This window comes from Felis catus, chromosome E3 (genome assembly GCF_018350175.1).
Source record: "Felis catus isolate Fca126 chromosome E3, F.catus_Fca126_mat1.0, whole genome shotgun sequence".
NCBI lineage: Eukaryota > Metazoa > Chordata > Mammalia > Carnivora > Felidae > Felis > Felis catus.
In genome coordinates, this window is record NC_058383.1 from 1,294,631 (window position 1) to 1,428,614 (window position 133,984).

A 133,984-nucleotide genomic window follows, 5' to 3' on the forward strand; every position below is an offset into this window, starting at 1 on the left:
CCCGGGAACCTCCCACATCCTGGCCCTGGGACCCGCAAACTTCCCACGTCCTGACCTTGGGACCCACGAACATTCTGAGTCCTGACCCTGGGACCCGTGAAACTCTCGCATCCTGGCCCTGGGACCCGTGAACGTTTTGCATCCCGAACTTGGGACCCGCGAACATACTAGTCCTGGCCCTGGGACCCACGAACCTCCCTCATCCTGACCCTGGGACCCGCGAACCTCCTGCGTCCTGGCCCTGCGACCGCGAACGTTCTGAGTCCTGACTGTAGGACCTATAAACGTACTAGTCCTGGCTCTGGGACCCGCGAACCTCCCTCATCCTGACCCTGGGACCCGCGAACATACTAGTCCTGACCCTGGGACCCGCGAACCTCCTGCGTCCTGGCCCTGCGACCGCGAACGTTCTGAGTCCTGACTGTAGGACCTATAAACGTACTAGTCCTGGCCCTGGGACCCTCGAACCTCCCACGTCCTGACCCTGGGACCCGGGAACCTCCTGCATCCTGACCCTGGGACCCATGAACCTCCTGCATCCTGGCCCTGGGACCCGCGAACGTTCTGAATCCTGACCTTGGGATCCAGGAGCATACTAGTCCTGGCCCTGGGACCTGCGAGCCTCATCCTCCTGGCCCTGAGACCTGCGAACGTTTGAGTCCTGACCTTGGGACTCGCCAACATACTAGCCCTGACTCTGGGACCCGCGAACCTCCCTCATTCTGGCCCTGGGACCTGAGAACATACTAGTCCTGACCCTGGGACCCACGAACCTCCCACGTCATGGCCCTGGGACCGGCGAACGTTCTGAGTCCTGACCTTGGGACCTGCCAACATACTAGTCCTGACCCTGGGACCCGCGAATCTCCCTCATCCTGACCCTGGGACCTGTGAATGTCTGAGTCCTGACCTTGGGACCCTTGAACATACTAGTCCTGACCCTGGGACCCGCGAACCTCCCTCATCCTGACCCTGCGACCCACGAACATACTAGTCCTGGCCCTGGGACCCGCGAACCTCCCACGTCCTGGCCCTGGGACCGGTGAACGTTCTGAGTCCTGACCTTGGGACCTGCCAACATACTAGTCCTGACCCTGGGACCCGCGAACCTCCCTCATCCTGACCCTGGGACCTGTGAACGTTCTGAGTCCTGACCTCGGGACCCTCGAGCATACTAGTCCTGGCCCTGGGACCCGCGAACCTCCCTCATCCTGGCCCTGGGACCCATGAACCTCCCTTGTCCTGGCCCTGGGACCCAAGAACCTCTTACATCCTGACCTTGGGACCCACGAAGGTAATAGTCTTGGCCCTGGGATCTGCAAACATCCTGTGTCCTGACCCTGGGACCCATGAACGTTCTGAGTCCTGATAGTGGGACCTGCGAACCTCCCGTGTCCTGACCCTGGGACCCGCAAACGTTCTGAGTCCTGATCCCAAAACCCACAAGCCTCCTGCGTCCTGACCCTGGAGCCCAGGAATGTTCTAAGTCCTGACCCTGGGACCCACGAACCTGACCTTACTTGGAAGGAGGGACTCTGCAGACATGATGGTTAAGTTGAGGTCACGCTGGGGCAGGGAGGGCCGCAGTCCAGGGACTAGTGTCCTCACAGAAGAGGGAACACGGACATACACACAGGGAGGAGGCCACGTGGCCACGGAGGCAGAGGTTGGGGTGACGCGGCCACTGGCCCAGGATCGCCCAGGATTGCCGGCGGCCACCAGGAGCTGGACGAGGCGGGAAGGACCCTCCCCTGGAGCCCTGGGAGGGAGCGCGGCCCTGACACCTTGAGTTCGGACCTCTGGCCTTGGAACTGGCAGGAGGGTCAGTCTTGCTTGTCTGAAGCGCCCAAGCTGGCGCTCTGTTCCACAGCCCCAGGACACTCGGAACCCCAAACCCATCGTCCCTGTCTCCTGTGACACAAACGCAAAGGCCGGCCCTGTCCCTCCGGAGCCTCACCCCTGACCCCGGCCACCACGCCAGGCACCAGCCCCCACCCACTGATGCAATCACCCCTTTCTAGAAAGTTCTCCCTCATAAAGAAATGAGAATAGAAATGGCCCATATGGAAATATAATGTTGTTAAAACCACTGATTAAGTTTTACACAACCGTGTGAGAACAAACGGAAAGGTTTTAGCTTTTTAATTTAAGGAAAGAGGAATATGATATAATTTCAATTTGTGATAAGATAAGATGTTCTCGATATTGCGGCTTCAATTGGATTACATCCTAATGTACTTTGTAAAGTGTCAGGCTGGCTGCAGATTAAGGTGTGTGTGTGATATTCTTTATTAACAACGTAATGGGCCACATTCGCGCCATCCGTCTTCATCAGCGTTTCCGGCCCACCTGGGAGACCTCGTGAGTGCAGACTCTGAAACCCCGGCCTTGGGGTGGGAGGGCTACGAGGAGACCCCCAGGTGGACCAGCACAATGGCAGGGCCCCAGGGGGGGCAGGGGAGGGGGGCCCGGGGCAGGAGGGCCCCAACAGCCGAAGCTCTAGAGGCTTGGGGGGCGGATGGGAGCCAAAGCAGCCTCAGAGGGAGGGAGGTCCCAGCCTGCACGAGGCAGGGTGCGAGGTCTGTGGCACGGTGGGTGGGAGGAGGGGCTGAGACCCCAGTCCTCCAGCCGCAGCCCTGCCCGTGGGTTACGAGCTGCTGGGCCCTGGGGACATGACCCAAGTTCACAAGTATGGCCCACAAAGTGTTCTGGGCACCCCGGGCTCCAGGATGCCCTGAAACCCGTTTTGGGGGCTTGATGAGCCCCCACCCCGACCGGCAGTACGCACAGTCCCGGGCAGGAAGCGAGACACATGCGGGAGGCCCTCCCAGGGCAGGACCAAGGCGCAGGGGGAGGGAGGGAGCCATGGGCTCTGTTCTTGCCTCTGGGCCCAGAGGCTCCAGCGAGGCCGGCTGCTGGGTCAGCAGGACCTTCTCTGCGGACACACGGAGGGGCAGCTGGCCCTGGGGTTGGGGGGCCAGGAGGGATGTGAGTGGGTGGGGAGGACCCGGCTCAGACCCAGGAGGCAGCACATGGGCTGCCCTTTCTTCCCGGGACCCCAGAGACACGGGGTGGACATGATGTCCACACAGAGATGTCATTTGTGGGGTGACAGTGGCTCCCGCCCAGGCCCCGCCGGACAGGGTCGCTGCACCTGCATCCTCCCAGATCAAGGCCAAGGGCACCAAAATCCAGGGCCCGCCACGCCTGACACGTGACCCCGGGCACTCCTCCGTGACTCGGTTTCCCCTCTTGTCAAAGTGACGGAGTGCCGCCTAATGCTCCCCCATTTCTGTGGAGGTCTGCTCCCCAGGTGGCCCCAATGACCCCATCCCGCTAGCCCTGCCCCCCCAAGGACAGCCCTGCTGCCCCGTCTCCCTCCAGCCTCTGTCCCTGCCGTGTGACCTGAGAAGGCCCTTCCCCTCTCTGGGCCTTGATCCCCTTCTCCAGAATGGGAGGGGGTCACAGGGGCTGAGATACCGTCCACGGGAAGGCCCAAGGCAGCCTCACCCATCACAGACGGAGACCCCCATCCAGGGGGGCCACCCAGGGCAGGGGCTGGGGGAGGAGGGTTGGGTCTAGTCAGTGGAGGTTACAGGGGTGAGGCGTAGCCTACGCCGTTATTTAGAGCTGTATATGAAGCCTCCACTCCTGGCAGGGGACTGTGTGGGACGGGGTCACCGCAGTGAGCCCCTCTCTGGCATCCCTGGGCCTCCGGTCCCCTGAGCGCAGTGCAGACCCCTACGTGGGGAGGGGGCCGAGGCCGGGGATGGGTCCGGCCGGGCTCCCTCTCTGGGTCTGGGAGACTAGGCCTTCAGCTCTGCGATGCCCCAGAAAATCCCCCCAGAGACCTTGCACCCCCAGATTCCTGCACCCCTCCATTTCCCTGGGGACCCCTGGTGGGCACTCTGCCCGGGGAAGCACAGGTTCCCCCAGGCCCGGGTGGGGCGTCTGTGACCGCGCCCCGGGCTCAGGCAGGGCCTCCCTGCTGGGCCGGTACCATTGCTACCCATGTGCGCAGGAGAGAAAACCGAGGCCCGGAAAGGCTCCTGGCTGGTCCAATGTCCCCGCTTGGGACACGGGTTTCACTCAACAAACATTTGCTGCACTCCTACCATGTTCTGGGTGCTGGGGACACAGCAGTGCCAGGGACAGACGAGCTCCCTGACTCGGGGAATGTCCGTCTTAGAGAACACAAAACCAATACCTAAGTCCAGAAGGTGAGCTCCAAGTGAGAAAACCTGCTGGGGTGGCCGGCAGAGAGCCGGGGGGCTCGGGAGACCTCTCTGAGGAGGGCACGGCTAAGCAGACACCTGAAAAATAAGGAGCCAGCCTTGTGGGGGATGGGGTTCCAGACAGAGGCACCAGCCAGTGCAAAGGCCCTGTGCTGTGTCTGCTTGGAGCCCCGTGAACAGAGCGAGCAGGGGAGGGGAAGTGGGAGGCCAGCCCAAGCCCCGCCTTCCCGGGTGGGCGGGGCATGCAGGAGCCCCGCCCCACACCCCACACCGGCCCACTCCCCTCCCTGAGATGCCCCAGATTTGTACTCTGCCAGCCCTCAGTCCACGGGTTTCTGCCCTGAACGTCCTTCAGTTGGGGCCACGAGCCTTAGACCCACGAGGCCTCAGAGGCTTTGACGATGTGTGTGTGCTGTCAGGAGCCCAGGAACGGCCCACCCTTAAGAGCCCCCCCACGAAGACATCCCCCTCCCCAGGTCTACTGATGGGAACACTGGTCTTTCTGGGCCCCATGTGGGGAGAGAAAGGCCCAGACACGTATTGAGCGCCTCCTGTATTCAGACAGCGCAGCCTTGGGAACCACACAGCAGACGTGGTCTTGCGTCTGGCTCATTAGCTGTGCCTTCCGGAAACTTCTAGGCAGGGGGTCCCTGGGGGTGGGGTCTGGGCGGGTCCCCCAAGTTGGGGCGGGGCCTGGTGAAGCCAGGCCCGGTGGCCGTCCCAGGGGCTCCCCTCCTGCTCTGCCCGCTGGCTGAATGGACACTGCAGGACCTGGTAGCCCTGTGTCCCCAAGGTCACGTGCATGCGTGTCCTGCCACCACAGTGTCCACGGGGTCTGCAGGCATCGGGCCCCCGGCAGGGAGCACGAGGCCCCACCACCAGCAGGGCTCTGTTGCCGAGCACCAGCCTGTGCCCAGCCAGCACCCCAGGGAGCAGCCGTGGGGAGGGGCACACCCTCACCCTGTGGGGACGCCTGAGGCGCGTGTCCCCAGCTGTCCCCCCCCGGCCCCCCCCCCCCCCCCCGGGCTGTCCTGGGTGGGACCGCATGCCGTCCTTGGAATCCCTGCCCACCCCCGTCTCAAAGACTCCACACGCACCCCAGCCCGCCAGGGGCTCCCTGAGCCTCGGGGGAGGGTCCCAGGCTCCAGGCCCAGGCCCCACCTAACGCTGTGTAGCTTCAGGGGGGTCGCATGGCCTCTCTGAGCCTGTTTCCTTGTCTGTAAAACACCGCTTCCCCGCGTCTCCGCTGCCCCGTCCCCGCTGGCTGGCCCTCTGCCTCCCCCTGGTGGTGAAGAGGCCACACTGCCGCCGGCCCCGGTGTCCAGAAGCACCCCCATGGCCCTGTCGGGCCTCACAGCCCGCGTGCAGCCCAGCTGTAGGTCGTCAGAGGCTCAGAGGGGGCGGGGCTCTGGTCCACGGCCACAGAGCTGAGCGTCTCTGCATCGTGTCTGTACCAGGCAGCCACCCTCCCTGTCCCATGTCACAGCCTGATCTCAGGTCCCAAGAGTCCCCGGCTGAGACCCTCCAGCACCCCCCCGTAAAGGCAACAGGGTGCAGTGGGAGCCCCGTGGGGCCCCGGCCTACTCAGCAGGGTCTCCCTGCTCTGTCCTGCCTGGGACGCTTGGGGTTTCGACCCCGTCTGCCACCAGGCTGGGGAGTGTTGGTGCTGTGGCACTGCTGAGGGTCCACGAGGACCACCGCAGCGGGCTCCCACCGTGGCTGGGGACAGCACAGACACACGCCAGCTCCCCACACAAAAGGGGACATTGAGGCCTGGGTCCCCCGAGTGCGGGCAGTGCTGGGCAGGGGCTCTGGGTGAGCTGCCGGGAACCAGCGCCCCTTCGGCCTTCTCTGCCTTGACCGCGCCCTCTCTCCACCAGAGGTCGGCAAAGGCGGTGAGCCCCACTCCCTGCTGGACACCAGGGCCTGGGGCAGTGATGCTTCCAGCCAGGGCATAGCTCACCTCCACCCTAAAGGCCAAGGTCACAGATCTCAAGCTTTGGAGATCGTGCGTGGGGCCCGCGCCTGAGTGAACCTGGCACAGACCCGCTCTGTGCCCGACTCCTGTCCCTGGAGCCGGGCCAGGAAGCAGCTTAAATGCCCATTTCTGAGGGTCCAGGCCAGCCCAGGGAGGGTCAGCGCCTGCTCAAGGCCACAGACACGTCCACGCTGGCGCAGAACTGGATGCCGGCCACGACCTCCAGGCCGCCCGGGAGCCCGTGGCGCACAGGAGAGGGAGCCAGGCCACGTGGTCAGTTTCTTTATTGAGACGGCTCAGACCCCACAGACAGGGGGGTCCAGGTCCCCACCCCCCGGTGCCGGCCCTGTCCGGGTCAAGGGCGAGGGTCCTGCGTCCCCGCCAGGCAGCTCACTCAGGGGGTTTGCTTCTGCCCTTCAGGGACCAGATCCTGGACAAGCGGAACTTGGGGTTCTTCCTCTGGTCCCCGCTGCTCCTGTGGAGGTCTGGGGGGGGGACGGACACTGAGGACACTGCCCCTGCCGAGAACGCCCTTCCCTCCCACCCACCAGGGCCCTCCCTGGGCCCCCGGAGCCTGTAGGAAGCCAGGCCCTCCGCCCTCCCAATTGGGAACCACCTCCGCGGGCCTTTAGAGCCCCCGCTGGCACCGGCCACGCCCCTCGCCCCCGACCACAGGATCAGGAGCTGCCGGTTGGGGCTCCTCCGAGCGATGGGAAGCTTGCTCCCTTGGGGTGAGCCTTTCTGTCCTCAGGCCGCATCTGCCAGATGGGGCCTGGCACCCACCCCACGGGAGGCCCGGCCCCGACCGCTCCCACAGTTACCCAGATTCTGGATCATGTTCTGAAGCACCTCGTCCTCCTCTCGCTCTCTGAAACGGGGGCGGTGTGGCAGTGAGGGCGGCGGGCCTCTGTCGGACTCACGCCCGAGCCTTGAGCCCACCTGACACCTGCATCAGCTGCTCTCCCCGCCCCCTCGGCCGACCCTGTCCGGGTCCAGACCCTCGTCCGTGCCATGGGGACAGAAGGGCCCTAGGAGGACCTGGGGGCAAGCTCACAGAGGGACGCGTCTAAGAACCTTGGCCACTGACTCTGCGTGGCCTCGGCAGGCCCCTCATTTACACATGGGGACAGAAACGCCCCGTCGGGGTGGTCACGAAGCTGGCGGCCCAGTGCAGCACCAGGAGATACAGGTGGCTGTGTGTATTTAGTAAAAAAAAAAGTGTGAATTTCTCTCCTCTGTTGCACGGGTCACACTGCAAGTGCCCAGTAGCCACCTGTGGCTGCCACGGTGAGCCAGTCGCGGTATGGAATGTTTCCGTCCTCGCGCAACTCCGTGAGCAGGCGCTGACCCCCGAGGGTCAGGGAACACGGGGCTCGAGGGGCTTTGTCGGGGAGAACCTCTGAGTCAGGCTGCCTAGGCTGGGTCTGCCTTTGGGCGCAGTGCCCCCGCCTGCAGGACGCACACGGCGGGGGTCTTGTACCTCCCTGCCGATGGGGTGGGGGAGAGGTTCTGAGCATGAGGTGGCCAGTCAAGACCTGGCACGGAGGAGCCAGGGTTCTAGCGCCCCATCACCTGGGCCCCTAGACCCCGCCCTCACCTGAGCCGGTCCTCCTCCAGGACGTCCACAATGCTGCTGCGGTCATCCACCGTATTCACGTACTGGTTTAGCAGATCCTGCTCCCGCTGCCGGTCCTGGGATGACTTCAGACTCTCTGCAGGGACAGCCTGCCTTCAGCGGCAGCCCTGCTGTCCCAACCTGCTCAGGGACACACTGTCCCCCCTCCTCAGGGTCAGGCTCCTCCACTGGAGGTGGGGGGAGGGTCTTGGGAGCAACTGGGACAGAGCCTGCCCTTCTGCAGTGAACTCCTGGCCATGCTGGATGGATGGATGGACGGATGGGTGGACGGATGGGTGGACGGATGGGTGGGAGAACGACCGGATCAGAGACCTGGCGCTGCTTGCCCCATCCCACGGCAAGGAAAGGCAGAGTCGGGACCGCCAGGACCCGAGCCCCTGCCCCAGGCCCTCAGCCACGCCATCCACAAGACCGACAGGCCACGCTAGTCTGGGCTGTGTGCGCCTACATATTAGCTCACTCGGTCGCTGCGGCTGAGGGAGGTGGAGGCTAGCGTCCCCACTTTGCAAGCACAGAGGGGTCGAGTGCCCCGGCCAAGGACACACAGCCAGGCGTGGGGGAGCACAGACTGGACCCTGGGCTCCAGGATGTGTGCCATAAACACAACCCGTGAGCCTCCCCAAGGGGTGGCCACCCAGGCAGCCCGCTGGAGGGGCCTGGGAATGCCACATCCGTGCCCGCGGCCAGGACTGAGCGCCACCCCTGGCGGGCCGGGCTCCCGGTGGTGGGCGGGACGCACCGGGCTTGGCCATCAGCCGACGGAGCTCCCCCTCCAGGTCCAGCTGCTGCTCTGCCAGGCGCTGGTCCTTGGCCCTGCCGAGGGGACACAGGCGTGAGGCCCGCCCCGCCTGGCCGGCCGCCCCCTGGCCTGAGCCCAGCCTGCACCCAGAGGCGGCGACCGCGTCGGGGAGGGCCCTTCGGGCAAAGACCCCTCACTTGTACATCAGCTCCGACTCCTGCCTCAGCAGCAGCTGCTTGTCGTGAATGAGCTGGAACCAGTCGACCATGAGCGCGTCCTCCGAGGCATCTGGGGAGGGGGGCCGGGACGGGTCAGGCCGGGCACGCGGGAGGGGGCTGGCCCGGCCCGGGGCGGCGTGCCCGTGGCTCACCCCCCTCGGCCGCGCGCAGACGCTTCTCCAGCTCCACGCCCTTGAGCTCCAGGGCGTCCAGCTGCCTGGCGATGTTCTGCATCTGTCTCTGGATCTCCTCGGGCACGTAGTCAGGGTGCAGCTGGGGACAGAGGGGTGCTGAGGGGCGGTCGGGGAGGCCGGGCCGTGCACCTTGCCCACCTGCACCCCGGCCCACTCACCTTGCTCGCGCTGGTCACTGCCTTGCCAGGTAGGGTGGGGGCACCGGCCGAGCTCACGGGCCTCCCTGGAGAGGGCAAGACAAGACACGTCTCCCTCCTGGACCTGGGGGCGCCGGGCCCAACCCGACCCGGATCCCGCCTGCCCGGGATGCCCCCGCCCCACCCAGCAGGCCGTGAGAAGTGCACCGCGCCCGACCCCGGCCCCCACCCGCCCCCGGGTCAGCAGCCGGACACCCCATCCGGCGAGCTGCGAGAGCGAACGCCCCATCATCGCCAGGCCAGTCGGGTGCCGGGAGGAGCCGGGGCCTCTGTCCGGTGGGCGCTGGCAGGGAAGCGCTGGGGGCTGGGTCCCGGGTCCCATAGGCTCCCGGCCGCCCCTCCCGCCCGCATTGCTCAGAGCTGCAGGCGTGCCCCAGGCTGCTGCCTTCCCTCCGTCCTGGGCCCCGTGGGCTCGTCACCGTGCAAACCCCACCAGACGCTCCCTCCTCAGATGAGCCCCTTCCTCTGCATCCCAGACAGCATGGGGGCCGGTGTCTCGGGGCTGACCTGGTGCGTCCTGAGCAGGGGGCTTCTCTTTCTCCTTCTTCCAGCTCCTGGCTGCGGCTTCCTGCTCCCGGGGCTCGGGACAAAGCCAGTCTCCAGAAACGTCCAGACTGGCAGGGACAGCCAGCTTCCTGCGGTGGGTCGGGGTCGGGGCCGGGGACAGGGAGGGGGATGCGGCTGCCCGAGGGCAGGGGACAGGGTCACTTGTCGAGCCGGCAGGTTCGTCGCCCTCCCCCCTACCGCTTCCCCAACCCGGGGCCCCATAGGGCAACATGGGGTCAGTCCTCACAGCCCCGTGCCCACGTCCACACAGGGAGGGAGGTCTGTACCCTCGACAGCACAGGGGCAGATGAGCCCAGGGGGCTGGAGACCTGCTCAAGGTCAACGCAGGAAGAGGTGTGGGGGCTGGATGCGGATCCAGGGGCAGCTGAGCGTGCGGGAACAGCCACGCTTACACGTGTGCAAGCGTAAAGGCACGCATAGGCCGCCACCCCCACACCAGCTCCTCGGGCACCCCGGGGCCGGGTTCCCGCCCAGTATTACCTGAGAGGCCGGGCCCAGGGCTCGCTGCGCCCCGTGTCCTCTCAGGCCCAAGAGGGGCCGGGGGGGTGTGGACGTGCCCCGCAGAGCTCCCAGGGACCTTCCCGGGTGCCTCGCCCGCCCTAGGCTCTCCCAGGATCCGTGGCTCCTTCGACTCTGGACCCCTAGACAGAGGGCAGGGGGTCAGCCAAGGGGGGCACGGGCCGTCCCCCAAACCCCCACGCTGGAGGCCAGGATGGAGCCCACGGCGCAGCTCCGGGCACGCGCACCCGACCGGCTGTGAACCCCCAGAACACAGGTGCGTGTTCACACACGCACCCAGCTCTGTGGGTGGGAGCACGTGCTCAGCTGATGCGCCCCGGGACCCAGACACCTGCCCTGGGGCAGGTCCCCAAGTGTGCTGCCTGCCCTTGGGCATCGTACTACGCAGGGGGTGACCACCCTGCACGGTGACCCTGGACCGGCGCGTCCGGCCCCCCGGGGTGGGCGCGTGTGACGGTCTGGCCAGGGTACCCGTGGCCTCATTCAAGGAAGGCTGCGGCAGCCTCTCCCTTCCCCGTCCTAACCGAGCCCCTTCCCCGCTCCGGGCTCAGGCCTGGTGGGCACCCACCAGCCCATGGCTGTCATCCCCCCGCCCACCCTCCCAACCTTCCAGCTACATGAAGGGATTGCAGGCCAGTGTGACGGCCCCCTCCTCGCTCGGGCTGCTGTGAACTGGCTTCTGCTACGGGAGAGAGGTCCGGGCGGCTGTGCACAGACCCCTCCCACGGGTGCCTCAGTCGGCCCATGAGCCGCCATTTACCTGCAGGCGTCTGCTGACGTGTGCCAGGCCCGGTGCTAGCCCTGGGCCACAGGCCGCCGCTCAGGCCCCACCCACCCCTCACCTCTCAGCAGGGTTTTTCTTCTCCACAGGCTTCAGGCGGGCCCTCCATCCTGCCGGCCCGTCCTCCTGGCCTTCCTGGGGGCTGGCACTGGGGCCTAGGTGAGGGCAGGGACACAGGTCATGGGCGGGGGGGGAGGGGTGTTCCGGGCAAGGGGGGTCTGCTGGGAAAGGCTGGATCTCCCCGCCTCCGCCTGCCTGCAGCCGTCCCTCTCAGGTGGACACAGAGCAGCCCGGCCCACGGGAAGGAGTCCGGCTGGGAATCGGGCTCAGGACTTCAAGCCTGACCACCTGTGCTGTGTGTGCTCAGGGGAATCGCTCCCCTCTCTGAGCCTCAACTTCCCCTGCTTCCAAATGGGTGAGGGTGTGGCCAGGTGAAGCCCGCGGATGCCGAGTGAGCTGTGCGCCTGCGGGACGTGTGGCTAAGCCGCGATAGCCCGTCGGCAGGCCCCCTGGGCTCAGAACGGAGTGGCTTTCGTGACGGGGGCTCAGCCAACGGAGCGAGCTCGGCAAAACCCTCTGCACGGGGTGCTCTCTGAGCCCGGCTCACTGCTCGGCACTAAGAGACGTCCAGGCGCCCGGAAGAGAGCCAGCTCCATAGTTCCGCAGAAAAGCGTGAGGAGCAGCCCAGGAAAGTGAGGCCATGAAACGAGATTCGGTCCGAGGGGGCTCCGGGCTCCAGGCGGGGCCCCGCGTCCAGGGGGTTTTGGGACCCTCAGAGCACAGGGCACCATCATCAGAACAGTGCAGGAAGGACAGACATGCTCGGGAACCGTGGATGTAGAGCCTCGTGGGAGGCGGTGACCCCGTGGCCGGGGCAGAGCAGGAGCACGGTAGCTGCCTGCCCGCCTACACCGTCACTGGGGACACGGCGCTGACGGGCTGGGACGGCGGGGCGGGTGAGCGGTGGCCGTCTGGCCGCGCCACGCCGAGGGGCGTCTGCCACGGCTAACTTGGAGTGAGGCGGACCCGGGAGAGAGCGAGGGCCAGCGGGTGCTGTGGAGCAGTGTGAGTGACGGGGACGCGGAGCGGGAGCCTGGGAGCCAGGCCGGAAGCCGGCAGATCTCCGGGGAGCGCAGAGGCAGACCCGGGCTCTCCCACCCCACCCCTCATCGGGGGAGCTCTTACCCTTTGCCAGTGGGACCTCCGGCTTCAGCCTGGAGCCAGCACCCGCCTTGCCAGCCCCCGAGGATACGGGCGAGCTCTGGGGTGGCGGGGAAGCCTGCGAGGTGATGCCCCTGCTTAGGGGGGCTGGTGGCTCAGTCCTCGCAGGGGGATTAAGGGCTTGGGGAGATGCCAGCGGTGACAGCTTGGCCGCTGGACTTGCCCGTGGCCCTTCCGTTCTGGTGTAGGATTTCAGAGCAGGGGAGGTGACTGGGGAGGGCCTACAGGTGAGAGAGGAGGCATCAGGCACAGGTGGATCCAGGAGCCCTTCCAACCATGCTCCCCAGGCAGAAGCCCCTCAGCCTCCCCTGGCAGCTGGTTCCTAATGCCCACCTCCTGAGGGAGATAGCCCCTCCGAGGGACAGGCCAAGGGCACCCACTTCTGACACAGCTGTATAGCGGCACCTGATTTTACCTTCCTGCTTAATTTCGGCATCAGCTGAGATTAAAATACCCCAAAACACACCCCTCATGGGGCGTGGGATAGCTCCCTCCCAGGCCCCCCCCCCTTCCATCTACCTGCCTAGAGGCACCTGGGGCTCACTGTGGGCGCCCTGCCCAGAGCCGTGGACCAGCCGGGCCTGCCTAGCCCCACCCTCAGCAACACGCTCGAGGCCTCCAGGGGGCTGCCTGTCACTGGGCCGCCCTGCATCCCCTGGGGCACACCTGCGTGCAGGGCGGCAAGCTGGGCGCCTCCTCCAGCCAGGGCAGCTGCTCTGTGCCCTGTTCTCCTTCTGAAGCCACTTTCTTTCCCCCCTGCTCTCTGGGCCCAGGGCAGCCAGGAGGAGCAGACACCCAGCCAGGGGTCCCCCACGCAGAGCCCTCACACGGCCGAGCAGCCTTGGCCCCCAGGTGCCCGGACATCCCCCGGCCTACAGCAGGGGGGCAGGCTCACCCTCCCTGGGCACCCCCAGCTGATCCAGAGGGGACAGAATGCTCCCCCCAAAACAAGGGGCAGCACAGGCGGCGGGCACAGCGGCAGCAGCCAGCCTGGTACGCGATCCCCTCGCTCACTAGGCCACCGTCGTGTGGTGAGTGGCGTCCCCCCCAAATTCAGGTCTACTCGGAAGGCCAGAGTGTGGCCTCATTTGGAAATAGAACCTTTGCAGATGGAATCAAGTTTAGATGAGGTCATCCTGGATTAGAGTGGGGGTGTCCTCATAAGAGACAGAGAAGTAGAAGACGGACACAGAGGGAAGAAGGCCAGGTGACCCTGGAGGCCAGGAGGGAGCCTGTGGCCACAGGCCGGGAACCGGGGCCACCGGGAACTGGAAGAGGTGGCAGGACCCCCCACCCCCGCCGGCCCTCGCGGGGAACGCCCACCTGGAGTTCAGCCTTCGGGCCTCAGGAACTGGGAGAGAACGGTTTTGTGTTGCTTTAGCCCCCAGCGTGTGGTGTGTGTCCCAGCAGCCTCGGGAAACTACCGCAGGGACCGTCTGACCCGTCAGAGCCTGCTGTGTCCGGTGTGCGACACGGGCGGGGGGGCTGAGCTCCGCCAAGGCCAGACTCGACACCGGGACCACTCACGGCCTCTGGCTCCCCATCGGGGGTCCTCAGGTGGGGCTCAGGATGTGCCAGGGGGCGGCCCCCAAGAGTGTGTCCGGCACGCCCCCCTCCTGCCGACCACCAGGCACTTTGGGTCCCATCTCATTTCCCCATTTCCCAGCTGAGGAAACTGAGGCTGGGGAACACAGCCCCACAGTCAGTTCTACAGCCAGGCCAGGCCTGGAACCCTCCTTGGCTGCCCCCGCCCCTGCCCCCACCCACCTGCCAGGCTCCTGAGCGCCGGTCTCCCTGAGCCCCGGCAGGGTCTTCTGCAGGAAGCTCAGTGCCTGTTCCCTGCCGCCGTCCCCAGAAGGCACATCCGCGGGAGCTGGGGCCCTGCCAGCTGGGCTGGGGGCAGCTGCGGGCGTCTGGAAGAAACTCTCCCGGGCCTGCTGTGTCCTGGAGGCAGATGGGGTCCAGTCTGGGGTGTCTGCCGGGACCGGAGACACTGGGCCCAACCTGAGCTTGGTCTGGGGGGCTGCCCCTTGGGGGGTCACCCGGCCTTGCGGCGTGGCTGGGCGAGAGTCTGGGGCACTCGGGGTCGCGGCAGGGTGGGGGCCGACTGCTGCCCTGTCCTGTCCCAGCGACGACCACCCTCTCGGGGAACTGTTGGCCACGGGCACGTTGGCTTTGCCACCCGGCGGGCCCGCCGAGGACCCGGCTGGGCTCCCCGCGTGGACGTGGGAGGAGGCGGTGGCCCGAGGCTCAGTCGTAGTAGGGGCGACACCTTTGGGAGTTGAGTTGCCCACCACAGGCCCCCAGGCCGCTGGCCTGGCCTTTGTCCCCGTGTCTCTGTGCCCATTTGCTTCTTGGGCCTTCCATGGGGCTCTGGGCGGCTTGGAGTCCGAGGGGACAGCCTTGGGCTGTCGGGGGGCCAAGCGCGGCAACGTGGGGCTTGCAGAGGTGGCTTCGGGGTGGTGGCTGGAACACACGAAGACGCCGGGCTCGGCGGTGGCCCTGTAGGCCCCCGAGTGCAGCGTGTTGGAGCACTGCTTACACCTGGTGCAGGGCAGAGGAGGACCCGTGAGCAGGCTCCAGGCCGGCGTGCACTTCTCCATCACACGCTCTGCCGGGAGCGCACGCTCGTGGAGCCCGGCGTCTGCTCATCCAGCAGACAGCCCTCCTCACGCACAGTGACCATTCTGAGTCACAGACCCCGCGAGGATCCTGCTGGGGGCTCAGATACCCAGGAAGCATCTGTGCCTGTCAGCACACACGCACACAGGGGCTCACAAACGGGCACGTATGTACGTTCACGCACAGGTGCAGTCGCACACACGCGTGCAAACGTGCACAAATGTACACGCACACACGCGGGCCAGCACACGTGTGCTCACAAATGTGCGCGTGTACACACGTGCACGTGCACAGGCCCTACCTGAAGCAGTTCCGGTGGTAGAGCCTCCCGTCAGCCAGGTGTCGTTGTACGAGGTGCACGTGTTTGCCACAGACCCCACAGGTGCTGCTGATGGATCTGCCCGCCGAGGCCTGGCCCTTGGGGGGGGCGGTGGAGGGGGCAGCTGACACGTCTGAGCCCCCAGCCCAGGCCAGCATAGGTCGCGTGCCCCGGCCCTCCCTCCCGACAGCTGCCTCATCCGCGGCAAGAAGATCCCGCTGCTTGGACCAGAGGGCTGAGGCCCCGAGGATAGCTGCCTGCCAGGCGCAGCCAGGATGGCCCATGCCCAGGCCGGCTGGACTCCCAAGTGCAGGGTCTGCAGCTCGGCCCAAGGAGAGGGGCTATAGGGACCTGACCTCGAGGGTCTGGGGGAACAGGAGACAGATTCGGGCCCTCCTGCTGCTCCGTCCCCCCCCCTCCCCCCCCCAGCAATCTTAAGGCTGGGGCCGCCGGCTGCTCCAGTCCCTGGGACAGCAGGGGGCGCCCAACCACAGCATGTCACTCGTCCTCTGTCCCCACCTCTGAAAGTGGGGGCACCCTAAAGCGCTGGACAGGCAGGAAGGACACACCCAGGGCTCTTTCCTGACCCACCCGGGAGGCCAGAAACGGCTTAGGAACCAGAAAGTTCTGGGTTCAAGGTTCTAGCCCTGCTCAGAGCAGACCTAGACCTTCCTGGGCCTCAGTTTACCTATCTGTACAACGGGGATCATATCCCGACCACACAGGGTTGAAGGAGCTCGTGGAGTCACTCCCGGTGGGTTCCTGATAAACAGCAGCTAAGGCCGTGCCAGGGACCCAGGGGTCCCCCATCCCAGGTGCCCAGGGTGTAGAGGCCACACTCAGTCCCAAGAGCCAGAAGGAAGGCGGGGCCGGGGTGCTTACAATCTTCCGCAGGGGGCCCTCTGAACTCCCATCCTTCCACTGGGCGGCGGGCTTTGTGCTGGCTGGAGACAGTGGCCGGCCCTGGGCTGGGGTGGGTGAGGGTCTGGCCAGCTGGGGCAGGGCCTTCTTCCCAGACGGTTCCTCGTCGGAGTCCGATGGGGGCCGCTTGATACCAGCCATGCCCCCAACTGGCACCAGACACAGAGGGTCAGGCTCTGAAGTCATCTGGGCCCACCCCTGCTCTGGGTGCCCTGCAGATGCCAGTGCCCAACACGGGGCCCGGAGCCGGGGGTGTCGGGAGGGGCAGCTCCTGCTGTTCTGGGGGCCTGGGAGGGGCAGCCCCAGCAACCCCAAGTGCACATTCCCAGCAGGGGCCTGGCCTCACCCGTGCCCCTCCCTCTGGCTCTGAGAGCCCTGATCTGGGTCGGGAGAAATGGGACTTTTCTGTTTCTCCACAAAGTGGAAATATCAAGGCGGGGCTGGTCCTGTGCCCAGAGTTGTTCCGGGGATTTCTAAGGCTGGATGAGGAATGTGGGGGGAGGGGAGTGGCTGAGCTTCAGGGTGCATAAAGCAGCCGGAATCAAGTCCCTTGGGCCCGGCCCCGACCCTGCCCGGAGGACCCACCCGGCCAGGGTTAGCTTGGTGTCTGTAAGGCCAAATGTGGGGGGTGGGGGGGGGGGCGGTGAGGGCCTCTGGAGTCAGGCCCGGGAGCCCACCCTGGAGTCCGCCAAGCCGCCTGAGGCAAGATTTGTGGGCATAGGCTCCAGGGGTGCAGATGGGCAAACCGAGGCCCAGAGGGGAAGGACAGGCAGGATCTGGGTTCATGCGTTCAGTGGGCAAGTGGGTGTGGGGCCGGGGACACCCGGACCCTTGCTCAACCCTTGCAGCAGCACAATGGGGGGCCGTGCTCCCCTGAGGGGAAGCATGGGGATCACGGGGGGCTCCACATGTGCGGCACCAGAGGGGTGCCAGAACAGACTGGCTTCCCACTTCCCGCCCCCGCCGGGCAATGCTGGGGGCCGGTGCTGAGCTGGCAGAGGAGGCCTCCAGCCCCGACTCACTAGGGGAGCGTCCATGGAAGTAGTTGTAGTACTGTGACACGTAGGTCAGGATGCTCAGCCGGTCGGGCACCTTCAGGGCCACCATGTCCTCAGCGTCCAGCAGGGCCGGGATGCCCAACTGCTCCTCGGCCACACGGAAGGCCTTGGGTGGGAGTGGGAGTAGTCAGCACGGGTGGGCTGGGAGACATTCCCCCCTCCCTCTCAGCCAGGCCACCAAGCTCCTCCCGGAAGGAGACCAGAAACCCCGTCAAGCCTAGAAAGCTCTGGGTTCAAAGTTCAAGGTCTGCTCAGACATGACCTCCCTGAGCCTTAGTTTACCGGTCTGTACAATGGGGATCACAGTGCGACCACACAGGACTGAAGTTGCTGGGGAGTGGGTCTCAGCCTTGGCCAGCCTGGCATCTCCTGCCTGTAGACACCCATCCCTCACCTGATAACCCTCAAGTCCCCATCTGGACCCTTCCCCTAAACTGCTGGTCTTTAGGTGTCCGAAACGGGGCTCCTGAGCCCTCCCAGACCTAAGCCCGCCCAGCGGTCACGTCCCTCCACACTCAGGTCAAAGATCTCCAATCTCCTTGGACTCCCCTTCAAAATACACCCCAAATCTGACTCCTCCTGCTGCCACCATCGTCTTCTCACCACCCACCCCAGTGTCAACATAGACCCTGCAGACCCCGAGCGCAGCCAGCACAGCAGCCCCCAGGGAGGAAGCCAAGTGCTTCCCTTGCCCTGCTCCGGCCACACCCCCACTCTGTTCAGGCCACACCCCCGCTCGGTCCGGGCCACGCCCTCAGTCTTCCAGCCACACCCCCACCCTTCCCACCACACCCCCTTCTGCTGTGGCCACGCCCCCACCCTGTTCCGGCCGCACCCCCTTCCTCCCGCTCCGGTCACGCCCTCACCGTTCTGGGCACGCCCTCACTCCGGTCCAGCCACACACCCCACTATGTTCCAGTCACGCCCCCACTCCGTTCTGGCCACACCCCTCTGCTCTGGCCACGCCCCCTCCGTTCCAGCCACACCCCCAGTCTGTTCCGGTCACGCCCCCATTCTGGCCGCGCCCCCCAGCCCCCCCCCCCCCCCCCCGCCTTACTCCTCCTAGCCAGGTCCCCTCCTGCCTAGTGCCCTGGTCCCTGGCAGTACCCCCACCAGGCCGCCCCTCTTCCAAGAGTCCACAGGGCCCCACTGTCTGCAGAGGCCTGCCCTGCCCCGCTCATGAAGACCACGGCGGCATACACCTCTACTCCGTTGTCCCCACGTGTTCACTCCCGCACACGTGTGCTAGTGCCCCAGCACAACTTCCTGTGACGATGGACCAGCTCTATTTCAAGCTGTCCAATGGGAGGGAATGTTTGAAGTGTGGACAGTGCTGCCGAGAAATTAAAGTTGTCATCTTATTACTTCTTAATTCAGTTACACTTAAATTGAAATCGTCCACCAGCCGAGCAGGGACCGCATGGGACACGCAGCTTTGACCTGCAGAGCTCCCTCTGTCACCCCCGCTGGAAAGCCAGCTCTGGACCCGCGGCCGCAGGGTGGGCGTCTGCCTGTCCCTCTGGGCGTCAGCCCATCGAGATAATGGGGCTAATTCTGCAGCAAAGAAACTGAGGCGAGGACAGGGCAGGGCCTGGCCAGCCAGCAGAGAGCGGCCACAGGCAGTGTGCTCGAGACCCTGGCGGCCAGTCTGACAGTCCAGCTCAGGGCGGTTGGTCCCCACAGGGTGGGGAAGGGCCAAGCCAAGGGCCCCATCCTCCCAGAGCCACATCTGGACCCCACTCAGCTACTCGCAACCCCTTCCTTCCCCGACAGGAAAAAGGGGGCCGGGAGGGCCTGGGCATCATACTGGAGGCTATTTCTGAGGTTGGGGTCACCCAGCTCAGGACCGGCTGCGGAACTCGGCAGCGCGCCTCCAGTCTCCATGTGCTCATCTGCCCTGGCAGCAACTACCACAGCTGCTCCCGGAGGTGCCCGAGGGTGGTCCATGGGACCTGGGTGCTGGCACAGGGCAGGCCCACCAAGCCAGCTTTGAGTCAGGAACAGGGGGCACTCACCAGTTTGTTGTTCTCATAAATGTTTTCCTTCCTGAGAGCATCAAAGTTTCTGGAAGACAAAAACATAGGTGTCCAAAGCAGCTCAGGGGTGATCCTGCTGAAATAGGGAAACTGAGGCCAGGAACGGCAGCTGGGAAGGAGTGAGGTCACACAGCAGCCATGAATGGGCTCGCTGGCCCAGCCTGGATAGTGGGCCTTCCTGGAGAGGCCAAGAGCAAAGCCAACATTCAGACACTCAGGCAAGCCCTGCACCAGGGCCAGGCTGGCCCGGGACTCGGTGCCCACACCCACACGGGCACATCTCAGCCCACTGCACCCCTGCAGGGTCGCTCAGAGCAGAAAACACAGCCAGGCCCAGCAGGGGCTCAGCCGGATGCAGGCTGACGTTTCTGGGAGGGCCGTTCAAATACCCATCTGTCTGTCCTCTCTGCCGTCTGTGGGGTCCTCAGTAGCAGTTCTGCCCCTTCAGTGTGCACTGGATTGTTCGGGAAGCCCTGTGGTGTGGGGAAGGGCTCGGGCTGAAATCTGCGTCCCAACTCAGCCAGGCTGCACCGTCGGACCCTGGGGGAGCCCTCTCCTCTCTCGGGCCACGGTGCCCATCTGAGAGGGGGACAGCAGCTTCTGACCGCAGGCTGGGGGGGCCCGGCTGCAGCGGGTCCCAACAGAGCAGGGCCAGGGCCCCGGGCCACGTGGCAGGGATGGGACGGGGCTGCCGTTGGCCCACCTCCCTCCTAGGAGGACCCCCCCTCCCGGCCTCGAGCCCCACGTCCATCGCCCTGGCTGGCTTTGGGGAAACCTCACTGTTTCCGCTCGGACCACCTCCCAGGTAACGTGTTCCAGATGCTAAGACCACCCCGTGAGCACAGAGGGTGCTTTTGTGCAAGGACAAGATGGCGGGCAGCGCTATCTCCAGATAGACATGGCCAGAGGGGGTGGGCATGGCAGCCTCCTGCTTCATCATCGAGGCCACATGAGCGCTTCACCCTGGGTCTGTCCCACCAGTGTCCATGGCGCGTGGAGTGGCCCGTCTCCATGCATCGCCCCAAGGGGTTCTTGGCAGGCCCCGGCCTCCAATCTCAGTGGCTTCCCTCCCTCCCCCACCCCATCCCTTTGAAAGCTCAATCTCTTTTCCAGACCTGCCCCGGGTCACTGACCCAAACGGCCGTGTCTCAGCAAGATGCCCCTGTGGCAGGAGGGCAGGGTCACAAGCTCTGTTTTGTCTCCAAACATGCAGGAGAAGGAGGTCCCCTGCCCCCTGCATCTGCCTTGGGGAGGGGGCTGCAGTGGCTGCATCCGGCAGATGTCGTGGGGGCCCTCTGTTCCCCCGGACCCTGAATGAGCATCTCAGCGCTCCAGGCAGGTCCCGGTGCCCACAATAGTGGTGCCAGCCCCCGCTGAGCAGGTCAAGGGGGTGTGGGTCTGAAGCTGCAGAAAGAATTGCCTTCCCACTCAAGTTCAAGGGCCACCACCCTCAGGACCCTGTCCCAGCCGCTTCCCTGGGCCCTCAAGGCCTCCACAGTGGGGCTGGACCACCCTGGCCAGTCTCATGGCTTTCACACCCCTCCTGAACCAAGCTCTCTACGGAGGGTCCTGCCCTCCCAGCCTCCCAAGCTTGGCTCACGCTGTTCCGGGCGGCTGGAACACAGTTTCCCTGCCTGACACACCCCACCGGGGTCCCTCCCTGCAGGCACCCTGCAGGTCCCTGAGTGGACACTTCTCTGCCTCTGGCTGGCGGCCCCATGAGCTCACATCCCCCGCAGCATGGGGTTCAGCCGGCATCGCCTTTGTCCCTGAGGCTGCCTGGCCTGGAGCTCTGGGGCCGGCGCGCTGGCAGAAATCTCCGGACTGAGCTGCCTTGCAAACCCCTTCAGAGAGAGCCAAGTAGAGACCACGCCCATCCCTCTCAGGAAGCCCGGTGTGACCAGCTTTCCGCCATGGGGGGGGGGGGGGAGGACTCTTGTTGAGAAGGGCTGAACCGTGCCCCCCACCCAAAACGATCTGTTGGAGTCTTAATCCCCAGAACCTCAAAATGTGACCTTCTTTGGAAGCAGGGTCTTCTTTATAGACAGAATCCAGTTAAAATGAGGTCAGGAGGGTGGGCCCTATCCAAAATGGCTGGCGTCCTTATAAAAAGGGAAATCAGGACACAGACACGCACAAAGGGGAGACAATGGCCGTCCACAGCCAAGGGGGAGAGGCCTGGAGCCTCAGGAGGAGGCTGCCCTCGGGCACCTGACTCAGCCTCCTAGGGCAGGCCTGACAGACGGACAGCCCAGCTTTGGCCAACCCTCCGGAAGACGGCCAATCTGTGTGCAAGGCCTTGTTGGACCAGCATGCACGAGCTTCGCCCTCGCTGGCCCTCGGCGAGGCGGCTGCGGCCCAGGGCACTCCCCAAGTTAGATCATGTTTTAGTCAAACTCCCGTAATTTGAATTCAGGTTCTTTCTGGTAAAACTCCAAGGTACCTGCATACAGCTGGTGCACTATAAATGCTCTCTGATGAATGAGTTCTTCCAATGCTTGCCAAGCGAGGGGACTTTTGAGGCGTCTATTCTTTCAACGTGAGCCAGTGAACGCACCCATTGGGTCTGTGTGGGCGTCGTGTAAACGCTGACCTGTCGGCCGTGTGCCAGGTGCCAGCATGCGTCCAGCCCTGGCCTGGCCTGGCGTGGCCCAGAGAGCCTGAGGCACGGGCCCTCCCCTGGCCACGGCTGACCAACACTGTTGACCTCCCACTGCTGAGACAGCCAGCCTCCTGCCTCCGGGCTTTTGGGGCTCTTGGGAATGTGTACCCCCTTCCAAATTCCTGGAGAGCTGACCTCACGCTGTTTATTTCCTGGAACAAAACGCAACCACGTGGGGGGTGGGCGCTGGGCTGGGAAGATGCCTTTCCCAGGTACCCTCGGCACATCTGGAATTAATCCCAGCGGGAAGGGGAGCGGACAGGAAGAGGGGAGACACATCTCAGAGATGTGTCTGTCTCCACAGAGATGGAGAGGGACAGAGACAAGACAGAAGCCACACGGCAGTGGGGAGGGAGACGCCGGGCAGATGCTAGCACAGACCTTGCGATAGAGTGCTCAGCCCGGGGAGACATGGGACATGACGAGGTACCAAGGCCCCAGGGAGAAGGTCTGGGGTGGGTGCAGGGCCCAGGCCCCACCCTCCTTGCACCTAGTGGGCAACTCAGACACCTCAGCCTCACTGCCAGGCCGGAGCAAACCCTGACCCCCAACCTTGGCCCAGGGCAGGGCCCATCTGAGAGAGTCAGCCCTGGGGCTTCTGCGGTGGCCTGAGTGGGGCGTCACAGGGTGCCCGCAGCCCCTGCTGTGTCCATTCTGGAGAGTCTGGCCGGAAGGCGGTGGCGGGGGCCCGGGAAGCAGGCCCTCAGGCTGGGGAACAGAAGGCCTCTGTCCCCAGGAGGCTTCCTGCTGGCCAAGAGGCCGGCGTGGGAGGAGAGGCCAGCCCGGCCGCCTGGGCCCAGCCCACCCTCCGCTCCGGGCCAGGAAGAGAAACAGTGGTGTCTCCGAGTGTCTGCGTGGGGGGCCTCTCCTGACTCCGGGCTGCATGTGGTTCTCAGGGAGCCCTGCCATGGCCAAGGGGGGAGCCCCCAGCCCCTGCTGTGCCCCAGCCCTGACACCTGACATCGGCCTCCCAGGCTGGAGGGACCTGGAGAAAGACCAGGTGCCCCTCCCCATGGGCCTGAGGGTCTGGGAGGCCCAGCGAGTGTGCAGCAGGAACCCCCCCCCGCCCCCCCACCGGCCTTGTTGACACACCGGCCTGGTCTGTCCGCTCCCCCTACAGACGGCCCAGGAGGAGGAACCCACGGAAGCCCTGTGCCTGCTGCCCGGAAGGGCTCCTGCCCCTCCTCCCCTGCGGGAGCTGCTACCCCTGCCTCCTGCCTGTCCCCTGAAGCCCTCAGCCCCCTCTGGTCAGCCCAGAAGGGGCAGGAGCCCAGCCCTTACAGGTTTTCTGCCCCGAGGTGGGAAGGGGGCTGTTTGTCCTGGGCAGCTCCTGCGCTCACCTGCCTGCTGGGCAGAGGTCGGCATAGCCAGGGAAACAGACCCGAGGGCAGAGCAGCGGGCTCCCTTGAGGCCAATATGAGAGACCCCAGGGGCCCGGGCTGGTGCTGCCCGGCTAACTCCCAGTGGGGCCTCGCTGGGTGGGCCCACCCCCCAACCCATGCTCGCCTCCTGGTGTCCCCGCGGGGCCAGCACAGGTCACACGTGCCTCCTGGACCAGGGCCGCACGATCTCATGGGCGGAGGCAGAAGCAGAAGCGGACTTAGCGTCAGGGCAGCACAATCGCCACCTGTCTGGCTGGGTGCCCGGCTCCTTCACAGCTGCTCCCGGGGAGGCCGCAGGGAGGAAGCAGCTTCTGTGCAGCAGGAAGGCTGGACATGAGGCGCAGGGAAGGACTTCCTGGTGGCAAAGTCAGCTGCCGCCAGAGGGTCTCCGAAGGATGGGGAGCATGGGGGTGGGGGGGTCGCCCCCAGTCCGGCCTTGGAGGCGACCCTAGGAGGGCGGCACCCGGCACCTCTTCTTTACGGCTACCCCCCTGCCTGCACCCCCGGCCTCCTCCCCTCCCTCCTGCACACAGGGACCTGCAGGGCCCCCACCTGGCCAGGACACCTGCCAAACTCTTACTGTATCTATGGAGTCCCAAGTGAAGCCCTCAACCGTAATAGCTCGGTCTGTACCAACTATGTGCTCATACCCACCACACACCTGTTGTGCCAGGTACAGTTCCAGGCACTGAGGATAAGCAGTGAACAAAAAAGACATCCCACCCTTCTGGAATTAAAAGCCCGGTGGGGACAGATGGACATTAACCAAGGCAGCAGTAACTGAGATTACCCGACGCCCTCAATGCCACTCCCTGAGGCAGGGGCCAAGTCCACTGTATTCAGTCTGCAGTGCAGGGTACAGAGCGGAAACTCATTAACGGTTAAATGAACAGTTATATGACGCCTGCCTGTGCCAGCGTGGTACACACCCACGTGCACGAGCCTGTGCTCATGCTCGGGCAGTGCATGCTGGGACAGGCTCAAGTGCCCCGTGCGCGCGCGCACGCGCGCAGACACACACACACACACACACACACACACACACACACACACACACGGGCCTCTGAACCAGCACTGCTAGAAGCATACAGAAGCTCCAGGGGCTCCGAAAAGCCCCAACTCTCCAGCTATACCGGTGATGTGGTCCCAAGGCTCCTGGCCAGCAGACGGGCGTACCTTACTTCCCTACAATTGCAGACTTGTGCGGACCTCCAGGCTGCCTGGGCTCAGTCCCCAGCCAGCCTCATCAGGGACCTGCCCGCACCCAGGTGGGGGGGCTCGGCCTGTCCACCTCCTCTCCTGGTCCCATCCCCAGCCCACCTCCCCATCAAAGCTCAGCTTAGGGTGTTCACTGCCCAACGTCTTCTGCCTCCAGGCACATCCCTGGGCAGGGGGCACACACTGCTGCCCAAGTACCACATGGGGCGACTCCCCATGAAGCTCCACAAGTGTCTTTCACAACCTTGGGCAGGAGGAGGAAATACGTGCAGGCCTCTTTCTCAAGACTAGCTTCCCGGTAGAGTGCCTGGGACTACAGGTTACAGCTGGGTGAGGGGGAGGAGCCCCAAGTGCCAGCCTTGGCTCTGCAGATGTGCTCTGAGACCTGAACAAGGGTGCCTCGTCTCCGGGCCTCAGTTTCCCTATCTGTACAGAGAGAGGCCTCACTGAGGAGCTGCCTCTGGCCCCTCGCAACCCTGAGGCCTCCCTGGCAAACGCGCACCCCAAGCCACCCCTGGAACGAGCCACGACTTCTCAGAATGCTTTTAAACATTTGTTTCCAGGAGGCAGGTGGCTTTCTGAGGACAGCTCTGTCCCAGCAAGCCAGGTCCCAGCCACCCAGCCGGAGCGTTTGCTGAGTGAATAACTGGTGGAATGGGTCCCAGGTGGGGACAAGGTCCAGCAACAAGTGCCAGCCACCACTCCAAGACCCTCCTTGGGGAGTCGCCTTAGTCCTCTCCCCTGCCCACGTGCCTTGGTTCCGGGGGATGGGAGCTCAGTCCCCATCTCATACCCTGTCACCCTGGGGTGCCCCGGCAGGCCTGCCCGCAAGACCCGGGGAAGTCTGGGGCTTCCAGCTCTGCGTCGGCCCCTCCCCCACGGCGCCCCTGGGCTGCATTCCCAAAGGTGCCTGGACCTGCTGGGGCAGGGTCAAGGGCATAGCGCCCTTGAAGCTCCGAGTAACCCACTCCCTGATGTGGTGAGTGGTCCCTGGGGCGGCAGGGCTCTCAGGCGGCGCAGAAGGGTAGCCCCGCCGGCCCTTTCCCAGGGAGACGCGCGGGGAGGAGTGGCTGTGGCCGGAGCCCGGACGCCGGCCTGACTCACGGACTGACTAAGTCAGCGGGGGCGGCCGGCAGGGCTGGCTCCGGCCCAGCTCCGCTTGGTGGACGGGCGAACTGAGGCCACCGGGCGGGTCATGCCCGCAGGACCCCGCTCCGCGCGCCCTCCCCCACCCGCGCTCCCCGGCGCCAGCAGCCTGGGGCTCAGCTTCCCCGCCCGAGGTGCACTCACAGGAGGTCGGGCCGGTGGCGGTGCAGGATGGCGCAGAAGGCCAGGCCGTCGCGGAACGACGTGGTCATGTTGGTGATGCTCACGTCGCGGTAGCCCTCGCACTGCTGCCGGCACCACTGCTGCAGCGCCTTGATGGCGGCCATGCGGGCAGCGCGCGCGCCCCGGCGGCTGCGGGGCTCCAACCGCGCCTCCCGGAGCCGCGGACCGACGCCCGCGCCGACCGGCCGGACCGCCGACCTCGCCGCCGACCCCCGGCTCCGACCCGCCGCCCAAGCCCGGCCCCGGCCCCGGCCCCGAGCCTGGAGACGAAGAGGAGCCGCGGCCGCGCGGCCGGCGGGAGTGCAGCCCGAGCCAGCCCCCGGCAGGCCCCGCCCCCCACCGGCCCCGCCCCCAGCCCCCTGCCCCGGCGAGACCCCGCCCCCGAGGCCCGCCTCCAAGGGCCACGGCCCCGCCCCCTACAGGCCGCGCCCCACCCAGTCCCGAGCGCAGACAACTGCCTCGAGCCGGCCACGCCCCCTCCAGGGCCCGCCCCGCGAGGTCCCGCCCCCGCCCGGAGCCACGCCCACCCGCCTTCCCGCTCCTGTCCCGGGGTCCTGGCCTCCAGGGCTCCCGGGCGGCGTCGGACTTTCTTTTCAACCCCACACACCCCCACCCCCCGCCGCCCGCCCTCGTGGAGAAGTGCAGGACAAAGCCCCTCTACAGACGGGGAAACTGAGGCTAATAAATGGTGGGGCGGTCGGGCCAGTCTTCGGCCCTGGGCACCCCCGGCCTCCCGGAAGGGTGCCCCCACCCCAGCGCGGGAGCTCCCCTCGCGTTTCTGGGCTTTCAGAGGACTTTTCCTCCTGGGTGCCCCTGCCGGCTGGGGTCCAGGCGACGCCCGGCCTCTCGGTTTACAGAGTGCAGCTGAGGCTGAGAAAGGGGCGCGTGCCCGCGAGGCCAGCTGGCGGGGGTGGGGCGGGGCGGTCCGTCCCCAAGTCTGCCCCCTCGGGCCTGTCCACCGGGCTGTTCCGGGGCTCCACGCCCCTCGGAGGTCATGCTGGCCTGATGTTTCTGACTTTCCACTGGGTACCTCCTGTGGGGGGCCCAGTCACCTGGGCACATTCTCTGTGGAGCCCTGGCTGTGGCCTCGCAGATGGACAGCCGGAAACAGTGGGCAGCAGAAATGTGTGATGACCTCAGCCACCAGGCCCCAAGGCTTGTCCAGACAAGGCCTGCTGGAAGGAAGGTGTTTCCTCATGATTGGCCCCTGGCAGGGCTGCAGGGAGGCCGCTCTGTGCCCACTAGAAGGAGCAGAAACGGCTTCGGGGCCCAAGCCAGCACGTGGCGTTCCAGCTCTTTCCTGTGGTCCAGCCCGGAGGGGTGGACACTCCAGGTGCCTAACAGTGTGAGTGAGACCTGTGGGGAGGGGGTGTGCAAGCAGGTGCTAGACAGGGAGCTCCCGGCCCTGGGCTCAAGGCGGACAGGACCCTGCCCTGCCCCGCCCCGCTGGGGCTTTCCCAGCAGGAGGACAAAGGACGATGTCCTGCTGGTTCAGCCAGGCGGGTGGCTGGTCCTGGAACCTAGAACGAACAGGGTTTTCCTGAGTCCGAGGGCAGCAGTTGGGAGAACTGGAAAAACCAGTGAGGAAGGGAAGGGCCGGTGGGGGCGGCAGGGGTCCACGGGTGCAGGAGGGGCAGACAGGCCTGAGGCCCACCTCTCTCAGAAAGAAGTAGGGGGGGTGGCCGGCAGAGGTCTGGTCTTTGGGAGTTTAAGCTGCACTCTTGCCTTGCCGGTCACCACGCAGCCTCCTTTGGGGACAGTGACTTGGGGAGCAGCACTTGTAGTGTCCCCATGAGCACATCATGTCCTTCCATTAGCCCTGCTCCCCTCCGGGACCCCCAAACCAGCACACCCCTTAGCCCACCCATTTCCTGCTGCCCCCCTCTGGCCACCATAGTCCACCCTTCCCCAGCAGCTGAGGGATCTTTCTAGAGAGCCAATTGGCCAGGCGCTTTCCTGCTTGACCTGTGCGGCACTTGGAATAAAGTCCAGGCCCCTTGTCACGCCTCCTGGCCCTTATCACCCCTGCCACTCCCTGGCCTCACCCTCCCCACGCACCCCCCCTTCCCCTTCTGGCCTCAGAGCCTCTGACCTACTGGTCCCCTGAACTCAGCCACTCCTCCAGGACCCCAGACAGGCCCCACCCATGGCCAGCCACGCAGTCGTTGATGGCTCCTTCCTGCCGGTTCCTCAGGCCGCAAGCCCGGGGTGCCCCTGTCAGCCTGTCCTCTCGATGCCCACACACAGTCCAGCAGAAAACCGGCCAGAGCCACCACCTGGTATGAGCCGGGATTTCTACAGAAACCCTCTAACAGCGCCTCCGCGGCCGCTTTGCCACCTACAATCCATTCTCAACACAAAATCTGTAACAGCGGGGATGAGGGTGTGCCACACCTGCCCAAAGCCCTCCTCTGCACCCCCACCTGACGCGTGAGGAAAGCACGGTCCTTATGACGGGCCATCCACCCCTCCCTCCAGTCGGTGTCTTTCCTACCTGTCCTCCTCCTACAACCACCCCTCAGACAGGCTCATGTTCCTGCCTCAGGACCTTTGCATTCACTCTTTTCTCTGCCTGGGCCGATTTTCTAGCCTCCCTTGCAGGTGCGGAGGGAGGGGGGCGTGTGACTGAGTTCTGGCTGATGGAGGTGGTATGTATCTAACCATCTTCCCTGCCTGCTGGCCGCACGCACGGGACGCTGCAGGGCTAGGCTGACCAGGAACGGCTGTGTTGGTCTCTGGACGAGGGGGAGGTTAACGTGCACTGGGCTCAGTTGCTGGGACTTGGGGATGTTTGTCACAGCAGCTAGCTGGCGTTCCTCTTCCGTTGCATGTAGGCAAGCAGAGGCAAAATTGCACCTGTGACGGCAGTCCAAGGGGACACGCAGTGCCACTCATTCGGTGGTAAAAGAAGGGCCCTGTCTTGGTTCAGAAGGCAGGAGGGGCCGTCCCTGAGGAGGGAGCGTGACAGCTGAGACCTGAAGGATAAGCACAGCTGATGTGGTCGGAGGGCAGGAAAGAATTTCCCAGGCACAGGGAATGGTGCGTGCAAAGGCCCTGAGGCAGGAATGAAGGTCTAAGGACTACAGAAAGGTGAGTGTAACTCCCACAGAGGAACTGGGGAGGGAGCAGGGCCGGCCAGGCTCCCTCCTCCAGCCCATCAATTTTCACAACCACTTTACCTTTGAATAGAACCACTCTTTATTTTTTATTTAAAAGAACTTTTTTGAGTTTATTTATTTTGAGAGAGCGGGGGGGGGCAGAGGGCGAGAGGGGGAGAATCCCAAGCAGGCTCCACGATGTCAGCACAGAGCCGGATGCGGGTCTCGAACTCATCAACTGTGAGATCATGACCTGAGCTGAAGTCGGACACTTATCTGAACCACCAGGTGTCCCTACAGCACCCTTTAAAAGCGGTCCGGGGGCACCTGGGTGGCTCAGTTGGTTGAGCATCGCACTTCGGCTCAGGTCACGATCTCGAGGTTCTTGAGTTCCAGCCCCACACTGGGATGGCTGCTGTCAGCATAGAGCCCACTTTGGATCCTCTGTTCCCCTCTCTCTGCCCATCCCCAGCGTGTTCTCTCTCTCTCTTTCTCTCTCTCTCTCTCTCTCTCAAAAATAAAGATTAAAAAAAAAATAGATAAAGTAGGCTGAGCATACCTATCCTGCAGCCCAAGAAACTGAGGTTCCACAAGAGAAGGAACCCCCTGTTCAGCAGGGAAGACCAGGCCCTGACATGGGGTGAGGACCCGAGGAGTCTGGGTCAGCACAGGCCGGCGTCCCGCCCGAGTGGCCGCCCTGGTCGGGGGCAGGACTTCCAGGCCAGTCGGTCTTGATTCCCCCACCTCCTGCTTCCAGCACATTCTGCTTCTCTCAGTGATGGTGGGGGACCCACCCTGGGAGGACGAGGAGGGACAGGGCCAGAGGCATCACTAATCTCAATCCAGAAGCCAACTCTAGCTTGTGTGTCCACTTAGCTTCTGGAGGACGTGTGGGCCACAGGGCCCTGGGGAGGGTCGCAGCGGCGAGAAACCGATTTGACCAGGACTGATGGGCCAAGCCAGAACAGAGTTGGGGTCACTCGCCCAAACACAGCAGGCCTGAGCCTCTGAGGCAGACGGGGAGAAGCCGGGCAAGAGAGAATGGGGGTGGGAGGCAAGAGAACAAAGGGAGGCCCTGGCCCTGAAGCTTTCCCTGCAGGACTTCTCAGAGCCTTTATGTCCTGCAGTACCCCAGGACTCCCAAGGGAGCGGCCACGCTGCACAGGGGTTCCCAAGCCGACCTGCCCACAGAACCCCTGCTGCAGGAACGTCTCACAGAAGCGGGCGCCCCGACTTCCTCAGGAAACACGGAGTGAGACGGGTGGGCCGAGGCCGGGCTGGAGTTCTCGCTCAGACACTGGTTTGCCCTGGGACCCTATGGAATCTGTTCAGGGTCACACAGGGCCTCTCATCCCTGGGCGTTTAGGGAGGAAGGGGCCAGGGGTGCCCCGTGGAAATAGGGCTCCCTGCCTGGGGCCACGCAATCATGGCAGTAGGAGACGCACCCTCGTGGGGGAGAGGTGGCCAGAGCCCCTCCCCCCCGGAGTGGACGGAAGCCCCCTCACGTACGACCTGCACAGAGAGGACAGCTGGGGGGGGTCATACTGGCTTCGCAGAACAGCCAAGGTTTGTCCCTCCCCCCACTTCCCAAGGCCATGGTCAGGTCGGCCAGGGGCTCGCTCAGGTGCTGTGGAGGCCAACGCCATGCCCGTGGCTCCAGGCGGGAGAGGGGGCTAGAAGCTGTGACACCTCATTTTAAGGGGCCACCCATTAATTAATTAGGCCCAATGAATAATTCATGCTGCCTTGGGTATATTAATAGCATATTTATATGGCGTGCTATGGATAGTATACATTCTCGTCTGAACACTTCACAAATAATTCATGACCCCGCTCCTCTCCTGGGCTCCGGGAGAACCTGGCCAGTGCTGAGGCTAGGGCTCGTGGGTTGCTTCCAACAGCCAAATTTTACATTTCATTATAAATGGCTTTGCTGGGCATGTCGGTAACTTTTACATTTCCATCCACTTTATTATTAATGGCTTTCCTGAACTGTAGCAGCCAGGCGTCGCGCACAATGCGTTATAAATATTTGATCCAGCATCTATAGCCCGCCATTTATCATTTATAACGGGTTACAAAAACATTATAAAACATTTACCGCACATTTATAGATCATTTTCGGCTACCACGATGATGTGTTATAAATACATTATTAATCCTCCTCACGCCATTTATAGGAGCCTCTTGTAATGAGGCCCGGCCCGCCCGGCCCCTGGTAAACAGAGCACATGCAGGGGCTGGTGGGGGCGGCCAGGCAGCAGCACCCAGCCGGCCGACGGAAGCCTGGCCCCGCCTCTGATGGCTGTGCGTCCTTGGCCGGATCACGGCACGTCTCTGTTCACGGAACGGGTCATTTGTTGAGCACTTTCCGGGTAGGACGCTGCTCGAGGGCCACCCTGAGCCCTGGGCGTTACCGGCAGGCCCATTTCAGAGATGTAGAGCCGGGCGGGCGGGGGTGGGGGGATTTGCCCACGGCCACAGCCCAAGGGCTGAGCTGGCGTCAGACCCCGGGACGCTCTGTGCCACAGGTGTCGCCCATCCCCGGGCTGGGGCCTCCAGGGAGCAGGATTGGCGAGCTCCAGGCGGGGGAACTCAGATCCGGGGTGAGGAGCTCCCGGGGCCGGGGGTCCCCCGGGGCTGGCCTCTGACCTGGCAGCCCCTCGGCTCCCGCGGCCACATGCTTTGCCATCGCAAAGACCCTCGGGGCTGCGATCCGACTGTCACGCTGCCCCGGGGAGCAGAGGGTCTCGGACCCAGCGGCCCCTCCACAGAACCCCAGCTCCAGCTCCGAATCCTCGGGAGGCCAGCAGGAGGCTGAGGACAGTGGCAGTGGCCCAGGTGTGCAGAGCAGGTGGCTGTCGGCCATCAGACGGTCAGAGAGACCCTGGGCCCTGCAGCGGGAGTCTTGCGCCAACCCAGGTCCCCTCTCTGCGTGTGGCCCTGTGACCTTGGGGTGTGCGGCTCCCCCTGACTGCTCCTCCTAGGGCCTGAGCTCCGTCTGGAAGAGTTGGGGCCAGGCCACTTCCTGCACAAATGTCCCCCCAGCCCCACCATGTGCAGGCCCCGCCCTTGTTCCACACCAAGAAGCCCCACAGTCCCCTCCAGGCCAGGAGGGCACCGGCAGAAAACCAGGGCTGTGGGCTCATCACTCACACTTGATAAAGGAGGAGAACCCTGTGGCCCCAACTGCAGGATGGTAAGTTGAGTCCTCACCTCAAAAACTCCTATTCATCCTTCAAGACCCACGTGACATTCTACCTTCTCCGAGGAACCCTTCCAGACTCCCCCTGGCATAGGCCTTGTGGGATCCAACCTCTGGTCTCTGGGGGCCCAGTCTGGGCCGGGCACGGGACCGGGGTCTGGTTGGTGAGGGAACTGGACAGGCCTCCCCCAGAGTGTTCCCAACAGGTCCCGGGGGAACAGGTCCCCCCTCCGATACCTGAAATAACCCTCCCTTTGCCCGGCTGGACCTATCCGGGTCAGTTCTGGGGTGCCCTGAAGAAGGAAATAGGAGAGATGATTCTGAGCCTTGACAGGAGCGGATCTGCCCTGCGTGGGCCTCATGGCCCTCATCTGCGAAATGGGGGCATAAGCCAGCCCTCCCAGCGTAAACACAGGGGCACGGGCCCCGGGGAGCCTCGTGGGGAGAGATCTGGGCTGCCCGTGCCTCTCTGCCCCTGGCCTGCAGGACGAGGGCGTGTTTGTGGGTCAGGGCCCGCCCCTTCCCGGGACTGAAAATGAAACCAGGTGTTTTGTTTGGAAGCTGTTGGGGGAAACACCTGAAACCATCACCATGGCAACGCCTCACCCGGCCCCACCCCTTCCCACCTGCCTTAGGAAGCCCGGTGACCAGCAGCCCTTGCAGCCAGCCCGGCCTTTGCACAGCATCCTCTGTCCTAGACTGAAGGGGGCTGAGAGTCTGGGGCTGGACTCCTGTGGAGTCCCAGAGCTGTCCGGGCCACCCTGGCCCCCGCCACGCCACGGGGAGCTCACTACCGGGCTCAGCGCTGTCCCTCACTGACCCCAGAACAGACGGGCAGGGGCCACAGGCCCCGCCCCCACTTCCCGAACCCCTGCGTGGATTGCACACCTGCACCTGCCGGACCTCGGCTCGGGTGTCCCAAGTCTGCAGTGCGGCCACTGGAGACAGTGCCGTGAACACAGGCTCAGGCCCACACAGTGGACGCCAGGCCCCCACGCCGCCTCTGTGGCTGGCACCGTCCCCGGGGGACGTGGAAAAGCCTGGCGTGTGCAAGGGCTGGGACCGTCCGCCCCATGGGCGCCCCCACTGGAGTCACCCAATCACGGTCCCTGGTACCAGCCCCCTGGACGCTGGCCAGCAGTCACAGGGACGCCGGGAGGATCCCTCATCGGGGAGCAGATGCCCTGCCGCCTGTGCCCGCCACCACGTGTTTCACGTGGGACACCTCTGCTCAGGTAGCCTCCATTTTCTTGCTGGGTTTCTGCAGCCCGTCAGCTAGAGACAACCTGAGGCCCAGAGAGGCCCAGGACTGTCCCCCCCGCCACCTCCCTGACACCCAACGATCCCCTTCCCCAAACCTGCTCCAGCCTTGGGGGGCCTCTGGCTACTGAGCACGCGTGAGGGGACCCCCGCGGGGAGCCCGGGTTTGCAGGCTGGGGAGGAGCACACGGGCAGCCCGTGGGCCTTTGCCACAGCCCTGCCATCATGGAGGGACAGGCGGCAAGCAGGCCCCGAGCCCAGAGGTGCTGACCCGGGGTAGGGGGCACAGGACCCGGAGGTCCTACCTGGGCTGAGCTCAGGGGTCTCACTAAGCCTGTGCTGACAAAGCCCCGCCCACTCGGGCCCGGAGCTTGGGGGTGGGGCCCAGCAGGCAGGTGACCCGGCCCCCACACCTCCAGTCCCTCCAGCACTAGCCCCGCACAGCCGTGGGCTGGGGGACACCCCAACCCCCGCACCGGGGCGCAGTCCTGGCCTCCGTCCGCCTCCACACTCCAGGGGCTCCACGGGCGGTGCGGCCAGGGTCAGGGGCACCGACTCTGCCCTTGAGCCCCCAGCACTCCCTCAGCCCAGCCAGGGCCCCACCAGAGACCTGGCCCGTCACCCACCCCAGTGCCTCAGTTTCCTGGCGGGTGAGGGGAGACCGGTGCTGAAGGTAACAGCCAGCATCTCAGCAGCACCTTCCATGTGATGGCGGAAACTGCACACCTGATTCGAAGCCCGCTGTCCCCTACGGGCCCCGCACGCGTGCCCAGGCCCCCTGCAGCCCCACCTCCACGGCCACTGCGCACGCCCGGCCTGCCCGCCCGCTCCCTCGCGGGGACCCTTGGTCTTTGCCACGCTGGGGGACAAGGGCGGGATCTCGCGGCTGCTGGAGCCCCTGCCTCCCGCGTTTCTCCACCGGGAGGTTTCAGAACCCGCCGACGCTGCTGTTCCGTTGAGAGAACCAGGAGGGGAGGCAGCCCAGGCGGACAGGGGCCCAGGCTGCGCCCGGACCTGATCTCCCTCGGGGGCCTTGACCTTAGGCCCTGAGGTTGGTGAGACTGGGCAGGGAGGGGGCCCAGAGACTGCCCCCGAGAGCCTCCTCTGCCTCCTGGGATCCCTCGCACACCCTGGTGCCGCGGTTCTGACAGGGGAGAGTCCCACCCTCCTGCGGGGGCTCCGGGTCACATGCTGTTGATGGGGCTTTCTGGCCATGAGGGTCCCAGCAGCCGGAACGGGCACCCTCTCCGGTCGGGGTGGGGGAGGGGTGCCGCCTCAGGGGCCGCCCTTCTGGGGTCTCAGGGCTGCACTGGGTGGGGGCTGGGATGCTAACTTCCGGGAGCTTGGGACCAGGGAGGCTGGGTGCTGGGAGCAAGGGTTCCGGGAAGGGGCGGGACGCCAGCCTTCTCCACACCGGGCGGGGCACTGCCGCTGTCCGCTGGGTGAAGTGAGGCCAGGCTGGGGCACAGGGGCTTCCGGGGCAAGGAGGTGACTCTCACACTCCCCAGGGCTAGTCTCCCTCCAGGGGCGGAAGTTCAGCCTGGACATCTGCCTCCCGCCTCCTTGACCCCAGCCCAGCACCTTTGGGGTCAGTTTGTTGGCCACGGCGCCCCCTGGTGGCCCCAGTGGAGCACAAGCAGGCAGGGGAGCCTGCTAGGGGTGAGGGGTGGGGAGCCGGAGCGGGTAGGGGTAAGGCGGGGCGGTATCTGTGCTGCTGAGAAGCATGAAGGGGGTGGGGCCGACTTTATGGGGCGCTGCCCCTGCCCCTCAGCGCCCCTGGGGCCACGTTCTCGGGCAGGGCGCCCAGCCTAGCACCCGCAGCTCCCTGGGGGGACACTCACGGATGGGGACGCTCTGAGGCTCGGCCGGCACCGGCTTCCAGCACTGGTGCCCTCAGCCAAGGGTCCTGGGCCTGTGGCCCCTCTGGGGAGCGAGGGAACCAGCCTCGGCCCAGGGGTTCCTACCCGACAGAAGTGCTCAGGGCTGGACAGGTGGAGCAGGACAGCAGGGAGCAGGGGCTGTGGCGGGCGGGCTCCCCCTCCCCGCCCCGCTCAACCCGCAGGCGTCTCAAGGGAAGCGAGCAACAGGCAGCCGACACTCAGGTAATTCACAACGTTTTATTTAAATCCAGCCCCTCTCCGAGGCTCGCCGGGGCGGCGGCATCCTCCTGCGCGGGGCCGCGGGCCCTGGACGCTGCCCCTGCCGGGCCCGGCGCTGGCTCGGCGCCCTCCCTGACCCGGAACCACCGGGCGGCCAGCAGATGGGCCCCCGGGCGGGCTCACATCACCGCCTCCATGTGCAGGATCCTCAGGGCCTCGGAGATCTGGACGCTGGTGTCCATCTGACCATACATGCCCACCAGGAAGGCCCGGTGCAGCAACACAGCCGCGTGCTCTGTGGGCGACACGGGACGGACGTCAGGGTCCCGACGGGCAGCGGGCTGTGGGAAGCAGAGCGCCCGCTTCCCCGTGGGCCGGGTCGGGACTCACCCTGGCAGAGGAGGGTGTATTCTGGCAGGTTCCTGAGGGCCGTCTGCACCACCTCAAAGTCCCGGCTGCCCAGGCAGTACATGAACGTGGGCAAGAAGTCCGCCGCGATGCTGCAAAGACACGCGCTCAGAGAGATGCCTCCCGCCTGCGCCCAAGACCACCCTGGAGCCCGCGGCCAGGCCCCGGAGGGGTTAACTGACCCCCGAGAGTCTGGTCCGGGGCTCCCTCAGCCAGCAGGGTCAAGGCAGGCCCGGGGCTCACCTGGGGTTGTTCTGGATAGAGCGCAGGGCCAGGCCGAAGGCCAGGTGGCGACACGGCTCCTCGGCAGAGCTCATCAGCCGCTGTAGACTGGTCTGCAGGGGTGGGGGCGTGACGGGAGCTCAGACCGCCAGTCCCCAGGCTCTCGGCCATCGGCCTCAGGACAGAGACAGCAGCGAGGGTCAGCAGGGGACCCTGCTCCCCAAGCCCCCACCCCCACGGCCTCGTAACACGAGGTGGGAGGCATTGGCCGGCCATCGGTTCCCAGAGCGAGGCTGGGCTCCCCGCAACCTGGGGCAGGGCCAGGCTCACACCTGGGCTGCCCCCGTCCCCACAGCGGCCCGCTTCTGACAGAAGGCTGACCGGGCCCTCAGCTCCCTCACCGAGAAAAAGCCCAGAATCTCCGGTCTCCGCCGAGACATCTCATCTATGTCGCTCAGAACTTCCAACAGATCTAAGGTGGGCAGAGGGAGCATGTGAGGGCCAGGCCTCGGCTGCTGGACCCGGGCCGGGACCTCTGTGTGCCCACGCAGCCCAGAGGCAGGAGCCCCAGCCCGCACCGTCCCCCATCCCGCCTGCCGGGCAGGGGCCGAGCAAGGACACCACCAGGACCCTGGCCGGTCCCCGGTCTGGTCTCTGCACAGGTTCCAACAGACAGAGCTGTGGTGTTCCAGACGCGGTGCAGCCTATCAGAACGCTAGCACCAGTGCCCTCTGGAACCTTCCACACCACCCTTGGTGCCTGGTGAGCTTGGGAGGCCCCCAGCGCCTCGGGGTGAAGAGCACCCGGTGCCCAGTTCCATCAGGTCAATGACCCCACGCTGTAGGCACTATTGACAAGGAAGCATCCAGAAGTACCGCGCTCCCGCCACCCCCGACCCTCGTCCGGCAGAGGGAGGAGGCCAGGGATCTGCACTGGGACTGCCGTCCCCACTGCCCGTCGCCGGCCGTCCCAAGACACTCCTGCTGCCAGGTGGCGGCCAGCCCCTCACACCCCACTCTGCTCCGGTCGGCTGATGCTCAGACACGCACCCGCCCCACAGCGTGCCTGGGAGCCCGAGCCGCTGCGGCACCCAGCCCCTCTGCTCCCCGCTGGCCCGTCAGGCCTGCCCTCCACGGGTGCCACTCGGCTCTGGGGTCCCCGCTCTCCACCGCATCCGCAGTCTGTGAGGCCGCTGGCAGGGGGGCCCGTCCCCGCCTCAAGCCCCTGAGGAAAGAGCCCGGCTCCCCCCTCCGGCAAGGACCCCGCGCCTCTGGAGGGCCGGGTGTCCCGTCAGACCCAAGGCACCACAGGGCCACGACGGGTGCCCCCCGCCCGCCACAGGACCACCCCGGTCTGCAGGAGCTAGGCTCCCAAACTTACCCTCCACGGCCTGGCCCCGGGAGAGCCTCTTCATGTAGGGGGCCATCTCCGCTGCGGTCAGAGGGGTGGAGAGAGACACGCTGACCAGGGGCAGGGAGCCGGCCGAGCTCTCATCTGGAAGCCGGAAAGTCGGTGCCTTCAGGCTGGAAACAGAGCCACCCGGGCCGGGAGCACTCACCCGCCCGGAGGCGAGGCCTGCTGGCGCTCATCGCCACGGCTCCGGACCCTGCGCGTAAGCGGGGCCGTCCCTGCCAAGCACCCGCGGAATCCCACGGGAGGGTGGAGGCTGCAGCCGCTGCCCCGGGGTGAGCACACTGCCTGGGACACAGCGGGCACCCACTCAACGGGGGGCGGCGAGCCCGCTGGGAGCTGCCAAGGAGACGGCACTTTCCGGGCCGAACCCGCCACCTGCCACACCCAGTGCGGGTTTTCTCTGCATCTGCCTGAGCGTGACCTCGAGGCTGGAGTGGCGACCCGCCCCGCCGCAGCCCTGGCACCCAGCGGGCGCCACGGCAGAGGTTTCTACAAACTCCACCAAATGATTCAGTAAAACTGGGGGCAGCACGAGTGCTCAGAGCCCAGCGACGGACTCTGCCCGGGGCACAGGGCCCGCCCGCTCCCTCACAGCTGCCCCTGTACGCCCCGCAGCCCCAGCCCCTTCCCGGCAGCGCCCCTGCGGGGCCTACTCACCCTCGCCCTCCTCGTCCAGGCCCCGGTCGGCTCTGCCGTCCCTACTGGGCAGGCTCAGCCCTGCGAGGAGGGACTTGAGAGTCACCAGATCGCTGCTGTCGAAGGACAGGTCGCTGGGGAGGACACAGGTTCTCCGTGAGGAAGACGCCACAGGGGCGGGATGGGCGGGTGTGGGAGGAGGCAAGGAGCTTCCGGGAGCGGGTTCAGAACAGAAGTGGGACTCGGCCGGAGCCCTCACCCCCCACCCCCCCCACCCCTCCCCACACCGGGCTCCAACCCTCAAGCAGCATCCGTTCCCAGCCACCACCCTGCCTCGGGGACCCCCCCCCGTCCCCCCACCCCCGACCCGAGCACTGACTGCCCTCCCACAGCCTTCCCTCCGGCTGGGCTGGACCCTCGCCTGCCGGAGCCTGTGCAGGCCGGACACACACACACACACACACACACACACACACACTCACTGCAGTGCGTCCGCGTGTTTCTGCAGGAAGGACACGGCCGCCGGGGCGTTGCAGGTCACGTACTTGTGGGTGAAGTGCACGAACTTGTGGATGAAGGGCGCCAGGTGGCGGGACGACTTTCTGTAGCTCTGCAAAGCGGAAGCCGGGTGCTCACAGCTGCGGCGCCCCCACCCTGCCCGCCACACCTGCCCTGGAGGCCTCAGGACGGACCCCCAGACGCCAGCAACGCCACCGCCTGCCGGCCGCCACGCTAAAGTCTCCAAAACGGCCTTGCCGTTCGTGAACTGCCAGCGTGGACAGGCAGACGTCTAGCTGGAGCGTGAAAGCAGATGGACGACAGACCCCAGGAAGGCAGGAAGGCCGCAGAGAGGGCTGTGCTGAGCCCCGGCTGCAGAACACGAGCTGTGTCCCCAGGCGCACGAGAAGCAGGGAGCTGGTGCCCAGGGTGGGGGGCGGAAGCCACCGGGTAGGGGGCCTGGCCCTGCCCTTGCTGCGGTGACGCGGGCCAGCCCTGCCCTCCCACAGGTCCCAGGAGCCCTCACCCGACAGCCTCGGGCGGAAGGGGACGGGGGCAGGTCAGGCCTGGCCAGGCTGTGAGGGCAGAAGCGGGCGGAGGGTGGTGGGAGCCGTGGGGGTGCCAGTGGGCAGAGGAGGAACAAGGGCACACGGGCCTGGCCCGGGGGCGCCCCCCGGCCCGGGGGGAGCCCCACCACCCGGCGGTGAAAGGCAGGCGGCCCAAGCTGGCGGCAGACCCACCAGAAGCAGGCGGACGAAGGAGCGCAGACAGTCCCACAGCGCCCCCTGGTGCTCGCTCTGGAACACCTGCGGCTGCAGCAGCTCCAGGACCCCCAGCACGTGGAGGAAGAAGGTCAGGTGGTTCTGCTGCCGGAACTCCTGGAAATTGAGGTGGGTGCGGCCGTGCAGGAGCGCGGCGATCATGGGCAGGTGCCTGGGGGCGACAAAGGGTGCTCGCGGGTGGTGGGTGGCCTGGCCGCTCGACCCCACAGGAAACCCTCGGTGGCCTGGGCCACACCCGGGCCCACCCCTAACAAGCTCCGGGGCACGCCCTGAGGGGCCGAACTGGCCACCCTGACCGTCCCACCGGGTTCCAGGTCTACGAGGTGCCGTGTGTCCTGACCCGGCCTCTGGGGCTGTGCCCGGGCCCTCCCAGCTCAGACTCGGCTCAGCCAGGAAGAAGCCAACGGCCGCCACTGGGCCACGAGGGCCGGCAGCTTCCAGATGCAGAGCCCGCTCTTAAACCACCCGAGCGCAGGCAGGACGCGAGGAGCCACCAGACGCCCTGCCGGGGCCCCCAGAGCGCAGCCGGGCGCCCGCACCTGAGCAGCAGGATGGGGTGGGCCACGGCCAGCTTCCGGCAGGCCATGTTAGCGTCGGCCACCCTGTTCTCTGACGACCTTGAGTCGCTGGTGTCTGCCAGGAGGGTGATGACGCGGTGGATAAGGCCGTCCAGCTGAGGGGATGGCGGGGTGAGGGTCAGAGGCCACCCGCAGAAGGCCCACACCCGGCCCCGGCCACGCAGGGGACCCGGGAAAGCTGTCCCCCTGTGCTTTCTGGGGCCACGTCAAACAGGCCGGAGCCAAAGCTTCCAGACAGCCTCGCACACGGAATTCAGTCACCCTCCACGTACAACAGATACCCTCGGCTAAACGCCAAAGTGGTACGTTGAGATAAAAAAGCAACACGGTGCGTAAAACACGATCTCAACTCTGCAAAGTGACACGGATGAAAAAGCGAACGAAACGGGGTTAGAAGGAACCAATTTCCCTATGTCGTGCTGAAAACACGGAAGGTGACAGATCCCGCCACGGAGGCAGGGGCGGGAGGCCTGCCGGATGCCTGGGCCCCCGCCGCGTATCTGCCCAGGGCAGCGGAGGCGAGCACCGCACGCGGGCCGTGCCGGGTGACGGTCCCGGGGCCCACGGTGGGCGGGGGGCATGAGCGGGCGGGTCCGGCCACGCGGCGGACGACCCCACGGCCCAGGAAGGAGCGAGCCATCCGCGCACGCCAAGCACACCCGCTTCTCGGGACCACGCGGAGTGCAAGGTGGCCCACAAGCAGCGTGCGTCACCGCTCCACGGACAGAGGCTCCGGGGAGCGCACAGGCCCGGGCGCTCACCGGGGAGGCTCTCGGGGGCCCGAAGGAGCGTCCCGCTCGAGGCAGGCTTTCAGCACTCACCGCCGCCGGGGCTCGCCCCCGCCCCCGCCCCCGCCCCGCTCACCTTGCAGGTGCTGCTGCCCGTGGCGCCTCCACTGTGCAGCAGGGCCTCTGGCACGGGCGCCCGCAGCTCCGGCCACTGCAGGTACAGCTGCACCAGCAGGTCCCGGCAGCGCCTGCCCGGCACGCTGTAAGAGACCGAGGCGCGGCTGCTGGGCGCACGGGGCTCCGCGGGCGGCAGCCTCGGGGGCCCGCGGCCGGGGAGGGGGGCCCGCTCACCTGTCGCCCCACTGCTGGATGCAGCCCGTCAGGTGCGCCGTCACCGTCCTGATGCTCGCGTCGTCCCCGCGACAGCAGCGGAGCAACAGGGGCAGCCGGGCCTGGAGCAGACTGCAGGCGGCGGCGTCCCCGTCCTGGCTTCTGGCCTCCGCCTCCGCCAGGATCAGCTCCGCCAGGCCGACGAGTTCCGGCGCCCGGACCCGCAGCGCCAGCTCCTCCCGCCGCTTCTGCAACCGGCGACCGCCCGTCAGCGCCAGGCCGGAGCGGAGGCGCTGGCGCGGGCCTCGCCCCACCCGACACCTGCCTGAGGGGTGCGCTGGTCCCTTCCCTGCCAGATCCGCGGCACGTGGATGCAGGCCCACAGGAAGTCCAGCGACGCCGAAGGGTCGAACCTGCAAGGGCGCAGCAGCTCTGGCTCGGTTTCCAAGCGCAGAATGCAAACCACCGTCGCGACGAGAGAACGAAGGGCAGGACGTGACCGGCGGTGGAAGGTGTGCACCACAGACGTCTTTCCCGATGAGCTCTCTAGGTAAGGGCCACCCCGCCTCACCTGACCTCCCCGCATCTCACACCAGCGAAACAAACAGCCCTGCCCATCCCCGGCACCTGGAACCCCTTGCACGTGGCATGGAAGGCAGCCACGGACACCCTCTGAGGAGAGGACGTTCTGTCTGTTGACCGTCTGCCCCGGTGGACGCCCGGGGCGGGGAAACTTGGACGGCAGGGGGAGGGTGTCTGTATCCCCAGGGTGGTGAGACCCACCGCAGGGCCCCCTTCCGGGTAAGAGCCCCAGGCACCCAAAGAAGCCAGGCATGGTGGGGAGCATGGGATCAGATGTCCAGAGGCCCCTCGATGCCGCCCCCATGCTGCCTGGCCCTCAGGGAAGGGTGGCGGAGGGGGGCACGCAGACCTCTGCTCCCGGTTCTTGCCCAGCAGGATACGGATACACTGGTGCAACGTGGACCAGCTGGACTGGTGAGTGAGGAGGGCGAGCAGGTAGGGTCGGAAAGATGGCACCTGGGGGCCCGGATGACCTTTGCCCTGCGGAGGAAGGACACCTGGGCTGACCGGCCAGCCGTCCTCTGCCGAGCAGGGTCAGCAGACGACGCCCCACCCGAGCCACCGGGAAGCAGAGGGAGGAGGCCGTTCCCAGCGAGACCCGGAGCCCCCGCCTGGGAGGCAGTCCCGGCCACGTGGGGTCCAGCCGGAGTCACCACAGCCAGAACATGTGCTGGCCCGGACCAGCTTCTTGGGGACGGTGAGCACGAACAGAACGACAAAGCCCAAATCCCCATCTCCTGCTCTAGAACCTCAGAAGCTGGTCCAAAGACCGCCACGGGCCGCAAGAACACCTCGGGAGGCTCGGGGACGGACGAGGGTGATCACCGCTGAGACTCCGCCCCCCATCCCCGCAAGGCCCCACAGCCTCCCTGGGGACCCATCCCGGGCAGGGGGCCGGGCTCCGCTCTCCATGAGGCTCGCCAGCGGTGCCTCCCGTCCCTGCACGAGGCCCTGGGCCACGCACTGCCGGTCCCACTCTGGCCCGCCCGCCCCAGCAACCCGACCTGACCGCTGCAGTCACTGCTCACAGGGGACGGGGCAACCCCCCCCACCCCCCCGGGCCGACGAGGGTCAGGCCTGGGCTTCCGCTGGGACCGAGGGAAAGCCGGGTCCGTGCGCAGCCCACCTTGCTCCGGGAGAAGAGCAGCCTCTGCTGTAGGTCGGGACAACTGCTGATCACCTCAGGGTCCAGCAGCTCCAGCCAGTCGACCAGGAGCCCGGAGCAGGGTCCCAGCTGCACGGTCTCCGGGCTGAAGGCAATGCAGGGCCGGGTCGGAAACGGCCGGCCTGGGGCGGGGGTGGGGGGACGTGGGGAGAGGTGGGGGGTGGCGCGGGCAGGCCACAGCAGCCCCCCAGCTCCCCCCAGCCCACCTGCGGCTGTCGGCCTCGGGCTCCCCCGGGGCCGGGGGCTCCTTCTCCTGCAGCAGCAGGGAGCTCAGCACGGCCACGGGCCTCCAGGTCGGGGACGCGGTGGCAAAGAGAGCAGCCAGCAGCTCCTCCAGGTGGGGCGACCCCGCCTCAATCAGGCCCCGGAGGACTGCGAGGAAAAGAGCGTGTTCCGCGTCACTCCAGCTCCGGGGACGGGCACGGGCGGGCCCCGGGCCCCCTGACTCTGGGACAGACGGGCCAGGGCTCTTCGACCAGGGGAGGAGCCTTCCGGCGGACCGCCGTTCCTGGCCACAGGCCCCGTTTTGGGGGCACCTAGGAGAGGGACCTCTGGGCTCGGCAGCCAGGCTGGGGGTCCTCACGGTGCCCGGCCCCGAGTTACCTTTGCCGACGAGCTCGGGCTCCACGCCACACTTCTCCCCCGACCTGAGGGTGGCGACCACGGCCCGGACAGTAGAGTTGACCACCTCCGAGTCCCCGCGGAACGCCAAGGCCTCGGCGAGGCGCAGGAGCCCACTCCGTGCTGCAGGGAGGCGTGCGTGTGACCCGGGGTCTGGCGCAGGGCCCCGTCCCCGCTCCCCAGCCTGCCCGCCTCCCCGGCCCCCCCCCCCACTTCCCGCTAAGGCTCCCGCTTTGTTCCCCACAGCCCCAGTTTTCCAACCCCTGGGCCACGTCCACGCTGACGCCCACGCAGGGCCCACACAGCCCAACGGCTGACACCCCCAAACGGACTGGGCCCTCCCCACTGCCCCCGGGGAAGGGGCAGCAAGCCCGAGGCCCTCACCATCGCTGATCCTGCGGCGTGCCGAGTACTGGGCGGCGAACAGCTTGAGCTGGGCCTGCAGGGGTCCGCCCTCCCCGGCGGGGCCGTCCAGCCACTGCAGCATCTGCACGAGCACTTTGAGGAAGAGCGACGAGAAGCCGGTGTCCTGCGGCACACAGCGCTGTGGGGGGGACCCGCAGCTCAGAGCCGCGACCTCCGACCCTTCCAAACCGCACAGCCGGCGAGCCATTCTCCCGTCTGCAACCGGCCTGGCTGCGGCTCGGGGAGGAAGAGGAGACGCCCCACGGGCGCACACACGAGTGACAGCACGCGTGGACGTGGGCAGACGAGCAAGTTCGGCAGGGTCACCGAGTCAGGGTGACAGACGCGGACCGGGAACCCCCGCCCCCGGCTTACTGGGGCGCCTCCCCAAACAGACGTGGGGCTCTACGCCCGGCTCTGCAGCCGCCAGCTCCCTCCCTGCCCTGGGAAGCCGAGGACGAAGGCCCGCACAGGGACGGCGTGAGGGCAGCCGGCGGGCAGGGCCGGGGCCAGCTCTGCGGAAGGCCCGGGACTCAGGGTGGACTCAAGGCCGAGGCCCCGGGCCCCGGAACGCGCGCAGCAACCCTCGCGCGTGACTCCCCGCGGGCCAGGCCTCCGCCGCACACGCGCCCACCTGGTACTGGGAGATCTGACGCAGCAGAGGGCAGGCGAGGAAGTGGTTCCGGTGCATGGACATCACCAGGGCCCCGCCGTGCGGGGAGCCGAGCAGGGTGGCGACGGCCTGCAGGAGGCGCACCGTGACGCCGGACAGCTCGGGGCTCCCCTGGCGGAGTTGCGCCAGCTCCTGGCCGAGGGCCTGCTGCAGCGCGAGGGCGACGGGGCGGGCGCTGGAGCTCTGCCACCGCGGGCCCGGGCTCAGCGGGAAGATCTGGAGCAGAGGGAAGGGGGGGGGGGGGCGTCAGGGCAGGCCGGTGGGGGAGAGCGGAAGCAGCCGGCTCAAGAGAGAGCAAGCGAGAGAGAGAGAGAGAGAGAGAGAGAGAGAGAGAGAGAGAGAGACAGCGCGCGTGTGCCTGTGCGTGCAGGAAGACGCAAGCCTTCCCCAGGAACGTCGCCATTCGGGGAGGCGAGAACACGGCACGGAGGCCCCGGGCTCGCGGGGCTCGCCGTGCACACACGTGTCCGCAACGGGGACAGCCCTGGGGGCAGGAAGCACGGCGGCGGCGGCCAGGGAGCGAGCGCTCCCAGGACCGTTCCGAGCGCGGATGACGGTGCACGGCCCTGGACAGGCGTCCGCTCCGGCGGGCGAAATCGCACAGCACGAGCGATGCCCACGCGCAGCACGGCAAGGCGGCCCTCAGCGCTCGGGCCCCCGGAGCCAGTCTCAAGTGAAACACGCCAGACAACCCGCCTGAGGTGGCTTTTCCAGCTCCGTCCCAGCCGGGAAGCCAAGCGGCCGGGCCAGGGTCGTCTAGCGCCGGGGAGGGAGGCGCGGTTCTGACCCGGGCGGCTGGCTCCGGGGAGCCCTCCCCATCTGGATGTGGGCTCCGGGGAGGCGGCCCTCTCTCCGGGCGGGAGGAAGGACCGGGCAGCCCGGGGCGCCCCGCTTCTGGAGAGACCGTCCCAGGCGGTGGTGGTACCTGCAGGACTGTGCTGGCCAAGTCGTCCTCGGGGCCGAGCACCCGCACCTGGGTCACAGCCCGAGTCCGCCCCTGGCCCGAAGGCTGCTCTGGGCTGCTTTTGGGTTTCGGCGCCTCGGCGCTGTCTGCGCGGAAAGGGGAACGGGCTTCAGCGGGTGACTCTTCCCAGCTGGCGTCCAGCGCGGGCCCGGCACCCGAGAGCAGGCCCCGCAGAGGGGCCCTCGCCCCCCACGCCCCCCGCCGCACTCAGGCCTGCGGAGGCCCGGGAGGAGCAGGGCCTTCAGGCGGGATGTCGGATACCCGCCCGGGACGAGCGTGCCCCCGGTCCGCGTGCTGAGGTGTGGGTCGGGGTCGGACAGTACCTCGTCGGGGAGGCAGGGAAGCCGTGAGCAGGGAATGGAAGGTCTGGCCTCCGGACGCTCCTCTCTCGTGCTGAACCTCCACCAGGTGAGCCATGTAATCTGGGAGCCAGCAGCCAGGTTACGTCCCCGCGCCCGCGGGAGCAAGCACCTCCCCCCGCCCAACGCCCGGGCTTCCCAAGGCCCGAGCTTCCCGGAGGTTTCCGGAGCTGAGCCGCGGGACGTTTCACGAAGGGCCTGCTGGGGCCGAGTGCACGCCGCAGCGTCTCCCGCCTCCAACCCCGGCAGGCGCGGACACCCGGGCGGTGCTGGGACAGGGCGGCCGGGCTCCAGGCCGGACCTCCTGCCGGGAGTGCCACCCCGCCCCGGAGCCGCCCCCTAACGCTCGGCCGGGGTGTGTCGCACACGTGGGGGGCGGGGGGGGGGGGTCCCTGGCTCTCACTCTTGTCCATGATGTTCTGCTCCAGCGTCTGGGGGTCGTGGGCCACCGCTTGGTCCAGGTACTGGAGCAGCTTGCTCATGCTGGACACAGGGATGCCGAAGGACTGCACGAACAGCAGCAGCTGCTGGGGCTCCAGGTCCTGCAAGGCTGAGAGGGACGCTCGCTCGGTGCCCCTCCTGCTCGGCACCCCGGCCCGCGGGGTCCTTCCTGAAGCCCCAGCCTCTCCCCACGAGGCTCACCACCAGCTTCCGCAGCTTGCTACCCGGGGGGGCACTGTGCCGGCCCTGCGGCCCCCTCCCCTCACCCCTGAGCCCTCTAGAACCATCCCTGGCTCCCTGCGGCTCCTTACAGCGTGTCCTTCCCTGCGCATCACAGACTCGCCCCGCCACGCACTGAACCGCCTCCCGGGCTGCCCTCCACCTTCCGGCGCTCCCTGCCAGACGCCGCGCTGGCCTCGTCTGGGAACAGCCTCCGGCAGGCCGCCCAGCCCCCACCGCATCCTTCCAGAGCCAGCGCAGAGGACCCAGCCCTTCCCGCTCCCCTCGAAACCCCCGGGCCGCTTTCCCTCTGTCCTCTGGCACCGCCTGCTTCCAGAGAGGCCTTGGCCTCCCTGCCCGACTGTGAGGGGCTGGCGGCCAGGGGCAGCGTGGCGCCCGCCCCAAAGCCCAGCACGGCTCCAGGCACACCGGGAGCCCCGTGGGCACCCGCTGAGTGACGAACGTCCTGAGCCCCGGAGGCCAAGTCCCTCTCCCTGGTGTGCCGCAGTGGGGGGCCGGGCTCACTGAGGCGGCAGGTGGCCGGGCCACCCCGGCGACAGACCCCCGGGCCCGGCCAGCCCGCCCGTACCCGCGTCCACCAGGCGAGGAACCTCGGAGCGGATCATGCGCAGCTTGAGCCAGTCGGGCAGCAGGAGCGCCTCCTCCGACGTGTCCACCAGGAAGGCCGTGGGCAGAGGCTGCTTCTCCGGGAACCAGATGTCCAGCAGCGCCTGGAACTCGCCGTCCCCGGCTTCGGGAGAGACGACGTGGCGAGCAGCGTGACGGTTGGGCAGGGCCACCCCGAGCTCCGCGGTGAGACCCCTCCCTCCCCCCCCTCCCCAGGGCAGGAGGCCAGGGCCGGAAGAGCCCCAAGTGGGAACGGAGGCTGCGGAGGGACGGGAGGGGTGGCCTGCGCACCGTGCCCGCCCCTCCTTGGTCTAACCCCACGATCTCCGCGACCCCGTTCCAGCTGAGGGCGCGGACTGTACCACGAGGCCGGCCGGTCTGCCGCAGGGGCCTGTGTGAGACTCGGCCGGCGCTGTCCCTGGGCTTGCCCCCTTCCCGCCCCCAGGCCCCGCAGACGCCCCTGGGCTGACACAGAGCCAGCCTCCCTTCCCTGCCCAAGGCTCACACGCTCCTGCCCTCCTGACAGGGGCCGCCTTCCCAGCAGAGCCCACACGGCACTGACCCCAGCAAGGGGCCCCGTCCCTGCCCTGCACGCCCACACGCGATGACGCGGCAGAACAGTCCGCGGCAGTTGGCCGGAAAGGCGCAAAGAGAAGGTCCCCGGGCCCTGGACACAGCACGCGGCCAGCACGGTGAACGTCTGCTCAACAGGCAGCCCGGGTTTACGCTCCCCGTTCCAGGAACCGCGGGCTTCCCTGGCTGGGCCGCGAAGGCCTGGACACACAGACGGGCATCACGTCCTGATGACGCGAGGCCACGGGCCGGGGTGGCGAGGACGCGCCAGGGATCCGGGCTTCTTAATCCGAGGCGCTCGACGGCTCAGGAGACCTCCCGCCACGCGGGGGCTCCGGAGCGCTCTCCCCGAAACTCTGGGTCAGCGAGACGGTCCCGTCTTCACCCTGCGGGGAACCCCCGCCCAGAGCCCCCGGCGGGGGCCGCGGTGTTTCCCCCCACCTCTGCGCGACCCTGCCCGGCGGGGCTGGGGCTCAGGGGCACGAGGAAGAAGGCAGGGAGGCCGGGAGCCGCCCCCCGCCCCCCCGCCCCCCCCCCCCCGCAGGCCACTCACCGCGGGGCGGCCCCAGCGTCAGGAGTATGACCATGGCGTGGACCACCAGGATGTGCATCGTGGCCGTCTCCCCGCCGGTCCAGCGCAGGAAGACCTGGTCCTGTGACTCCGACTGCAGGAGAGGAGGCGGATGGCTGGGCGGTGGGGGGCCGCGGGGGGGGGGGGGCGGGCCCGGGGAGGGGGCCGCCAGCCTTACCCAGCTGTACACCTCCTCCCCCTCCTTGCTTTTGCGCATGCGCCGCACGTAGCGGGAGAAGATGGAGAGCAGGGCCACCAGCACGGCGTCCGACTCGGCGCTGCAGGAGCGCTTGGAGAACAGGTGCGACATGATGGTGGAGCGTTCCACGACCAGCCGCGCCACATCCTGGGGGCGGGGAGCACGGCCGTCAGAGGGCCTCCCCGACCGGCCCCGCCGTCTCCCGTCGCCGCCACGCCAGCCCACCGCGAGGCCGCCCGCCGGGGCCGCACCACGTGAGCCCACGCAGCCACGTGCCGGCCGGGGCCGGGGTCGCCGGGACCAGCAGAGGGAGGGGCCCGCGTGCACACACAGGGACGAAACCACCAGGCAGGGCCGGGAACGGCAGGGTGGGACAGAAGCGAGGCAGACGCCCACCGGCCCGGACAGCGACCCAGATGTCACGGATGTTACCACCCGCCCTGCTCCTGCTCCGAGCAGGGAGGGGTGGGGGGGAGGGAAAGAGGGGGAAACGCTGACACCAGCCCTGGGCGGGAGCGTGAACTTCCTGCAGCACACAGGCCACGAGCGGTCCCCAGGCTGGCCCCTCGACGAACCCACACGTGGGGAGAACCCCACCTCCAGGGACCCCTAGCTGCCCGCCCGTGCCCTTGCTCCCTGCACCCATTCATCCCACAGAGCACCGGGCCCATGGGAGCCGCCTGAGGTCGGAGCCAGAGTGGGCAGACAGGACAGAAAGGTCAGGAGAAGGCCCACCAGAAAGGGCAGGGGAGGAGGAAACACCCGTGCCCTGGGCCACCACCCTCCCTGCAGGGAGTAAGAACAGAAGAACACAGATGGGCTGGCCCGGCACCCCGTCCTCCCTCCCTGAGCAAGTGCTCCCTGGGGGGTGGTTGTGGGGGGGGTGGGCAGGCAAACCCCACCTGCACGGCCCGGGCATCATCGGTCTGGGGACAAAGGGACACGGCCAGGCCTCGATGAGCACCACGGCCGCTCTGGCCGCAAACACACCTGAATCCTCACACCCTTGACACCTGCTCTGGGCAGAAGAGCCCTGGGAAGCAGGCTGGGCTCCTGCAGCGCCCCCCATCCCCCACCCCGGCCCAGGTGGCTGTGCCACCCCCCACCCCCACGACCTCCAGGTGCAGGGCCCCGCCCCACCCCCTCACCAGGGCCAGGTCGCTGTGCTGGCCCTGCTCCTCCACAGGCGTGTGTTGGGACAGGTAGACCAGGTAGGCGCTGATGGTCTGCGGGTCGGTCTCCATGTGGATGGCCTGGGGGAGGGGTGGTCGCGTGAGCTAGTTCGCGGGGCAGCCCCCGGCTCCCGCTCGTGCCACTGCCGCCCCTCAGCCGCCCGGCAGCGTCCCGGCACCCGTACCTGCTGAAGCGCCAGGGCGGTGGAGGTCCGGACGCTGTCGAACAGGGGCAGCCTGGGCAGGTCCCGGAGCAGCCACTGGTAGCCCTGCAGCGTCTCTGTGTCCCCCGAGTCCTCCTCCATGGGGGGCTCCTTCTCCTCCCCGTCCCGCAGACTGCCCTCCGACAGCACCAGGGACAAGCCCTGCGAACAGACGCGTGCATGGGCCGGACACGCTCCCTCAAAGCCCCCGGGGGCGGGACCGGCCTGGCTGGCAAAGACGCCGCGTCCCCTCAGAGACGCCTGAACCGACGAGAAGGCCGCAGCTGGAGCCGCATCTCTGGAAAGTCGTGCGACACCTCGAAAGAGGCGGCGAGACCGCTACTCTGTCACTAAGTCTCTCCCGGGAGCTCACGTCGGCGCCCAGGGAGGGATCACGGGCCAGCGGGACACAGGGTCTGCCTCTCCCAACCTCACCACCGCCACCCTTTCCACGCGAAACCGGCTAAGCAGCAGCCTAGGTGAGTTAGACGCCGGCCGGGGGCGCCGGGAAGCGGGAGCGGAGCAGAGCGGCCCCTCCCCGTGCCGCACCTTCATGGCCAGCACCCTGGAGGCCACCTGGGGAGAGCCGAGGCGCCGCAGGAAGTAGTCCAGCACCTCGCACGTGGTCTGCTCGTCGGCCTTGGGGCCCAGGAGTAGGTCCTGCAGGCGACCCAGCAGCTGCCGCTGCTTCTGCTGCCTCTGCGGGGGCGAGGGGGGCCGCTCAGGGGTCCGCGCGGCCGTGCGCGGGGCCGCGGTGGGCCTGGGGGCGCTCGGGGGCACCGACCTGACGCTTCCTGGCCTTCTGCTCCTTGCTCTCGCCCTCCTCCTCCTCCTCCCCGGACGTGGCGTCGTCGGCAGCGTCGTGCAGCAGGAACTCACACAGGCACTGCACCGGCAGCACGTCCAGGGAGCCCTCGCTCGACTGCACCAGGTCGGCCAGCCAGGGCATGGACTGCGACGAGGCCTGGCTGGGGCCACGGACACACTCAGCAGCGCCCCCGGCGGCCGGTCCGCCGGCCCCCACCCTCCTGAGGCCGTGGTTCCCGGCGGCTGTGCGGGCAGCTGCCTCACGCGGAGGGGACCCGTCCCCGGGTGGCCCCCGTGTCCCGGGGCGCTCCCTTCCGGCTCTGGCCTCACTTAGCCCGGAGCCGCGGTCCCAGCCCCCTCCCCCTTCCCCCACCCCCCACCCCCACCCCTCACCCCAGGGCCGCAGGGAACTCGCCTGCCTCTGGATGATGTTGAGAAGAAAGTCCGGGCTTCGGCTCCGACACAGCAGGTGCCCGAGGCGCAGGGACTGGTTGAGGCCTTTCACTTGATCCAGGATGTGGGGGGGAGGCCTCCGAGGGGGTCCCCTGAAGGTCCCCGAGGACGCGAGCGTGTCAGGGAGCCACTGGCGCGGCACCCGGGAGCAAGGGCGGCAGCCTCCCTCCCCACCCGACAGCAGCCTCCCCGCGAGGGCCAGACAGCCCCTCCACCCCGCCCCCAGCCGCTGAGCGCGTTCAGTGTTTCCAGGGCCCGGCGCCACGCAGAGGCCCAGGAGCTGCTCCACCGGCCTCGCCCCCACCCCGGGGACCCGGGCGCGACGTACTGAGGGTCCAGGCTGGTGAGCTGAGACAGGAGAAGGCTGCTGTTCTCGGTGATGGTCTGCTTGGTGGATGCGGCTGCCAGATGGCCCTCGAACGCCAGGATCTCCTGCTTCTCCCGCTGGGAGGTCTGCAGCTCCCGATTGATCATCTCCGTCCGCGTCTCCTCGTCCGTCAGCGTGCACGGCGGGTAGGAGTAGTTACTGGGGACCAGACAGGAAGAACCCGGAGCCCTGCCCATCTGAGGCTCGCGGCCACCAGTCAGCGCACAGAGGTCACGGGTGCTCACGAGGCCCCCGCCCTGTGCACGACCTCGGTCACCAAGCGCGTCAGAGAGCCTGGCCGGGCCATCGGAAACACCGCCAAGTCTGGCCTCTGGGAGGGAGCCCCCACGCCGGCCACCCGCTCTCCTTCCACGGGACAGCACACGGGACAGAATCAGGCCCAACGGGTGTCGGAATCCTGGACGCCCGCTCATCCTGCACCAGATCCCCTCCCCACGAGCAGGCGTCTCCAACCCACGGGCGTCACAGGTGGACCGGCTGCTCCCACAAGCACCTGCGGCTTTTCTGAGATACACGAGCTGCCTGCTGTCACACGTGCTGAGCTCAGACCCACCACCTGTGATGGCCGTTCGCGGCAGATCTGTCCCTGGGGCCCCCGCACCGGCCACAGGACAACGCCTCAGAATGGGCCACACACACCTGGTCACCGCGTACCACGGTGCGTACACGGCAGTCACCCAAGCTGACCCTAGGCCGTGTTCACGTCTGCAACCGTTAAACCACCTGGCCCACCGCGTCCCTGGTCTCCACGCACCCCCACCGGCTCCCGGTGTGCCACCAGCTGTCAGCTGGCCTGCCCCCGCTGCCGTCACTGGAGAACCTCGGCCGCCAAGGCCCCGCCTCAATCCTACTCCCTCCTCAGCCCGCGGCAGGGAGGGGAAGCTGACGCTTGCGGGCCCGGGCTCGGAAACTCAAGCCCGCAAGAAAAGGAAACCCGAGTGGCCGTGCAACAGAGGACGTGCTTCGGAGCGAGTCGGGGTTCTGGGATCGGCTCCGCTTCCCAGCGTCCCGCAGACGGGGCCCTGGCCCCAGCGGTGCGCGAGCCCACTTACTTGGTCATCACCATTTCCATGAGCATCTTCAGCGTGGGGTACTCCTCCCAGGCGGCCAGGCCTAGGGAGCAAGAGGAGAACGGGTGGCGGCCGGCCCACAGCCCCGCCGCCCCGCCTGGGTCCCGGCCTGGCTCTGCTGCAGGTCCCCCCCCGCACGACGCCCCGACAGGAACAAAGAGCAACAGCCAGCTGGGACGACCGCGAGCCCGCCAGGGAGGGGAGGCTCACCGATGTTCTCTGGGTTGAAGGCCGCGACAACCAGCAGGAGGGGCCACGCCTTCCAGTAGAGGGTCGAGATGGCCAGGTTCGGAGGCTGGTACCTGAAACGCAAGGACACCCACGGCTTGCTCTCGGCCGTGCAAGGCGGTGACGGGAATGGGTCCTGCCCAGGGTGGAACGGCCCGGAGACGACCTCCTGACCGACCAGCGAGGCAACGAAAGATCGCAAACCCCCGGGCCTGGTCCTCCCGCCACACCGGCATCCCCGGGAAGGGCACCGTGACCACCACCACGCTGCCCGGAGCCCCGCGCCGGGGCCGAGCCCCGGGACAGGTCCCGCGCATCGCCGAGTCCCGGCGTCCCGTCTACGACGGGGACGAGGGCAGTCGCGACGGCAGAGCTCAGTGTTAGTTAGCATTCGTCTTGTGGCCACCAGAGGGTCAGAAACAAGCCTGGTCTCCAACTGTACAGACCGTGAAGTCGTCGTGACTGAAACGTCATGCTGACGACACGCTTACGACTAAACTACGGTTCTTTCAGGTAACAGGACAGAACGTTCCAGGTGACGCAACGGCACAATCGTCGTTAAGAAAGTAGCAGATCCGGGGCGCCTGGGTGGCACAGTCGGTTAAGCGTCCGACTTCAGCCAGGTCACGATCTCGCGGTCTGTGAGTTCGAGCCCCGCGTCGGGCTCTGGGCTGACGGCTCAGAGCCTGGAGTCCGTTTCTGATTCTGTGTCTCCCTCTCTCTCTGCCCCTCCCCCGTTCATGCTCTGTCTCTCTCTGTCCCAAAAATAAATAAACGTTGAAAAAAAAAATTAAAAAAAAAAAAAAAAAAAGAAAGTAGCAGATCCGAGAAGCCGACTCGGGGAGATGGACAGCGATCAGGTCGGGAAGCAGGGCACACCAGCACCCCAAGACACAAAGAAGCGAACCCCACGTGCGACCGATAACATCAGCAACAGAAAGATACGAAAGACGTCCCACGTCTGTGGACCAGGGCTGTCAGTGTGGCCATGCTCCCTGACGTCATCTACCTGTTCAAAGCAACACCCACCAAAATCCCGCATGGCTCTTCTCTGACAACGGACAAGCTGACCTAGAAATTCACACGGAAAGACGAGGGCCCAGAACAGCCACGAGTCTTGAGGAAGAGCAGCGGGAAGAGTCCTACTTCCCAATGTCAAGCCTCAGCACAACCCACGGGAACGATGACAGGGCGTTACCGACACGGGCAGACACACAGACCGCCTGAACGCGTGGGAGAGCCCACACATCTGTGGTCACCCGATCGCGGACAAGGGCGACCAAACCTTCAACGGGAGAACAGACAGCCTTTTCGAGAAATGGCGCCGGGACCGCTGGCCGTCCTCGTGAAAGAGCAGGGAGCCGGACCCGTCCCTGACACCACACTGCCATCAGCTCAGGACGGTCGCAGACCCGAGCGTTACGAGCTAAAACCTGGAAGTTCTTAGGCGAACACACAGGAAAGGCCTGTGACCCCGGGTGGGGCAACGGTTTCCTGGGAAGGGCTCCAAGCCCACGCGGCAGCAGAGCGACACATGGGGCCACGTCACCGGGGCATCCCTGCGCGGGACAGAGCTGAGGCCCCAGGCCCACGACGCGTGCACATCCACCCACAGCGGAACGGAGTTCGACCCTGCCTCCCTCCACACACAAAACCAACTCGGAGGATCCAAGGCCTACATTCAAGACCTGAAACCGGAAAACAGAGCAAATCTTCCCGATCCTGGATAAGAAATGACACGTAAGGGGTGCCTGGGTGGCTCAGTCGGTTAAGCCTCCGGCTCTTGTATTGGGCTCAGGTCACGATCTCATGGTTCGTGAGTTCGAGCCCCGCTCTGGGCTCTGTGCCGACCGTGTGGAGCCTGCTCGGGGTTCTCAGTCTCCCTTTCTGCTCCTCCCCCCCCGCAGTCTCTTACTGTCTCAAAATAAACTTACCAACAAAAAGAAATGACACAAGGGTACAAAAAAACGAACAAAAACAGACGAGCTAGACCTTCCCCGAATTAAGAGCCACTGTCTCCTAGTGTCTCCAAGGACACTGCTGATGGCGTGAACAGGAAAAACCACCTGCAAGTCACCTGTTCAGGGTCTAGGTCTACGATATATAAAGAACTCCCAAAACCCAACAACAAAAACTCAAACACCCAATAATGGATAAAGAACCCGAGCAACCCCTCACCGGAGAGGACGTGCAAACGGCCAACGAGCGCACGAAGACCCTCGGCGCCCCGATTGGTCGGGGAAGCACGGATCTACACCACCTCCCGGTGCCACTGTGCGCCAGCTGACAGCTCAGCGAGGACACAGCGGGACCACAGCCCGCGGGCACGGCTGCTGGCAACGGAGATCTGCGAGGCCTGGCAGCTCCCCGGAAAGGTAAGCCAGACCCCACGAAGAGAACCGGAAACACGCATGTGCACAAACACTCGGGTAGGAACGTGGATGGCACGTTCGCGGCAGTCAGGCAGCACCCGCCAGCCCACCGCCCGACGGTGGTGAACACGAAGCAGCGCCTCCCAGGTTAAGCGTCACGACACGGGTGAACCTCGAAAACAGGCTGCCCGGTAACAGAGGCGGGACGCACAAGGTCACGACGTGTGCGTCTGTTTACGTGTCGTGTCCCCAGAGTCACAGCCACGGGGACAGAGGGCAGATCAGTGGCTGCCTAAGGCAGCGTGGGGGTGGGGCAGGGACGGCTCCCGGGTACGGGCTTTTAGGGGCCAAAGCTGTTCTTCGCCTGGCCTGTGGCGATGGCGGCCCATCCCGGGAATTTACTAAAACAACACGTCAGCAACACAAAGCGGGTGAAGCACACGCGGACGATCCCTCGAGAAGACACGTGAGAAAACGCAGAAGAGCAGGCGCGTCAGCCAACAGGGCGGGAGCGTCCGCGCCGAACACAGAGCAACACAGACAGAGCAGGGGAGCGCGTCCCCGGGGCGCAGGGGTGGGCAGGGAGGCAGGGGCCGCTCGGGGCAGTGCAGCCTCACGGGCGTCTGGAGGCCGGACGGGCCGGCGCAGGGGGGCGGCGGACGGGAGCCCGGCTGGGGGGAGGCGCCGTACCCAGGGGGCAGCTGAATGTTCTCAGGGTGGTGGTACGTGCACAGGTTCAGGACCGCGTCGATCAGCTGGATCCTCTCCACCTTCAGCACCTCCACATCTGAAACGCGAGAGCCACGCACAGGTTCAGGAGCCCGTCCGCGTGCCGGGGGCGGTGGGGGGATGTGGTGGTGCGCCACCGAGGCACGGGGTTTGGGCCACGGACAGACAGCCCGCAGACGGGGGCTAGCTCTCCAGAAGCCGAGGGCGGGCGGGGGCTGACGCGGGCGCCCTGGGCACCGTGGGCCTGCCCGCCACACCGAGGATCAGACGCCGGCCCGGTGGCAGCGAGGGGCGCCCGCCTCGCGAGCGGGGTTCGTGGGACCGCGGTGGCGGCCTGCACGGGGCCTCGGTTCATCACACGGACAACATGTGCAGGTCCCAGGGCAGCTCCAGAAGCAGCACACGGTGCGTCACCACGGAAGGCGCAAACCTTCTGCCCGATCCCCGACTCCAGAGACCGGTAGGGTCCAGCGAGCCCGGGGCCATGGGGAGGAGCGGACGCAACTGTGGAGGCAGGCCCGCCCGAGCAGAGCGGTGGAGGCCGCCCCCGAGGGGGGGCCCGGACAGAGTTTGCGGGGACCCTCACCGTCGGCCTGCACGGCTGCGGCCCGCCTCACCAGGTGGTCGGCAAGCTCCATGGCGTCCGCGGGCCCGAGCGGGAGGTCCCGGGACAGCCCGATGACCAGGATCCGCATCAGTGTGTCCTCCAAGATGGGCACCTCCGAGCAGAGGCGGAGGAAAAAGCTGCGGGCAGAGCAGGCAGGGGTGGGCTCGGCGGGGGCTGCACGTGCCCACGGGAAGGAAAAGCCCCAGCTCCGAGGCTCGGCTGGACAGGGAAGAGGGCAGCCACCCCCTCCCCTGTTCCCTCGCTCCGGAGGCCCCTGTGGGCGAGGCCCGGCCGCGCCAGGGAAGAATGGGAGAAGGCACCTCGCCCCCAGTGGCACAAACACACAGAGCACCGCCCACCACCTGCTGAAGTGCGGCCCGAGGAGAGCACAGGGCACAGGAGGTAGGGGACGAGCAAGCCGACAGGGCAGCGGGGGCCCAGTGGTGAAGACAGCTGGGGCACGGGGGTCACACAGGGCAGGGTGGACCTGGACCCGGGGAGACGGGGCTGTGACACTGACCCGGGGAGTGTGGCCAGCTGATCCCCTGGGAGTGGACAGCACGCCGGGGCTGGGGATCCGGAAGGAGACGAGGCACAGGGTGTGTTCGAGGGGGCCCCGCCTGCGTGGTCCTCCTGGGGCCGACCGCCCCGCCCCCAGCCCCCCCTGCACACACAGCAGGTATGCTCACTTGCGGTCGCTCTCGGGTGGCCAGTTGTCCCACTTGTAGTAGGTCTCTGGCTGCTCCGTGAAGAGCACCTTGTGCAGGCTGCGGGGGACAGACGAGCCGTCGGGCCGCGGGGACCTGGCGAGCTCCCCCGACCCCGCCAGGCCCCAGAAAGACACATCCCCCGCAGGTGCGGAAGCTGCCCACTCGAGGCGGATGCTCCCGTGGCGTCTTCCAGAGCCTCCCGCAGCTCCCCCCCGCCCCCCTCCCCAGTGAGGGTGGCCAGACAGGACCCCGCCTCTGCCCTCACGGCGGCAGGCTCCGCCTGAGCCCCGACACCCCCAGGCGAGCCTATGGGACAGCTGCCTCCTGTTGGCTGAGCCCAGGGAAGGGGCTGCGGGCTTTCCGGAGCGTCGTCCAAGCGGAGCGAGCCGGGCCCGTACCAGTGCACGTAGTCCTTGGGGGCAAGCTTGCTGATGGACGGGACGACGGTGTGCAGCCACCACACGGCGTCCCGCTGGATCGCGGCGATCTGGTTCTGGAAGGAGCGCAGCACCTCAAGGTCTGAAAAGGACACGTGGGATTACGGCCCGCCTGCACGGCAGCTGGAGGGGCCGGGTTCAAGGCGGGCCTGGGGGACACTCGGAGCATCCCAGCCGCACCCACCCAAGGATTATGGAGAGGGACACAGAGGTGGACGGGGCACCCCGATGCGGCTGGAAGAACCCGCAGGGAGCACCGGACAAGCCTCCAGCGTGTGGAAGAAAACTTCAACGAGGTCTCAAATTCCCAATGATTTCACCCCTCGAATTCTTCACAACCTCACTAAGGTAATCACCGGAAAGGTGTCTGCACCAGGCTTCCAGCAGGGTTCGTGACGAACCAAACCAGGCCGAGTTCACCAGCACCGCCCCGCTCCCCTCCTGTCCTTGGCTGCAGGGCACGCTTGAAGCGAGGGAGACCGCAATTCGAGTGAGCAGGCGACCCAACCAGAGACCAGGCGGGCGCAGCTTCCGGGAGCCGCCCCCAGGAAGCCCCCGGGTCCCCAGGGCAGGTCTGCTGGGCCTCGGGGGACGGCCTGCAGCCGCGGAAGCGCCTGCTGCCACCCTGCTGTCCCCACCCGTGACCCGAGCAGAGTCGGGCCTGTTTCGGGTCCTTACTCTTCTTCTCCCCTTTGTCCCAGGCGACACCAGCCTCCTTCACCTGGGCCGTGATGCCCAGCATCATGGACACCGCCAGCACGTCTGTGATGTGCACCACAAAGCGCTCCTGCAAGCACAGGGCAAGGTCTGTGCTCTGGAAGGGCCTGTGCCCGGGGGGCCTCGCTCAAGCCCCCGTACACAGGCGGCGGGGACAGGAGGACGCCCCGGGACCCTGTGCCCTGCGAGGGCCAGCGGGAGGAGGTCTGGGGACCAGGGCCTGGGCACACGCGGGAAGAAGGTTCAGCCAACAAAGCTGCCAACTTGCCGCGTGGCCCTCGAGGCCCTCCGCCACCTGCCCCCATCCTCCTCTTCCCCATCATCTCCCTCCACCCCCCAAAGTCTAAAATCTCCCTGGGGCAGACCACCCGCCCCCTCACAAACACGTCACCGCGGCCCCGGCTTCCTGGGCACACTGCCCCTCGGCTCCCCCCCACCCGCCCGCACGCCGAGCCGGGAGGTCGCCCACATGCGGCCAGGCACAGAACGTGACCCGTGCTGCCCTCTGGGGCCGGCCGCCGGGCACACGGGGCGCCAACCACAGACGGCCCGAGAGGTGGCCGCGCGCGGGAGCCGAGGGGACAGAGGCGGCACCTTGAACTCCATTTCCAGGTACGGGGCCTCCTTGCGCTCCTGCATGAGCCCCAGGCAGAAGGCCTGGAAGTTGACCTCGTGCTTGGTCTGTTTGACGATCTCGCGGAGCAGGGCCCGCGAGGCCCGCAGGTAGTCGTCCTTGTTGGTCAGCAGGTCCTGGAACACCATGGCCAGGAACTGCGCAGAGAGAGGGGCACGTGGGGTCACTCCCCACCGCCGTCAGCTTCCTTCCGCCCCAGGCCTGCTCTCAGGGCTCCCTCTGTCCTGCGGGAAGCTTCCCAGAACCCTTCCGGGAAAACGTCCCGCCCGATTCCCTGGAGCGCACGGAGGGGGGGATGGACCAAGACACGGTCCCCACCGCGGCAGCCGAGCTTCAGGGATGAACGCGCTGGCTCAGCCGGCCCAGCCCCCCTCATGCCGCACCGCAGGCCACGAGGACGAAGGAGCGGCCGTGACAACAGGGGCCTCGCCTACCGGCCACCCTGCACACAGCTGTTTCCAAGCCTAGCCCATTCCCTTAACAACAGCACTGCTCTCGCTCTCCCAAAGCACCTTGGGATCCCAGGGGCTCGCAGAGCTGCGCAGCGCCACAGACGCCTGCCCCACTGGGAGAGACCACCCCTCGGGCGGCCGGACGGGCCTTCGCTTGCAAACGGCTGTGTTTGTTAGGCCTCGGTGCCGCCCCCTCCGGGACGAATCCGGTTTTAGCTTCTAAGGAAGAGTCCCGTGACACGGCCGCACCTGCTCCGGAACTGACCCGAGATCGGGAGCGACCGTGGCTCACTGGGCCCTCTGTCCCCTTCCAGGGCTTTCTCCCCCGCGGCTCTGCACCACACCGCCGGCTCCGCCCAGATGCCCGGTCGTGCAGCCCGAGGCAGCCCCCACGCCAGGGGCCGCTCTCCTGCCCGCGAGCGCCAGGCCGCCCCGCGCACAGCGCCCTACCTTCGGCGCCAGCTCCGAGCTGTGCTGCAGCACCGTGTACAGGATCTGCATGTTGTTGGGGTTCCGCGCGTTGGAGAGCTCGTTGAAGACCACGAACTTGATGGTGGTGCCCAAGTTGTCCTTGTGCGCGCTCAGCAGCTCCCTGGACACGAGCCGAGCCAAGGGGCCCTGATGCGGACTGCGGCCGCCCCCCCGCCACCCTGCCCTCCCGCTGCCCTCCTGGCTCCCACTAGGGCCGCACCTGATGCACAGCATGTAGTGGTTGAGGAGAACCTTGGGCTTGAGACGGATCTTGATCAGGTGGGAGATGACGTCCATGTCCTCGACGCCATGCGTGTTGCAGTTCATGCACACGGACATCAGCAGGTCCTGGGCCGGCCTGGTCAGCTGCGGGGACGTGAGGGGGTCCCCGTCAGCCTCGCACACAGCTCGGCACCCACAGGACCCAGGCAGGGGGGCTCCCCGCCCTCACCTTGGGGTTCTGGAGCCACATCTCCAGCCTCTGCACGGCCATCAGCCGCACCTCCTTGTACCCGCAGGTGGAGGTGAGCAGCCGCAGGAGGTTCCGCGAGACGTTGTCGATGGGCTGGCGCCGGTTGAGCTGGTCGCGGAGCATGTCGAGGACGTACTCCTCCACGCTCTCTGTGAGGTCGTCGTACCTAGGCCAGAACGGGGAGGAAGGAAGGAGGGCCGGCTCTCCTCACGGGCCCACCCCGTCTGCCTCCCGGCTGCCCGCGGGCCCTGCCGCCGGGGGCCGCACGGGGCGCCTACCTGGGCATGAGCTGGCCCTCCTGCTCGGGGCTGAGCTTCTCCTCGGCGATCAGGAGCTCCGTCTGGCTGTCCTCCTCCTCCGTGAGCGAGGGGTGAGGGCTGCCGCCTGCGCACAGAGCCACTCGTGGACACCCCCCCTCCCCCCAGCCGTCCCACGAGCACCCACCCCTGCCCACACCAGGTTCTGCGGAGGGAGGCGACCCCAGCCCTTCCCTCACGGGAACTCTGTCCTCTCCCCAGCCCGGCCACCGGTGTCTCTCACCAGCACTGAGATCCCCGCCGCTGCGCCCCACCTCCCCCTGCAAAAGCATGCTCTTGGGGGGCATCTTGGTGTTAAACGCCGTCTGGACGTTGTCCACGAATGTCTTGCAGTGCGGGCTGTCCACCCAGATCCGCTCCCCCAGGGAATCTTCGATGTACACCTGCACGCGACACACGTCCACGTTCCGTGCCCCAGCGGGCAGCTCGCTTCTGCCTGCCCTCCACCGCTCCCCTGATGTCCCAGCTCCCTGGGTGGGGGGCGGGGGGGACTCCCAGGGCAAACCCCCCACCCCCACCCTGCGGCGGCCCGCACAGGGAGACACCCCAGGCCGTTAGATATCCAGCCTCCGGCAAGCACACACTCAGTGTTGCCCCTTCCTGCTCCCAGAGCCGCGCTGAGCTCCCAGAAGAGGCGGCCTCACCTTAACAAAGATCTCAGGCCAGTTCTCGTCCTCCTCGTACGCAGCCATGAGCAGGCTGCAGGCCAGCACGGACACCAGGCTATTCCCCTTGGCCTTGAAGTTGATGGAGGCGTCGCGCCGCAGAAGGCTGCACAGAGCCTGCAGGAAGCGGTGCGTCGTCAGGGGAGGGGGGCAGGGGGGCAGGAGGGCGCCGGGGCCCGTCCCCTCCCACCCACAGCCCTCACCTCGATGACACCCTCTGTGGCAAAGATGTTGGGCTTGATCTTGGCCAGGTACATGAGGCTCAGGTACAGCGCACTGTCTGGCTTGGCCCGGGTGGCCTTGAGCTGCTTGACGGCCCCACACAGCACCCCCTCGATGCGGCCATCGTTGCCCTCCAGCTCAGCGGCCTCGATCTCGTCCAGCAGCACCGAGGGCGGGACTGGCAGGCACAGGAAGGGCCCTGTCAGGGCGGTCGGCCACAAGCAGAACCCACTTTTGGGGTCCCCCCCCCCAAGACACAGGACGACAGGGCTGAAACGCAGCAAGCAGGGTCTCAGGGCTGTGTTGTGGCTGCCCCTTCTCCAAGAAGGACAACAGTAACCACCAGGATGCGAGCAGGGCGGGAGCCGCTGGGCTCACGGGGCCGACCCAGCCAGGGACGGCCCGCAGCAGGGACAGTGCCCCACAGCCTCAGAGCGCCGGCCCCGTCACCTCCAGGTGACTGGCTACCACATCCCGCACGGCTACCCTGGAATTACCCGCTCCCAGAATACGTTTTTCTAGAAACGAGCCAACTTTTTCTAAGTCTTCCAATTGACTGACCCGATGCGGTTCGCACTGTCGACTTTCCTAACTGCGGCTGCTTCTCTGGGGGTCTCCTCCCACCGCCGCTGACCACGCCTCTGCCTTCTCCCCAGACCTGGCCTGCAGGGGGGTTTCTGCCTTAACAGTCTCCGCAAAGCACCCTTTTTGGGTTTTGACCTTGTCCCCCGTGTTCACGTCCACCATGTCTTCAGTCCTTCCCTCTTTCCAAACACCAACCTCCCCGCACAGTCAGCGGCGGCCTCGCTACGCGTGCCTCCCGAAAGCATGTTGGGGCCACCACGCCTTCTCCCGGCGCCACCCGCTATCACTCGGGTCCAGGTGTCTCCCTCTCCCCCTTGCCGTCTGCTTTGACCAGAGAGATCCTTCCGGTTGTCTTTAAATACGCAAGCACACAGAGGGAGGCGCTGCTGTCGACTGCTGAGTTCACCAAACGAGGACAGAGTCAGTGATATTCACTGAAGGCTTTCCGCGGGCCAAGGACAGGTGGGCCAGACTCGCTGAAGACCTTGACGTCCCCCACGCCCGGGGCTACGCACAGCTACGTGCGGCCTCCTGTTTGCAAAGTGCCTCATCGCTCAGGATATGCTTTCCACACCGCATTCCACCTGCTCTCCAGAACCACCGTTTACGGGAGACGCACGGCTACTAACGGGGAGAGCCGTGGCCCGGGCAGGAGCCTCAGCCCTGTGTGTGCTTTTAGTGTCCGCCTGCCCTCGCTGCCAGGGGAGGGCGCCTCGGGGCGGGGGGCTGCCGCCCCGCGAGGCTCGGGCCTGGACTGGAGGCCTGACTCGTCTCCCAAAGCGCAGCTGGCCCCACTGTGCCTTCTGCTCCCCGTGGCCCAGGGCTCCCTACCGCCAACCGAATCAGGCACAAGCATCTCTCCGGCGGCCAGCCTCGATTCTCGCCCCGTGCGCTGCCGGGACCTAGCCCGTTCCCGGCACGCTTTCCTCTCCGGAATGCAGGCCTCTGCCTGGCGGTTTACTCCCCAACATCCTCGAGCACCTGTCAAGATCCTAGCCAGCCTTTAAGGCTCACCTGCACCTTACAGTTCCCTCGTGAGGCTTCTCTCTGCCAACACCGTCACGTGAGTACCTGTGTGTTCCAAACCTGGGGCTGGCTGGGTATTTGACGGATCTGATCTACGTGGCCTCATGGAGCAGCTAAAGTTAATCACTGGGAATATGGCACAGAAAAGCAGGAGCGATCTCAGATGCGCGCAGCTCAAAGCCTTTCTGTAAATAACAGAACTAACATACTTTCTCTTGATGTTCACGTCGTAGCGTTTCCTGCCCCGTTGGCGAGGATCACTGAAGCGCGGGCAGAGGGGGACTCCCCAGAACACAGGGCCCCCTCTGGTCTGCCTCGGTGACCGCTGACCCCCAGTGCCCAGAGGGGAGGCGAGCCAAGGACAGAAGCTGCTCACGGAGCATAGTGGCTGGCAGTGCGGCCAGTCATACTCCAAGCCAGCCCCCGCAGAGGGGCTGAAGAGCAGAGAGAGCGAAGCCCATCCGCTTCCCAGCAGACGGCGCACGGGCACAAGCTGGGCGCGCTGCACGGGTGAGGATCCCGAACCGTGGGTCACCCTGACCTCAGAGAAGGCCGCTGAGGCTCACTGCAGCGACGTGCCCGCTGGGGACACCTGCTCCTGCAGCACGCCGGGGCCCGAGACCCCCCTGTGCCAAGCCCTAGCCCGCATTAACACTTCCCGGTCTCCGTCCCCGTCACGAGCTGGCCGGCTCGAGGCGGGTGGAGGCGCCTGCGTGAGAAGCGCTTTGGGGAACAAACTCGCAGAGGACTCCTCTCCACCCTTCCGCCTGTGCCGCACCCACGCTAAGCCTGGAAGTGGCCTCTCCTGAGCCCCCGGCAGACGAGCTGTGGGGCCTGCTCTCCGCCAAGTCCGGACACCGGCTTTACCTTCGATCGGGACCACAGACGGTTCTTTAATCGACGGAGAGATAGCGCGTTTTTCCGCGACTGCAGCCTCAGCCAGGCGCCCCAGGGCACTCAGAGGGGGTGTGGAGGAGAGTTTGGGGCGTTTGGTGAGGCCGGTCAGCGCTGAGGCACCGGCCAAAGCGGCTGCGGCGTCCCGCTTGCGCTCCGAAGGCAGGCCGGAAGGGGCAGGCTTCAGCAGGGTGGACGCCGTTTTCGATTCATTGGCCTGACCCTTTGAGCCCAGAGCAATGAAGTCTCCCGGCGGAGGGTGCCCTGCAGAGAGGGGAGATGGGGACACGTGCACCTTTACACGGTGGTGGTGGTGGGGGGCGGGGAGAGGATGCTGCACAGGGACTCCAACCTCCCGCTTTCTCAGAGGGGCTCAGAGGAGCGGCAGGGCAGGCAAGAAACCAGTTGCCAGCAAGCCCAGGGCAGAGCAGGGTCTGGTGCGGTCAGTCACTGGGTGCTGACTACAGACCAGACCAGACCCCTGCTTTGGGAGCGTCGGCTCACTTGATCCCAACAAGATTGTGACACAGGCACCCGTCCTCTCGCTTTGCAGAGGAGGAAAACGAGGCACCGAGACGTACAGTCACATGCGCCCGGCCACAGCGCTAGGCAGCCCGGCTCCGGCCTGTGCTGCCGCCCGCCCCCGGCCGGCGAGATCCTCAGCTGCTTCTCTGCAGCCTCGGGTGTGCCCCGAGAGGGAGTCCGCCTCCCGGAGGCGGTCGCAGCCGGCCCATCCGCCCAGGGACACCGTTCCAGACCCGACGCCCGGGAACCCGGGCCGCAGGCAGAAGCCCACACCTGAGGGCTTGGCCGCCGCGCTGGGCCTGCGGACCGTCGCGGGCTTGGCCCGGTTCATTCTGTCCCCCTCCCCGCGCTGCTCCTCGCCGCCGCGGTGTCACCCGAGGAGAAGGCCGGCGCCGATCCGCCGTCCCCTCGCTCGCTCATTCATTCATTCGCGCCCGGGCCGTCCGGGGCTGGGGCCTGCGGGCGAAGGGGCCGCGGCCCCGCAGGACGGGGCGACTCGGGGGCCGCGCGGGCCCCGCCTCGGATCCGCCGGGGAGGGATCGGTACCGCCGGCAGCCGCGGCCCGGCCCACACACCACCCGCCCAGCGAACCGCCTCGGCGCCCCAGCCACGGCCGTCCCGGAACCGGAAGCCACCCTTGCCACCCTCGGCACCACGACTTCCAGAACAACCGGAAGCAAAACAGCACGGGTTGGGCGGGAGGCGCCTGCGCGGTGCTTGCAGCGCCCTCTGGCGGCGGGAGGCCGGCCGAACCTCGCTGCCGCCGACCTGAGTGGCACGTGCCCTCTGCAGGTGAGGGTGACGCGGTTCAGGGAGGGGGTCGCGGGGACTCGGAACCGGAGGTGCTGCACCTTCAGGGTCCTGCCCTCCCGTTAGGCTGTCAGAGGCCAGGTTTCTGGGATGCCCGCGTTGGGTCGAAGAGGGAGCCCAGGGCTGCGAATGGGCAGGCACGTCTGCAGCGGGGATCCCAGCCTCAGTTTCCCCGCCCGCACAGCGGGGCACTGCTGCCTCTCCCAGGCCTTTTGATGGCAGAGGAGGTGTCCACCCTCCCGGAGTGAGGCTCCATGGCGACGAAACCCCACGCCCCCCACTCCTATCGGGGGTCACCGTGCGGTCCTCGGGTCTCCGGACGCAGCCCCACCCTGCACCACGCACGAACGAGGCCGGAGCGACTGTCCGGCCCACAGTCTCACTGGCCAGCCAGGTGCCTTCCTCTGTAGAGTGGGCGGCCTGGCGTGAAGGGACAGGCCGTGGGAACCCGGAGCGAGGCGCTTCTACCGGGCCTGAGCTCTGGCAAAGCAGCGGTCTGCAGTTAAGGGACCTTCCTCAGTGGCGGCTGCGGGTAGGGAAGGGCCGAGCCTCAGGGGAGGAGGAGGCAGTGGGGCCCAGGTGAAGACCTGCAAAGGGCGGTCAGTCAGTGTGGACCCGTAGCCAGCTGTGTCCGCAAGGGGCAGTGACCGGACGGGGGAGACGGGCCCACCCTCGTGACGGTCACGTTCACAGGAATGGCTGTGGGTCCCCACGTGTGTCTCAGAAGGACACAGGAGGGCTCACCACTGCAAGCCGTTTAGCGAATGCTCTAAAGCAGGGGGCAAGGGACTTGCTGGCCCCACCGGGGGTCCCTCTGTCAGCCGTGGCTGGTAGAACCGGTGGGCACAGCAGGCACGAGCGAGGATCCTTTGTCACGTGGGGGGGGGGCCCTACTGGGAGCCCAGAGCCGTGCCCCCTGGCGTGGCCAGTGGGGGCCCTTCTGCCAGGGGAGGGAGGCAGCAGTGGGGTCACCTTGCCAAGGGCAGTGGAGGGTGTAACTCAGAAAGCCCATGGGAGGTGCCCGGTGCCCCGTAGCGCCCCCCCCCCCAAAGAGGCGTCACGCTCCCTGCCGTGGTCGTTGTCCTTACTCAGAACCACGGGCCCCCAGAAGCGGCCGGCAGGTCCCGGGAGCTTGGCAGCCCAGGCCCTGCCCTCAGCAGGGGAAGGCTCTAAGGGCCAGGGCTGGAGGGTGGAGCCCTCGTCCTGGGATTGGTGCCGTTATAAGAAGCGCCCGGAGCTGGGAGACTTTTCCCCCACTGCTTCCCCAGCCCCCCAAGATGAGGACCCGACAAGGTGCCGTCTGCAAGCCAGGAGGCGGGCTCCCACCAGACACCAGGGCTGCGGCACCCGGCTCTTGGACTCCCGGCCTCCAGAACCATGATGAGGAAATGTTTGCTCTTTGGCCCCCACCTGGTACCACGCCGTAGCCACCGCAGCCGAGACCCGGTCCGAAGCCCTCCTTCTGCCCACAGCAGGAGCGCACCTGCTTCTCTGGGGTGGGAGAGGGACGTGGGCCCTCATTCCAGCAGGTGGCCGTGACTCACAGTGCAGAGGCCGCCGGAGGCCTGGCAGCCACACCGGCCCGCAGCCCCCCCACGTTCAGTCCCTGCCCTGCGGGAACGCCAGGACCCCGGGCCGGCGCCCTGTGCGTGGGCTGGGAGGACAGGGTCACCGCCTGGTCCTCGGTCCTCAGCGTGGGCACGGAGTAGGGCTCAGAGCGGAAGGGCGGCCGCTGCACCCGGCGAGGACAGACACCAACAGGTGCTGGCCAAGATGTGGCCCGGCGGTGGGAAGGGGCCGGGCTGCCACGGGGCCCTGCCAGAGTGCTCCCGAGCATGCACCCCAGAGAACTGGAAATGCTCAGATAAACGCCTTGCACACCCATGTTCCCGGCGACACTGTTCGCACCAGGCAGAAGGTAGAAGCAAACGTCTAGCAACGGATGAACGGATAAACAGAAAGTGGTCTGTCCCCATGGTGGAATACTATTCAGCCATAAAGAGGAAGGAAACACGATCCACGGCACGAAGAAGCTCAAAAACATGCCATGCACAAAAGACCACACATTGTCTGGTTCCATTGATATGAAAAACCTAGGACAGGCAAATCCCCAGAGACGGAAAGCAGATTAGCGGGCACTGGGGGTGGGGAGGGCAGTGGGTGAGCGGGCACAGGGTTTCTCTCCAGGTGATAGAAACGCGTGGAATTTGAGGGTGGTTCTGGATGCACAACGCGTGAAAACACCAAAAGCCTCCAAATCACACACTTCAAAATGGTAAATGTTACGGTTTGTAGCCCAATACAGTTATCGAGAAAAGAGCCAGGAAAAACTTACTTGTCTCCAACCTCGCTGATGTATAATTGGCAAAATTTGTGGGTATTTAAGGTACGACGTGCGACGTTTGATATGTGTACGCTTTGCGAAGCGATTATTACAATCCAGCTGATTAGCGTTCCCTTGTTCTCACACAGTTACATAGTTTTGGAGGGCAGTGAGGTTTTGAAACAAAGTTGTCTGAGACGCCAGCCTCTGTGCCCGCTCTGGAGCCTGCCGTGCCCACTTCCCTCCCCGTCGCTGGGATGGCGGCTCCTGGAACCCGCCCGCCGCTCCTGCTGAGCTCCAAGCTGTGACTCAGCCACTGTGCCACCTGACGGGGGGGTGGGGGTGCAGAGACAGACCACCGCTGCTGCCCTGCCCAGAGTGCAGACCCTCGAGCAAGGTGGTGACCGTTGTTCTTTTAAGCCCCTGAAGCCTAAATAAAATTTGAGGGCCGCCCGGGTGGCTCATTCAGCAAGTGTCCAGCTTGGGTTCGGCACACAAGATGATCTCACGATTCGTGGGTTCAAGCCCCACATCGGGCTCTGCACTGATGGCACAGAGCCTGCCTGGGATTCTCTGTCTCCCTCTGCCCCGCCTTCGCTTGCATGCTCTCTCTCTCTCTCTCTCTCTCTCTCTCTCTCTCTCTCTCTCTCTCTCTCAAAATAAATAAACGACAAAAAAGGAATCCTTTAAAACAAGTCGGGGGACGTATTGTCAGAATTTGCAAGAATAGTACCGAGTACTAGACAGCCTTCATCCTGAAACCCTGAACATTGCTCTATCCCTTTCTCTCCATCCATTCGTAATTTTTTCCTGAACCATTTAAGAATGAGTAGCAGAAGATTCCTTTTCACCCGTAAACGCTTGAGTGTGTATTTCCAGAAAACAAGGAATTGTCTTATGCAATAACCACGCTATTGTCAACATCAAGACGTTAACATCAAAGCAATGCTTTTCATTAATCTACGGCTTTATCAAGCCCCAATCCACTGTTCCAGCAATATCTTTAGGGCAGAGACAATCCAAGATTCTGCATTGCGTTCCATGGCCCTATCCCCCCACCCCCAACCCACCCCCACCCTTGTAGCCTTTCTTCTGGAATAGTCCCTGAGCCCTCCTAGGTAATTCACGACATTGGCTTTTTTCTTTCTCTCTTTCTTTCTTTTAATTTTAGAGTGAGAGAGAGAGAGAGCAAGCTGGAAAGGAAGGCAGAGAGAGAGAGAGAGAGAAAATCCCAATCAGGCTCAATGCTCAGTGCAGAGCCCAACATAGGACTCGATCCCACCACCCCGGGATCGTGACCTAAGCAGAAATCAAGAGTCAGACACTCAACTGACCGAACCACCCAGGTGCCCCGACATTGACATTTTGGAAGGGTCCAGGCCTGTTCCTGTGTAGAATTCCCCCCAATTCGGGCTTGTCTGCTGGTTCACAATTAGGCTCAGCTTACACATTTCCGGCAGGGATAGTGCAGAGACGCTAACTTCTTCCCCGTCGGTAGTCACGTGACCTTACGTGTAACTTATCTCACTCCTGGCAATAACTTGATTACTTGGTTCGAGGGATGTCTGCTGGATTTCTCCCGTCTTTCACCCTCCAAACGTCCAGCCACTCAGTTTCAGCTTCCTTGCTGACCTGTGCCCGACGCCATCACGATGACCACAGTTGGCGGGAGGCGCATTTGTGCTTGTCTCGTCCTCCCGCGTCCTCGTCCTATGCCGGGGAGAGCTGCCCTCCCCTCCCCCCCACCCCCGCCCCCAGCGCTGGCCCATGACCTTCCCCTGAGGATGGACTGTGGATTCCTCATCCAGCAGATTCGATCCTTCGCTATCATTATTTATCGCAGGCACAAGACACTCCAGATCTCGACAGTGGGGTCCCGCGAGGCTGGCTTGTCGTCTTCTGACGCGACTCCATCGTGAGCGAAGCTTGTCCTTACTTTTCGAAGCCACCGAGTGTGGAGGTTGTTTGGTACAGACGGCTGGGCTGGGCGGGTGGGAGGAGAGACGGAGGGGAGGCAGGTCACGGGAGAGGGGCAGGTGCCGGGCGAGCCCCGGGCAGGGGGCTGGGTTTGAGCGTCTGCTCCCACCGCCGACGGCTGCCAGCTTCCCCACCTGCCCTTCCAGGCTGCCCCGGGGAGCGTAGGGGAAGAGCCTCCTCCAGGCTTCCCCGGGCGGGCGGAGCTGGGCCGTTGCGGGCGGCAGGGGCCGGGAGGAGGGCAAGAGGGGCCAAAGCAGAGCCAGACTCCCGAGTCTGCCGAGGTTCTGCCCAGTGCCAACCGCGTGCGGGGGGAGATGGGAGAAAGTGGGCTGTGCCCGACCTCTGACCTCTGACCCAGGATTGGAGACGCAGGCTCTGGCTTGACCACCCTGGAGGCGGTTTTCTTTGCGAAGAAGCTCGCCCTTGGGGGGTCCCAGGGTCTGGACGCAGGGGGACCGCCTCTGCCCAGGTCCTGCAGACCTCCCCGCCCAGGACCCGCCACCGCGTGCTGCCTGCAGGACCCCCGGAAACACGCCCCTCTTCTGCCTCAAAACCTCCCAGCCCCACCCCTTCCTCCGAGAAGCCCTCCGGGTTCCCTCCCCGGGCAGGCCGTGCTGCTCTTCTGCCACTGCGTCCGCCACAGAAGCTGCACCCTGGACTCCGCCGAGGTACGTGGCGGGGGGGGGGCTCGCGGGGGACACTGAGGCGGCCCCGTCCCAGAACCGAGTGCAGGGGCCTCGGCCGGGCCCAGGGGTCTGCCTTCCACGACCTCCCGTGGGTGCCAACACAGGTGCCTCCCTGAGACGCACTGTGTCGCGTCCCGGGGCTGCCGTGGCAAACGCCGCAGACCGAGGCCCAAACCGCGGGGGATTATTCTCTGCAGGTGCGGGGGGGGGGGGCCCGAGTCGGAGGTCAAGGTGTCAGGGCCGCGCTCCGGCTCCGGGGGAGGGTCCTTCCGCGTCCCTCCGGCTCCCGGCGGCAGCTGGCGCTCGTCGCTCGCTCAGGGAGGAGCTGGCATCCCCAGCCCTTGCCGCCTCTTTCCGTGGCCTCTGCGTCCGTGTCTCCCCTGTCCTGTCAGTGGCTGAGGGCCGCCCTGATCCAGGGTGATCTCAGACCCTTACCTGACTCAGACCGTCAAAGACCGCTTCCAAATGTGGCCCGACAGTGTTGGGCCACCGCCCGGGTAGCGTGGGCGTGTGTCCCTGGCTGCCACCTGCCGGCGCCTCATGGGGCTCTGCTCTCTGGACTCTGCTCTTGCTGTTTCCCACGTCAGAAGCCCCCCACTCCCACGTCGGGAGCCCCCTCCACTCCCACATCAGGAGCTGCCCCCCCTACATCAGGAGCCCCCCCCCGCACTCCCACGACAGAAGCCCCACCCCTGCACTCCCACGTCAGGAGCCCCCCCACTCCTACGTCAGGAGCCCCCCCCCGCAGTCCCATGTCAGGAGCCCCCCACTCCCACGTCAGGAGCCCCCCCACTCCCACGTCAAGAGCCCCCCACTCCCACGTCAGGAGCCCCCCCATGTCAGGAGCCCCCCCCACTCCCACTCCTACATCAGAGCCCCCCCCACATCAGGAGTCCCCCACTACCACGTCAGGAGCTGCCCCCCCATGTCAGGAGCCCCCCCCCCCACTCCCACGACAGGAGCCCCACCCCTGCACTCCCACGTCAGGAGCCCCCCACTCCCACTCCCATGTCAGGAGCCTCCCCCCACTCCCACTCCCACATCAGAGCCCCCCCACTCCCACGTCAGGAGCCCCCCCACGTCAGGAGCCCCCCCTGCAGTCCCACATCAGGAGCCCCCCCACATCAGGAGCCCCCCCACTCCCACGTCAGGAGCTGCCCCCCGCACGTCAGGACCCCCCCTCCCCGCACTCCCACGACAGGAGCCCCACCCCTACACTCCCACGTCAGGAGCCCCCCACTCCCACTCCCACGTCAGGAGCCACCCACTCCCACTCCCATGTCAGGAGCCTGCCCCCACTCCCACTCCCACATCAGAGCCCCCCCTCCCATAGCCGCCCTTATCCATCACCGGTCTTTGCTCGTGTGGCCTTCTTCCTTCGCCCCCACACCCACGGCCCCAACGCCCCTGGACCTAGCTGGCACCTGACAACCTCCTGTCACTGCTGAACCGCTGTTCGTCTCCCAGTGGGTGGCCCGCAGCACTGTCCTTGCGGCCTCCTGCTGCATCCAAGGGCCACCCGCCAGGACCAAGGAACAGCACCCACAGGGCGAGGTCCCGGTCAGGGAAGCCGGGAGCATCGGGAGCTGGCACAGGCCTGAGGGGCGCGTCAGGGGGGCAGCCGCGTTCATCTTTACCGCGTCCCAGGGTCATGGCGAGAACCGTACCCGCACCTGGCCCCGACCTGGCGACTGGTGGTACAGATGACACCAAGGCCGGGGGGGGGGGGGCATTCCCTGCAGCAGGGACCAGGCGGGCAGCTCCTCCCAGAAGCTGAAATGCCAGGCTGGGTGGCCGCAGGGTGAGGGAGGGACGGAGGTAAACAGGGACCTGCCAGTCCCCCAGGGGAGACGGTGAGAGTGGCGGGCCCGCAGCTGCCTGTGGCCTAACTGCCTCCGGGCCAGGAAGCAGCTGGGGCGCGGGCCGGTCAGTGTCCCCAGCCCCAGCCCAGGCCTGGCCCTTCCCGGCGCTCTGGGTGGGGGGACGGGGAGAGGAGACCCAGGGCTCCCCGGGGCGCTGGTCAGTTCCCAACTACCTCGCCCACTAAATTTAGAAACTGCTTCACCCCTGCCGGAAGCCCCACCAGTCTGGTGCCTGAGTCTCAAAGCCATGAGTCAGCGGTTATCAGGACCTAGATGCCCGTGTGCTGGGGGGGAGGGGGGGCTGGGGCAAGTTCGGAGACCCGTCTATGCTCAGGCGGAGGTTTCTGGAATTTCCTCTGCTAGCGAACAGTCCGTTGCAGAGCCTGGGACGCCGGAATCCGCCCGCGAGACGCCCCTGCGGTGAGGCTGGAGGGCTGCGTGCGAGGGGGCCGTAGGGACCCCGCTCTGCCAGTGCCCAGGAAGGCCGGGGCCCTGGCAGCCGGGCCGAGCGGTGTGATATCTGAGACTCGGCCGGGCAGCGAGCGGAAGCTCCGGGGAGGCAGCCTCTGGCTGGAGGCGGGAAGTACTTTCCAACAATTGTCTGAAAATAGAACGGGCTGGCTCACGAGGAAATGAGTCCCCCGTCACGGGAAGGGAGCAAGCAGCCGCAGGAACAGGCACGGGAATCCGAGCTCTCTGACCCCGGGAGGCCCCGAGTCCTGGGTTTCTCACCTGCGGGCACCCCCAAGTGTTCGGGGGGGGGGTAGAGGTAGAGGAAGCAGGACTGGGGTCCAGGCACCTAGCACCCAAACGTGCTGCCGGGAGGAAACACTGGTGGTGGCAGAGAGCAGTTTCTCCGGGACCCCGGGTGCGCAGAGCAGAGTCGCTGCGGGGAACACGCCTGGTCCCATGGCAACTGTGCCCCTCTGGCCGGGCGTCCGTTTCCCTTTGTCCTCAATTAGGGTCAGGGTAGAGGCCCTCGATGTCACACGCTGATGCCCCAAGGCTCAGGAGCTCGTGCTCTGGAGACCCCACCCCGCGTAACCCACACTCCCGGGACCCAGGCTGAGGCTGAGTTCGGGGCCGCCCAGCTCTGGGCTCCGGGGTGAAAACGCAGGGGAGCCGGCTGTGGTCTCCCCACCCCTGCAAGCCTTTGAGGGGGCACACTCGTGTCAGCCACAAAGGGCAGGGCAGATAAAAGCTGGGTGCCCCCGGGGCCCCTCTGCATGGCTTGTCTCTGTGGGACCCGGGGCTTCTGGGGGACACAGTTTAGGAACCAGGGCAAGCAGGGCCGTGGACTAAGGAGTAGGGAATCCCTTCGCCCAGCTAGCACCTCACCCACATTCCAAAGTTTCCCCTGGAAAGGCTGAAGCTGCAGAGGGGACGTAGAGTTTTTTGTTTTTTGTGTTTCTTTTTTTTTAATTAAAAAAATGTATTTATTTATTTGAGAGAGAGAGAGGCAGAGAGAATGTGAGACACAGAATCCGAAGCAGCTCCGGGCCCCGAGCTGTCAGCACAGAGCCCGACGCGGGGCTGGAACTCACGAACCGTGAGATCGTGACCTGAGCCCAAGTCAAGAGTTGGAGGTTCAACCAGCTGAGCTCCCCAGGCACCCCTAGGCTTTCTTTGGTGGGAGCTCTTGGGGACACCCTGTGACCGGTCAGCAGTGGGGGGGGGGCAGAGGCCAAGGGCACGGGGCTGGGTAGTGATCGCAGCCCACGTCAGGCAGGACTGAAAGGAGGCATGGATGGGGAAAGTCTCGTCCCCCAGATGCGGCATCTCCTCAGGGGATGACAGTCCCTTGGCCTGTGCCCCCTCCTTCTCTCTTGGTCCGGGGGCTGGGTGGGAGTGGGGTGGGAGTGGGGTGGGGTGGGAGGGACCCAGAGCAGTGACTGCAGCCCTCCCGCCCTGCACAGCACAGACCTGACTTCACACTTTGTCTCACTGTCCCTATAAGCCCTCCAAGTGTCCCCAGTGCTGTCCTATTGGGGGCGGGGGGGGGGGGCTACATGTGGTTTTCTTTCCTTGTTTGGGATTCAAGTTTTCTGCAAAGAGCATATTAGTAGGTTTGAAATGAGAAAAAGACCCTCATTCGCTTTTCTTAAAAGTAAATAAATACGTAAAATAAACGTCCGAGGAATTCCACGCGGTGTCCTGACGGCAGCCGCAGCCCGTGTTTCCTTCGCAGAAAAGTGCCACCACACACTCGTCCTGCGCCCCGCGCCCTGACTTTCGGTGCAGACATTCTGGTCAGGGACAAGGTGTCCCAGGTTGGGGCGGGTCCAAAGTGACCTCGGGCTCAGTGGAGGCCCCCAAAGGAGCGTCCAGATCTTGGCATCTTGACGTCAGGTGCAAATTGGCGTTTCTCGTGGTATCGATCATTTACAACCGACGGTTCCACCGGATCCTCTGCTGTGATGTGTTACGGCCGGGTCGACGGGGCTCGGCTGGGTGCTTCTCGTCCTCGAGCGTCCCTGCTCACCGGCTCGTGACTCGGGCTTCCGCACCACGTGGCTCTGGGTTCCCAGAGCTGCTTTGCGCCGTGATGCATTAAAATAAGAAAGATACGTCCGTCTTCCCCCCGGGTTCCTAAAAGCCTTGGTGTTTCCTGAATGGTGCGAACATCTTTTGTCATCCCCGATGAGCCCGCCCTGACCTTACCCGAGTTTGCGTTCAGGAGGTGACTGCTGGTGGGACTGTCAGCTTCGGGGGCGGGGGAAGGCCGTGACCGTGGCCTGTGTGATTAGAGGCCTGGGCCTCCAGGGAGGGGGCGGAGGCGGCCGCTCCGGGGCGATGGGCAAACCCAAGGATGTGGAGGATGTGCCGCGGGGGCGGCGGCCTGGGCAGGGCGCAAAGGCCCTCGTCCCTCTTCTCTTTTCTGGTCCATGCGTGTCCTCCTCTGATGCGTGTCCTCCTCTGACTGTTCCTGCCCTGTTTCCTTTACGGTAACGCTGTCACCCTACGCGTGACGCTCTCACATGGTGAGCAGCACTGTGATGGCTTCCATCGCAGAGAATTACTGACCCCGAATCTGTCGTCAGCCGGGCAGCAACGGGCGCAGCCTGGGGACCCGGGACTTGCGCTGGCGTCCGGGGACACGGGGGCAGCTTGGGGACGGAGCCCCTCACCTGTGCTCTGTGCCGGTGCCTCGTGGAGACGGAACTGAATCGTGCGACGCCCAGCCGGGGCTGGAGAGCGGGAGAAATGGTTGGCGTTTGGGAAAACGCGACGATTTGTTTCGCGACCCGGCCTTCGCGACGCCGGACGTGACGCCCGCCGTCCTCTGTCGGCCAAGGCCGTGGGGAAGGTCTGTCCAGGCTCCTGGTGGGAAGGCACCGTCCCGGCATCCCCAGAAGGTGCGGCTTGCTGTGGTCACGGAGCTTGGCGACGCTCCGTAACGTGGAGACGGCAGAGCCCCTGTGCCCGGCTCCTCGGAAGGGTCTGGTGAATGCACAGTAAGTACCTCCCCCGGGGTGTGGGGCACGAGAGCGAGAGAATCCGCGGCTGCTCATCGATACCGCTGCGGTCGTTTGGGGGCCAGCGAGTCCCGCTGTGACTTCCACGTCCCGCTAGTCACATTCGGTGCCAGACCATTCTCTGTCTGAGGGGCCTGCTGGCAGCCGACAGGCTGGAGATTCTACCAGGAGGCAGCAGGAACCTGGCCGGACTGCAGAGAGGACGGACCTGCCGCCCCGGGCAGGTGGGAGGGGTCGGGAGAAGTTTGTTCTTCAGGAATCTTGACCCGGTTGCTCTCAGAGTGTTGACCGGAAGTCAACTTTATTACTTCTTCAATACCATCATCCTGGCGACGGGGGTCTTTTCGTTTGGGAGCGTTCGGCAGCTCGTTGGGAGCTCGCTGCGTCTGACCTCAGGCCGTCCTCCTCCCAGTTTAGGGACGTGGAGGCAGGCTCGGAGATGGGGCGTCCCGCCCAAGGCCACGCAGCCGCCCAGTGCCAGGGTGCTCCCTCCGGACCTGCGGTGAGGGAGGGGCCCCTCTCCCCCCACTAGCGGGAGAAAGATGGTTTCCAGACTGGCCCCTCCCCAAGCCGCGCCGACCCAGTCCTCCACCCCAGAAGTGAGCCGGGGACAAGCAGACAGCCACCCCCGAGTCACCCGGTAGCCATCGCTGCTTCCTGGCAGAGGACCCAGGGTTGGGGGGCGGGGGGCTCCGCTGCAGGGAAACGGGTGGGACCCGCACGCGCTGCTGGGGACGGGCTGAGGCCCTGGAGACTCCCCAGCGAGGCTGAGGACGGGCCCTGAGAGCAGGTGGACCCCGGCCGAGGCAGAGCTGCCGGCTCCCCGGGCGCGGGGAGGGGGGCTTCCCCGGCCAAGCTTCATCCTCCGGGGCAGTCGTGGCCGGGAGGGCCGAGGAAGGGGCGTCGCGAGCACCAGCACCGCCTGCCCTGCGCTGACGCATGACTCATCCGTTCCGGGTCAGCAAACATCCGCCTGCAAAGGCTTCCCCCTCACAGGGCGTGGGGCGCAAACACCCCGCCCCGCTGACTTCCCAGAGGGCCCGGCTCGCCCGCCCTACCTTGTCCCCCAGGCCCGGCTGTCCGAGGTCCAACCCCCACCTTTCCGGGGCCAGGGTGCCCCCTCGGGGGGGGGGGGGCTGGAGTTGGCCTGGCCCCTGCGTCTCCTCTTCTCCCGGAGGAGTCAAACTCGGGGCCTCGGGGTCCTTCCCGTTCCCCGGACCTCCGCCAGGGCCACCTGAGTCCGCCGCGCTGCCAACGTGTGATTCTCTGGAAGGAGGGCGGGGCCGCGCGCACAGGGGTCGAGGGGCAGGTGGCGCCTCTCGCCGGGGCTCCCCGGGGGCTCTGACGGGCGCTTTATCTGGTGCGGGCAGACGCTCGTTCTGACCTTGTCCTTCCTGCGGCGTCCGCCTGGCAGGTACAGACAGACACACGAACACACGGGGGTCTCCCTCCCTCCTGGCGCCGCAGGTGGCGCAGGCCACCCACTCACGCGGCGCTCACGAGACTCACGCGCCCGCGCACGTGACCTGGCGTGTGCCTCGCGTGGGGCGCCCGGGTGCCCGCGTCCCGCCGCTCACCTGGCCGATCCCTTAGCGAGGACGTGGCCGCCTCACCTTTTGCTGTCACGACCGGCGTCCCCGCGATGAGCCGCGCACGCCCCAGGTCTCACACGTGAGCAGGTGCGCCTGTGGTAGCCAGCCCTGGGAGGGGGGAGGCCGGGTCTGGGGACGGGCAGGGTCTCCGGGGAAGGAGCCCCCGGATTCCCCTCCTGCACCCCCACCGGCGGCCGCGGCCGCCTGCTCCCCACGCCTTGCCTGACGGCGACGCCTGACTCTGGATTCTGATGACTGCGAAATGGGATTTCGATACCGTGTTAACGTGCACCGCTCTGATCACACTCAGCTTTCTCTGTGTTTGTCATTTTATGTTTTTTCCTGAGGGATCTGTTCATATCCTCTGCCACTTTTTATCGCTTCCTTTTATAATCCTAGGAGCCTTTTGTAGATCAGGGGGGTAGACCTTTGTGATGTGGGTTGCCAATATTTTTCCCTAGTGTATACTTTGTGTTGTGACTTCGCTTATGGTGATTTTTGCCTTAAATCTTTTTTAGTGTGTCTGGGGGTTTATTTTAGAGAGAAAGAGCAGGTGAGCAGGAGAGAGGGGCATAGAGAGAGAAAGAGAGAGAAAAAAAAAATCTTAAGCACAATCCATGCTTAGCATGGTGATGTGGGGCTTGATCCCATGACCCTGGGATCATGACCTGAGCTGAAATCAAGAGTCGGAGGCTCAACCGACTGAGCCACTCAGGCGCTCCCAGGGCCTGGGTCTCTAATTGTGATTTAAAAACATTTTTCCTGCTCCAAAGTTTTCTAAGGAGTCATTCGTGTTTTCTGCAAATATTTTAATGTTTTTTTAATTCATTTTTTATTGCAGGAAAATATTTATAAGGTTTACTATTTTTTTTTTAAGTTTATTTACTTATTTTGAGAGAATGAGAGCAGGGAGGGGCAGAGAGAGAGAGAGAATCCCAAGCAGGTTCCGGGCTGTCCTTGCAAAGCCTGACGTGAGGCGTGAACTCACGAACTGTGAGATCATGACCTGAGCTGAAACCAAGGGTCGGACGCTTAACTGACTGGGCCACCCAGGCGCCCCAAGATTTCCATTTTCACCCCTTTTAAGCGCACAGCTGAGTGGCACCCAGTACGTTCTCGTTGTTGTGCAAGCGTTTCCACAGCCCATTTCCAGAAGGTTTTCATCACTTACCGGCTTCTTCTTAAGAACGTCAGGTCTCTGGTCCATTGGAAATGTACAATACTGATGTGCGGTGAGGACCTCTTTTTGCAAATGGTCGTCACGCCGTTTCTACGTGACTCATTGAAAAACCCACCTTCCTTCTATTTTTCTGAGCCCGTTTTACAGTTGGGGAAACTGAGGCCAGGACTGTGCAGTGAGGAGTGCCCGGGTCACACCTGCACCCTCCACCTCGTCCCAGCCGCCCAGGGTCCGGCTCTTCCTGCCTTCGGGGAGCTGATGTGGGAGAACCTCGGAGCTGCTCTCAGAAACCAAACGTTCTAGAAGACGCTGAGGTCCAGATAGGGGGAAGTGGACTCGAGGAACCAAATCGTTCACAACCCGAGGGGCCGGCAGCCCCAGCTTTCCTCTGAGGAGGCCCCTTGCACATCCCAGGGGACGTCGGGGCGGGGGTGGGGGATCGACCCTGGAGCGATGGGCCGGTGTAGAGGTGGTCAGCAAACACCCGTGTGCCCGGTTAGCCCCCGAGGCCCGGCACGCCCAGTGAGAACGAGGTCGCTCAGGAAGAGGCCCATTTCTCCAGGCGGCTTCCTGAATGCCAAGCCACACTGCGGCGCTAACCGTGGACCACAGGCCCACAAACTTCCTGGCACTCTCTCCTGCCTGTTTCCTAGAATCCCCCCCACAAGGCAACTGAGGCTCTTGAACGCCCCTCAGCAGGTGCAGCCGTGCCCACGGGAGGCCTGTGGTCGCCCCCAGAGCCCTGGCGAGTTTCCTCCGCTCTTCGTCCGGAACTCAGACGTGCAGCCTCTTTGAGGCAGCTCGCTTTTTCTGCAAGACGGACCCAGGAACGGTCAAGGGGCTCAGCCTCCCATCCTAGTGCTGGGGGGGGGGTGGCGTTGGTGGGCTGGCGGGCCACGTGACTTGGGAGGCGCCAGACATCCCTACCTAACAGAAGTAAATAAAACCAACGGATGGCCAAAGCCGTCATTGTTGAGTTTGTTGTGTATACACCAAAAAGACAGTTGGCAAAGCCGGGAACACTCAAACCAAAACACAGAAGGGGGCTTGGGGGTGTCCTTAGGGAGCGGCTTCTATGGTGAGAAAGCAGTGTTCATTCTCCACAGGGACTGGTTTTCGCATCAGAATTTTCCTCAACGGCAGGGAATTGGTTAGCGGTCCTCTCACATCAACCTCGGGAAAGAGAGGAAGCTTTGCTCTGATTTTCAGAGGCACAATCAAGAAATGACTTGGGTCGGGGCGCCTGGGTGGCGCAGTCGGTTAAGCGTCCAACTTCAGCCAGGTCACGATCTCGCGGTCCGTGAGTTTGAGCCCCGCGTCGGGCTCTGGGCTGATGGCTCAGAGCCTGGAGCCTGTTTCCAATTCTGTGTCTCCCTCTCTCTCTGACCCTCCCCGGTTCATGCTTTGTCTCTCTCTGTCCCAAAAATTAATAAACATTGAAAAAAAAATTAAAAAAAAAAAAGAAAGAAATGACTTGGGCCAACTTAGCCTTGCAAAGTCCGCTACCTCAGCTTCGTTGGTATGACCAAACTGGTGGTGTCTGTTCAGGGAGTTTGCAAGGTGGGTCTCTGTTTGTTTTGGATTTTGACAGAGGGGTCCCCTTTCTGGTGGCTCTGTCAGTGGGGTTCCCTCACCTTCAGACTTGCTGAGTCCTCAGGCCCAAGGGCCGTGGTCGCAGTCTCCATCATTTCTGTGGTTCTTGTTGATTTCATCCAGGGGATTGGTCCTAATGGGTACCATTTGGCACACCAGGAGCTGCCTACCGCATTTCAAACCCTGGAGAGTGTACAAGGTAGTGGAGAGCCCAGCATGATGACCGTAAGAGCAGCAATACCCGAGGACTGAAAAGTTCCCCGGAGCCGAGGTTCCCAGGAGCGAAGATGTCACAATTCAAATACATTAAATGCGTTATATTTTTTTAAAGTTATTTTTCAAAAGCATGCATAATGCCTTAACAGTCACATCGCCCAACAGTTGCTTGGGACAGGGTGAACTTGAGGGTGTTGGCCAGTGCCTCAGCTGGGCTCCATCTAAATCAGGTCTCTATACGACGCGAGCGAGCGGGTAGTTTAACGACAGAGATTTCTACGGCAACAAAAGACAAAGGTTAATACTTCAAGCAAATTACAAATTCAGTTTCTGAGTTTGGAGAGCGGCCAGTTGAGTTTGCAGACGTCGGGGTTGGAGACTCTTCAGATGAGGCGAGCGCAGGGCAGTGGTGATCTGACCCGTTTCTCTGGCTTGCGGCATGAATGTGCCTGGGGATCTTTCCAAGCAGTCACACGGCCCCAGGCACGGGTCGCCGTCCACACACGAGCTGTTGTGCTGAGCTCTCCGAAGTTGACATCGAGTTGTCCAGCGTTGGGCAAAGGACGGTTTTAGTTTCATAAAGATTCCAAGTCCAGAGAATGGGAGAATTGGAAATGTTAGTTTGGAAAATTCTAGCCAAATTTTGGAGGAGACCGGAAGAATTCAGGATGCAGTCCAGATTACAGGTAGAAAACAAAATCTCAGAGACAAGAAACAGCACTAGAATCTGATATCCACAAAGATGTATTATCGAAGCCTATTTTCTCTCTGTAATCATCCCCTGTCTATCAAAGATAACCACAGTAAGACTAATTTGCTTGCAAATTAAGACTGTTTCCAAATACTTGGTATGATTATTTACATAAGTACACAGGAATAGTGATTGATCACATAGGTGCTTTTCAAAAATGTTTATTTATTTGTTTTTGAGAGAGAGAGAGAGAGAGAGAGAGAGAGAGAGAGAGAGAGAGAACAGGGAGGGGCAAAGAGAGATGGAGACACAGAATCCGAAGCAGGCTCCAGGCTCTGAACTGTCAAGGCAGAGCCTGAAGAGGGGCTCAAACCCGTGAACCATGAGGTCATGACCTGAGCCAAAGTTGGATGCTTAACCAACTGAGCCACTCAGGCGCCCCCTTATAGGTGCTTTTAAATCTACTTTGCTGGAATGTTTCATAAAGGAACTCAGATTAGACTTTCAAAAGCATCTCCAGGCCAGGAAGCCAAGCCAGTTTTGTCTTGTTATAGGGAGAACAGATTATTTTTAAACTTATGCAAACACACATATTGTCATGAAAAATAAGAGTATTTAATTAAAAAATAAAACAATTTAAAAAGAGAATAGTAAGAGTTTCTAATTTCTGGAGGAGTGGGGGGAGGGGGAAGAAAAATGTTTCAACCTTTGTTGCAAAGATACACTTTACCAAACTGTTGTGAGTCATAGATAACTTCAGACAGAGGAGAAAAAGGATCCTTTACATCTGGAAAACAAGACATTAAAGAACCAGCAACGCTGTAAATGAAGTCGTCCAAATTACAGTCATCTCTATCAGTTTGTTCAGTGTTTTGTAATTAACAAAATTGTTTTGCTTCATCTTGAGTTAGCGGCTTTACGACTCAGTCAGTTTTCCGTTAAAGTTTCAGAAATCCTCACTCAGTTCAGTGCTATGGTCTTGAGGTTTTCAGAGAACTTGCATTCTGGACTGCTTGTTAGGGTTGTTCCCATGAATGTCTTTGTAAAGGAAGCATTTTTGCAGGAACGTTTTTTGTGAAACCATCAGAATAAAACAGTAAGTGTCTGTAAATGGCAAAAGGCTTAAAAATGGCCATGGTTAAAGATGTAGTGAGAGTTCATTATAATGCCTTTGACAAGGAAATTTGGTTCTTATTAAAAAAAAAATATGTTCATTTTTGAGAGAGACAAAGAGAGAGAGAGAAAGAGCAAGCAGGGGAGGGGCAGAGAGAGAGGGAGACCCAGAATCTGAAGCAGGTCAGCACAGAGCCTGATGTGGGGCTCGAACTCACGAACCCTGAGATCATGACCTGAGCTGAAGTTGGATACTCAACCGACTGAGCCACCCAGAAGCCCCAGAAATTTGGTTATTTTATGTGACATACATTTTAAAACAATAACCTGAATTATGACATAACATTATAGCAGGACATGTCAGACTTTAAGAATTTCATAGAAATTCTGGAATGCTTATATTACTAACATATATTTATACAGATACCAGCTAAAGACTTCATTTTTTATTTGACAATGCTTCCCATGGAATGTAACAAAACATAATTTGTTCAGCATCTCTTTTATAAGGAGAGGGAACAAATCTTTTGAGATAGTCTAGGGATCCTTTTTAAAATCCCAAAGTTAGTTTGGGGTCAAAAGGACTTCATTTAGAATTTGATATGTGAGAAATTTGTCAAAAATAGCCAAAGGTTTAAAACACGTGATCAAACAGGATCAGAGTTCACTGTGAAAACAGTAAAGTACTTAGTTATTCATTCCTACCAAGTGACAATTAAAATTTCAGAGGCAGGTACAGAAAGTTACAGGGTTGCAAAAATGAAACTCAGTTCTTTTAATACAGAGGACTCAGTTATTTTCCTACCTAATCCGAGACTTGGTAAGGACAAAGCACATGAAATTATTTTCATAAAATACAGAATCTTTGCTTTGCAGGCAAAATACATTAAAAGTACAGAAACACCTTTGTTTACAATTTCTTGTTAGGGGCAGACTGACAATCTAAAAAAAAAAAATGTGATTTTAACAGCAAAAACCAAATTCTAATTTTGTACCATGTACTTTTGATATTAAAATTCTTTTTTTTTAATTTTTTTAAACGTTTATTTATTTTTGAGACAGAGAGAGACAGAGCATGAACGGGGGAGGGGCAGAGAGAGAGGGAGACACAGAATTGGAAGCAGGCTCCAGGCTCTGAGCCATCAGCCCAGAGCCCGACACGGGGCTCGAACTCATGGACCGCGAGATCGTGACCTGAGCTGAAGTCAGACGCTTAACCGACTGAGCCACCCAGGCGCCCCCCCCCTTTTTTTTTTTTTATTTTAAGTAGGCTCCACGCTCAACACAGGGCTTGAACTCACAACCCTGAGATCAAGAGTGGCATGCTCCATTGATTGAGCCAGCCAGGCTCTCCTAAAATCCTTTTTTTTTTTTTAAGTTAAATAAATCCATTCCAATCTTAGCTTGACTTCACATTAAATTCCTTTTTCAAGATCTCTTTCCACAAACCTGCAACATTCTTTAACCATTTAGATCTTGTCCTATCTTTTCCCCTTCTTATTCTGGAAAAATCATTTTAATTCAAGACAAAATTACTTCCTTTCTCCCTTACCCCCCCCCCCCAAAAAAAAAACCAAAACCAAAAAAAAAAAAAATAACAACAAAAACCCATCTCCTTCATACCTTATTCAAAAACAAGAGAGAGAAAATGGAATGCATTCTTTGATTGGCAAACAGAAGCTGCTAAAGGACAAAATGACTCCAAAACACAGCTCCAAAAGGGTCCTTACAGGATGCAAATAGAGAGTCTTGCACACAAACACTGGCCATCTGAGCAGGCATGCACAATAAAGTTGGGCAGCTTAGAACCTAAGAGAGAGAGCTCAGATTCGAGAGACTCACCTTCACTCTTCAGGGTCGACAAGAAAGTGGTGAGCTCAGTGGGCTCTGTGGGTGCCAGGGTCTGTTTGCTCAGCAGCCTCGGGGTCTGTGTGTGGGGTGGGGGTGGGGGGCTGTCTTCTGTTTGAATCCCACTTCTGACACCATGAAACGTCAAAAGTCCCTATGTAACAGAAGTAAATAAAACCAACGAATGGCCAAAGCCGTCATGATTGAGTTTGTTGTGTATACACCAAAAAGACAGTTGGAAAAGCCGGGAACACTCAAACCAAAACACGGAATGGGGCTCAGGGGGGTGTCCTTAAAGAGCAGCTTCTATGGTGAGAAAGCACAGTGTTCATTCTCCACAGGGATTGGTTTTCATATCAGAATTTTCCTAAGCGATGGAATTGGCTAGTGGCCCTTCCACATCAACCTCGGAAAAGAGAGTAAGCTTTGCTCCTGATTTTCAGAGGCACAGCAAGAAATGACTTGGGTCAACTTAGCCTTGCAAAATCCGCTACCTTCAGCTTCGTTGGTATGACCAAACTGGTGGTGTCTGTTCAGGGAGTTTGCAAGGTTGGTCTCTGTTTGTTTTGGATTTTGACAGTGGGGTCCTCTCTCCAGCTCTGTCCTCCACCTGGGACAGGACCAGGCTGCTCGCTCCTGGAGGAGCCGGGCCCTGATCTGAGGCCAGAACATCCTTCCGTGCCTGCCTTTGCTGGGCCTGTGTTTCCCCACTGAAACCATGAGCTGGGGCTTCAGCTGGGCACCGTTCCCCAGGCTCCTGAGTTTCTGAGACTTTCACAGAGGATGTAGGTCAAAGCCATTTATCACCATTTCACCTTGCTGTCTTTCCTATAATGGAGAAGAATCCTCCTTATCCAAAGAGAAATTCCTGGGGATGTCTAAGGCCCGGGGTGGAGGCAATGCCAGGTGCCCTTCCCTCATTTGCAGGGCCTGCTTGCCCTCGGACAGGGTGGTGGGCACTGTGATGCATTCACTCATCTCCTGTGATAGACACCGCGACCCTGAGGCTGGCCCTAGCGTCGAGCGCCCCGTCCTCGGAGAGCGAGCGTACTCCAGCTCGACTCCCTTTGTCTCCCGAGGGCTCTCATGGGGCTGAGGGCCCGCGCGCCCGGCCACCTGGGAAGTAGGTGCTCAGAGAGAAGGGCAACGAGGCCAGGGAGCGCCGTTGTGGGCAACAGGGGTGCTCCCGGGCAGGCTTCCTCAGCCGGAGGACTGTCACTACGCGGGGCGCACGACACCTGCGGGCACAGGTGCAGGCGCGGGGGCGGCGAGCCGGCGGCTCCCGCAGCCGCAACACTGCGGGATCCGGAACAGCGACTCGGGTGGCGCGCGGGCAGCGGTGGACGAGGGGCGGGGCCTAGGGGCGGGGTCTAATCATGGGCGGGGCCGAGGGTCGGGCCGGGCGGCGGCGGCGCGCGGTGGGCGGGGCCGCGGACGGGCGGGCCGGGCGGCGGCGCGCGGTGGGCGGGGCGGCGTGACGCGCGCCGACGCCGATCCCGGAAGCGGTGTCAGATGCTGGGGAGCCGGGCGGGCGGGCTGGCGGCGGGCGGCGGGGGGGACTTGTTGTTCTTCGCGAAGTCGGAGCCCCAGCGCGCGGCCGAGGCGGCGGCCGAGAGGAAGCGCGAGAGTGAGCGCGAGCGCGAGGAGAGCGCGTGCCCGCGAGGAGCCGCCGCGCGCCCGCGCCCCCCCGCGCGACGCCAGGTGAGGAGCGGCCGCGTCGGGCCGGTCCGGGGCCGGGGGCCGGGGCGGGGGCGGGTCGGGGCCGCGCGCCGCTGAGTCACCGGCGCCTCGGACCCGCGGCGAAGTTGGGCGGGACCCCGAGACCCCGGCCCGCGCACCTGCCGTCAGGTGCCCAACCGCGAGCGCGCCGCGCGGGCCGGGGCTTTTCTTTCTCGGGCCCGGGAGCGCGCCCCCGCCCCCCGCCCGCCCCTTGTCCGAGCCGGAGGCGGTGCCCCCCGCCTCCACCCCGGGCGGGCGGCCTAGGGAGCCCGGACGTTCCTGCGGGCCCGGCGCCCCTGCCCTGCCCTGCCCTCCCCACCTGCTTCGCCTTTAGCCCGCGGAGGTCCGCTGCGAGGCGGGAAGGCGGGGGCGAAAATACACGGCCACGTGCAGGGGAGCGCGTGGTCGCGCAGGGCCCACCCGGCCGCGTCCACCTGGGTGCTTCCGCCGGCTCGGCCGGTGCTGCCCTGCCCGGCGGTGGCTTCCACCCGCGCTCCGGGGGAGGGGGCGGGAGGGCAAGGAGAAGGGGACTCATGACCGATGTCACGTTCTGAGCAGCTGACCTGCCAGGGGTGCCCCGGAGGGAGGCCCTGATGTGGAAGCTTTGGGTGGGGAGGGGGACAGGGCGAACGTGTCCCTTCTCCCGAGCCCCGTGGTTCTCAGTTTTCTCATCGGTGAGTGGGGGGCTCCACCTCCTCTAAGTCGGACCGCGGCTTCCTCTGTGATCCTGCCGCGTTCGGGACACAGTGTGCCAGGGTGCCGGCTTCCGCACACCTTTCCGGGAGCCTGGGGAGGGTACAGGAAACGTGTCTCTCTCCACCTAGGTCTCCCTTAGGTAAAAGAAACCGCTCTGCCTGCTGTCTCTGATCGTACTGCTCCTCGCCACGTGTTGTGGCGTCTTTTGACAAAGACTCCACATTGGTGGAGTTGGTGTTTGGGGCCGCTGGAAGTTCCTGCTCTCCGAGCTGTGTTAATGATTATGCTGCTGTTTACCTGTCGCGCCGCTCTCGTGGCGGGGGCAGAAGTGCTCCCCTGCCAAATGAATTGTCAGTGTGGAAGATCCGGCCACCTTCCCTCACCAGGTGCCGGCCGGGAAGCTCCCTGGTCTCGAACACCCACGCCCCACACAGCAGATAGAGTCAGTGGGTTCCCGCAAGCGTGGCTTGGGTGTCCCTTCTCCCTGCCCCTTCTCCCTTATTGGCCTCGGTGAGGATTTGCCCTTACAGCCCTCACTGCACAGGTATCTTGATAAAGCGCAGCCGTGTGCCCGGCCGTCTCAGATCTGCCGCCTTCTGGGGCTGGGCTCTTTAAAGAGCGTCCGTCTAAGCAGGTGGGAGGGGTCCGGAAGCTGACGGTGGGCTGTGCAGGTAGGTGAGACTCGCTTGCCAGCCTCTCTCGCTTTGCTTTGCGCTTTGCGGGTAGCTGACACCTCTGGAGGACTTCCCTCCCCAGGGCAAACCAGTGGGAATGCTTGAGTTTGAGCTCCTTAGAGGGGGTCTGCTTTGAGAACTTAACGAGGGGATCTCTCCTGGTTCCAAAATGAAGTTTACTAACTCGAAAACACAAAGCAAGTCTTCTCTCCGGAGCGCACTTGCCTTCCGCGCTTGAACGGAGCTGGACTTTAAGGGACGCGTTCCAAGTTCAGCCTCACTCACTTTCAAGGTGGTTGCTAAAAATGGGAGTTGAATCGGGGCTCCTCGGGGAAGTTGGTTCCGGGGCTCGCTGCGTTCCAGCCCCATCTCCAGCGCCCGGGCTGTGCTGAGCGAGGCCGCTTTCCGGACGTTCTCCGCGCCCCTGTCCACCGCGCTGTCCCTCTCGGGGCTCCGGTAGCTGAGAGTCTGTTTACCATCTCGGGCGGCGGACAAGTCCTGCCCGCGTCCTGGCTGTTCCCGAGTCTAAAGGTTTCTGGAGTGGACTTTCTGGCTTAGGGTCCAGTCCACACGGGAAATGGAACCCGGGCAGCTGTGAGCGTTCTCTGTGTGGCTGTTCCTCGGAGCAGTAAACAGTGACTCACCCTCCCCTCTGCTCCCCGCCTCCCTGCTCCCTGCTCATGGAAGATGCGCTGCTCCCGTGTTTACTTTTGCTTTTTGTCAGTCATGTTTCCTCTTTCTTGCAGTTTCAGGAAATTGAAAGTGTTGTCTTCAAATCATAGAACTTCAGAACGGGTAGAAATGAACGTAGGGATCGTGTCATACACGTACCCCCCACCCCCACCCCATTTTACCCAAGGACACCAAGCCCGAGGCCTCGGTACCTGGCCTGCGGCCGCGGAGTCTGACATCCGGGGTCTGGGGTGGCACCCTGCCTGCTTTTCTGCGCTGCCTGTCGGCTGCCCTGGATGAGGGGAGGCTGGAAAGGTATTGAGGTGGGGCGCCCAGACCCCGCTGCCCTCGGGTGCCGTGCTGACGCACGTCCCCAGGCAGCGTGCCTTTCACTCGCCAGGGGGTGCGGGGAGCAGGTGTAGGTGAGAATGTCCCCCGCCCTCCATCCAGCAAGGGAGGCGAGCCTTGGACGGAAAGATCAGGACCAAGTTTTGGGCACGGCCCTCGATGGAGGCTCAGGAGAGGGTGTCCGCCTACCACGGGGAGAGCAGGAGGGGGCTTTGGTGAAGCAAGGGCTGGGGAAGGAGGGTGGGAGCCCAGCACAGACAGAGGGGGAGGCTTGGAACGCAACAGGTGGTCCAGGCAGTGAGGGGCTCAGGAGGGACTTCAAGCAGGGGGTTTTTCTACCACCTTGAGGTGCTGCGTTTGAGGGACCGAGGTCCAGACGGAAGAAGCTGGGGCCTGAGCCAGGGAGTCCTGGAGGGCCAAGTCCAGCAGGCCCGGCTCAGCAGGTGGCCACGGAAGGAGGGACAAGGTCTTGGGGGCGACTGCTGCGTGAACGGCGTGATGGGTCATCACCTGAGCTGGAGACACAGGAGGAGGGCGGGTGTGAGGACAGGACACGTTTCTGGGGTCTGTCAGACTCGCAAGCTGTCTCAGCCTGGCTGCACGTGGAGGTGGGGGGCTGGTGGGACCCCTGGGCAGCTGTGGAGCGAACAGAACCCCAAAGGGGAGCTTAGAGACAGAAGGACCACCCAGAGGGGGGCCAGAGGAGTGGGGGGCCAGGGCGTGGCCGGGGAGGTGAGCCGCTCGGCCCGCTGTCAGCCTGGCAGCCGCCTGAGTCACCTCTGGACAGAGCCAGGATGACACAGCTTCCTCGAACCGCAAACACAAGGTGACCAGACGTCCTCCGAGCCAGGCAGACAGTCGTGTCTTGCCGGAGGGCGGCCGGCCAGGGCCGGCCTGCAGGCTGGGTGTGGGCCGGGCTGGTGGGGGGCCCGGCAAGGAGCGGCAGGACGCACCCCCACGTCGAGGGAGCCGGATGGGACACGGACACCCAGTGTCTGGGGTGGGCGGGGCGTGGGAGCCCTCCCGGTCCTCCTGGGGCCCGTCTTCGGTCGGGTGAGGCGTCAGCGTATGGGGCGCGCTGGCCGTGCTGACCTTTGCTCGCGGGGCAGGTGTGTCCTGTGGCGCTGGCAGGAGGGGCGCTCGGCACCCCCGGGACAGAGGCGGTCACATCAGCGTGGCTTGTGCCTTTGGGGTTTGCACCCATCGGGGGAGCGCAGACGTGCTCCAGGACAGAGCCCCTTCCTCCCTGCCTGTTTGCCCCCTGCCCCCTCCCTCTCCCTGGACCTGCCGCCCTGGGAGAGCCGGTGTGGAACAGTCATCTGGGAGGGCCGGGTGCAGCCGGCCGGGGAGCGGTGGGCGCCCTCACTCCACACCGAGCGGGAACAGGTGTTTTCTGAGACCCCCCCCTGCTAGGTGCCGGAGCTGTGGCTTCCTGTGCACGAAGCTCCCCGTCTAGGCTGGTCTAACCGACCTAAGAGCCCCGTGAGACTCTAAACCCCCTTTTCTGCCACACCATCTAGACCCAGGGCCGTTTGGCTGCGGCCATTGCTGCCGTCAGCCACCTGGCTTTACCGGTGGAGAAAGCGTCCCCCCGGGCCCCGAGCCTGGGTCCAGCCCCGCGAAGCGGGGCACAGCGCAGCGGGGATGACCCAGGGCCGTGAGTCGCCCCAGATGAGCTGCGTCAGACGACGGGCGAGCGGTACACGTTTGCTGGGGGGGTAGAGGGGGTGAGATCCTGGCCTCTGGAAGGGTGGTCCCGTTGTTCGTGGGCCTCGGGAGGGAGGGCCGGCACCGGCTCCCTCACTTACTCTCAACCGTGCCGTCCCCAGAGCCGGGCCCCGTCCGGGCTGCTGGCACGTGTCTTTTAGAGCGGTCTCTGCCTTAACCTCGTGTAGGGGCGCGTCAGAGCGAATTTCTGCCGTTGGGTTGAAAACCGACCTCTTTAGTTGGGGAAGTGGTCGCCTGAAAGGTGTTCCAAGTTAGAAGTGCTGACTGCGCAGACTTTTTGACCAGAAGCTTCTGGAGGGCTGTGAGAGACTGTCGGTGCTCTCACTGGGTGGATGGACGGGCAGGCGGGCACGGAGGAGGCCCACCCCCCCACCGGCTCCGGCCACTGAGCCGCTCCCGCGACTTGACCGGAGTTCAGAAGAGCCGGCGGAGAGCGCGGGCTGCGTGCACGGCCCGGCTGGCGTTGCCTTGACCGATGGTTGTGGGGCCCGATCCCCGGAGCGACCCCTCGTGAAGCTGCCGGGGGCAGGGTGGGTGATTTCTTACACGGCGACGGGGCGTCCGGCCTGCGGCGGGAGGGGAGGGAGGCCGAGTGGCTGGTGCACCTGCCTCTCGGGCTGTGGCCTCTCACCCCGGCTGGGTTCCCCCCGAGTCTCAGAACACAGTTCTTCCTGTGTGCACTCTGGTGGCCGTGGAGGTGGCCTGAGGTGCAGCGGTTTATAAATACACGTCTTAAGGCAGTTGTTTTAAAATCCTTTGTTTTACACACCGTCCCAAGCGCCAAACTTCTCTCTGAGCCTGTTTCCAGAAGCTGCCGGGTTTTTGCCTTTCGTGCAGGAAGCGACCTCGGGTCACTACTGCGTGTACCTCGTGTGGCTTGGGTAGAGGTGAGCCCTCGTGCTCTTACTGTCCGGGTACTGAGATCTCGCAGGTAGGGCAGCCGGGCCAACCCTGCGCTCCCGGAGCCCGGCCCCTGAACCTGCAGCCCAGGTCTGCGCACCGCCTCTCGAGGCGGGAGGACACTCCTGTTTTCCGTCAGCCGGCCGAGACTTCCTGTGGGGCGGGTGCCTGAACAGGGGGCGGGAGCCAAGACCTGGTCCGCCCGAGGCCGTGGGGGTCGTGTCTTCGAGCGCGGGGCCGTGGGGCAGTGTCTGCTCCTGCCTGGGGCTTGCTCACCTGGCCCAGGGTCTCTGGCTTCTGGAGGGTGCCGGTCCAGGCCCCCGGAGCCCTGGGGGTTGAGAGGGAAGCCCCCCCCCCCCCCCCAGTCAGGGCGTCTCCTTGAGTCACCTGCTCGGCTCCGCCGAGGCCTTGGCGAGGTGGACAGAACCTGGGGCCCCTGGTTCTGATGCTCTCATTTCCAGAGGAAGAGCGTAAGGCCGACAGAGAGAAGAGCTTTGCTGGCTTTTTCTCCAGGTTCGTGTCTCCGTTTACTCCTGTTCTCTCAGGCCTCACGTTGTTCTTGTTGGACAGAAGGTCTGAGAACTGCAGGAAGTCCCCGGAGGTCAGACCCCCTCGTGGCGCCCTCCCGCAGAGAGGCATCCCTCCTCGCTTGGAGCCCAGGCGGGCCCGGGGGTCCCGCTTCTCCCGTCTCTGCCCGGGCTCTTGTCTGTGTCCTGCCCGCAGAAGGCCAGGCAGCTGGGCAAGGTGGGTTCAGAGCTGGTGGACTTAGGGCTTTCCCCAGGTGACCTTGACCTTGCAGACCTGCCAGCCGACCCTCGTAGGTCTGTGTGGAGGGGAGGACGCGGAGCCCAGTCCTGTGTAGCTCCTGCTTACCTGGGCCTCCCCGCCCCGTGCTGTCACAGAGGGCAGGTCCCCAGAGGGGGCGGGGCGTCCCTGCCCTGAACGCAGCGCTGTGGCCCGGGGTCCTGGCTGAGCTGGCCCATCATGGGCCGGGTGGGGGGGATGGTGAGGCACAGAAACCCCTGTCTGGTAGGGGTCTGAGCGGAGGTCCCTCCTCCGCTGGGGCCGGGCGGGCTGGGCGGTCCGTGCAGGGTGGGAGGGCCTTGGGTCTGTGGGAATGTGAGCTCCTCGCTCTGTAAACAGGCGTGACTCACCACACAGCTATGCCCTGGCGGCCCAGGCCCTTGTGCGCTGACGTGTGCTGGAATGACACCCGGCCACCCCTCCTGCTCCCGTGGAAAAGTTTCTCATGGCTCTCCCCGCCGCCTGGCTCCTGCTGGCCCTCCAGGTGGCTTCTCTAGCATGGCTTTGACCCCGGGACCTGGAGGGAGGGGCACTCAGCGGGCCCGCCCTGCCCCTGCAGATGCTGGGGGTCAGGCCGCTGTCAGGAAGCAGCTCCTGTCTTCCCGCTGGGGTCACCCCACGCTGTAGTGCGTCTGCCTCCCGCGCGTGCGTGGGTGGCGCGGAGGAGCCAGAAGCCTCCTGAGGGTGCCCCTGGCCCCGGCCCTGCTGCTGTCCCGCTCTCCATCATCCGTCGTCAGTGCCTGGGACAGTGGCCGTGTTGCCAGAGGCAACAGTGAACCAGGGGGTTCGGTGGCCCGGGTGCTGAGACCCGGGAGGCAGGTGGGCTGTTGGGGGCGGGTGGCGTCTAGGCTGTGCCGTAGCAAGGGTCCTGGGGCTGTGAGCGAAGGAGGGGTGGAGACCGTCCACCCGAGCCCCACTCACCCCCAGGGTGAAGGCTTTGGTGCGGCTCCGTCTCTGGGGCCCGGGTCCCCCCCTTTCCCCCGTGCGTTTTCTGATGTTCTCTCTGCTCAGTTCACCTTGCCTGGCGTTTGGAACGTGGACCCCGGTTCCTAAGCCAGCTACAGAATGTGCCAGCACGTCTAGAGCCCGGGCCCTCCCGCCCCCCACCCCAGCCGCCGGGGCACACTGGTTTGTTTACTGTCCCACAACCTGTGATGTCTGCACCGGCCTGCCCAAAGCCATTGTTGCTGTGGGCTTCTCTGTTTCCATGACGACCATCAGGGGCTGGCTACTTCCCAAGGTCGCCATGGCAACTATCAGAGGGGAATCATGCTTGGGATGCTTTGGCTGGCTTTTTCATGAATGATTAGAATGTGTGACACAATGCAGACGCCAAAACCAGAAGGGCGGGCAGCGGCGGGGAGGGGGGGTGCTGGCGGGCGGCGGGGACGGCTCCCGCCAGACAGCCGGTGAGCTCGCGCAGTGGCGGCCCCTACCTCCCGGATCCTGCGGGCCTCAGGTCAGGGCTGTGGGGCAGCCTAGGCGGGGGTGGTGATGTCACAGCTGCAGTGCCCTTTGCGGAGGTAGGTCTGCTAGGGAGGGTGGGGCTGCACCCGTCCCTGGGGGTGTGCTGGGCAAACGCAGGGGCTCCCCAAAGGGGCCCTTCCTCTCTGGAGCCGGGCGAGGTCAGGAGTCACGGGGGCTCTTGCCCGGGCAGGGTGCCATCCTGGGGGCCAGCGGTGCTCCTCGTGTGCCGGTGAGGCCGTTCTCGGGAGGGGGCTCTGGGTCCGTGCGCTCTGGCCCTTCAACGTGGCGTCCCGTGCCTCGAGGGTGCGAGCGGCTCAGCTCAGAGGGGGAGTCGGACGGGAGGCAGTGGCCGCCCGGGCCTGGTGCCCCCCAGGCGGGTGGCTGCCAGCGTGGGGGCCGGGGTGGGTCTGGGTTGCTTCGTGGGCTGACGCTGGACTGGGCAGCGTGGCCGGGATGCCCACCCTGCGGGGAGCCCCCTCAGTCCCGGCTGCCTCCTGTCTTGTTTCCGGGGGGACGTGGACCGAGGAGCCGAGCCTCCTTGGAGCGTCTCTGTGGTGGGGACGTCCCCGCTTCAGGTCACGTGCGACGGCAGCCGGCCCCGTCCCCAGCCTGGCCAGAACCTCACCTCACTCATTTCTGTTTCTTGTCTGATTTTCTAGATCCAGTTTCCAAGCCCTTCTGTTTGGGTGACTGTGCCCAGGTTATGACGACTAATCCCAAACCAAACAAGGCATTAAAGGTAAGTGGGGTGGGGGTGGGCAGACCCCGTTTCTGCCTCGGGCTCAGGCTTGGGAAAGGTCCATTCCGGCCCAGCAGCCCCTCTTTCCCAGGACTGCCCTGAGTGTGAAGAGGGAGGCCCTGTCCCCTGCAGTCGGGTGGGGGCTGTTGGCCAGCAGAGCTGTGCCAGGGAGCTGGGGACAGGATTGGGGGTTGTGGCCTCAGGAGATGTGGGCCCTGGCGTCCACGGGGATGGCCTCCTTGGGAGGGAGTGGCAGGTGTGGATCCCTGCCTGCTAGGACATGCTCATCCCCGGCCCCCAGGGGTGGGCAGCGTGGCCTCCGTCCCACAGTACCACCGGCAGGGCGTGTGTCAACCTCGGCACTCCTGCTCGCGGGGCCCGGCTCCGACCAGGCCCGGCGTGCTGCCTCCCCGGGCCCTCCCAGCTTCTGAGGCTGGCGTGGGCTCCTGGGTCGGCTGTCTCATCTTGGGAACAGAGCTGGGTCTGGCGGGACAGGGGACCTCCGTGCATTCGTGGGCCATGCATGTCGAAGCCCCTTCCGAGGCCCCACTTTGTCCGAGGGGTGTGGAAGGACAGGCTGCTGTGCCTCCCTGCGGCTCACCTGCCTGGGTCGACCCTGCTCACCTGCCTGGGTCCCCCGCTCACCTGCCTGGGTCCCCCCCCCCCCCAACTCACCTGCCCGGGTCCCCCCGCTCACCTGCCTGCGTCAGTCCCGGACACCTGCCTAGGTTCCCCCTTTCACCTTCCTGGGACCCCCCCCCCACCTCACTCACCTGCCTGGGTCCCCCCCGCACACCTGCCCGGGTCCCCCCGCTCACCTGCCTGCGTCAGTCCCGGACACCTGCCTGGGTTCCCCCTTTCACCTTCCTGGGACCCCCCCCCCCACCTCACTCACCTGCCTGGGTCCCCCCCGCACACCTGCCCGGGTCACCCCCGCTCACCTGCCTGGGTTCACCACCACCACCTGCCTGCGTCGGCCCCGCACCAGGCACTGGAGACTCACAGAGGGCTGCGCACGGGTGGGCCACAGCCTCGCAGGTTCTGGACGGCAGGTGGTAACCAGGTGAGGGGCAGGCGTAGCGGGGATCCCCGTCAGGGAGCCACCCGCGTTCTGCCGCGTGCGTGACGTCGGGAGGCCCCCCGCCCCGACGGAGGCGTGAGGGCCGGCTTGGGGGGCAGAGAGGGTGCCTCCGGGTGTTCCTGCTGCCCGGGACCAGGCTCTCGGCCACGCGGCCTCCGTTCCCGGGCAGACGCCGGGCCGCCCTCCGGGGCCCTTCCCACCACCCCCTCCTCCGCGCTGACCGCCGTGCCGCGCGGCCCCCGCAGGTCAAGAAGGAGGCGGGCGAGAACGCCCCGGTGCTCAGCGATGACGAGCTGGTGTCCATGTCGGTGCGGGAGCTGAACCAGCACCTGCGGGGCCTCACCAAGGAGGAGGTGGCCCGCCTGAAGCAGCGCCGGCGCACGCTCAAGAACCGCGGCTACGCGGCCAGCTGCCGCATCAAGCGCGTGACGCAGAAGGAGGAGCTGGAGCGGCAGCGGGTGGAGCTGCAGCAGGAGGTGGAGAAGCTGGCGCGGGAGAACAGCAGCATGCGGCTGGAGCTCGACGCGCTGCGCTCCAAGTACGAGGCCCTGCAGACCTTCGCCCGCACCGTGGCCCGCGGGCCCGTCGCCCCCACCAAGGTGGCCACCACCAGCGTCATCACCATCGTCAAGTCCGCCGACGTCTCCTCCGCCTCCGTGCCCTTCTCGGCCGCCTCCTAGTGGCCCGCCGCCGGGAGGGGGGGCGGGCGGGGGGCGCCCCCCCCCCCCGGGTGCCCGCCGGAGGGTCCGCGTGGCGCGGACCCCTTAACGCCCCAGTCGAAGCGCAGACTCCCGGCGGGGACGAGGCCGAGGGTGCGGCCGCAGATGGGGTCTGGCGAGCCCGCGGGCCGCACGCCTTCCCGCACGCACGCGCACGCACGCGCACGCACACAGCCGGCCCTCCCCCGGGCCCCGCCGGCTCTCCCCAGAAGGTCTCCGGGGGCGCGTGTCTTGCGCCGGGGGGCGTCGGGGCGTATGGAGGGAAGGTCCTCAGAAGGTCGCCGCCGGCCTTGTGGCCCGGATGGCAGGGGCTCTGTCTGCCACCCCTCCCGAGAGTGGCCTGTCGTGGTCCAGCGGCCGGTGCGGGCACCCCCTCCCTGCCCTGACTGAGCTCTGGGTGCCTGGGGAGGAGCCGTTGGTCCCCGGTGACGGACAGCACCCTGACCCTGCTTCAGCCCCACCAGAGGCCGGCGCCCCCGCGAGGCAGAGGGAGGGGGGGCTGCTCTAGGACTGCGCGCGCCTGGGGGCGTGCCTGCCGTGACACCCGCGTGCCGGCGGCGCGGGGCCTCGGAGGAGCGGGTTGGTCCGGGTGGTCCCTTGGGGGCCTCCGGGGTACACGTGCAGAGTTGCACGAGGACTCGGGAATTTCCCCTCTGTTGGACCGACCCCGGGGAGGTCCGCTGCGGGGAGCTGGCCGGGAGCCCTACGCAGGGAGGGCCGGCAGGGTCCGGGGCGGAAGCGGAGCTATCCCTGCCGAGCAGGTGGGAAGTCGGCGCGGCCTCGGGAGTGGGTTGTGGTCCCGCTGCCAGAGTGACCGGTGGAGTCCGAGGGTGAGGAGGGTGTGATGGCCAAGGAGGTGACGCTAGGCACCGGGCCAGGACCAGCCTTCTGGGGGCACCTGGGTGGTCTGTCGGTGCAGAGGACAAGGGGACGCGGCCACCTTGGTGCTTATTCCTCGCCTGAAACTTTTACCTGTTCTTTCTTTCTGACACTTGGAGCCCCTGATGACCTCGGTGACCTTTGCTGGGGCTCCCGGCTTCCTCTTGGCCTGTCCCCCCGCCACCTAGGGAGACCCCCAGCGAGCTGCAAGGCCCCTGTGCAGGAAGAGGCAGACTGGGCGGGACAGACGCCCGGAGAGCTCCCTACGGAAGACGTCTGGGTCTCTCCGGCAGCACTGCCGTGCGGCCTTGGCCTTGGCCTTGGCCTTGTCCTGGGGGAAGGTGAGGGGTCTGGGGCGTGCTGGATCCTTACGGAGCAAAAGGCCCAGCGTGTAAAAAAAAAATTAAAAAAAAAAAAAGCTGTCGATACCATAGCCATGGTAGGTAATCCACATTGGATATCAATAAGGACCACGGGGAAATATTTAAAAGAGAGAAAAGTATATATATATATAAAATTATATACACATTTTATCGTACAGATTTTTCGTAACTTTTTTCCTGTTTTTACTGTAAATCCCTAATCGAGCAGAGCTGCGGTTGGAGTAGGGGGGGTGGGGGCCGGGGGCTGTCGCCGCTGCCCGCTGCCCTCGGGAGTGCTGGCGCCCTGCATGCCCCCTCCCCCCCCCCCCCCCCCGCCCCTGTCCAGAGGGGGCTTCTGTCACCGCCCGGGGCACCTCGCCATGCCTGCCCGCTCCTGGGGACCAGGGGCCAGGGAAGGAAGACCGGAGCATTCTCTCATGCCTTTCCTCTCAGCTCGTTGAGATTTCATTGTCCCCGTTTTAATATATGGATTTGTTTTATTTAAAAGGCAAGGATCTCTGTCCCTTGGGTTTGTTTTCCTGATTCTTGTGCTTCAGACTCGGGGTCCTTCCCAAGGGAGGCAGACTCTGTCCCCCCGGGGGGCAAGGCCTCCCATTTCCTGGCCTTGGTCATTCAGCTGTTCCATTTCAATATTTATTTTTGTGCTGCTTTTATCGTGGTATAAATTATTGAGAAGAGACCCCACGTCGTGGTCCTTGTCCGTATGACGTGTGCCCCGCGCCTGCCCTGTCCCCTCACGGCCACCACCTAATTTATTGCTGTACATCTCTGCTGTGACGCTTTTGTACCTTTGCAATAAAGAGTTTTCTGGTTTCAGACCCGCCTGGTCTTCTGATTGGTGCTGTGGGTCGAGTCCTCGAGTGCAGGGGCCGTGAATGTGCTGGGCCGCTGCACCCCCCCCCCCCACATCCCAGCCCCCGACCCGGTCGCCCTCCCCTGCGATGGGTCTCCTTGGCTGTGGGGTCCGTCCGGTCAGCCACGGTGCGTGCAGGGGGTCAGGCTGGCAGACCTGGCCAGCTGGCCTTCTGAATGGTGGGCACCATCCCTGAGGGTCCCATCCACCGAGACCAGGAGCCCCCAAGCCCTTGGGCAGCCCTCCCTCTCCAGCTGGGGCTGCTCCCTCCCACCCCCCCCGGCGGCCTGTGCCCCCGTCTCAGGCCAGGTCTTACGGGAGGTGGGGAGAGAGACGTCCTGCCCGGGGTGGGCAGCGAGGTGCCCTGCCCGGTAGCCTAAAAGAAGTGGAGTGGAGGGCCCATCCTCTGGGGACGCTGTCCCCGCCTCACCGGTCTTCCCTTCCCACCTTAGCCGCCGAAGGAGGGCGGGCTGGTGGGTGCGGCCTTAGGGTCTCCAAGCCCCGCCAGCCCTCCTGCCACACCTCTGCCTGAGCTGACAGGGTGGCTTGTGGGCAGGGTGCTTCAGCGCCTTGGCTTTAACCTCTGAGTGACGGAGGGCCCGTTCCCTCCCCTTTGTAGCCGAGCGCTCCCTTCTGTGAACTTGGCAGGGGGCCCGGTGTGCCAGCACAATGGGGTCACCATGGCCCACGGCTAAGCCAGACGCCCCCGAAGCCCGGCCTGTGCCTCCTGCGAGAGCCCTGGGGCGGCCAGGTGACCGCAGCGGGCAGCAAGCTTGGGGGTATGAGCTGGGGAGGCACGGACCCCAGCCCTGTTCCGGGCCCCTGGGAAGTCAGAGGTACCCCTCTGCCCCGCCCCGGCCACCCACCTCTCCAGGCTGCCTCCTCGGGGTTGGATTGTTGGGGCCATTTCCCACACGAGAGCACGGAGGCCAGGACAAGTTAGATAAGCCTGGCCCTGGCCCTGTGCGGTGGGGCCCAGAACCGGAAGCCGGCCCTGCTGTCCTAGGTGGTGAGACGGGCCTCCTTCCCCTCCTCCTCCAGAGCACCCAAGCTCCCCCCTGGCGGACGAGGCCGGTGACGGGGGTGCAGTGGCTTTGACCTTGAGGCTCTGTGCTCCCCTGTGGGTGTCCAGGAGAAGCGGGGTCTGGTCTGGGCAGAGGTGTCTGTAGGGGCTGGACAGGTGGGAGAGCTGGGCTTTGGGAGGCTGGTCTGCCTCCTGCCGGCTCTGTGACCTCAGGCAAGTGGCTTAACCTCTCTGGGCCTTCGTCACCTTCCCTGCGGCTGTCGTGAGGACTAAGCGTAGGCCGGGTCCTACAGTGGGTGCTCGGTAAATGGGGACTCCCCTCACCCCAAAGTGCCAGGCTGACCAGGCTGCCCCCAGTGCACAGGCCTGGCCCGAGGGCGCCCCTGCAGCCAGGAGCCCGCAGTGCATCTGGTCTTTTGAAGGGGGTCTTGGCCCACTTACCCTGGTGCGCATAGCCTTAGGCACCTTGGGCCCTAAAGGGGTGGCCCTTCCCGGGCACGGGCCTCTAGGACAGCCCCCTCCTTCGCTCATGGTGGGGCTGGCACCGTGCCTCGCCTCCTCCGGATAGCCTCCAGCCGTGGTCCACAGGTCTCTGCAGGAGGCGCCACGCCCGTCCCCAAACCTGCTGACTGCAGCCTGTGGGGCCCGAGCTGGGCGGACTCTGGTCCGCCAAGTGCAGAGGGCATGATAAGGCGGGTGGGGGCCTCGCTCGGGGAGGCAGCCTGGCCTATCTTGCCGGGCAGCCCATCCGGGCCCTTGGAGAGGCTGTGGCCTTGAGTCCCGTGTCTCCAGGCCTAGGGAGCAAGGAGGCCGCGGGTGAGCCCATGCTGGTAGTTGACTCCTGCCCTGCGGGGTCTCTGGACCCTCAGCGCCTTTCCCTCTTACCCCGGTGACGGGTCGGGAGGTTGTCACCGAGTGGCGCCCACCAGGCCGCTCTTGCCCGGCCTGCGGCCCTGGCTCCCCACACCCGCGGGCCCCTGCCCACGCCCCCTCCCAGACACAGGCCTTCCCGGAGGCCTCCCCACCCCACTGGCTGCTTCTGGCCCCTCTTTCATGTTTCCCAGGCCGCTCGGGCATGTCACAGCTTCTGGATGGCAGGGCCTGTGTCTCTCGGGGTGCTGGCCTGGCACACAGGAAGAGAGAAGGACGAGGGAAGGCAGGCTCCAGGTGTGACCCGTCTGTGCCCTGTGCCCTCTCCGGGCTTGCGTCCGTGGCCTTCATCCACCCACCGAGGGCGGGCTGGCAGGAGGCCCATCTTCTGGAGGAAGGTGAGCATGACCCTGGGTCTCTCGGGGCCACAGGGCAGGGCGCTCCGTCCACGCGTGAGCTCTTTGCCCTGCTCTGAGCGTTGCCCGGGACACTTGCCCCGACACCCAGACTTAGCACAGTGGGGCTCCCGTGACCACCCACCGGGCGCCGACCCTGCAGGAACAGAGGCCACGGGAGTCACTAGAAAACGCAGGCTGTTTATGTATAAATAGGTGATGCCCCCAGGAGCCCCACACGCTTCGCGGGCTGCCCAGGGTGAAGGTTCTGTGCAGGTGGCCCTGGGCACCTCCCAGAGCCTCATCAGGCACGCCTTCCCCGGGTGGGGGCTTTTCAGGAGTCCCCAGGGCTGGAGGGGGTGCAAAGCAGCTCTGCCCAGCCCAGTCCCCTGCCCCCACCGGCCCGTAGCGCCTACAGCTCCGGTGTCCTCAGGCCGGGGCTGCCTCGCTCTCCCAGGGCCCAGAGTGAGGTCCGTCCATCCGCCCCTGCCCTGCCGGTGCCTGCCTCACGACAGCCCCATGACGGCCAGGTGAGCCCGGTGGGTTCCCGGTTCGTCAGATAAACTCAGGCGCCCTCTCCTGGGGCCACGGGCCTGCTGGCGGGAGGAAGGCTGGGAAGTGGTGCCGCCGGCCTGGCACCAGGGCTCCCAGGAGGGGCTTCACCTTTGGCAAGAGGGTGAGGGGCCCTGTGCTTTCCCAGAGGCCTGGGCAGCCTGGTCCAGGCAGGTGGCCGGTGTCCCCGTGGCCCTCCTACAGGTCCTCTGCGGGGATCAGCATTCTCTTCTCCACGTTGCGACTCTTCCTGAGGCCGCCAGAGCCTCCGGCCACACTGGGGTGGGCACCAGGGCTCGGGGCCTCGTGAGTGGCCTGCTGGGTGTAGTGCTGATAGGCGGGTGAGAAGTTGTGGACGGCGTCCTGCACGATGTCCTGTGGGCTCATGGTCTCCTTGAGGCCGCTGGAGATGCTGTGCATGGGTGCCTCAGGGGCTGGGGGCAGACAGCACGTGGGTGGGGCCAGGGCGCCCTGGACCTGTTCCCCCCCACCCCCCCACCGCCCCCCATCGGGGGCCTGGGCCCTGGGGACACGGCCCTGCCCCCACCGGCCTCGGGGCTGCCCAGGGATGGGGTCTGGCATCCCCAGGCCCGGGGCTCGGCCAGTAGGGGGCACTTCAGGACCTCTGAATCCCAGCCTGGCTCCTCTACCCTGGGACTGTCCCAGCTGGGACTCCCCAGGGGCCACAGGGGAAAGCCGCCCAGGCTGGCTCCTGTCTTCTCTCCGGCCTACAGTGAGCCCTTCACACTTGTCACTTTAGGCTGCTGGAGTGGCCGCAGGCCATCTCTGCCGCTGAGCGTCATTCGCTAGGGATGCCCGGGGCCCTGGGGCCCGGACGTCCAGTCCAGCCATTTCACCCCGAGCTCGGAGCCGTGCACCTCGCTGCCCCTGGGCCAGAAGCAGACGCCGCACCCGTCTAGCCTCCGATGGGGCTGTCTCCCTGTTCGTGTGGCTGACATCCCCTGGGCCCGTGCAGGAGGGCGGGACAGAGATGTGGTGCGGCCAGAGGCAGGCGGGGCTGTCTGGGCCCGTCCGCAGGCCCTCGGCACACCCCCACCCCCGGTGGGGCCCGCGTACCTGGCGAGCTCTCCTTCTCCGCGTAGACCTGGACGGTGAAGGCATAGCGCAGGGCGATGGAGGCAAACAGCATCTCGATGCAGATGATGAAGTTCTGGTAGCCCGCGGCCAGTGTGCCGGCCCCTACCTTGCTCCCGTCGATGACCTGGGCCTCGGGGATGACCCCACACTTCTCCAGGATGGCCAGCAGCATCCCTGGGGGGTGGTGACAGCCGCTCAGGCACCCGCCCTACACAGGCCTTGTGAGCTCAGCGGGATCTGCAGAGGGGACGAGGGTCAGGCCCTGGGACGTCCCATCTGTGTGGTCCTGTCCCACGGTGGGGGTTAGGGTGGCTGACATTCACGGGGAGGGATGCCTCCAAAGCCAAGTTCTCAGCACGGTGGCCATCTGGGCGCTCCCCAAGCGTCTGCCTTGACCTCCCTGGTCCCAGAGCTGGGGCCCGCCTGACACTTACCCCCCACCCCCGCCTCTGCAGGGTGGGGTCTGGGGGTGTCCCCAGCCTGGCCCAGGGCCTCTGCCTGTCCGTCCCATCCACCACAGGCCAGACCTACTGGACAGGGACTCGATATTTCCCCTGTGCCAGGGGCTGTGTGGCTTCTGGCTGAGGGAGCGGTAGTACTGACCTGTGCTACAACCAGAGAGACTGAGGCCAGGCCTAAGGGCACCCGGGGAACCGGGGCAGAGATGGGGTTGGGACAGGCTCTGGGCTCCAGCCCCTGCCCCAACAGCCCACCCACCCTGCCAGAAAGAGAGGAAGATGACGGCCTTGATGGTGAAGAACTTGAGGACAGGCTCGAAGGGCTGCAGGAGCTCCCTGGTGGCCAAGTAGAAAAGGAACAGGGCGTAGAGGGCCAGGCTGACAGAGACGTTGTAGACCAGGGTGATGTAGAGGTAGCCGCTGTGGATGCTGGGGCCAGAGCAGGGGTCGGGGGTCAGGGCAGGACCCTGCCCGTGCCCTCCCCACTGTCTCGGCCGAATCACTGGCCCGTGTGCTCCAGCCTGGGCACTGACAGTGACCCAGACCCGGACCTTCCCTGTGTGGCGGGCGGATGGTACCCAAGGGCAACAGCGAGGGAGCTGGGGTGCCCCACCACAGCGGTGAGGAGGTAGCCTTTCTCCCTGTGAAACCTTGTGTCCCTCTTCCTCTGTCCACCTGGGCACCGCCTGCGGGAGCGGGCCTCTACCTCGTGGACACACGGGCGGGTGTATGTGAACATGCGTGTGCATGTTGGTGTGACCTGTGGGTGTGTGTTCACGTGCACATGTCAGCGTTATGTGCGCATAAGCATGTGAGCTGGGTCCGTGCGTGTGCACGGGCTGGCGTGGGTATGGACACGTGCGTGTGAGCTGGGTCTGTGTGTGCCTGTGCGTGTGCACGGGCTGGCGTGGGCGTGGACCTGGCACAGGGCTCCTGGTACCAGGGAGGTCCCCGGCGGCGCCCCGCGCCTGAGTGCCTTAACCCCCCCACCTCGTTCTCCTCCGGGTGGGCCGGCTGCAGGCTGCGAAGTCCTGGGGTCCTTGGCACACGTGGGTCTGCCTGCCACGGCCTTGCCCTGGCGGGTTCCCGAGAGGAGGGCGAGGCCTGTCCGTTCGTATGGGGACTTGGCCCTGGGCTGAGCCCTCCCCCAGGCCCTGCCGGCCTCTGCCCAGCACGGTGCCCCCACCAGGCCGGGCCCGCCCCCTCCCCGCAGGCACATCGGCCTGGCCTTACTTGAAGTCCCCATCGTGGTATTTGCCGAACGCCTGCAGAACGATGGTGACCGCGGCCATGATGGGCTTCACGATGCAGAACTGCAGTGTGGCCTGGGTGGGGGAGGGGAGCGTGGGGGCGGTCAGGGGGGTGGCTGGGAGGGGAGGGCAGAGGCAGGCAAGACCCCCACTCACCTGCTTGCAGAAGCGAAGGAAGCCGATGGAGTAGGACATGCCCTGGAGGCAGCAGGTGCCGTAGATGCAGCTTGACCTGGGGTGACCAGTCCCTGAAGCAGGGCTCCGGGGGGACGCGTCCCCAGACCCGCCCTGCTGCCCTGGGCGTGGAGGGACCCCCGTGGGCTCCGGGGCGAGAGGCTTACCGGATGGGCTTCCCCCGAATCTCGGCCATGATGGCGCTCTCGCCCCCCAGGTACTGGAAACAGAGGCTCAGGAAGCTGTAAATGACAAAGGCTGCAGAGGGGCAGGGCAGGGCGGGCGGCAGTGAGCCTGGGCTCCCCGGGGACGCCCGGCTGCAGGAGGGCTTTCTGACCCCCTGTGTGCCCACGCCCAGGACCCTCACTCAGCTTTGGGAGCCCACTCCATCCCCGGTGACCCCGGGGCGGGCGGAGCCCTCAGCGGTCACTGAGGCAGCGATGCCCCACCCAGGGCCTGGACCCCGCCCTCGCATCCCGAATCCTGACCGTCAGGGGTCAGGCGTCAGGCGTCCGGTTCCCGCAGGGCTGGACCGGGCTGGACCGAGCCGTTCCCCGCCCCCTAGGGTGGGGTTCCCGGCCCCGGAGGGTGGGGTTCCGGAGCCGGCTGTGCGTCCCTCGGGCCCTCCCCGGAGCCAGGGGGCGCTCACCTTCATAGCAGTCACGCACCGAGGCGAAGTAGACGTAGTGCTGGTGGCCCCCCAGGAGGAGGAGGCTGAGCCAGGAGTCGAAGGCGTAGATGGGCACGATGAAGAGCAGGCGAATGATGTAGCGCTGCTCGTTGGGGACCGTGTAGGAGCGCAGGTGCAGGTAGATCTGGGCGGACAGAGCCAGGGAGGCGTGGGCGTGACGGGCCAGAGGGGCGGTGGGAGGCAGCAGCGAGGACTTCGCCGGGCGCGGCAGCCCCTTCTTAGCGGACACGCGCACGCACGCACGCACTCGTGTGTTCACTCGTCCAAGGAGAATTTCCCTGGGGGAGGGGCCGTCCGTGGCCCCTGGGCCGGCAGTTTGGCATTTCAGCGTGGCGGGCCGTCGCCGGGGCCGGTGCCCTGACCCGTTTCCGGGATTTGTCCCTCGGAGCGGATACGCGGCCGAGGGGCCAGGCTGCCCCAGAGGAGCCCCACACAGCCAGCGGAGGGGCCTCCCGAGATGCCCACGTGGGGACGTGCTCCAGCAGGTGCCGAGTAAACACCAGAAGACAAACCAAGGACGGCCCCGCGCGCCTTGGAAACGCAGGGCAGACCCAAAAGGAAAGATCCCTGTCTTTCCGCGACGGTAGGAAGATACAGGTTACCACTGTTTATCGATAAACCTTTCCTGATTTTCCACGTCGTGAGGACGTGAAAAACCAGTGACAGGGTCTTCACGAGGAAGATGCACCAGGGAGCTGGGTATACAGGGCTGGCTGTGGTCCCACAGCACCTCTGGAAGGCTTCCCGGAGGAGGTGCCGTTCAGTGCCAGGCGGAGAGAGGGCAGTTGACCTGGAGGCTGTGTGTGGAGCCCCATGCGGACCCCACAGGAAGTGGCGGGGGCGGGGGACAGTCTCCTTATCAGTCCCTCAGTCCCAGCTGGTGCAGTGGGAGGGGTCCGGCATGACCAGCCAGTAGGAGACGGGGATTCTGCCCGGTGCTGGCGCTGCCCGGCTGGGTGGCCTTGGCAAGTACTCCCTGTGTTCTCCGGCCTTGCCTTCCCGTCTTTAAAGCGAGAGGCTGAGTCTCCCTCTGTCCTTCTGGGCTCTGGAAGGGCAGAGTCTAGCTGCCCTTGAGCTAAAGGGGCCTGGCAGTGTGGGCGGGGATGGGAGCTGCGTTCCATGGTGGGGACTGCCCTGTCTAGGCGGTGGGGACCCAGGAAGCGCGCACGCGCGCGCGCACACACACACACACACACACACACAGTCGCCAGCGCTGCAGAAGGTTAGGGTTACACAGACAGGGAAGCCGAGACCCGAACACCCGGACCCAGGACTCTGCTGCTCTCTGCTCTATAAATCACAGCCTCCCCAAGACCCAACACCGTTCCTCCACCGAGGAGTAGGCACCACTCGCCTGTGCGGTCTACCTGTCCAGGGGCGGTGCAAACACTGCCTCCTCCAGGCTGTCCTCCCTGATGGCCCCTGCCGCTCTCAGCTGCACTGTGCTCCACTGGCCCCCATCACACCCTTGTGTCTGCCATGTATTGTGATTTGAGGCCACACAGCAGGCAGCTCTCATCGAGATGGGAGTCTGGTCACCCCTCCGTGCCTTGGAGGCCTCTGGGCCACCCACCCCCCTGCCTGCTGGCCCGGAGCCCCCGCCAGTTGTTTCCTCCCCCAGTGCCGGCTGCACTACCCTGCAGGCCAGCTCTGCTCTCGGCACTGCCCCCCCCCACCCCCCCACCCCCGCCGCCTTCTCTGGCTCCCACACCCCCCAGGCTGAAAGCCAAACTCCGCTCTTCTGCGTCCTGAGTGCCCTCTGCCCAGACGGCCGGCTCCCTGGCCTCCCACCTCGCTGTCGCCCCGGTGCCTCCCCGAATGTCCGTTCTCCACTGCCCAGCCCCTGCGCTCAGACCCAAGACCTGCTGCCCGCTCCCGCCCTTCCTTGCTGCTGGGCGCGGCCATCCCCCCTCTGGGGGGCTGCCCCGTCTGCCGGGGGTTGTCACCGCCTGGGGCCGGGGGCTCCTCTGCTTCCCTGAAACTGAGGGGGCGGCCCCCCCCGACGCCCTGTCCTCTCAGCCTAGCTCTGTCCCTGGCACAGACCTCCCATCCCTGACTCCCACACGCCACGTTCTGGACAAGGCCCCCTCCCCTGCCCGTGTGCCCTGGTCTGCCGCCGCCTCTGATGTCTGCCCCAAGCTCATGGCTGAAGGTCCCAGATGCCAGCAGGGCCAGCCAGGACCATGTCCCACGGAGAGCGGGGACCCGGAGACGCAGAGGGGAGGGTTTACCTGGTGGCAGGTGAGCACCAGGGCGGTCCACACAAAGACCCCCGAGATGCCGCGGGCCAGCGCGGTGGTGAGGAAGAGCTGGGAGGCGCCCTGGGAGCTGTTCCCCATGCGGTCCATCTGCGGCCCGGCGGGCACGGTGGGCACAGCCGGCCCGGGGCTCGGCCGTGGCCATGTTCCCAGGAGCCCCGAGGCGTTAGTCATCTGCAGAGGTGAGAGAGGATGCGGGGAGGAGCGAGGGCAAAGGTGCACCCAGGCGGCTGGGAGCAGCCCCGGAGCAGCCGGGGGAGGAGGGAGCGGGGGCAGGGAGGGGGCAGCCGTCGCTGCAGGCGGAGCTGGAGTCTGACCGGCTGGCCCGCTCCCCTGACCCCGGGCAGCCCCGGGCAGCTCCGTGCACAGGAACTTAGCTCCAAGGCCTGGGCCCGGACGCCCTCCTTCCCTGGGGTGGTGCCCGCCTCCACTGCTCGGGTTTGCGGGGACCCCACACGTTAGGGGCTGGAGGTGTCTGGGAAAGCGGGGGAGCCCCCGTTGCCCTGGCTGCCCGGGGCGGAGTCGGACAGCACTGCCCGCGGCAGCCGATGGGGAGTTCGGCCCGGCACCCACCGGCTCCCCGGAACCTGCCGGGCTGTCGGGGTGCCAGCTTTGCTGCGGAGCCATTCTCCGCCCCGAGCCCGCTCGCCGGCCCCGGATGCCAGTTCTCCAGCTGCTTGTGGGGCACCGGGCACCTCCCCCTCTCCCACCCAGGCCTTCCCTGGCCTCTCCCCCTCCCTCCGGCCCCTCCGTAGCGACCCAGCGCCTACCTCTCAGGCAGGAAGCTCAGGCCCGGCCCTGGGAGGCCCGGCCTCCAGGGAAGCCTGGCTGGTCATTTGTGTGGCCACGTGGCCCTGGTGGCAGCCCCACGGGGGTGGGGAAGGGCTGCTATCTGGAGGCCCTATCGGGCTTGGGGAGGGGCGGCCACAGCCTCCTCTCCAGGGTAGCCCACCTGAGCTGCCGCCTGCAGGGAGGGGCCCAGCAGGAGTGGGAGGAGCTGAGGCCTGTCCCCTCCCCCCGCGGTTGACATTCTATCTTGGCCGCTGGCAGCTGGCTCCCAGGATCCTACAGGCCGCCAGGTGCCCTCACCTGCCTGTGCCAGCCGGTCAGGTGGCTCCTGCCTGGGCCCCAGGCGGCCAGGAGGGGTCTCGGTGGGTGGGGTGGGCGTGGGCTGCGTGGGGCCACGGGTTTCCGTGTGGGGCGATGACAAAGTTGTGGACCGAGGTAGGCAGGCCGCTGCACTCAATGCGGTGAAACGGTTTGCTTCAAGGATGGGTGAATTTGCGTTGTGAGAATCCCACCCTGTCCCCCACAGGTACTCCGGAAACACTCCAGGGTGGAGGGGTGGAGGGGGACAGACAGGTCACTGGGCTCGCTGGGGGGCCTGGCTTCTGCTGCCCTGGGCTCAACCCTGAGCCCAGAGGCCCTCTGGGGAACGGCTGTCTCTGCTGTGTCTCTGGAGGGGGCGTCGGGGTTGGGGCCATACTCTGGTCGCAGACGCGTTCATGCTGCGGCCGTGGGTACCAGGACCAAGTGCCTGCTCTGTGCCCGTGATGGGGACACCCCGTCCGTGTCCTCTGTGCCACCTAACGCTCCCCGCAGACCTGGGCGATGGGGTCAAGGGCTGAATTGTTGGAACTACCGTTCCCTTTTAGATGTGGGGGTGGGGGGCTCAGAGAGGTTCATCCGCGTGTCTGCAGCCCCACCCCTGCACACACCAGCCCCGGGGGAGCCCCCCGAGGACAGGCCTTGCCTGAGTCTGCCCCCCACTCTGCATCACCCCCAGCGGGCCTCCCCTGAGCACTGCCTGGAACCTTCCACACCGACCTTTCTCCCAGCCGTCCCCTCGCCCCGCAGGCTCACATGTCACCCACTCGGTCCTGTCCCCTCTTCAAATCCCACTTCTGTCCACCTGTTGGCTTTGTGCTGCCCCCCACCCCCTACACAGGGGATGCCGTGCCCATCCCCGGACGTGGGGGGTGAGCAGTCTGTGTGTGCCCTCATCCCTCGATGCCAGCTCCCAGCCGGTGCCCCGGGACCCGCGGGAGCGTCCATCGGTGTGTGCAGGGTGGTGCTGCCGGCCGTGGACGTGGCTGTCATCTTTATGGGGCAATTCTGGAGGTAGCACCCATCATCGCCCCTGGTGACAATAGCTTGGGGACCCTCAAGGGAGAAGACTCAGCTTCTGGGACATGGACGGGGCTGGCAGGGGCCTGGGGAACCCACTCGTGCTGCAGGCAGGGGAACAGGCCTACATCCTTCCCAGGCTGCTGCCGGATTGACTAGGAATGCAGCAGGGGCACTGTGGTTAGATGTCAGAAGGACTTCCTAGCTGGAGTCAGCAGGCCCAGACCTCTGGGAGGGCACTGAAGGGCCTGGCTTTGAGGAGGCTCGAGGCCTGGACCCTGGACCCAGACGGAGGGACTTTCCAAGCGCCACCTTCTCAAAGGCAGAAACACTGTGGGGCACAGCGGCAGGTGGGGGCAAGGCATCCGGGATCCTCTTCTGCCCAAGGCCACCCCTGCTCTGACGGCAGAGGCCAGGTCTGCCCTCAAGTTTTCTTGTTCAGCCACTGCCTCCAAGAAGGCCTCCAGGGGTCCCCACTCCAGGGCCTCCTGCACACTCTGGGAAATGGCTGTGCTCAGGGGCCTTCCTACCAGCGCCAGCCATGCGTGCCCTTTAGAAGCCTGGGACCCTGCGAGGTGGGGGCGATCCCCTCCCCTCCTTCTCCGGGTCCTGACCTGTCGCTCAGGGGGCAGCCCCGGCCCTCAGGGCCTTGTTCTGCCCATGCCCTGGGCGGTCACCTTAGCAGAGACCTTCACCCCCCTGGGCCTTTGCTTTCTCATCTGTGCGGACGAGTCTGAGTTCTCCCGCCGCTCCTTGGGGTACGGCCTGTCGTACACCTGCCGTCACTGGGGGCCTGGGACAACCCCCCTCGGCCTGCTCTCGGTTCAGGGAAAGGGTCCGGCCCCAGGGCTCTCCCTGGAGAGAAGGAGCCTGGGTGGGTGGGGCACGGGAGGGCGGCAGGGGAAGGAGCCGGGTGGGGGCTGGGGTTCGGCCCTGGGGGCGTGGGGGCCAGGACGGCTGATTCCTCAGCCGCCTGGCTGCCCGTGGCGCTGTTTGAATGTGGCCCCACCCCTGGCCGTGGGTGTCACGGTCCACGCACACTCAGGAGAGGTGGCGGGCCGGCCCGGCCTGATTTCCCTGCCTGGGGCTGGACGCTGACCGAGCCCGTCACAGGACGGACCTGCCTGCCCAGATCCGGGCAGCCAGGGCCTCTGACCCCTGTCTACAGTGACCAGCTGCCTGGACTCCCGGCAGGTCCTGGCTGGGCTGTGGGGCGGCTGAGACCTGGGAGCCCTCAGCCCCACACCTGCCCTTCACCGCTGGTGACCCACGACCCGTGTCTCCTTGGCCTTCCTGCTGGCCCCGGACCTCCTTCCTCACCTGCCCTGCCAGGCCAGCCCCCTTCTCAGACGGGCCGCCACCTGGGGACATCACTGAAGGCTCGCAGCCCCACCCCTGGGCAGGCAGAGGCAGGGCTGGGGCACGGCGGTGGGGGCATCGAGACACCTCGCTCCCCCCAGGCCGGCCCCATCGGAGTCCTCTGACTCTCCCGGGGGCCCTCCCTGCCTGGCGCCCGGGGAGTGGCAGACAGGGTTTGCCGCGAGCTTTTCGTATGGCCCACGCGGCCGTTGACTCAACTAATACCCACCGTGGCCTGGGGCCTGGGGTGACTGGACTGGGGCCGCTGGCAGCCAAGGGTCCTGGGGGCTCGGGCCTTTGTGCCACTCGTGTGGGAGCTGGGAGAAGTGGGGCAGCGGCGGGGCCTCTGCGGCCCTATCACTTTGGCTGCGTAAGGGACCTACTAGCCGGGGCCCCGAGCCGATTCTCCCTCCCTCTGGGCCCCGGGGGGATGGGGGCGGCGGGTCCTTCCAGCTCTCATTCCGGGCCCCCTTACACGCTTGGGTGAGCAGGGAGGCTCCGGGACGCTGGCTCCTGACCTGGGCCAGGGCCCTGGGTCAGACGCACCGGGGTGGGACCCTGATGCGCCGCTCTCTGTGTCCGTGACCTTGGGCAGACCCTGGTTCTCTCTGAACCTCGGTTCCCTCTGTGTTTGGAGCCCCCGCGTGCCCCGGGCTCCCTGCCTCCTGTTTCTCTTGGAGGTGGCCACAGGCCGCTGGAGCCCAAGACAGCCCAGGACGGCCGTCTCAGTCCTGCTGTCCTGCTAGCCAGGTCACCTGCCGTAGGCTTCTCTCGTCATCTGGGCCAATCAGCCCCGGGGGACCCCAGCGTGGGATCTAGGGGCCTCCCTCCCTTCCTCTGGGGCTCCCCCGTCCTTCCTGCGCATTCCCGGGCGGCCCCCTCCTCTGTGCCGCCTCCGTCCCCAGAGAGAAGCTGTGTGTGCCCAGGGCCTGCCTGTACCTGCCTGTTGCCCCAGAGGTAGCTGGCTGTCCTGGGTGTGTACCTGGAGGCCCTCCTCCGTCTCTATGCGGGGCTGGGGTGGGGTGCTGGCCTGAGGACCCTTTCTGGCTACGAGGTGGCATCCTGGGGCCTGCCCTGGCCCTGTCCTCTTGAGGGGAGAAGGAGTGGGGCACAGACGCTGGGACTCCCAGAATTTCAAGGTGTGGGCGTTTTTCTCTGAGAGCCCCTGCCCCACTGGAGTGAATGGGACCCCGGCCTGGACCCCTCACCCCTCCCGTGAACTGGGGCCCACAGCTCACCTCCATGGTGGCTCCTTCGGCTGTCCGGCCGGGCCCCTCGAGCAGCTCGGCGGCGGGGCCCCAGGCCGGGGAGGGGTGGCCGGGATGTCCAGCCCCACGGTGAGGCCTCCGGACCTCCGCGGTTCCTCCTCACGGCAGCCAGGGTCGGTCTGAGACGCTGTTGCTTCTGGGGAAGTCCTGGCCTTTCCCTGGACCCAGAAAACTCCTCCTTGCTGCCTGCCACCTTGCCGGACCGGCCCTGCCTGCTGGGATGCCGCCCGGGGCCACACCCTCTGCCCTGCCCTGCCACCGTCCAGCGGGGGCCACAAGCTGGTCTCAGGGTCCCTGCCATCTGGGTGTGGATCTCGTCGGGACCACTGACCCCCGTGGCTGCATCGCTAGTCTGTGTGGGCGGGAGTCTGACGCCCACCTCCTCTGGTGCAGCGAGGGTTAAATGGGGCGATGCTGTGGCCCCAGTCCCACTGGCTTCACCTGCACAGCCCTGAGCCTTGGTCTTCCCGGCTGCGAAGGGGGCTCAGGGGTCCGTGTGCTCCCAGGTCGTGTGCGGGTTGAGCGTGGGGCCTGCACAGCCCGGGAGCCGGCGCAGCCTGGGACTTCCTGTGGTTTCTCGGAGACCTCTGTTTCTCTCAGCGTCTCTCCCCCTCCCCTCCTTCCAGCTGCCTCCCTACTTTGGCCCGCCAGATCGCAAGGCCCAGGAATCGAGGTGGCCTGCGGGGTCCCCACCTGCCTTCACAACGGGTGGGCTCCTGTCCCTGAGCAGCCCAGCGCAGGGGTCCCAGCGCGCCTCCTCTAGAGACGTGGACCCCTAAGACTATCGGGCGCCGGCTCTCTGGCCTCTGGCCTGGGCTTCCTGGGGCCCACGGAGACACGGTCCCCATCAAAATGTCCCCAGACGTGGGCTTCCTCCCGAAAGCCCCCCCTCCCCGCACCCCGTCCCCGGGGCTTCGGGGCCTCCCATCCTGTCACAGACCTCAGGGATTGATGCGTCCTCGCTTCCCACGAGCCAGTCCTCACCCCCCGCGACCGCGTCTGCGTGCTTCCTGTTGGGATGTGCACTAGCAGACCGCGGCGCAGAGCGCCTCCCTGCCGTCGTCCCCTGGGCACTCAGGGCCCTCGGATTTCACTCATCCATGGGCATTGTCTTGGCCACTTACCCGCGTGCCCCCCTCCTGGTTTCCAACTTCACTGCAGGGCGTTAACGGAAGAGCCGGTCCCGCGAGCAGCGTCTGATGCCCCCGGTTAGTTGTCCTACCTGGTTTAGGGGGGACCGGGGCTCTGTCAAAGCCCTGGATAAGCAGCTTGGGGTGACAGCAGACAGCGGCGGCCCTCCCTGGCTTCTCTTGACCCCCAAGGGCACCTGCCGGCCCTTGGCTCGGAGCTGGAACCACGCCCCCACATCCTCTAAGGAACAGGGGGGGCGTGTGAGGGAGGGGCCCGGGGGTCTCCATGTGCAGCTCAGTGGCGCTGGGCCGGCCAGATCGCGCCCTGTCGACCAAGGGCACGGCCTTGACAAAGGAGCCTCGTCTGGCAGTCTGGGCTGCAGGGGCTGGCAAACTGGCCCGAAACGAAGATCATGATTCACGCTGGGCCACGAATCACTGCAAGGCCGAACTGCAGTCTGACCTCTGGATAAGTGACACCCGCGTCCACGTCCGCGGAGCACACAGCCCCGCCTGCGGAAACCGAGGCTTCGCGGTCTCTGGCGAGTGCGTCCCTCTCCCCCAGAGTCGTCGCAGCCGGGAGGGCGCGGCCGCGGCAAAGGGCAGAGTCCCGAGCCTGCATTTGCGCCGCAGGGCGGCTTCCGGGCCGGGAGCCTCGAGTGTCGGTCTGTGTTTTACGAGCTTCGGGCCGCTGTCGATGACTTGAGGAAGGTGCTGGGGGCCTGGTTTCCATTACACGTCCACCGTCCAGGTGGGCGGCAGAGGGCCGGCCCCGCCCCGTGTCCCCAGCCCGCGTCCGCCAGCGCGCCCCTGCCTCTTCTCAGGGCGGCCACGTGACTCCGCCTCGGTTTCCCCCTCTGGCACACGTGGGTGGCCGGGGTGGCGACCTCCCTCCAGTCTGAGTGAGGGCCGAGAAGGGTGGGCCCCAGAGCCTGGCCACGGTGCCAAGCAGCACGTGTGTGAGTCCCGTTGCTGTGCATTTAGGGACCAAACAGAAAGCCAGAGGCTGTGGATCCGAAACCCGGGCTCAGACGGGACCCTACCCAAGCCTCAGGTTCCCTGCTTGTTACACGGGAGAAGTCATGACTGCACAGGGCAGACGCTGGTCCGAAGTGTTGACCTGAGGACACCAGGCCTCTGCTCCTGCTCTGGGGGGGCTGCCTCTCCGGGGGCCAGCTCCTCCCCTCCCACCTAAGGTCTCCCATGCCCGCCCCCCGGGCTTCCTCGCCCTGGCCATGACATTACTGCCCACCCGTCAGGACACACGAGTCACCTTGGGGGTCCTCGTATGTGTGGAGATCCCTTCCCTTCTCCGGTCGGCTCCTGTGTCCTTAGAACCTGTGCCGGTCCCGGTCCCCCAAGCGGCCCACCAAGTGCGGTTTGGTGTGCAGGATCTTACCGGGGAAGGCCAGTGTGAAAGCAGGAAGGGTGGGAGCGGTCAGGCTGGGGACACGGCTGCCCGAGACCAGGAGGGGGGGCAAAGCCGGCCGCAAAGGAGTCCCGTGTCTCCCAGGATGGGCCTGCCTCAGTTCCCCCCCGTGTCCCTGACAGGTGCAGGCACCAGGAGGGGGCGGCGGGACCTTGGTCACTCAGGCTCCCCGTAGCAGCAGGTGAGTGAAGCGCCTTCCCCGCTTAGGAGTCGGTGCCGCCTCCAGGAAGTCTGGTCGGATTCCCTCGGCCAGTCTGTGCCCTGCACGGGCGGCGTCTGCCGAGGGAAAGAGCCCTCGAGGTTTCCCTCTGCCCCACCCTCGGCAAACTCACGCTGGTCCGGAGGCTTCGGCCCCGTCTTTCCACTGCCCGCCCTGGAGGGTTTCTCAGGTTAAGACTCCCTGTTTCAGAACCGCCCCCCCAGCCCAGGAGGCCATCCTGGGCGCACGGGGATCCCCGCTGGTTCCTGCCTGCAGATCCTGAGCCCCCGCTCGCTCTCCCACGGGCTTCTAGCTTGTGGGACAGACTCACGTGGCAGAACATCTAGCCTGCCAGCTTCTGGTGTGGCCAGTGACGTGCCCTCGTGGCCGGAGGGGGACGAGGGGAGCCCCGCGGGTCCCAGGCTGCCCTCCCAGAGGCCCAGCCGCACAAAGGCCCCACCCCGTAGCTCCACCCGCCTGTGGAGGTGTTTCCTGGGATGATTTCCAAAAGGCAAACCCGCCTGACTCAAGCCCCGAGGCCTCAGAGGCCTCAGCATTCAGCAGCAGAGGCCCCTGCCATCGGCCCCCTCCCCACCCTCGGGCTCTGCCAGCCCCAACGCCCTGGGGCCCGGGCTCAGCCGTCCCACGCTGGACTTCTGTTTCCTGGCCTTTGCGCGCCCTTCCCCCAGCATTCAGGATTCCCTCCCTGGGCACTCAGCGGGCCCGCGGCCCTACCGTGGCTGGCCCCAGGCCCGTGGGGCGACATGAACAGCTCCCCGGCTCCTGAGGCTGGGGTCTGTGCCCCACACCCTCGCAGCGACTGCCACCCAGCAGGACCGTGGGGAGTGTTCGCGGAAGGGAAGTTAACGGCTGCCCAGCAACGCGAACGCGCTCGGCGAAGTCAGAGGAAGAGGAGTGGGGTGAGCGTGTGCAGAGCGTGAAGTACACTGTGTTTCCTGCCGAACGAGGCTTCCTCCCGCCGGACGCACCCGGAACCGAACTCGCGCCATGTGACTGAAACTTCCCAGTCCTGCTAAGAAGGATGGTGAAGTCACTGAGGGTACGCGTTTATTTTTATTAGAAACAGCCGTCCTCCAACAGTTGCCCCCGCGAGTGGAGGACCAGGACTCTTACCTGCTGACTCCTCTTTGGCCTCTCAAATAAATGCCACTACCCGGACCCTGCTGAGAACCATTCGCAAGCCCCCCAAGACACGTTGCACGGCTGTGCTCCCACTGGACCGCGGGTAACTCAGCGACCCAACCAACCAAGAGTCCGCCTGAGGTGTGCGTATTTCTTCCGGCTCTGGGGACCCAGGCCAGACAGTTCCTCCTGCGGACCGGCCAGGGGAGGGCCTCCGAATCGAGAGCGTGTCGGGGTCTCCCTTTGGCCGCGCCGAGGAGCGGGCGTGGTCACCACACCTGGCAGGCCTGGATCACCTCCTTCAGGGCCTTCAGCCCCTCCACACTCCTGTCCTTCATGGCCATGGCCAGGAGCACCGCTCTGTTTCCCGCTTCTTGAGACACAAACGCCACCAGGTTCTTTGCAAAGACGTGGATGAGAGGCTGGTGAAGGAACGACAGAAACCATCTGAACCACAAGTCTCTTTTCCCGTAGGAACCCACCTGGCTTCTGCACCAGCCTCGGACCCCCACCCGGTGTGATGCGGCAGCAGTTCAGGGTTCAAGGAGGCTCCAGAACATTCCGGTCTTACACAAAATGCTAAACACGCACCATTATACTTATTTTCTCGGTGCCTTCTGATGCCCGGGTCCCTGCTGGCTGTCTCTAATCTAGGACTCCCAAAAGACGAGTCTGCCGGGCTAGGGGGCGGGGGTCTGTCCAATCTGCCAGGCCATCTTTCAGACCGAACAGGGACAGCCACTCGCTCCTCCAGGCCGCGGTGACAGGGTCAAGATGAAGGCGAGGCACCCGCACTACAAAATCAGTGTCTCTGCTTGTCTGCTGGATAAAGTCCCAACGGGCTGGGAAAGGCAGCCACCAAGCACGGGCACCAGGAAAGGCTGTCGCTGCTGGGGAAGGGGGTCAAGGGGGGCTTGCCTACTGACAAAATGGAGCCACAGACGCGGTTCCCGCTCCCCCGCCCAGCGTGGGGACCCCTTCCCGGCCACTATACCTCGTCCTGCCCCAGAAGGACTCTAGTGGTGAGCACCGGCTTGCCGATGTCACCGGCCACGTCGCTGGGTTCCAGGGAGACCAGGGTGCCCATCTTCCCGAACTGGGTCACCAGCACCAGGATGTGACTGCTGAAGGCCGTGCACACCACCTGGGTGGGGACCCCGCACACCACTTCCGTCCTCTGTCGGGACATCAGCAGAGGTTTGCCTTCCATGGCGGGGTCTCCTCCGGGGCACTTCTACGTTCGAACGGATAAGTGAATCAGACCGCGTCCCCGCGGCCCGCCGACGGCCGCGCGCACGCGCCCTGGCAGGCGAAGGTCCGCGCGGCCACCGGCTTCCCCTGGAGCCGGGGCGCCGCCCGCAGACGCACACGGGCAGGCGGCGGGCGAGGACCGGCGCCGCAACCGGGCTCGAGCAGGGGACCGCGCTCCCGCCGACCCGTCCCACCCGCCGTGCCGCCCGCGCTCACCGCGCCGCGCCCGGAAGTGACGCCCGCGGGCGACGGAGTGGGGGGGGGGGGCGGCGGCCACCCGATCGCCCCCGCGCCCCCGCCGGAAGTGCGGCTGCGGGCTTCCGGTTCCGCCCTCCCGAGAGGGGCCGCGTGTTCCAGGCAGGGGGCTGCGCGTCCTCGGCCGTCCCGGGGGAGCCCTGCGGCTCGGCGGTCGGGGCTCGCCTGGCTGTGGGCTGCGGGACCCGCGTGGCGGCCGGGGACGGGGCAGGGTGGGGGGGCTGTGGGAGAGGAGCCGACGCCGAGAGCGGGCCGTCAGGGCCCCGAGTGTGGCCCGCGGGCGTCCCGGTCCCGAGCCGGGGCGTCCTGCTGACCCTGGCCGGGCGGGGCGGCGCGGAAGCCCCTCGGCGAGGCCCGGGTCAGGGTGGGGGCGCCGCAGAGGCGGTCGGCGGGGTCGGGAGGGTGTTCAGCGGGGGGGGGGGGGGGGGGCGGCGTTCAGCGGGGGCGGTCTCCGGGGATGGAGCGGACCCTCCACCCCACTGTCAGGGGGTCCCCAGCCCTCCGGGGATGCTGGCGGCCCATCAGAGGCCCATCTGCCCCCCACTCCCCTAGGCCAGCCTCCATGAGGCCGCAGTGGGTGCCGGGCATTGTGCTAAGTGCTGCCTGTGCAGTAACTCCGGAGTCTTAGCGCCACGAGGTAGAGCGCTCTCATCCCTGTCGCGTAAGCGGGCTGTTCTGGTTCGGGGAACTTACCCGAGGCCGCGGTCGGAGAGCCTGTAAGGCCTGGATCACCCTTGAGTACTGGTCTCAGGGCTCGAATGCCCGGGTATAGGGGAAGAGGAGGGACCAGTGTGGCCCCTGTGGCCCGATGAATTCTGGCCCCTCCCCAGGATCTCTGAGAGCCCCCCCCCCGCCCCCCCTCTTTTTCCCCAAGCTGGAAGTTTTCTTGGCAGGGTGGGGGAGTCGCGCACTGATCGGTACTGCAGTGGTTCGATTCGAGCCTCGAGACTTTTTCTCAGGGGACTAACGTGGCTTCAGAACCCCATACTCACTGTCCAGTGCCCTGCCGGCGGGGTCAGGGAGCGTGTCCCCTCCGTCTAGTGGGCCCACGTCACTGAGTCCCCTAGGAAATGTCAGCATCCCTCATCTTTCCCTTTTCTCCTGATTTGTTGACTCCTGTCCAATCCAGGTCAAGTCAAATGAAGCATGCACCTTGAAAACAACTTCTGGTGGCTTAAAAGAAAAAGCATGTATACAAAACGTTATCAAAATAGAAATAAACATCAAAAGGAAATCTGTTTTTGAGCTTTCTTGCAGCCAGGTCACAGAGGGAAAGATTTTGACTTTCAAGGTTCGCACATTCCGAAAGGGGGAAGGATATCCGTTTCTCAGGAGAGTGTTTTTGTTGGGTCTAAATTTAAATGCACGTTCACCCACGCACACCCCAAAAGCAAATCGCAGGGGCATTGCTTTGTCATGGGAGGCCTTCGAAAGGTCCATTCACCCATTCACTGTTATTCACCTGTTCATGCAGCCTCTCTCTGGACAAGTTTGGCAAATGGACACAAGTTTGACAAATGGACACAAGTTTGACATCCTCCCCCGCCCCCCTGCCGCGCAGGGGGAAAACCCAACTCCAAGTTCTCACCTTTATAAAAGATGTCAAAGAACAAAGTGTTAACACTGTTAAGCAAATGCTTAAGTGCTGGTCAGTTGGCTGTTTTTTTGGTCTGGATCTTGGATACGAACTGCGTATGAAATAAACGGAGGGGCCTCCTCGTGGCCCAAGTGGACGTGTGGGCAGGACTTCTGCACTAGGATAATGGGGGATGACCTCACTGCCTGCCGCTGAGTGTTCTCCGGTTTAAGGCGATAATTGAACTGGAAAGAAAGGTCCCTTAAGGGAGTTCACTTAAAACGAGAAGCAAGTAGTAATAGGGTCCATAATGGGGCAAAAGAGAATTTATCTTGAAAAATGGGGAAAGTGGGAAATATCTTGAATTTGTCTTCTCTTCAGGGAGTTTTAGGTTGTGAACGCAATTGTACGTTAATGTGTAGGACGAGCAAAGAATCCGTGTTGATTTGGCGGGGCCCTGCTTTTTCCAACTAATTGCTTGGTAGCGATGTTCCCAGCTCTGTTATGCAGAGGATCGGTTTGCCGTGCTGTGCAGGGGCCCATTCAATTTCCCCAAGAGCCTCTCCTGATCCTTCCGTAAGTCACTCCTTGTTGGAGTGCCGTCCTGTCCTGTCGCAGCCTCCAGGGCACCGCCAGGCCCTCCCGCACTTGCTGGCAGCTCTGGGAGCCATCAGAACCTCCCCTAGTATCCCATTCACGGGCTTTCTGGAATCTTGCGTTGTTCCTGAGATTTGCAACTGACTGTGCAGTTGACTTGCGCCGTCCGTCCACAGCTCCACAGCCGGGTTCCCAGGACTTTCAACGTCATGCGTGCGCGTGAGAGAGAGTTGGGGGAGACAGAGGGGTTCGGGAACCACACTGGGAGGGGTATTTAAGTGGAGCCCAGTTTTGTAAAGGGTCAATTCATCAGTGAAACTTTCTGCGTTAGGATGGTTCTGCTCCCTCCGCAGCCTGCCGGCACGAGGTCCTGAACCGTCCACGCTCAGGACCCCGGAACGGGCAAGACCTCGGGCCGCAGAGTCTGCCTCCTTGGCCCTTACTCACTTTGTGCTTTTGAGCAACTTTCCCTGTCCGCCTCAGTTTCTCAGCTTAAAAATGGAGCTGACACTTGCGCCTGCCTCCTAGGATTGAGCGAGGTTCGTGTGCACGGATCCCCTGGAGCTTTATGAAGTTAGCTATGACTTTATTTATATATTTACGTATTATTTATCTCGTTTATTATTTAAAAAAAATTTTTTTAACGTTTATTTATTTTTGGGACAGAGAGAGACAGAGCATGAACGGGGGAGGGGCAGAGAGAGAGGGAGACAGAATCTGAAACAGGCTCCAGGCTCTGAGCTGTCAGCACAGAGCCCGACGCGGGGCTCGAACTCACGGACCGCGAGATCGTGACCTGAGCCGAAGTCGGACGCTTAACCGACCGAGCCACCCAGGCGCCCCTCTCGTTTATTATTAACCACCTGTTCTCCCATCCTTAAGTAAGCACCATCTCGCTGCTACATGCTGAGCGAGGAACAGCCTCAGTGCGCACCAGTCTTTGGGACTCAGAGGGCCTCTCGTTGGAGGTGAGATGCTTCTGGCCACCCTTGAACCTGCGGGAGGCTCTCCAACCTGCTGCCCCCAGGGTCTGCCCGAGCAAGGGTCCCGCAGAGCCTCCGGGTTCTGGGGAGACGTGGTCACAGGTGGAGCCGTGTTATCGGTATAGATGACTGTTCCTCTCACGGTCTCGGCCAGTCTCCCACGAGGTCCCGGGGACGCAGAGGGCGGATGTGTGCGTTAGGATTCCTTCAGGCAGGTGGCAGACGCCATGTGAAACCGTCTCTTGCCCCCAAGGGGAACAGATGGGCTCCGTGGACGGCTCCGAGGCTGCCGTCCCTGCGTGCCAGTGAAATCACCAGCCTGGCTCACGTGCCCGTCCTTGCACCAGTCACTGTTTGAAAAGCAGTTAATGTAAAAACAGCTCCCCGTGTGCTCGAGAGTTAGAAAATACTTCCCAGCGATGCGCATCAAAGAAGAAATCATCTTGGAGATCGTGAAGCACCTAGAACCCGCCCCTGGAAACCACTCACCTACTTTGTGTTCCCGCAGATTGGCCGGGTGGGACATTTCCCGCAAGGGGACTCGTACTCCACGTGGCCTTTCACAGCCGGCTCCTTTTGCCCAGCGCCGTGCTGTGAAGGCTCGTCCACGCGTGGCAGGGTTTCGTTCCTTCCAGACGTGCCAGTCATTGGGAGGGCGAAACGAGGCCCCATGGCAGGAGGGCCCGGGGCAGGGCCTGACACGCACAGGTGTGCAAGGTTTCCTTCCCTTCACGGATCACTGGAATCAGCTGGCGACACCACATCCACGGCACCTCACGTGGTCGGTGGCTCCGAGCCCTCCGCACTGCTGGTGCTTGGGGGGCGCTGACGGGGAAGGGTGGGACAGCGTTAGCCCATCTCCCCGGTCCCCTGACGCCTCCTGAGACAGGTCTGGGGATATCCACGCGGGCTTTGTCGACGCCGGGGCCGTGAGGCCCTCGTGCCACGATCCCGTCCCCGGAGAAAGGCCGAGGTGGCGGAGAAGCTGGCCGTGGCTTGTCAAGACACCAACGTACAGGCACGTGGGCACCGCCACCTTCGAGGCTGTCTGCTGCCCTTTCTCCGTTTGGCGGCCTTGCAGCCACGGCTGGGGGCGCTCTGCCCCGTGGGCCCTGGCGTTCAACCCCAGCTTACCGCTGCCCTCTCGGTGCCCCAGCTGGGAGGCCCGACGGCGACCCGGGGCCGTTGCCGGTACGGCAGAGTGTCCCTAGCACGACGGTCACAGACACCCTTGAACAAACAGCACAGAAATAGAAGCGATTCTAATTAGGGCTCTCTATAAGACAGAAATTACCTTTAGCGGCACCCGGTTATCTAGAAAAACAATGAACAATTAATTTTTTCCAAAGCAGGATTATCCAAGTGGAGGCAGGATATAAGAAACATGCCGCTGAGGCCTTTGGAGAAAAAAAGATTAAAGGCAACCAATTGAAAATCGCATATATTTTATTACAAAAACAAAGCCCCGGGTCTGTGTGAAATTTAAATTTTTCCCAAGGGAAATTAATGAATACCATTAAAACTGAGTCCAGTTTATAAGGATCCAGGGAGCGGTTCCTTTGGAAAGGGAATAAATCTTCTTCCCAGGGAGCATTTAAAGACCATTTCTGAAATGCCTGCAGCACAGGGTAAGAGGTAAAATCGCTATTTTCCTGCAGAGGCCGGTGGTGTTCCCTGTTGGGTGTAGCCTCGGCTCAGCCAGGGCCGGCAGGGGCTGTCTGGCCTAAGGAAGTCCCCAGCTTTGGAGTTTCGTGTCGAAGGGCATGTTTTTATTTAACACCGCACAGTAAACACAAAGAAAATCCCTTGTTTTTGGACCCGATGCCATCACGGCACAGAACCGAGAGTTCAGCACGTCGCTTTGTTTTCTGCCGAACTGGGTCGAGCTCAGATACCGCAACGTTTTCGTTCGAGGAGCAAGCCTTTCCGCCCTCATTAGAAATCCGGGAAACTGCCTCGCACTTACATGTTTGTTTAGTTCTTTAATAAATGAAACCTTAATCCGTGTACAATTTCTGAAAGCCTTTCTTTCAATATTTTAAGAAGTTATTTCCCCTGGCGAAGACGCAGTCTCGTCGCCCCGCGTTGAACCCGCGGCCAATCTTGCCAGCGTGCACGGAGGCTCGTCCTGGCTCCCGCCAGTGCTGCGCGTCAGGGGGCCTGAAAACGTGCTTGTCGACTCGGATCAAGTTCAAGTTGGCGTGCGAAGCTTTGGATTGAGGGGCCCGGGTGGGCGCGGAGCGGGAGGGGGCAGAGGGGCGGGATGGAGCCAGGGAACTCGAGCCCTGCCCCGGGGCTCTGGCACTAACCTGTGGCCTTAGACAACTCCCTTCCCCTCCCTGGGCCTCCACCTAGAAACCCTCATCTGTTAAATGGGCAAATTGGCCAGGTGGCCCCCAGGTGCCTCCCACCCACTCTTAGCTCACGCAGCACGGGGAGCGGGGAGGGTCCGCAGAGGAAGAGGCAGCCCAGAGGAGCACTGGCAGGGGGGGCCTGAGCCGATTCTGTCCCGGCAGGGACGGGGCAGGACGGGCTGGGAAGGCGGGAGGCGGCCTCGCTCTGCCCAGCTGTCCTGTGTCTGGGGGCTGTACCACGTGGAGGCTCCAAGAAGGCACATGGGTCACGGCTCGAGGACTTTCTGACCACTGGAGCTTTCCAGGAACGCCTGGGGCTCCCGTGGGCGGTGCTCGGTGTGCTTCCTTTGGAGGAATTGAGACCAGGCGGTCACTGGGGCCGGGACTTGTGCCAGCGCTGTGTGCGTTCCTTTGGGAGGCTGGACTCGGCGTTCTGAGGATGTTTGCATCCAGGTGTCTGTGGTTTTGTATGTCCAAGCGGAACCGATCACCGCAGCGAGATATTACTAAGTCCTATTAGACGGTTCGAGACCAAACAAGCCCCGAAGGCACGGTGGACAAGGACCCGCAACACCCTGGAACATTCCTGCCCGGCTGGCGGGAACGCAGGACGGTTCGGGGCCCCTGGGAGGCAGGTTCGCGGAGGCTTACAAACACACAAACATACACCTACCACGTGACCACGCAGTGCCGTCCCTAGGAGCTCAGCCAGGAGAAATGAGGCTTGGCTCACACAACCGGCACAGGACCGTTGACAGAGGCTTTCTGTAGAGTGGAAGCAACCCGAATGTTTCCCCGAGCCCACAAAGTGGTGCCGGGTGGTGATGGGACGCTCCCCTGTGTTCAGAAGGAATAAACTGCTTAGCGGTACATGCAGAGCGCCGAGGGATCTCAGAGGCCGGGCGCCGAGTGAGAGAAGCCAAGCACAAAGTCTACACGGCAGGTGACTGCACGCATCCGGTGTTCCGCGAAAGGCCGGGTTCCAGGCACAGGAAGCAGATCAGCGGTTGCAGAGCTGGGGGTCAGGGGCAGCTCTGGCTCCGGGGGGGACGGCGGGACTTCTGTGTCTTGACCGCGGCCGCGCTTTCGTGACTGCATTTGTCTGCGCGCGTGAAACCGTGCCTCGAGAGGGGACTTCGGGGGCTGCACGTAAAAAAGAGTGAGTAAATAATCGGGGCAGACAGACGCCACCCCCGGCCGGCAGCGCTGATGGGGAATCCCACCTCGGGCCCAGGGCAGGCTCCCGTTTGGAGAACTTAGAGCTCTGGTGCACTGGGCTCCCGCGCACGCCCGCACTGCTGTGTCCCGCCCAGGTAGTGCCACCCACACAGCTCTGGTGTCCACCTCCTTGTGCTCTGAAAGTGCTGTCGTCACCCGCCCGTCTGTCCATCTGTCCACCCATGTGCCCACCTGTCTCTCCATCTCCTCACCCGTCCATCTGTCCACCTGTCCATCTGTCCACTCGTCGAACCATCTTCCCAGTTGTTCACCTGTCCACCTGTCCATCTGTCCGCTCATCGGTCCATCTGACCACCTGTCCATCCATCTGTCTGCCTGTCCACCTGTCCATGCGTCTGTCCACCCATCTGTCCATCGGTCTGCCTGTCCATCCATCCATTCGTCTGCCTGTCCACCCATCCGTGTGTCTGTCCACCTGTCCACCCGTCTGTTTGTTCGCCTATCTGTTCATCTGCCCACCTGTCCATTTGTCTGTCCATCTGCCCACCCATCCATCCACCTGTTCATCCATCTGTCCATCTGCCCACCCGTCTGTCCGTCCACCAATCCACCCATCTGCCCACCCATCTGTCTATCTGTCCACCCATCTGCCCACCCATCTGTCCATCTCCTCATCCATCCATCTGTCCACCTGTCCATCTGTCTACTCATCCATCCATCTGCCCAGTTGTTCACCTGTCCACCCATTCGTCTATCTCCTCACCTGTCCACCTGTCCACCTGTCCGCTCATCGGTCCATCTGACCACCTGTCCATCCATCTGTCTGCCTGTCCACCCATCTGCCCACCCGTCTGTCCATCTCCTCACCCATCCATCTGTCCACTTGTCCATATGTCCACTTGTCCATCCATCTGCCCAGTTGTTCACCTGTCCACCTGTCCATCTGTCCGCTCATCGGTCCATCTGACCACCTGTCCATCCATCTGTCTGCCTGTCCACCTGTCCATGCGTCTGTCCACCCATCTGTCCATCGGTCTGCCTGTCCATCCATCCATTCGTCTGCCTGTCCACCCATCCGTGTGTCTGTCCACCTGTCCACCCGTCTGTTTGTTTGCCCATCTGTCCATCTGCCCACCTGTCCATTTGTCCATCTGCCCACCCATCCATTCACCTGTTCATCCATCTGTCCCTCTGCCCACCTGTCTGTCCATCTGCCCACCCGTCTGTCCATCTGACCACCTGTCCACCCATCCATGCGTCTGTCCACCCCATCCATCTATCTGTGCAGGAGAGACAGGTGTTGTCCTGATGAGCACCTCCTGCTCGGGGCTGGTCGGCGGGCTGTCTGGATGCAGAGACGAGACAGAAAAGGGGCCCATAGCTGCAGGTGCAGGAGCGCCAGGTGACACAGGCACGCCGCCACCCCCAAGGACAGGGCAGGTAGTCATTTCGAAGGGGGCTGCGAGGAGGAAGGGGTCCCTAGGAACGCAGCCGTGGGGGAGGACAGGGTGCGGCGGCCCCAGAGGCCCCGGACACGCAGGGCCCAGCGTGACACTGTCCTGGAGGTCATTCTGGGACGGCAGCGGGTGTAGATTGGGTGGGACTTCCCATGTTCACATACGAATGTGCTCTTTGTACTCTTACGCCAGCATTTTTGTTCTTATAGCCGGGAAAGAAGGTGGGGAAGGATGTGTACTTCCGGCCCTCGTAGCCGGGAAACCTGCGTCCTGTAGACGCACCCGCAGCCCCCGAGTTGAATCCAGCAGGGGGTTTGGGTCGCTTGTTGGCAGGGAAAGGGCGGGAGGGAGGGCTGCCGCCCTAGACCCCGGGAAGGCCATAGGGGGGAGCCTGTGCTACCGGTTAGCACCTCTAGGGGGCAGCAGAGGCCACAGAACGCTCTGGCCCGCGGAGCCTGTGTGAGTAGAGGATGTGAGGTCGTCCTGTCCTGTCCTGTCGTCCTCGTCCTCGCTCCCCACGGGGGATGAGGGGCCCCTGCTTCCTCAGGCGCTTCCCGCCCACGCGCCCTTGATCCTGCCGGGAGCCAGCTCCCTCTCTGTCACTCTGTCTCTGTTCCCGTCTGGACTTCTTGTTCCCCTTCTCTCTGTCTCTGTCTGCCTCTGTCTCTCTCTCATCTGGATGTCTCTCTTCCCCAGCAGCACAGTCACCTAATAACAAAGGTCTTGAAGGTGTAATTTATGTCACGGGCACCCACGGAGCCCGTCCTGAGGGCCAGAGCCGGTGCCACCGTGCGGTAAGGGTAGCGAGAGGGCGCAGGCCCGCTGTGATCCTCCAGGGGGCGTCAGGTGCGCACAGTAAGAGGGTTAAAATTCAGGCCGAACCGTGAGCATCCGAAATCAGGAGCAGGAATCGTAAGCTGCACTGGACAGTCACGGCCACAATGAAAGAAAGTGGGTGCACGCTGGCCTCTGCGTTCCCCACGGTCACGATTATTGGGCCTCAAGATTAGCCTTGACCTTCCTGGTAACCACAGGGAAAAGGCATCAGGTACCCAGGTGTGTAGGTGTAGGTTCAGGGGACCCAGCGCCCTACGGGGTCACTTGCTCCCGTTCCCCTTCTCCGTGCACATCGGTCACGGCCGCCCCCGCCTCGCCAGATCCCCTGCCTGCGGCGTCTCCCCCACGGTCCCCCTCCCCACGGCCCCACCATGCCCTCCGTCCCCAGAGGACAAGCCCCCGCGGCCCCTCGCCTCCTGCTGCTTTCGCTCTTACCCACCTGTCTTTCTTGGCTCACGGGCCACACACTTTTTTTTTGGTAATTTTTAATTGTGGTAAAATAAATCTAAAACTTAGCATTTCAACTGCTTCTAAGTGAGCAGCTCAGGGGCACCGAGCGCATTCATGCTGCTGTGCAGCCGCCCCACCGTCTGTCTCCAGAACGTTACATCTCCCCACACTGAGACTCTGTCCCATTACGCACAGACCCGCACCTGCTCTGCCAGCCCTGACCCACCGTCTCCTCCGTGTATATGAGTCTGACGAGCCCGGGGCCTCGTGGGAGTGGGTCCCAGCGCGTGTCCTCCCGTGTCCGCGAGTCTGACGACCCGGGACCTCGTGGGAGTGGGTCCCAGTGTGCGTCCTCCCGTGTCCGCGAGTCTGACGACCCCGGGACCTCGTGGGAATGGGTCCCAGTGTGTGTCCTCCCGTGTCCGTGAGTCTGACGACCCCGGGACCTCGTGGGAGTGGGTCCCAGTGCGTGTCCTCCCGTGTCCGTGAGTGTGACGACCCGGGGCCTCGTGGGAGTGGGTCCCAGCGCGTGTCCTCCCGTGTCCATGAGTCTGACGACCCCGGGACCTCGTGGGAGTGGGTCCCAGTGCGTGTCCTCTCGTGTCCGTGAGTCTGACGACCCCGGGACCTCGTGGGAGTGGGTCCCAGTGCGCGTCCTCCCGTGTCCGCGAGTCTGACGACCCGGGACCTCGTGGGAGTGGGTCCCAGTGCATGTCCTCCCATGTCCGTGAGTGTGACGACCCCGGAACCTCGAGGGAGTGGGTCCCAGTGTGTGTCCTCCCGTGTCCGTGAGTGTGACGACCCGGGGCCTCGTGGGAGTGGGTCCCAGTGTGCGTCCGCCCGTGTCCGCGAGTCTGACGACCCCGGGGCCTCGTGGGAGTGGGTCCCAGTGTGCATCCGCCCGTGTCCGCGAGTCTGACGACCCTGGGACCTCGTGGGAGTGGGTCCCAGTGTGCGTCCTCCCGTGTCCACGAGTCTGACGACCCCGGGACCTCGTGGGAGTGGGTCCTCCCGTGTCCGTGAGTCTGACGACCCCGGGACCTCGTGGGAATGGGTCCCGGTGCACGTCCTCCCATGTCCGCGAGTCTGACGACCCGGGACCTCGAGTGAGTGGGTCCCAGCGCGTGTCCTCTCGTGTCCGTGAGTCTGACGACCCCGGGACCTCGTGGGAGTGGGTCCCGGTGCACGTCCTCCCGTGTCCGCGAGTCTGACGACCCGGGACCTCGAGTGAGTGTGTCCCAGTGCGTGTCCTCCCGTGTCTGCGAGTCTGATGACCCGGGGCCTCGTGGGAGTGGGTCCCAGTGTGTGTCCTCCCGTGTCCGTGAGTCTGACGACCCCGGGACCTCGAGGGAGTGGGTCCCAGTGCACGTCCTCCCATGTCCGCGAGTCTGACGACCCCGGGACCTCGAGTGAGTGTGTCCCAGTGCGTGTCCTCCCGTGTCTGCGAGTCTGATGACCCGGGGCCTCGTGGGAGTGGGTCCCAGTGTGTGTCCTCCCGTGTCCGTGAGTCTGACGAGCCCGGGACCTCGTGGGAGTGGGTCCCGGTGCACGTCCTCCCATGTCCGCGAGTCTGACGACCCGGGACCTCGAGTGAGTGGGTCCCAGTGCGTGTCCTCCTGTGTCCGTGAGTCTGACGACCCCGGGACCTCGTGGGAGTGGGTCCCAGTGTGCGTCCTCCCGTGTCCACGAGTCTGACGACCCCGGGACCTCTTGGGAGTGGGTCCTCCCGTGTCCGTGAGTCTGACGACCCCGGGACCTCGTGGGAGTGTGTCCCAGTGCGTGTCCTCCCGTGTCCGTGAGTCTGACGACCCCGGGACCTCGTGGGAGTGTGTCCCAGTGCGTGTCCTCCCGTGTCTGCGAGTCTGATGACCCGGGGCCTCGTGGGAGTGGGTCCCAGTGTGTGTCCTCCCGTGTCCGTGAGTCTGACGAGCCCGGGACCTCGTGGGAGTGGGTCCCGGTGCACGTCCTCCCATGTCCGCGAGTCTGACGACCCGGGACCTCGAGTGAGTGGGTCCCAGTGCGTGTCCTCCTGTGTCCGTGAGTCTGACGACCCCGGGACCTCGTGGGAGTGGGTCCCAGTGTGCGTCCTCCCGTGTCCACGAGTCTGACGACCCCGGGACCTCTTGGGAGTGGGTCCTCCCGTGTCCGTGAGTCTGACGACCCCGGGACCTCGTGGGAGTGTGTCCCAGTGCGTGTCCTCCCGTGTCCGTGAGTCTGACGACCCCGGGACCTCGTGGGAGTGTGTCCCAGTGCGTGTCCTCCCGTGTCCGTGAGTCTGACGACCGGGACCTCGTGGGAGCGGGTCCCAGCGCGTGTCCTCCCGTGTCGGCTTGTGTCCCTCACCAGTGTCTGCAGGGTCCGCCGATGGTGGAGCAGGTGCCGGAACTTCCTTCGTTTTTAAGGCTGAATCGCGTGCCCAGGTGTGGACGGACCGCATGTGTACCCACTCCCGGGGCTCTGGGGGTGCAGCGGTGCCTGGGCCATTCGAAGGCGGGCCGCTCACCTTCCTGGCTCCTGCCTCCCCGTGGAGGGTCAGAAGAACCTCTCCTGCCCTCTAGTGAGCGGAGGGAGGCAGGGCTGGCAGCAGCCTCTTGCACACTAGGGGACGTCCCCCACTCTGGTTTCCCTCTGCAGCCCCCCAGGGGCCACGGCCCCCCCGAAAGGCTGCACTCTGGGAGCACGGTGCCCTGGAACCAGAGAAAAGAACACAGGGGTTGGGCTTAAACTCGTTAAACCCAATGAACCCTCCCGCCGCACGACCCCAGTCTGTGCCAGGCCTTTTAATCTCGTTCGGCCTCGGGATAATTTGTTTAGCTGTGCTGATCAGTTGAAGGTTAATTCAATTTGACTTGGGTTATTTATTTGTGCCTGGATTTGCTAAGTGTCGTTGGAGGCACACGAGGTCTTTGTTACGGCGGTGAGATGGCTTCATTAGGGGTTGGCCACTCCTGCCCGGGGGCCCCCTTGCGCTTCTCCGAACATCCAGGCTCCTTCCTGCCCGGGGAGGGGGTGGCAGCCTGGGGGGCTGGGGGGAGGGGCCCTGAGCCGAGGGTCTGGAGACCTGGCTCTGGTCTCGGCTCCGATGGTGGCCGCCTGTGGTCAAGTAACCAGTCCCGCGTGAGTTGGGGTGACCTGTTTTCCTGGACTCGTCACCTCGGGAGAACCCCAGAGGCGCCCACCTCCCCGAGCCACAGACCGGGGGTGGGCTTCGCGAGCTCCGTGAGTGCCCCCGCCCCACCCGTGACTTGTGCACAGGGACACCGTGGTCACAGGAAGGGTAGGCCGGGTCACCGCCCAGAGCCGGGATCTCTCTCTCTCTCTGGGCGGCTGTGAGGGATGCCCACCCAGGCTGAGCGGGGCCTGGCGGTTTGTTGTTTCCTGTGCTGGGATCAGACGTCCTGGCAGGTTCCTCCTCTCGGTGCTGGGACCCAGCCGCCTTGGCTCTGCAGGCCCCAGGGCTGGTACCTGGGGCGGTGAGGGGGGTGGGCAATGGTCCGAGGTCCTCTGTGGCAGGCAGGCAGATGTGCTGTGGAAGGAAGGGAGAGTTCCGGGTGCAGCTGGAGGGCCCAGGCCACAAAGGTAGTGACTGAGGTAGAGGGGGGACAGGCGAGGCCCCCCCCCCCCGCCCCCAGAGGCCGCCAGCCGGGCCGGGCGCTGACAGCCAGGACGTGCACTGTCTCTGACGTCGGGGCCCGGAGCAGGCGAGGTGGGGGAGGTCTATCCCTTCCAGAAGAAAAACCTGACCCAGAGTGGAGGCGTTCCCTGCGGCCTCATTTCCTGAACAAGAACCAGCATGCTGTGTTCTAAGAGCTCAGGGGGTCTCGGGGACAGGCCGGTCCCTAAGCTGAACAGTGGAGGAAACTGAGTCCCAGGGAGGGGACACGGCACAGTGCACCGGGGCAGAGCGTGGGCCAGACAGGAAGACACTGGTGATGACCCAGGAGCCAAGGGCTCTGTGTGCAGACATCACTTGTAAACACCTTGCAGCCGCCCGGGGAGGGGTGGGAACTAGGACCCCTGTGCCCGGGGAGGACATAGAGGCTCAGAGAGGTTGGGTGATGTGTCTGAGGTCACACAGCTGCCCTGCTGTGGAGCTATGGGCCCGGCTGAAGCCCATACCTGGAGCCCTGCACCTGCCTGTGCTGGGCAAGTGTCAGGACCATTCTGGGGAAGACATGGTGGCGGGAGGTCCCCCCCAAGACACAGGCCCCAAGAGCAGGCTCTGAGCAGCAGTGCTGTCCTGGGAGGGGACTTCGGGGAACCCCATCGAGGAGGAGCGAGAAAGGGGAGGGGTGAGAGCCATCGAGTGTTTGCCTTCACGCAGTTCCCTCCAACTGGGGGGGGGCGGTCCCCCCTCTAGGCTCCCGTGCTGTCCTGCATTTCCATCATCGCTCCCTCAAGGACATTATGTGATCGCTGCCTGGTGACCTGTATGTGTCCCCTCCGTCCGTGAGCCCCGCAGGGCAGGCTGTGTTGCTGACTCACCTGAATGTCCCCAGCTCCCAGCATGCTGTGGGTACAGGGGGAGGGTCCTGCCTTGTCCTGGGTCAGCGCCTTGACCGTCTGTCTCACCCTGTGTTCCCGGCATCCACGCTGCATGACAGGCCATCCCACCAGCCGCTCTGCTGGAGCTCACGGTGTTGTGGATCGGGATTCGGGCTGGGCTCGGCCGGGACTGTCCACTGGGGTTCCCACGCACGGCCTCTGGGGGTGGCTGGACCTCCTACGTGGCAGCTCAGGGCTCCCTGAGCCCGTGTCCTGAGAGGCAAGGGGCAGAGGCTGCCCGCGGACATCCTGCTCCCTACTCTTTCTCTGTTTTTTTGTTTTTTTGTTTTAATTTTTTTTTCAACGTTTATTTATTTTTGGGACAGAGAGAGACAAAGCATGAACGGGGGAGGGGCAGAGAGAGAGGGAGACACAGAATCGGAAACAGGCTCCAGGCTCTGAGCCATCAGCCCAGAGCCCGACGCGGGGCTCGAACTCACGGACCGCGAGATCGTGACCTGGCTGAAGTCAGACGCTTAACCGACTGCGCCGCCCAGGCGCCCCTGTCTTTTTTTTTTTTTTAATGTTTTTAATGTTTATTTATTTTTTAGAGAGAGAGAGGCAGAACGTGCGTGGGGGAGGGGCAGAGAGCGAGGGAGACACAGAATCGGAAGCAGGCTTCAGGCTCTGAGTTGTCAGCACAGAGCCCGATGCGGGGCTCGAACTCACGGACTGTGAGATCATGACCTGAGCCGAAGTCGGACGCTCGACCAACCGAGCCACCCAGGTGACCCTCTCTCGGTGTTTTCATTGTGGTGAAACACACAGAACGTAATACTTATCGGTTTAACCATTTTTACACGTACAGTCTCGTGGCGTTAAATACACTCGCGCGTCACCACCGTCTGCACCTGAAAGCTCTCCTTCACCCGCGACAGCGTCTGTCCCCATCACACACGCCCCGGCCGCTTCCCCACCGTCCGCTCTCTGCGTCTGTGAGCTGACGACTCCAGGGGCCCCACACAAGTGGGGTCCCGCGGTCTGCAGTGTCCTAGGGCTCATCCACACCGCAGCAGATGTGAGGCTGCGTGATAGTCCACGGTGTTGGCTGGGCCCGGTTTGTTCGTCTGTCCATGGACGCTGGGGTCACCTCCACCTTTTGGTTGCTGTGGCCACAGGTCACGAGCCTGAGTCCCCTGTGCTCACAGGAGCACAGAGGAGCGGGCGTAGGCTTCCTGTCAGCCGGAGGGCGCCAGGAATCTGCAGCTGCCTTTAATCCACAACAGCACGCTGTGCGGAGAGAGAGGCCGCCTGGACACTTTGGCCACGGAGCCATCAGGCGGCGGCGGTGGAGACGGCGGGTGGTGGGGGACGGTGGGGGTGCGGGCCCCAGTGGCTGGGGAGTGGCAGAGATCAGGCCAGATCTGGGGGTGGGATGAGGCCAGCGCCTGGCCGTAGGGCTGCCGAGAAGGAAAAGGAGGGCCCAGAGTCTTCTGGAGAGGGCTGGGGCCTGCGTCCTGGAGGAACAGCGCTGTGGCTTCTGGGAAACTCCCCGGGGGCGAATTTCAGAGCAAAGGCGCTACAGGCTGGGTGTGCCACTCTCTTAAGACAGCAGAACAGGGCCGCCCTCCAGGACGCTGAGAGGAACCCGAGAGACACCTCCTGTTTGGCTCACGGTCGAGGAGGAGGTGGTGAGGGGGCCAGCCAGCCTTGCTCCTGGTCCCAAGGCAGCTCGAGGTCGTGCCCACCAGGGTCAAAGTCGGGAGAGCTTGGGAGGGTGCTGCCGGAGAAGGGCCCTGGGGAGCCCTTGGGGGTTGGCCGGGCTGAGAACCGCCTGGGGCGCGAGTCGGGGCCGGGGCTCTGCACGTGCTCCAGTGGTTGTGGGCCGGGTCCCCACTGGCGTGGCCAGGCCCACGCGCTCAGCAGCTGCGTCTGGTGCCTGTCCTAGGGGCTGGCCCTGGCGCTGGGCCCGCTCTCCCGCACACGGGGTCTCTGCCTGTGGAAGGCCAGAGGGGCTCCCTTGGAGGGTCGCCTGGGGGCAGTAGACCCAAGTACGGAGTGGGTGTGACCCCCCCCGCCCCCCTGCATCCCACTGGCCACAGGGAGACATGGGATGGCGCAGACCACAGGGGAGAGGATGTGGATCCTACCTATGGTGGGGACAACCACCATGCCCGCCTTGGAAGGCACTTTGCCACCTGGAGTCCTGGCTGTCCCGTGTGCGGTGGCACCGGGCCACGCGGCCACGGGGGCGGGATGCTGCCCTCCCTGTGCTGGCCCGCCCCCTCCTGTCCATCCTTGTCCATCAGGACAGGGAGTTGGGGGCGCTGTGCTGGGCGCCGAGAGACCACAGAGGCCCCGCCTGGGCAGAGTGGCTGTCGAGTTCGAGAGACAACAGACAAGGAAGCCATGCGTCCACACCCGCGCACAATGGCTGCCGAGCCTGATGAGGGGGAGTCAGGGGGGCTGCGTTGGACTGGGGGCCCCGGGGAAGTCTCCGGGCGCTGTAGTGGGAGGGACGCAGGCCACGATATGGGATGGAGGGGGTGCCGAAGCAGCTTGGGGCCACGGGGGGCGGGGAATGACTGCACAGGGTGGAGACCAGGCCCCGCGTTGAGCCGCTACGTAATGAGCACGTCTGGTGCTCACGTGTCCCGGCCTGGCGGGTAGATCAGGACGGGAGGAGGGAGTCAGAGAGGACGGTGTGAACGTAAAGACAGACCCCCTCCCAAGATGATGTCCCCCCCACAACTTCACCCCCTCCGTGGGCAGGAAGCGTCTCTGGTGTCCCAGGAGGAACGCGGGGTGGGGGGGGGTCTGGCTCTCCCTGCGTGTTTTCAGCCCATTCCACGGATTGTTATTTCGCTTGTGAAGTCGCACAGTGGGGTCCGCGGGGCTTTCATCTACAGAGGCCTTGCAAACGTCCGTCACTCAAAGTTAATCAAAGCGTTTTAATCTCCGAATGCCTCCAGGCTGCAATATTCCCTTCCCGAGTCAGCCGAGAGAAAAACAGCCCTGTTTGCGGGAAAGCTCCCGGAGACGCGGGGCGCCGAGCCTGGGATCTGATCTCCTGCTCTTCGCGCTTGGGGACCGTTCACAATGCAGCGCGGCAGACGACAGGTATTTGGGGAGGGGCGATTGGGGCCTCTGTGCTCCAGGCTGGTGCTCTGTCCCCAGGGCTCATTCGGCCAAGAGAGGGGGCGCGTCTGGCCGGAAGGGCTGGGGCCGAACGCATCTCTCAGGGGAGGGGGCTCTGAGAGAGGCAGGAATGCACACGGGCTGAATGAGTGGCTCCCACGCGTGGATGCCTGAAGTCTGAAGACTGTTCGTCCCGAGCGAGGGGACTTCTGTTCGGTCTGCCTGATCCCCACTGTTGCCGAGCACATGCTCTGCCAGGCACGTGCAGGCTCCGCGCCTCCTGGGGACAAAGAGCCAATGCACAGCCTTCACGGACTTCGTCTT

General features: G+C 64.8%; 5 protein-coding genes and 3 long non-coding RNA genes across 25 annotated transcripts; 3 read left to right on the forward strand and 5 right to left on the reverse strand.

Annotated features, from left to right (window-relative positions):
• Positions 1-6,480: 6,480 nt before the first annotated feature.
• MICALL2 (MICAL like 2) lies at positions 6,481-26,119 on the reverse strand. 3 transcript variants are annotated; one of them, XM_011290447.3, is made up of 18 exons: positions 25,794-25,912; positions 19,631-19,714; positions 19,221-19,269; positions 17,170-17,311; positions 16,109-16,296; positions 15,209-15,324; positions 14,053-14,829; positions 12,250-12,506; positions 11,126-11,219; positions 10,245-10,405; positions 9,705-9,878; positions 9,159-9,223; positions 8,959-9,079; positions 8,786-8,876; positions 8,589-8,662; positions 7,811-7,925; positions 7,035-7,081; positions 6,481-6,698 (listed from the first exon to the last, which is right to left on the reverse strand). In XM_011290447.3, exons 4-18 carry the CDS (start codon positions 17,252-17,254, stop codon positions 6,604-6,606), a joined length of 2,460 nt encoding a protein of 819 aa, XP_011288749.2. In that variant the 5' UTR covers positions 17,255-17,311; positions 19,221-19,269; positions 19,631-19,714; positions 25,794-25,912; the 3' UTR covers positions 6,481-6,603. The 3 variants fall into 3 exon arrangements, with proteins under 3 accessions (XP_011288749.2, XP_023102242.2, XP_011288748.2); XM_023246474.2 differs by lacking the exon at positions 19,631-19,714 and having other exon boundaries at positions 14,053-14,229; positions 25,794-26,119; XM_011290446.3 differs by lacking the exon at positions 19,631-19,714 and having other exon boundaries at positions 25,794-26,118.
• A 9,374-nt stretch (positions 26,120-35,493) lies between these two features.
• On the reverse strand, positions 35,494-65,197 carry INTS1 (integrator complex subunit 1). Of its 2 annotated transcripts, none has more exons than XM_045047415.1 (47): positions 64,918-65,197; positions 64,093-64,383; positions 61,596-61,792; positions 61,372-61,509; positions 60,951-61,110; positions 60,689-60,794; positions 60,390-60,576; positions 60,159-60,304; positions 59,918-60,059; positions 58,976-59,152; positions 58,343-58,451; positions 57,626-57,746; positions 57,207-57,284; positions 56,497-56,654; positions 55,872-55,968; positions 52,792-52,883; positions 52,564-52,624; positions 51,452-51,649; positions 51,086-51,215; positions 50,648-50,827; positions 50,413-50,562; positions 49,846-50,025; positions 49,637-49,741; positions 48,468-48,635; positions 48,272-48,383; positions 47,108-47,269; positions 46,262-46,408; positions 45,823-45,921; positions 45,461-45,585; positions 44,497-44,751; positions 43,842-44,001; positions 43,440-43,580; positions 43,043-43,208; positions 42,798-42,921; positions 42,021-42,151; positions 41,415-41,502; positions 41,111-41,337; positions 40,896-41,019; positions 39,993-40,126; positions 39,412-39,604; positions 38,656-38,783; positions 38,195-38,307; positions 37,505-37,618; positions 36,526-36,596; positions 36,146-36,237; positions 35,885-35,994; positions 35,494-35,789 (listed from the first exon to the last, which is right to left on the reverse strand). In XM_045047415.1, the coding sequence occupies exons 1-47, from the start codon at positions 64,973-64,975 to the stop codon at positions 35,674-35,676; spliced, it is 6,561 nt and encodes a 2,186-aa protein (XP_044903350.1). In that variant the 5' UTR covers positions 64,976-65,197; the 3' UTR covers positions 35,494-35,673. The 2 variants fall into 2 exon arrangements, with proteins under 2 accessions (XP_044903350.1, XP_044903349.1); XM_045047414.1 differs by having other exon boundaries at positions 60,390-60,582.
• On the forward strand, positions 35,991-37,242 carry LOC123382498. Its single transcript, XR_006590939.1, has 2 exons — positions 35,991-36,378; positions 36,480-37,242. It is a non-coding gene; the product is annotated as an uncharacterized LOC123382498 (long non-coding RNA).
• A 3,837-nt stretch (positions 65,198-69,034) lies between the features above and the next one.
• Positions 69,035-79,861, forward strand: LOC111558283. Its single transcript, XR_002739003.2, has 3 exons — positions 69,035-69,745; positions 70,113-70,422; positions 78,686-79,861. It is a non-coding gene; the product is annotated as an uncharacterized LOC111558283 (long non-coding RNA).
• A 584-nt stretch (positions 79,862-80,445) lies between these two features.
• LOC109495033 lies at positions 80,446-85,367 on the reverse strand. Of its 2 annotated transcripts, none has more exons than XR_006590921.1 (2): positions 84,006-85,367; positions 80,446-80,635 (listed from the first exon to the last, which is right to left on the reverse strand). It is a non-coding gene; the product is annotated as an uncharacterized LOC109495033 (long non-coding RNA). The 2 variants fall into 2 exon arrangements; XR_006590920.1 differs by lacking the exon at positions 80,446-80,635 and adding an exon at positions 81,644-81,837.
• A 158-nt stretch (positions 85,368-85,525) lies between these two features.
• Positions 85,526-97,636, forward strand: MAFK (MAF bZIP transcription factor K). 9 transcript variants are annotated; one of them, XM_045047367.1, is made up of 4 exons: positions 91,184-91,492; positions 91,892-92,036; positions 93,679-93,758; positions 95,085-97,636. In XM_045047367.1, exons 2-4 carry the CDS (start codon positions 91,955-91,957, stop codon positions 95,517-95,519), a joined length of 597 nt encoding a protein of 198 aa, XP_044903302.1. In that variant the 5' UTR covers positions 91,184-91,492; positions 91,892-91,954; the 3' UTR covers positions 95,520-97,636. The 9 variants fall into 9 exon arrangements, with proteins under 9 accessions (XP_023102140.1, XP_044903304.1, XP_044903305.1 ...); XM_023246372.2 differs by lacking the exons at positions 91,184-91,492; positions 91,892-92,036 and adding an exon at positions 85,526-85,712; XM_045047369.1 differs by lacking the exons at positions 91,184-91,492; positions 91,892-92,036 and adding an exon at positions 85,846-87,097.
• A 2,507-nt stretch (positions 97,637-100,143) lies between these two features.
• Positions 100,144-114,863, reverse strand: TMEM184A (transmembrane protein 184A). Of its 5 annotated transcripts, none has more exons than XM_045047364.1 (9): positions 112,322-114,863; positions 106,417-106,617; positions 104,144-104,309; positions 103,662-103,752; positions 103,477-103,552; positions 103,304-103,395; positions 102,330-102,499; positions 101,592-101,786; positions 100,144-100,948 (listed from the first exon to the last, which is right to left on the reverse strand). In XM_045047364.1, the coding sequence occupies exons 1-9, from the start codon at positions 112,613-112,615 to the stop codon at positions 100,713-100,715; spliced, it is 1,521 nt and encodes a 506-aa protein (XP_044903299.1). In that variant the 5' UTR covers positions 112,616-114,863; the 3' UTR covers positions 100,144-100,712. The 5 variants fall into 5 exon arrangements, with proteins under 5 accessions (XP_044903299.1, XP_019675890.1, XP_006941918.1 ...); XM_019820331.3 differs by lacking the exon at positions 112,322-114,863 and adding an exon at positions 111,168-112,295; XM_006941856.5 differs by lacking the exon at positions 112,322-114,863 and adding an exon at positions 107,214-109,443.
• A 143-nt stretch (positions 114,864-115,006) lies between these two features.
• On the reverse strand, positions 115,007-117,427 carry PSMG3 (proteasome assembly chaperone 3). 2 transcript variants are annotated; one of them, XM_011290445.4, is made up of 3 exons: positions 117,298-117,427; positions 116,093-116,332; positions 115,007-115,520 (listed from the first exon to the last, which is right to left on the reverse strand). In XM_011290445.4, the coding sequence occupies exons 2-3, from the start codon at positions 116,306-116,308 to the stop codon at positions 115,368-115,370; spliced, it is 369 nt and encodes a 122-aa protein (XP_011288747.1). In that variant the 5' UTR covers positions 116,309-116,332; positions 117,298-117,427; the 3' UTR covers positions 115,007-115,367. The 2 variants fall into 2 exon arrangements, with proteins under 2 accessions (XP_011288747.1, XP_023102119.1); XM_023246351.2 differs by lacking the exon at positions 117,298-117,427 and adding an exon at positions 116,566-116,695.
• Between the last annotated feature and the right edge of the window lie 16,557 nt (positions 117,428-133,984).

Bases quoted from the DNA above. Each gene is read 5' to 3' on its own strand.
- PSMG3 (XM_011290445.4), bottom strand. From the start codon at position 116,308: ATGGAAGGCAAACCTCTGCTGATGTCCCGACAGAGGACGGAAGTGGTG. The intron at 115,521-116,092 runs GTATAGTGGCCG...TTCCTTCACCAG, and splicing joins TCCTTCTGGGGCAGGACGAG to CCTCTCATCCACGTCTTTGC.
- TMEM184A (XM_045047363.1), bottom strand. From the start codon at position 107,070: ATGGCTCCGCAGCAAAGCTGGCACCCCGACAGCCCGGCAGGTTCCGGG. The intron at 103,753-104,143 runs GTGAGCGCCCCC...GCCCCTCTGCAG, and splicing joins GGTGCGTGACTGCTATGAAG to CCTTTGTCATTTACAGCTTC. The intron at 101,787-102,329 runs GTGGGTGGGCTG...ACCACCCCCCAG, and splicing joins CTTCCTCTCTTTCTGGCAGG to GGATGCTGCTGGCCATCCTG.
- MICALL2 (XM_011290446.3), bottom strand. From the start codon at position 25,936: ATGGCCGCCATCAAGGCGCTGCAGCAGTGGTGCCGGCAGCAGTGCGAG. The intron at 19,270-25,793 runs GTGAGTGCACCT...TTTGTCTTCCAG, and splicing joins CGCCACCGGCCCGACCTCCT to AAACTTTGATGCTCTCAGGA. The intron at 7,926-8,588 runs GTGCGTCCCGCC...CTGTCCCTGCAG, and splicing joins TCGGCTGATGGCCAAGCCCG to AGAGTCTGAAGTCATCCCAG.
- INTS1 (XM_045047414.1), bottom strand. From the start codon at position 64,975: ATGAACCGGGCCAAGCCCGCGACGGTCCGCAGGCCCAGCGCGGCGGCC. The intron at 61,793-64,092 runs GTAAAGCCGGTG...TGTGCCTGCCAG, and splicing joins GTCTGTGGTCCCGATCGAAG to TCCCGCCCTCGGTGCTGCTG. The intron at 44,002-44,496 runs GTGGGCGCGTGT...TCCCCCCCACAG, and splicing joins GTCAGATCTCCCAGTACCAG to CGCTGTGTGCCGCAGGACAC.
- MAFK (XM_045047366.1), top strand. From the start codon at position 94,039: ATGCTCATCCCCGGCCCCCAGGGGTGGGCAGCGTGGCCTCCGTCCCAC. The intron at 94,822-95,084 runs GTGAGGGGCAGG...CGGCCCCCGCAG, and splicing joins GGACGGCAGGTGGTAACCAG to GTCAAGAAGGAGGCGGGCGA.